At 42.8% G+C, this 135,137-nt stretch overlaps 4 protein-coding genes across 10 annotated transcripts in view; all 4 read left to right on the top strand.

The window, feature by feature from the left end:
- palm1b (paralemmin 1b) overlaps positions 1-16,193 on the top strand; it is a 19,542-nt gene extending 3,349 nt beyond the window's left edge. The window contains exons 2-6 of the mRNA XM_044047568.1: positions 9,743-9,785; positions 10,443-10,523; positions 14,978-15,093; positions 15,418-15,488; positions 15,746-16,193. Coding sequence (XP_043903503.1) covers positions 9,744-9,785; positions 10,443-10,523; positions 14,978-15,093; positions 15,418-15,488; positions 15,746-16,125 — 690 coding nt within the window. The 5' untranslated portion in view covers position 9,743 and the 3' untranslated portion in view covers positions 16,126-16,193. The remainder of the gene's footprint in view (positions 1-9,742; positions 9,786-10,442; positions 10,524-14,977; positions 15,094-15,417; positions 15,489-15,745) is intronic.
- A 5,582-nt stretch (positions 16,194-21,775) lies between these two features.
- Positions 21,776-35,995, top strand: ptbp1a (polypyrimidine tract binding protein 1a). 3 transcript variants are annotated; one of them, XM_044047463.1, is made up of 16 exons: positions 21,776-21,840; positions 22,619-22,672; positions 22,836-22,866; positions 26,922-26,982; positions 27,140-27,312; positions 27,715-27,861; positions 28,067-28,237; positions 28,574-28,684; positions 28,961-29,141; positions 29,251-29,325; positions 29,429-29,607; positions 30,986-31,019; positions 32,024-32,116; positions 32,342-32,558; positions 32,834-32,911; positions 33,047-35,995. In XM_044047463.1, exons 1-16 carry the CDS (start codon positions 21,833-21,835, stop codon positions 33,177-33,179), a joined length of 1,746 nt encoding a protein of 581 aa, XP_043903398.1. In that variant the 5' UTR covers positions 21,776-21,832; the 3' UTR covers positions 33,180-35,995. The 3 variants fall into 3 exon arrangements, with proteins under 3 accessions (XP_043903398.1, XP_043903400.1, XP_043903399.1); XM_044047465.1 differs by having other exon boundaries at positions 29,450-29,607; XM_044047464.1 differs by having other exon boundaries at positions 22,839-22,866.
- A 4,017-nt stretch (positions 35,996-40,012) lies between these two features.
- LOC122783188 (ephrin-A2-like) lies at positions 40,013-120,377 on the top strand. 2 transcript variants are annotated; one of them, XM_044047847.1, is made up of 4 exons: positions 40,013-41,173; positions 112,621-112,913; positions 116,751-116,816; positions 118,184-120,377. In XM_044047847.1, exons 1-4 carry the CDS (start codon positions 41,031-41,033, stop codon positions 118,309-118,311), a joined length of 630 nt encoding a protein of 209 aa, XP_043903782.1. In that variant the 5' UTR covers positions 40,013-41,030; the 3' UTR covers positions 118,312-120,377. The 2 variants fall into 2 exon arrangements, with proteins under 2 accessions (XP_043903782.1, XP_043903783.1); XM_044047848.1 differs by having other exon boundaries at positions 40,014-41,173; positions 118,187-120,377.
- Positions 120,378-124,216: 3,839 nt separating this feature from the next.
- On the top strand, positions 124,217-135,118 carry LOC122783460 (synaptosomal-associated protein 23-like). Of its 4 annotated transcripts, none has more exons than XM_044048272.1 (8): positions 124,217-124,351; positions 128,128-128,242; positions 131,314-131,355; positions 131,490-131,538; positions 132,201-132,318; positions 133,274-133,306; positions 133,822-133,995; positions 134,141-135,118. In XM_044048272.1, exons 2-8 carry the CDS (start codon positions 128,186-128,188, stop codon positions 134,295-134,297), a joined length of 630 nt encoding a protein of 209 aa, XP_043904207.1. In that variant the 5' UTR covers positions 124,217-124,351; positions 128,128-128,185; the 3' UTR covers positions 134,298-135,118. The 4 variants fall into 4 exon arrangements, with proteins under 4 accessions (XP_043904207.1, XP_043904205.1, XP_043904204.1 ...); XM_044048270.1 differs by lacking the exon at positions 124,217-124,351 and adding an exon at positions 124,376-124,534; XM_044048269.1 differs by lacking the exon at positions 124,217-124,351 and adding an exon at positions 125,917-126,019.
- Positions 135,119-135,137: the final 19 nt, after the last annotated feature.

Genomic DNA, 135,137 nt, shown 5'->3' on the forward strand with positions numbered 1-135,137 from the left:
ATTTTACCATCACCATTCTCTACGGCATGACACAGCAGGAGGCAGATTTTAGAGGAAAAACAATACCCCCGACAACTCATTCCCGGCAGCAAAGACCAATAAAGTTAGTATTCAGCTGCTTGATATATAAAAAATTGATATTTCTCCTTTAGGAGTCAGTTGACACACCAAATAGACAGATATTGGCCAAATTCACATGATCGAATATCACAAAATAAAAAAAAAAATCCTTGAACCCCAAATCTGTCACTAAGCACCGGCAACACGCTGTAAAAGAAAGATATCTGTGACTTCTTTTTGAAAAATGGCAAATGGTAAATGCTTCAAACACAAATGTTTATGTAACAGATAAGGAGGAAGAAGTGTGAGATATTGGACTTGATCATGCTCACGTGTTACGTGGCATCGCCATGTCATTACCAAATGACAGCAGCCCTGATCTCACGGGCCCATATCCTGCTGCCTGAGTGATGGATATTCCTAATTACCCCGACTGACCGCGCTGTCATTAAGAAACCATTCATGCTGTGCCGATGGAATCGGATCAGTTTCCTCGCGGAAAATAAATGGCGTGCGTTGCAGAAGCCCCTCACGTTTACTGGCTTTTTGCGGAAGGACTGTAGAGCAGAGTGAAAGAGGAAGTGGAAGTCGATGCCTGCTCAGCAAGCACAGTGATAAGGAGTAACATCTGGGCTCTGTGGTGTGATATTATTAGATAACTCCACTCTGCCCTTTCGGTCTCTGTGTTTCTTTTCCCCTCTATCTATTAATTTCTGACTCCTCTTTTCCTCCTGCATAGTCTCCTCTTCTTTCTTTCTCCCCGAGTATCTCTCATTACAGCTCCCCGTCCAAGCTGCTATGTCATGACAGATAAAGCAATAGATGATTTGTTTGTGTGTGTGTGTTCTTTTTTCCCCCGTTCTCTTCCCAGCAGAGCTAGTCTTCAGATAAATTGTCATTTTCTTGTCCATACATCGTTTTTAATCCCAGAGGGAAATGTGCTGTGTGTTTGTGAGAGAGCGAGCTAGAGCTAGACAGAGAGAGAGAGAGAGAGAGAGAGACACACACTCCTCCCAAAACTCATGAGCTCACACTCATATGATGATCATCAGTGTTTTTGGAAAAAAAATAAATCAAATAGACTATTGATAAGCAGCCTTTTTTGGTCTGTAGATTATTGTGACCACCACACACACACACACACACACACACTCTGCATGAACTTCCAGTCGCAGGAGAAGAAGGAGATGGAATAGTCGAGATCATGAAAGCTGCAGCTAAACGATTATTTTCATAACCGATTCATCTGTGGATTATTTTCTTGATTAATCGATTAGCCGTTTGGTCCATTAAAATATCAGAGAAGCTTAAAAAAATGTTGATGGCGTGCGTCAAACCTGGACATAATGATGTTCTCAAAGGTCTTGTTTTGTCCACAAACCAAAATGATTCACTTTTAATGATTTCATGGTTCTCCACAGCGAAGAAATGAAGAAAATACTCACATTTATCTTGTTTTAATCGTGGAAAAAAAGCTGCGAACTGATCCATCCGTGATCAAAATAGTTTATTAATAATCGATTCATTGTTTCAGCTCTAGTTAACATACACCTGGGAAATGAAATAGACTTTTTTGCTTTGCGTGAGCCTCGTGAGAGCATTATAGTAAGTGAGGACTGGGATCTTGCTCCTATTTGTCCTAATGGTTCCTGTGTTAATGCCCGATGGCTGCTCCAATAATGCAAGTGCGCAGGCTTCCTATATCCGGAGTTTACTAGAGGCCACAACAGTGCTAAAGAGGCTGTATGGAATATACTATGGAAATGGTCTGTCTGTGTACATAAAAGCTGCTGTCAGCAGGTGATGTTGATGCTAATGCTGTAACGTTGCTTTTCCAGGTTCGCAGGATAACTCTAAAACGAATTCCAATACTTTAATCACTCAACATCCAGATTCCTAATGTGACGCTGGAGCCAGTTTGGGTTTACTTAAGACGATTTGCTGCTGTTGTCCATACTTCACCTCGGATTGGAGGCAGTAACCCTTCGACAAAGGCAGAGAGTCGCTCGGAGTTGCTCGTGTGTGTCAAAGAGGGAGGAGGTTGACCTTTTTCTCTGGAGCGGATTCAAGATTCAAGATTCCGCTCTTTTGTTGTGTGTGTGTTCTTGCCGTTAATCCAAGTGACAACCACAAGTGCAAAGTGCCCTGCATGTAAATTCAATTTCCTCATGGCTACGAGAAGCATACTCCAAAAATGTCCCTGTTCCTGGTTCCTGGTTATGTTTTTTTCCTTTATCTATAAAGCGACGCCTGAGAGTACTTTTGGATTTACTTGATTCAGATGAATAATTTAACACTTTACCGGGCAAATGACTATATTTGCTTCGCTTCCACGGACATCCAAAACCACGTTAGCGTAGATTAGTGCGAGATATCGTGAAATTTGACCAATCGGAAGAGGCCAAACTTCCAGAAGCCAAAAAGTACGGTCATCCACGGTATCATCTCAAGGTTGACCAATCTGTATTCTCCTTTTGGATTCTCTTTGTACCACAGATGGGCAAGGAACCATACTATGATGCCGTCATGGAACTTGATGCCATAAAATCAGTCTTAACTAACTGAAAAACGGATCAATTAGTGCCGAGAATCGTTGCAGCTCCACTTCTTTGTATGGCCATTGCTTACCCTCATTATCTGCTGACCAGAAGCCTCTAATATCTTGCCAATATCCCACGTTGTCTTTGCATTAACCTTTGCTCCTGGGCGCGGAGCTTTAAGGCCTTGATGCCATTCCCCGTGCCGTCTACAAGCTGAACTATGGCAACACGGGGATCAGTGAAATGCCACAAGAGCTGTAGACTCAGCATGCGTCCTCATAAAATTTAAAAAAAAAGGCAGAGATCGGGGCAGTGTAAAGGTTTAGTGTCGCAGAACTAATGAAGGGCGGGTGTGGCCAAGCGAAGAAGTGCAGGCATAAGGCGAATCGACGAGAAGGTATCCAGGGAGAAGAGACACGCGGCGAGGATGTCTCGGGCGCAGAGTCTTCCAGGGGGCAGAACAATCATTTTGGTAAATGTCCAAAACAACCAAACACTCTCGAGCGTATCCAAGCTGGCAACTTCTGACAGTCGGTCGGCATAGTGATGGGGAAATGCTAACCAACTTGTGACAATAATAGATTATTTTGTAGTAAAAAAAAATCTTGTACAAGGTATTATGTAGCTTTGGAGGAGATTTGTTATGTCCTGAAATAATCATCCGAGGTCAGAGGACTATAGACTTTTCATGTCTGTGTGTTAGGGTTACACTCGAAGGCTATTTATACACAGGAGGCGGAGAGTTTGAAAGATGTCGGCACGCACCAGGCGGAGAGCGATGATACCGCGTAGTGTATCAGTCTGTGATCTCACACTTTTGGAGCTCGACGGATGCTGAGAACTCCGCTCATGTCGTCGACAATGTCAGGTTATTTTGGCCTCCGTATTTTTATTTCGTTCTGGATGAACATTTCTTGCCCCGCCCGCCCATGCTGTGCTGCTGTATACACATAAATGCTCCCTGTTTTACATCTTCTGTTAATGAAGGCAAAACAGAGGCAAAATGACTTTTTTTTTGTGCTATAAATTGACACTGGACTAAATATGATGTCAGAACCGACTCGACCTTCTCACCAGTTTCACTTGTGCCATTATTTATTAGCGACCTCTGGGAAAGATGTTTTTTTTTTTACCCTCCTGATCCCTGGAAATACTAACATGTGACCTCAGCGGACGTCCGTCAGTTTTTATTGGGTTTGACACAGTTTCTGTTGTGGCTCTGATTGAAGGATGCAGAGAAGCTGTGCATGTGTGTGTGAGTGTGTGGCCCGGGAGTCGAAAAGAGAGGCAGGGAGGAGCATTGTTGTCCCGGTGCTCCTCTGGCCTGAAGGAAGGAAGCCGTGGAAGTGGGGAGTAGAGAGAAGGAGACACTCCAGTGCCACTCCAACAAAGCCAGTGTGAATGGGATTTGGGCCTAGTCTCCTTCGACAGAGTCTCTCACTTTTGACATGCAGGACACAGGTCATTCATCTCAAGGGTCATTTTCATCGTCATTGCTCTTCATGAAGAGGAGACGTTTTCCGAGACGACGCTGATTAGATTTTCTGAATGTTACCTGGATAATGCCATTCATAGTCCGATTACTCCTGCGTGTACATGTTTTTTAGTCATGCTGCAGTCAGACTTCTGCACCAGAATTTCCTCAGCGGCGGCGTAAAAACCCTCCCATCGCGCCGCTCACCGTTTGGTTTTAACGTGACGTAACGGTCAACGGGAAAGTCAGACCTACATGGCTAAGAAATGGTGTGGTTTTTTTTGTCTTCGACTGTCTCTCTGTTTCATCTTACATCTTTTTTACTTTGCAGCTGCACAATATCAGTGAAAAGGTTCCTCAACACCCGACTGAGCACAATTCCTTTTCAGATTGCAGCTATTAGAAGGTTATTAGATGAGCGGTGTTTGTGGGACCATTCGTGGCAGTTTATTTGTGAGCTTTTTCGGTGAAAACGCAGCTGACTTCAGGCAGCAACATTTGAGATGGAATTCACATTGTCCTCCTCAAATGTCTTTCAGTTTTTTTTTCCCTCCTCTGTCTCTTTAGATTCTGAATGGTTAGCAACAAGCCTCTTAACAGTTTTCAGTACAGCCTACGCTGTCCGGTTCGCAGACATTTTAATCAGGGCTCCTCCTTCACTAATCAGATGCATTTAAAGCACAGTAATTCATTTTCAAAGGATAGCCCCAGTGTCTCGAATTCCAGATTGTCGTGGTGTTAGTTTTAGACAATCCTGGATTAGCGGCGGGCGAGACCTGGTGTAATCTGCCACTACTGCTACGCGACGACACGCGGACAAATGGCCCGATGATCTGTCCTGCAGTCGCACGATGTGACTCATGCACAGAACAACATGACCTTCTCGCTCCCAGACTGTGCAGCGTAAATAGTGAACACACAAGTGGCATTTATGTCACAGCAAGGACAATATTTGGACAAAGTGTGCGTGTGATGCTATAATTATTCTGACAATTCAGTCCGAGGAAAACACATTGTTCACACCTTGGAAAGGAGTTTGAAACATCCTTCAACAAATACTCAGCAGGTTTTTTTATACATATATATATGTACATTTAGATCCATAGGCATTACGGTAATCACTTTGAGGGTATTTCAGTGCAGATAGAAAGTGTGTGTAAAGTGACTGCTGGTTGCCAGAAGACTGCGAACACAATGCTATTAGAAGAGGATGCTGGCGCACTGTGCGAGCCAGTTAATGTGTTCCTGGAAATGCTACAGGGGCGGCGCACTCTGCGGGGGGAATAGGGCCGGTCATTAGCTCGCTTCCCTGACTACTTATGCCATGCACCTGCTTTGACATGCTGTCAAAAACAACCAGTTAATGCGTGTGTCACTCAGCTATCGCCACTCACCCCGTCTGACTGTATTTTTTATCCATCATATTTCTGTGTCTCAGTGTGTCCGTGAGTGACTGCCTGCCGTCTGGACGCCTTCCATTCATGGCCACAAATGTAATTACAGTATAATGAACTATGCAGCAAAGATGCTTGTCTATGCGTCTGCTTTCCTTTCTCCCCGCGTGTCCATAATTTATGAGCGGCACCAGGACACACGACTAATGAGCCTTTAGCACAACTTTCACTTGTAGACAGAGGTTGCTCACTTGTGGCCGCGTGATATATCGCGATGAAGCAAATGTTCCATTGTAATTGTGGGCAATAAATGTATAATCGCACGTCGTATTTACTAAAGAAAACCAAACTCATTTGGTTAATGGTGTGTGGCAAATGTGTAGCTGGAATTATAAACAAACACTGTGAAGGTCTAGTGTATTAATTAGCCCGAACAGATGTGCATCTTGTTATCGGAGGGGGTTGGGAGGAGTTGATCATTGGGATTTTTCAGATATGACAATGAAATGAAATGACCTTTGTTGTCGTTATACAATTTTTGATTTGCAATATTATTCATTAATAGTAAGTCAAACCTCAGTTGAGTATTTACAAATGTCTAACCATGAGATTCTATTAAAATATGAAGCAAGGATGAGAACGTAAAGTTGGGGGGCGGGATTAACTGTTCATGAGTGGTGTTTTCTGCAGCATTTCAAAGTCAAAGTCTCTGTTAATATAGACGAATCTCCATCCATATAGTTTAAAATATAAAGGTGTTTATCATGCAAAATTAATATATTACACACAAAAAAAGTCATTATAACTTGATTGTCATGGCCAAGAAAGCTGGTGGTGTCTTATGTCAATGTTGTCTTGTGGTTCCTGTTTTATTTTGAAATTTCTCTCTCCTCTCGTTCCAGGTGACTTGCCCCTTCCCCTTGTGTTTTCCCACCAGTCTGATTGTCTGCCCCGCCCTGATTGTTTCCACCTGTTCCCCATTACCGTGTGTATATTATGGTCTGCGCTTGCCTTTGTCTGTTGCCAGTTTGTCTCGTCTTGTGAACCAGCGAAACGCCTGTGTCTTGTCAGGAATGCTCAGTATTTTCTCCATGCCGCTGTCTCGTTGGGTTTTTGTACTTTTGTTTGCTACTGAGTGGTTTTGTTTGTTAGCTTTAGCTGTTTTTGGTCAGTTTTACCCTCAAAAGAGTGGTGTTAGCTTTAGCCAATTTTTGTAGTTTTCCCCTCTTCTGAGTTTCTTTTTGTTGCACTTTTTTTCATGTTTGTTTATTTTTTTCAGTTGGGTCCTTGTCCCGGTGTGACATTGATATTAAGTGTTTGAGACCTCTGATTTGAAACCATTAACAGCTAAGCGTAAAGCCTGAGTTAAGTGTGCCGTACAACATAGTGCAGACTTTCACACAATTTGCTCATTTTCATTCTTTGACTTGAAAATGATTTAATTGTTCAGCCCCCACTGGAATTATGTTCTCAGCTACCGTATATCATTTTATTTGCTTCTTACTAAAGCTCAACACGGCTATTTGTGAATGAATAATGTGTTTTGATGAAGCGTGAATTTTGCTGTATACCTCGCATCATCATTGAGCCATTTTTCACTGCTCATGTAATTTGACTTCAATGGTGCAGTGTGTAAAATGTACGACTCGTTTAGTCCGTAAAAACGTTGGAAATTATTATTTTCTCCGTCTTGTCCAAAATTATTCAGTTTAATGATTTCTTTTTGTTGTTTTTTTTAGTTTCATGATTTTCACTTTTAAGAAGCTGAAAAATCCCAAAGCTTTTTTTTAATTATTGAAAAAAACACTCATGATTCATCAATAATCAAAATGGTTGTTTTATTCAGTAATCAAATAATAATCGAATGAGCGTCGCAGCTCCACTAAACATCTTTAGTTTTGGAAGCGAATGACGAGGGGAGGAATATTCACTCCTTCACCTGCTAAAATGATAAATGCTGCTAAATTCTGCATCTTTTTAAAAGAATGACATGCAGCTCTCTCCATCTGGGCCTCTGCTCTCCTGTCAGCTGTGGCTGAGATCTCTCTCTCTTGCGCTCATGCTCACAGTGACCTTTCCCGGGTCAGCATGGTGAGTCATTTAATAAGAAGCGAATCCTGCCAGTACTTCCAGTCTCTAATGAACTGAGCCAGAGGAGCTCCCAGATGCTCGGTTAACTATGACTGCTCTGTTTCCACTATGACCTGAGGGATGGGAAGGGGAGAGGATTTAGTCAGAGAGTAGGCCTAAAAACTCAGTCACAACAAAAACAGGAATAATTCTAGTTGCTTTATTAGTAAGATGTGATTTGTTTTAGTTGTTTTTTTTTTGCTGGCTCAGTGAGAAAACGAGAACCAATCTGCCTCTGTGTACAATACATGTGCTTATGCAAGAACTCGGTGGTTAGATCAGATGATTTTGGTTTCACATTTTCTCTAAAGGGCTTCCATGTGACGGTGACGTGAGAGCATTGTGGTGTGTGCGTGCTGAAAAAAAGTGTGCACATGAACCCTGCATGTCACAGAATGTCCTAATAGAATCCTGAGGTCTTACAGCTCGAGAGATTGGATGGTAAAATAACAAACATTAAAGAAAATGTTGTGGGTTTTTCCTTTTTTTTAGCGCTTTTTGCCCCTGCGTGACTTCTTTTGTGGGAACAGAAAGTGTAGCAACCGCACCAGCCCTACAGCAAGCATGAGATAGCGGACATGTGGGCTTTTCTCCCAATTTATTTTTGATCGAGATCAGTGAGAAATGATGCAAGCGCAATGCTAACCAGGGGACAGTTGGGTTTCTGGCCACTCATCAGAGGGAATGACACAAGCGCAACACATTTCATTGGCACTGGAGAAGTGTAGGTGGAGTGATGATGTAGACTTGTTGTGTCAGAGTTTGGTTTGGAGCGGCGCAGAGAAATGAGGAGACCATATGTGTTGTGTGATACAGTTTCACTTTGGGCTGGAAAAGGCTCCGCGCGGCATGTTTTTAGAGACTCACAAAAGCGCTGTAGATCAGAATCAGATGTCCTCTTCTTTTCTTGGCCTTGAGTGTGTGTCGGTTTTTCACAAAGACGTAACCATGAAGTGTCTTTATTTTCGGGGGTCAGATTGCTCCGCGCAAACGTAATACATTTGTTTAAGATGTACATTTGTGATATTATATTAGAATTTCACCTCTAGTAATGCTCTGTTTTTCCTGTATCCAGTTAGCACCTGATCATTTGGTCTGTCAAAGGAAATGGTGGGAAAAGTGGATGTGACGCTTTATTCACTACGTCTACAAAGATTTCAATCCAAGGAAAGCAGATGATATCTGTAAATCATAAAATGGAGTTATAATAATTACATATATAACAATATACACATATGTATAATATACGATTATATTGTGAAACAAAATGCTACCAAAATAAAACGTCTTTGTTCGCACTACTCGTGAAATAGTGATGCTGGTATGGCAAATCTTCAGTTAAGTATCAGTATTTGGTGCCGGTACACTGATAATTGTATCTTAAAAGTCGACTTTTACATAATTTGAAACTTATTGTAGTTTCAAATTTTGTCCGACCTCTAAGCACAATTCCTTATATCCCTAAATATTTGATCAGATTTGTCTTAAAAGCATGTTAGTGCGCACACTGGCATAGTAATCAGAGAGATAATTGCCCTTTGTCACATGACAAGTCTCACGAGTGATGGGAAAAGGTCACTTACTGACACGCTGCAGGATGATGCAGGGTCTGTGTACAACTTAGAACACATGCGTCTAATAAAAGAGACTCCTTATGCACCATGTACGTGAAAAATAAATATGTTCATTATGACGTTTGATATCATCAGAACTCACAATGGACTTTCTACTTGGACCAGATCATGTCTGTCCTGGCTGACCTGTCCTGGATCTCTGATTTTTTTTTTTTTGTCGGGAGCATAATATAAGTGAAAGCTTTGTCCCCGACGAGCTAAAGTTGCCCGTCCTTCCCTTCTGGCCTCAGCTCTGCTTCCGTCCATCCTCCATCCTGGAGCCCCAGTCTGGAACCTATTAGAGCAGGAATCTCCAGCAGCGCCCCTGCTAGTGCATTAGCATGCCTTCAGTGACAGGAAAGAGACGCTGATTTAGTGCAAACAAACAGACATTTAACCCTCAGTCACTGGGAAGTCATGGCTGGTGAATGAAGGCTTCATTTAAGGCGAGTTGTCCGTCACTGTGTGTAACGTCTCTGGTGTTGCTGGTCATGGAACTCTCTCTGTTTTCTCTCTCTCGCTCTCCTTCAGGATGGCTGAGGTGTCACAAGAGGAAAGACTCCAGGCCATTGCTGTAAGTTATTTCTATATACTCTGCTCTACTCCATGTACACTATGTACACACACACGCATACATTTGCTGAGTGCACATCAGGACGAGCTACTCGCTGGACAGACAAATCGTCGGCGCTTGTCAGGACCTGACTGCCAAGTCGTAATGATCCAACCTTTTAGATCCCATCTTCCCCATTAGTGGACGTCTAAAGCTAATGCAGCGGCCGCAGCTCGATGTAAGCTTGTCCTTGTGACGGTGGATGTCTTTCCCTTTCCGCCTGCATCAAGGACATTTCTGGGCTTGTGGCTATAAATATAACTCTTCACGGACCTGCATGTGCACATTTTCCTAAATTAATGTTTAATTGAATATTCACGGACAATCCGTAACCGATAAGAACCGCTCTTTCTTTCTGTCATTGCATTCTCGCTTGCATCACTTAGACTTGCAGTCACTGCATTCATACATTAATAAGCACGGCCATTAAATGTTATGGGATGGGTTATGATCCAAATGCTTTGATGCTTATATGGCCAACGAGAGATTCCATTTTCATTTATGTGATTAACGCCCGTGCCCACTTTTATAAATAGCAACAGCACTGGGAAAAGAATCGTCTTGGTATTGCTGTGTCATCATGTACAGTATATATGTGTGTTTATGTGACGGTAACAGGAGAAAAGGAAGAAGCAGACAGAGATTGAAAACAAGAGGAGGCAGCTGGATGATGACCGAAGGCAGCTCCAGCATCTCAAGGTACAAACGGACAGACGCGCTTCCTCGCGCACTCGTATTCTCTACCGTCAAATGTGAGAGTGCTTTAGTTTGGATTTTTGTTGGTGGTTGATTTTGCTGCAGTGAAAGCAGGAAGTGAAGTTGTGAGGCTCTTCCATACGGTGCAAATTCACTGTACTCCGACGATCAATAAGAGGCGGTTAAAACCCTATATGACTATACCATTTAAAAGTCTTACCTCACTGTCAGCTGATGGGTTTTTCAGCATTCGTTTTCAGGCTCGTTTTGTGTAATTCACTTTCGGAATTTGGCAAACCCCCAACGCCGTATCAAAAAAGCATTAGTGCTCATTGGGGAAGAAGAACTGCCAACTTATCCAGACCAATCAATGACGTTACGCTGTAACTCACTCAGTCCTGGATATTTACAGATGTATCGCCGGACCCGTTTGAGCCAAAAATAGGTGTTCTCGCGGGTTTGACACCGGAGAAATTGCTTTGTCTTGGGCTGCAATTGCCACGGAGCCCGACATGCACTCCGAGCTTCACTTCCTGCCTTCCAGTGCACCAGCACCTCCTGTTGCTTTTATGCATTTACGTTCTCACTTGTTGGCCGTGAACACATGTTTCCAGTTGATCTGTTATTTCCACCTCAGGTATAGGCAGAAGTTGACATCAGTCAAAAGCAGTTCCAGGAAAGAAATCCAATGAATGAAAAACAAATTGGCACGTTTCTCGTATCTCAGAGCTTCACTTTAATTCACAAAATCTCACTGCATTGAATCACTAAGGAACAACAACAACAACAGTGTGACAGAATTCCAGATTAACTTGTGTTTTGTTTTGACTGGATTCTTCACGGAGGCACTTGTTGCACACACACACACAGTGTGAATGGTAAAATAAGTTGCTTTTTTTGGCTCATTTCATTCTCAATACTGCTTATCTGCTGCTTGAAAAGTCAGTCTATCCCACTGCTGTAGGGGAAAAACACATTCCTAGGCCTCCTTTTCCTTGTGGCTCAGCAAATCATAAAGCAACAGCAGCGTCGGTTTCACTTCATCTTAGATGCAATTTCACCGCTGGAGTAACCCGTGTTGTCTTTGTGTGAGATCTTTTATTAATCATGGCCCCTAAAGATTCTCTGTGAACTAGCAAAATCGTTGCCAAACTCAGCATTGTTTTCAGCCTACTGGAGCCGTTACCCTGATAAGATTAGTGGAGTTCTAAATAGAGTTCCCGCATGGTGCAGCCTGAAGTATTAGAAGCCTCTCTATAACCTTTATCTGAACTGGAAACGGGCTGTTGCTCAGTCACATGTTTTTCGGGAATCGAGCTCCCCCGCGCTAACATAGACGTTCTTTTTAAAAACGTCAGCCCAACACGGTGAGGTACTCCCTAACTGCTGCTGTGATGGAATGTTCAGCGCAGACAGCAGATAACACCGGCAGCCCCCTCCACATGCTGTTTATCCGCATACATACACTTACAAAACACACACTCATTATATCAGCTCCAAGGTGTATAGGCTATTTCAGCCCCTGACAGTTCGGCAGGTCACAGATAAAAGCAACGGTTGGGCACGCGCTCCGTGTGCCGACAAGTGTGCATTTGTGGTTAAAGGGTTTGGGAGCTGTGCCGCTGCCCTTGCGTGCTCCCGCTTTTCACTTTTTGTCTTTTTATATAGCGAACCTTTGTCGATGTGCGCCTGTACGCGAGTGTGACCGCTTTTGTGTGTGTCGCTTCATAAAAGAACACAAAAGCCTCAGGACAATGCAGAGGGCTTTGGCAGAGGAAACAGATTTTTGTCCCACTCCCACCAACAGGAAACGGCTCTTACACCCACCGCACCCCGCGTTTTCGTCTCGCACGCACGCACACACACACGCACATACTGAGACATATACACATGGGGAAGTGTAATCGTGCTACACAGGAGTATTATGAGGTCCTTTGTGCAAACCACAGCAAGAATTCCTTCTTCAGAGGCAGCATTCATGTGGTAAAGCCCACAAATGTCGCCTTTGACACTCCTCATGTGTTTTTTCAATGGTGTACCTGCCTCACCGCTAATACACCATCATACGTACACGTGACACGATGTCGAGATGAGGTAATAATAACACAATGCTGTTAACACGGAAAGCATTAGCAAGGGGGTCTGTTTTTAATTAGCAAACCATGGCAGATATGATTATGCAAGCAGTCCCTGCAATTAAAACCTCGGCATGGCAGCATGTCGTCGAAATCTAACAACTCACAGCTTATTATGTGACGATTAAAGGAAGCTTTGTATTACTAGAATAGGGGTAGTGTTTTTGAAAAAGGGGAGAAATAGCTCCATTCGTGTAAACAGTGTCCGCCATCTTTGCAAACAGTTACGCTAACAGGACCAAGTAGTTCCTGTTAGCGTAACTATTAGCAAGGAACAGGAACAGTGTCACTTGGTCCTGTTAGCGTAACTGTTAGCGACATTTTACATTCTGGGAATGAGGTCCCGCCCCCTACGAGTGGGTCTGAAAAGTGCGGAATTGTCACTGGTGGGCACGTACCAAAAAAAAAAATATTTCTTGACTCAGGGGAAACTGAGGTTGGGAAGCACAATTTTTTAAAAACACCTATTCTAGTAATACAAAGCTACAAAGTACTCCTTTAATGCTCCAGAATGAAAATACGGCAGCTGCCATTGACATGTTTTCACAGTGTTGTCAAAGGAATAGTTGGTTTCTTAATAGTTAGATAAGAATAATGATTTGGGGGTTTGTAGTGTGAAATTCCAACTCTAAATCTCATATTTATCTCTTGAAGTCACTCGTACGAACCCCCAAAGTGTAAAAACAACATGTTAACACCCCTCGGACAGCTGTACGAGCTCATTCTTAAAACTTCTCTGGGGCCGTTGCTGGTGATGTTTACCCTACAGAAATAGAAAAAAGCAAATAAGCATAAAACGTTGACTAATGCAGTACAGGAAAAAAAAACCCAACAATGTTCCTGTCCTCACAGCTGTTCTGTCAATTCTGTGCATGTGTGTGTGCGTGAGAGAGTTCCGCCCTTTGTCTGCTACGTTAGCAGCTTTTACTCCCAAGAACAATGGAGAGAGAGAAAGAGCGACACAGCTTCAGCGCTCCAGCTTTACGACCGTCTGAGCTGACGTGTGTGTGTGTGTGTGCATTAGTGATGTTGGGCATCAGGACAGTAAGGTGTGGCAAGAGAGCGAGCAAGACTGAAAGAAAGTAAGTGAGTGAGTGAGAGAGCGGTGGCGAGGGGAGGGGAGTGGGGTTAGATTCAGTCCCCTGGAGACCACGCAGGGCTGGGGTATGGAGAGTGTTGAATTACACTGTGTGTAAGTATGTGCTTTAAAGCTCTGTGCAGCTGGGTGTCTCGAGCCCAGAATTCCTTCATGATGAAAGTGAAAGAGTTAAAACAGAACAACTGGCAACTTTCACAGATAGAAACACGATAAACATAGAGAGATTGGGGAGGGGGCACGCCATGACATTCACAACCCAACTGGAGTTTGTGAACTTCGTAGTGGACAGAGATGCAACGCAGCGAGAGAGGAAGGGGTGGGGTTCGAGTCCGAGAGGGGAAAAAAAAAAAAGGTTGTGTTTTTTTTTCAATAGAAATTCTTGTTGCATCACCAGAGAGGAATTCACGTCAAGCACAGGTCCACATTTGCAGGGAAAGTCGTGAAAACAAGAGCTTTTTTTTTATATTTCCCATGCACTTTTATTCCATACGGGTTGTCTTTCACAGCTGCACTGTTATATTTACCTAAAGCACGCCAGTTATTTGCTTTGATATTAGCTTTATCTACAGGAGGGAATGTGGACGGGGAGTCATAATACAGATACAGGGCTGTTAGGGAATTGATAAATGAAATAAACATTGAAAAAAAGAGAGAAGGAAGTAATAATCCACCATATGTTCATTTTATTCCCTTTGTTTCTGCAGTAATCATTTAAAAAAAGATAACCTTTAAAATCCATTCATCCGTTAGTTTTCAAGCTCCAGGAAGTGTTTGACGCGGTTTACGGTTGGAACTAGTTTGTGTTTATCTTTCAGATTCTCGTGTTGATTTCAAATCCCCTGCTAAATTAAGTACAATATATCTTATTTTGGCTTCTTTTCTTTTTTTTTTCTTTTCTGTTTAGTGCCAGATGCCTTCATACTCTGGCTGGCTGCCATAGTCCACTTGGCAACACAGCGTTGGCAATAGTCGGTGTGTGAATGTGTGTGTTTGTGCAACAGAAACGCTGAGAGGCAGCAGCCTGTGAATGTGAATGTGCTTGATTTTTGCTGTAGATTATCTGTCGTTCTTTGTCACTAAGCTCTTCTGAAGGAGCATTCGGCGAGATCGCACACACACACGTTTATACTAAACCAACTGAAATCTCAGGATCAGCTGCAGTCAAATGAAAAGTGAAAAAAAACAACGACGTCAACATTTATATTGCTGTGTCCACTTTTCAGTCAAAGTCGCTGAGAGAGCGCTGGTTGTTAGATGGAGCTCCAGCGGAGGAGGAGACTCAGAAGCGCCTGCACGAGGACGAGGTGAAGACCAAACTTCTGGAGCAGGTCATCCTCAGGTCAGCATCTTTAAATCTTCTCCAGTGCACAACAGGTGAAGCGTGTAAAACATGGATGTGATTGGTAACTCTGTTGACCTGCAGCCATGTTCAGGAAACAGGGATGTTTTTGATGTCATGTGACGTGTCATCCTTAGAAATGTTAAAGAATATCTGAACAGTGTTTGTACATTTGAATGGTGAGTTTCAATAGAAATAGAAAGGGCAGAAATTGTTGTAACGGCTTTTTGATAAACACAGGTATTAAAACAAAAACAAAACAAGTGTATTATTTGTGCACTTACAAATTGAAAATGTGTGTGTATGGGTGTGTTTCTGAGCCAGGCTGGAGCGAGAGATCGAAGAACTGGAGACAGACGAGCCAGCAAGTAAGGGCGTGGCCAAAGAAAATGGAGGTAAGTTTTCATTATCCATGGCAACATATGATCACATTAGAAACCATGGCAACACAGCCTGTCCAAAAAGAAAAAGTGAGCCAAATAATGGCCTCTTCACTGGCTTTATTAAATTGTCTCTCTCTGCCGGAGGCCATTAAAACAATATTGTCTTTCTTTCTTTCTTTCTTTCTCTCTCTCTCCTACTTAACCCTGACCACCCTCTTTCCCCCTGCACTCTCCCACCCCTCTCAACGGTGCTCTGGTGCTCCCTGTAGGTGAAAATGGAGTAGTGCAGACCTCTGGTCAGACCCCCAAGAGAGAGGTGACCGGCATTGAGGCCAAACTGCTGGGTCCCAGTCCTGACCAGGCTAGCGCAGACAACCCTGTCACTCTGGTGTTCATGGGCTACAAGACCGTGGACGAGGAGCAGGAGACCGGCACGGCGCTGGGAATGGAAGGCGTGGACGGCAACGTGAAGGCTGAGTTTGTTGTGATCGAGGACGGGGAGGGGAAAGCAGGGGGCGAGGCCGCCACAGAAGAGCAGGCCCCGCCCAACGGGAGCATGGCCGAGAAGGAGAAGGCCAACGGAGGTGGTGAGGAGGGGGAGAAGGAAAAGGAGAAGAAACAGACCTGCAAGTGCTGCACGGTCATGTGAGCTGCCTGTGTGTGTGTGTGTGTGTGTGTCTGTGGATGAGTGCACACCTGCGTCTGTGCAGCTGTGTGTGTGCCATTTTATGTGACTGTGTTTGGAGATGTGTGTAGCTTCGCCTGTGTGTGTGTGTGTGTGTGTGCGCGCGTGTGTGTGTCAGGACTGGAAAAAACAAACAAACAAACAAAACAAAAAACAGAAGTACACAGCCAACATACCAACAATGAGAGCAGCGTGAGGCAACGTGCGCTCCAGCGACAACAAGAACCACAAAGACTCATAAGTACACTTTACTCTGTATACTTTCTCTGATATGTATTTGACTTTTGATTTCTATTGATATTTTTCTATTTTTCTGTCTTGACATTTATATTGTATTCAGTATGTATATCTTTATTATGGAACTGTGTACTGTAAGTTCATTGTTATTGTGGGGGGGGTAAAAAGATACTGTATTAGCTCTCTGGATTGTACTGCTACGCCACTGGGAGAAATCTGGAAACCAATTGGAGTCAAAACAGCAAAAAAGACACAGACACCTAAATATATATTTCTCTGTGTAGGCCTGCCAACTATTTATCAGTCAATTTCATATTACAATATTGTCTAAGATATTATTTTAAATAGTATTTTAATATATTGATATGAAATTATGTTTTATACAATGTATTTATTGTTTTTTTTCCCCTCTCTCTCTATATATATATATATATCATCATCAACCATTAACTGCATGTAAATGCTTGTAAGCACTACCAGATTCGCGTAACAATCATTGCATACGTGTCTGTGATTTCTTGGACTCGTAATGTGCTCATATCTTTAGTCACACAAGTCGCGCTGTCACTGAGAGTCAATCTAAGTTGGCAGCGTTAGGGACATGCGTTAAGTTTTCTTAGGGATCGTCTCATAGTTGCTGTGTGTGTGTGTGTGTGTGTGTGTGAGACACGTGTACACGACGAAGATAATAAGGAAAATAAGATGGATGCGTACATTTTGATCACAATGTTATGTTAAGTATTTTTTTGCTCTCTCTCTCTTCCTCAGTGTAAATCTTCCAAGGTAGCACTGCATGAAGCCTTGCAACATTGATGAGCGTCTTGTCACTTGTTAGGTCTTTATTATTATGCTGTCAAGTTCACATGAATGTAAAAACCAGGGGTTAAATTGGGATTAGTCACTACCGTAACAACGAGAGTCTTTTTTGTCTCTTTATGAACCAAATAAAAATCTGATGATTCTGTAATTTCACTGTGTGTCGATCGGCTGCTGGTCTGTGTCCTCCTCACTCCCAGTTTAACCCCTGACTCCTCCTCTGTATACAAGTTAGTACTTGGAATAGATTTTCACATAATAAGATATTTGGGATTTAGCCTTTCATTTGCGGTGACCTTAAAACTTGTGTGGCTAAGAACAGAATATGAAGAATAGATTAACCCCAGGTGTCCGAGGGTATTTTAGTCATTATTGCAATAGAAATAATATATTACGTGAGAAAGTAAATAGTCTCTAACTATTTAATCTGCAGATTGCTAGCATTAAATATCAAAGCATATATACGCCATTGCCATACGAAGCCCTGGAAGCCTGTTTGTTGTCTTTGTGTCTTCATTCATTTGTCAGACTTCTGCTCGTCCATGTTCATCTGCACAACATCGCCGTTTTCTCATGGTCTCTCTCTTTCTTTTTCTCGGTTCAGTTCCCACAGATCCATCTTCTAAACTCGGAGACACGCAGTTAAAAAAAAAACAAAAAACTCTGAAGTTGGTGCTAAACTCTCCATCCCATCCGCCAACTATTGTCCTGCTTGTTCCCCTCCTTCCTTCACAAATGAAGTGAGGCGGGAATAGTGGGAATCTACTGCCTCCTGTATAGACTTGTTGAATAAAAGAGTTTCTTGCAGCCTTCAGTGCCAGACGCATTTTCCTCAAGTCCTGCCTCCATTTACCATCAAAGAAGTGACCTGCCATTAACATTCCAACGGGAGGTCAACAAACGGACGAAACATAGCCTACGCGTTCCATGTGTACAGTTTCACTGCAATTGTACATCTTGCGGCATTGTTTCTTTTATTGACTCTCATGTCTTTTTTTTCCTTTCATATGGCCTTTTTAGTGCATTATATTGTGTGTTGTGTTTTTTTTTTTTAAGAAAAAAGTGTATTGTTGGTGCCTTTGTCAGGTTCAGTTGGTTAGACTTGTCTGTCTGTCTGTCTGTCTGTCGCCGTTTTAGACTCGGGTTTTCTTTGTTCTTGCTCTGCTCCTGGTCATGATGACCCAGTGTAAACACTGCCCTCTACTCCGGACTGTCACTACAGTATGGTAGAATATTACACTTTATCTACATCTATACATAAGTGCGTTTCAGACGGTAGGAAAAAAACTTTGTATCCTGTACCCATTTTTTTTTTTTTTTTTAAACTGTTTGAGGTTTTTAATCATCATGATGATATACAGACAAGAAACAACCAACATATATGTAAGGCATTACACATTATGTAATGCCTTACATATAAGTTAACCTATGCAGATTAAGTGTCAGTCAGTGTACATACAGTGTATACACATGTACATGTGTGTGTATAGCTACAAATAACCTGTACGTTTGTTTAAGTCAAATTCAGCAAACTAAGGCTTTGCTTGATAGTGGGTCTCTGGGACAGCAGCAGGAAAAAAAAGCAAACTTGTGTTAGACCAATGCCTGTTCATCTATTCTGTGGTCGTCTAAATGTTAAATCTTGAATAAAACTACTCTTTGTTTATAGCGAGTCAAACCAGTGTGTATATGTAATTAACCATATGTGTTAGAAAAGACCCCGGCTAATGATGTGTGTGCTTTTTGGCAGCTTAGCTGATGGAGCCACAGATGGGCAGAAGATAAACATCTTTGAGAGGAGCCTGTGCATTATTATAATGATTGCCATGATACTACTGCTAATAATTAGTCTTATTATGTCCAGCTGAAGTATATTAGGCAGATATGGAATTGTAGCTTCAAAATGGGGATAAGATTAACCTGTTTTTGGAACTTGCAGTTCCCATAACATAACACTAGAGAGCAGACATCGACCATTTTGTAAATTAGTCTTTCTGTAGTCCAACATACCGTCTGTGAGTGTACTTGTATTTGTTACCTCCTAAGGACCTTGTGTGGCATAAACATTGAACTAGTCAGGAGGACCAGTTGTCCTCACGGGTCCAAAACCAGGTCCTAATAAGGGCTAATAGAGTTTAGGGCTAATATTTGAATTGTGGTTAGGTTAAGGTCAGGTTTATGTGTTCACTGGTTATGGTTAGGATTAAGGATAACACTTTGTTAAGGGCGTAGAATAGCTGCACAAACGTGTGTGTGTGTGTGTGTGTGTGAGGGGAAGAGAGAGAGGGGTGAATTCGGGGGACAAAGGAGAGGCAATGAAAAGAGGCATTCATCAACAAAAACAGTAACAACAACAGCAGCAGCTTTAATTAAATATCTTTATGCTGTCTCTGATAAATAGCAATTTGTAAATTGTCTTGAGTCCATTATGTATTTGGAATATTATCATTGTGAGCGCGTCCTCTGTGATGAGACAGATTTTTACCATGTAAAAGATGCAGAGGCGCAGTTCCACCTCACAAAACAGAGACAATACTGTGTGCCGCTGTTTTTAGGTCATAGTCCCCACAATGTTTTTCTAAACTCTCCCACAAGCACAAATGAAAAATATTAATATCTTCGATTGGACCAGTGGAACATTAAAAAAAATATATATATCAAAGGGACTGAAACGGAAATGGAGGGATTATTTTACATAATTTTACATGAGTGGGAAGAGAAGAAAATTCCATTTGTGAGATAAGAAGATCTAACGTATACGTATGTTGAAAGACTGCCACATAAATCATCCCAACTAGCCCCATGAGGTCTGAGCAAAATTGAGTTGCTGCTATGGTAACAAGTACCAGTCATTTCCTTTCCTGTGCGATTACACACACAAATAAAATGGACAGTGTAACAAGGTAATAAAAAAAACCCAAAAACTAAATCTTTGATGTGGTCGAATGTGACCATATTCGCCTAATCTCATTTGTTTCCGATATTTGTGGAAAACAAAGAACTCAACATATCATCCTTGGTAGCCCAATTAGTGTTTCATCACCAGGTACAAACAGTATACATCACATTTATCACGTTATCTAGGTTTGCGTTACCTCCCGGACACACAACATTCTGGGTCCATCAAGTGAATGAGTTAAAATAAATAAATAAAATCCAATCACGTGTTTGAATGGCTCTGTTTTTTTAGTGTGAACATGACAACTCATGGGTGCTAAATATAACTTAATGTTTATGATATGTTATGGGAACTACACTAACTCTCCTAGTAATACTAACAAGCTTGTGTATTGGTTTTGGTATTAACCTGAGTCTAACTTAAAGGGACGGGGTTGTGAAAACTAGCTATAATTGCTATATCATGTTGTTTACCTCCAACATCCACATGCAGCCTAATCTGACAAGTGTATGGAATTTTTCACCACAATAATGTTGACTTTTTTTTATCATCATAACATTGTTTCTGTGCGGGGGCTGACAAACTATTGTATCGGGGCAGTTAGCAGTTTCTATGGAGTTGTCTCCGCCTAAAACCTGTTCTGTTGTCCATGCATCTCACTGATCTAATCAGTCAGTGCATTTGAATAGGTCTTCACAATAGACTGCGAGTAGAATCAGATCTGGTAAATAAACCCAACACATTTACAATAGGAGGGCAGTTGATCTAATATATAAGAATAACAGTTACTTTAGATCCTTAGTCTTATTTACAGTGGTGAAATGAATTCCTCCTAAAAAAATGACGTTTGATTTCCGTTTATTTCACATTAAAAAGGTTGTAAATGCACAGTATGATGCACTGTTTTACATTAAAGTAATTCACTTTACCTCCATGCTAGTTGTCACACAATGCCTACCTATATATTAATGCATTAATATACAGTGAATAATCGAACAATACAGCAGTGGCATTTCTCAGATAGAAGATTAGAACAGCAACAAGCGATATTTTAATATTTTTGCTGTACTTAAATAACTCACAGCTGGGTGTAAATGTAACTTGATAATAATAATGCTAATAATAATGCTAATAATAATAGCCGTGAAGTGTTTTGGTGGTGTAGTGCAAAGTGCAATTTTCATCATAGGAAACACAGTCAAACATAACAGGTGTATTTCTTCTTACCTACTAAACTGAAACTGAGTGTGTATTTATTATTAACTCTATAATTGTTGGTGGAAAAACATAAGAGCACAGTAGTTATAGGTTAACCTAATGAACTGACAACTGAGTAAACTGGTCTTGTGTTGTTTGGTGTCATAAGATTGCTGTGTCAAATAAAAGAAACGTAACGCATAGTTTTATCATTGGTCTCTTGAAAGAAAGGCCTTGTTGTGCTTTGATGTTGTAGAGCAAACCCAAGCTTATTTTTCCATCATACAAAACCACCGTTGATGTGATACCACTGGAAATTTGCCGCGGATCTCTTTTTTCACAAAATGATGGCCGTCTTGTCCAATGGCGGCTCCAGCAGGGGCGAGTCTCCGCCTGCTTTTGGCTCTTGGAAGTGCCTGGACTAATCAGCGCTCGCCTCCGTGTGTTCAGCCATTTTGTAAGAAAATCAAGCGACTCTGCCGCCCTACCTTCGCTTCAGACCTGCAGTTTTTTTCTTGTGCAATGGACGGGTAAGTGGAACAGAACCGCACTTAAGACTCGATTTTTCAAAGCTAAACCGACCGCCGCCTAACTTATTTAAACTAACGGGCGTCTCATCAAATCAGTCTGACTCCGACGACCGCGTCGTTTTTAACAGTTGGACCGGGAAACTTTACTTCAAACTGTTTTTCGTCAAAACATGCAACAGTTAGCAGTAGCTCCTGCTAACTAGCAGTTGGTAGCCGTAGCTAGCTAACAAATGTTAATTACATGAGCCATTTTATATGTCGCGTGTATATAAACCACACCAGCCGCCATCAACTTCATATATTGAGCGCGTGTTGAGGGCAAAACCTGGCTTTCTTTTAGTAAACTCACTCACGCTGTTGTTCTTTACTGCATACTTTACCCAGTTTTGTCTGAGTGTATCACCGTAAGTTGGTTACACGGGAACTTGAGCGTTAGCTAAAGCAACGTGTCTCATTTCCGCATTCATTTGTCCGCGGAGTGCCAGGGCCATGTTGAAGATATCTGGCCTGAACATTAAATGTTGACTGATACCCGAGACTTTATGTTTTTGGAGCTTTATCTAAACGGGGTTGCGAACACAATAGGGTTTTGTCTCGTTTAAGCGTATTCTACTCTTCTCGTCACCTGAATTTGACAGTTACTTCCGAAAGCCGAGCGAATGCTGACATGAGTTCGCGAGACAAGTCGTTTCAACGTGTACGTCTGGATGCTGTTTTCGTTACGACGTTGAACCGTTGAAACTGAACTTTTTCTTCATGTCTTGCCAATCCTCTGCAGCCGCCTAGACGCTGACTTGTACCCTCTGGGATCCGGCTACGTCCCTGAAATTGAGTAAGTATTTTTTTTTTGTGCATGACCAACTTTACCTCGAATAATCAAGTTTCAAGGAGGTCTGTCACGTTTTGCTAACCAGCAATACGTGTTTAATTTGGAGTGGATCGTGTGACAAGTTCTGGTTTATATAAATTAATTTCCGCTTTTTTTTTTATTGCAGCAGTGTCCATGACATATCAGTAGGCACAAAGGTAAGCCACATTTGAGTCTTTTGTGCATTCACTTTTCCTCCTGTTGCTGGCAGATGAATTATGCAAGCTAAAAATATATCCTATAGTTTAAAGGGTTGTTGATTATTATACCCACGAACATATTAACCATGCTTCAGAAAGTAATTTGTGACTGAAATGGTCTGTATGGTATTTATGCTGTTTCAATATATAGACATGTGTGTCATATTTGTAATTCACTCTATGAAGTGATCAGATTACTCGATGGCACTACAAATCACTTGATGTGAGCCACTACAAGCCCACATTTTTGGAATTGTTGAAGAAGATTAACAAGTCCCAGCGCGATCGAAAAAGTACGCTGTTGATACTGGAGATGTAAGATGCGCAGTTTGTCGGTTTGCAAGAGCTTCCTCTATAATTACAGAAGTGCCGTGGAAAGCCATTACTCATGTATAATGAGTTTGCAGTTGCAGGCTGGATCTCCCTTTTTTAAACATTTATGGAATGCACCCAAAGGGTCAGCATATGTTGTTGGGTAGAAATTCTCAGGATTGTGAACACAGACTTTTTGATCATTCAATTCAAATTGTTAATCTAAGGTGGTGCTTTGTTTTTCTACTGTGATTGTTTGGGGAAATTAAACTTCCTGTTCACGCTCTGTTTTAAAGAGTTTGGGTCTTAGAGGAATGTTAAGCTAGTGATTGAAATCTGCCTAAATCCACTTTTTCCCATTTCAAGAGCCCTCTACTTGCTCATGTAAAACAAACGAAGAGCAAATAGTTGCTTAATGTTCATTTCTGTTAATGTGTGTAATTTTGTTGAAGAAGGAACTGTTGGTTAGTAATTGTACCCAATAAAAATGCCTGTTAAAGTAGTAATCCTTGGTGACTGGGCTTAGGGCTGCTATGTGTGGGTGAGGTAATTGATCTCCACTGAAAGCTGTAACCATCCTCCTGCTCAAAGGTCTCCACGCTGTTTAAACAAGCCCTCTAATATAGTCACCCATAACAGGGACACCCCCCACCTACATTCATTTCAGTTTGACCCATTACTTGTTAACAAAATTAACAAAGCCCCATCTTATCAGGTGCTGATAGATGGTCAGGATGCCACTCCCGGTGTGCCTCTTTGTCAAACTTTTCCTGTTTTTCTGGATTTGATGTGATGTGGTAATGATGATGCAGAGTTATGGAGCACTGCCATCCTGGAATCTGTAATTATTCCGTCTGGGCAGAGTGTCTGGCGTTCTGCGGTCACATTCCAATCTTCCCCTCCAGCCCCCTGGTGAGGTGCAGCTCCCTGCCCCCTCCACAGGCGAGGGCTGGTCACACAGAGTAAACATGTCTATACCTGTGCTCCTCTCCTTTGTGCTTTTACTGAAAGATTACTCCACCAATCAACACCCAGCAGAGGCCAACATAAGGTTGCTTGCAGACATAAGTACAAAAGAATAGCCGGAGGGTTTTTCTTTCTTTGATGTAATAAAACCCAGGTGTGCCATAATCTATCTTTTTTTTTATTTCAAAGCAGATCTAGGGGCTTTATGTTGAAGCATTAAAACACTCACTGTGTAGGAACAGACACTGTCCATATTCAGAAATAGTCTAGAACAGAGTAATCAGGTCTTCCTCAACTTTATGATGTCAATACTCGGAACTATGTGACTTAAAACTTCAAATGGAGCTTCTTACCAATATCAAAATTTAAAATAAAATGTGGGTAGTGTGTAAAATATGTGCGATATTTAATGTAATCTTGAGGATAGGCCTTTGTCAGCAAAAGGAAGCTGCGCCATACTTTCATTGTGCGTGCCAACGATTTGTGTCATCGTCCCAGAAAGGTTACTATTAAACTGTCCGCATTCTGAGCTAACAAAGGATCTGAGCAGTTTGGCACAGTGGTTTTGCACAGTGTTGGTTTAGACTCCAGTTCTCTCTTCAATTAGCTGTGCAAGTAAACTTTTGCTTTGTGCCATTTTGCACTCTGCAACATACTTTCTCCCAAAGCTACAGGCTTATTTGACAGTCAATTGCAGTCCAGTCTTAAGTCATGCATGTGATTTGATGCTCCTACTCTGTCTCAGCTCTGTAGATATTATTAGAATGAGGAAGAAGGGGGAGAGAGCGAGTCCAACTAGAGCAGTAACTGTTATTTTCTAAGAGGAAGTTTGTGAAACCCTTGGAAGTAGGCCTGATCTTGCTGCTCTTCCTGTTTGGAGCTGGTCTGCTGACTGATAATGTGACACTGCAACAAAGGCCATCGAGTCTCTTCCTTCCTATGTTTCTTGTGCCTTGCGTTGCTCCCATGCCATTTTTATTGTAATACAAATATTGTTGTTACTAGCAGTTTTCTTTTCTACTAAACGTTAATCCTAAAATTGTCAGACTTCCTGTCTGTGTTGTCTTAGTAAGCTTAGGCATTCCATTTGTCAATACTTGAAATTGGCAAAAAAAACTAGGTCCCTAATCCTGAAGCATAAGATTGTCCTTTGTTTCTTTTAAATTCATGGGTTATGATTGCAGACCATGTTTGCGTAGGTGTCTGTGAGGATGGCTGAGTCAGCCCGACCATCTGGAAGTCAAAGGGTAGTTTGTACTACTGCTGTAGTGTTGCTTTCACGCAACTCTCAGTACCCCAAACCACCATTTTCTCCCATAACCTCATTCCTGCCTTTTATGAGTATACTTTCCTGTCTGACTGGGAACCCCTCTACGGCCTTGTCGTTACAAAGGCCAAGATTTAGTTTGTCAAGAAGAATACTTCCAAACCTGTTAGACTGGTAGTTGTCAAAACACTGCAGGGCCCTTCAACTCCCAGAGAGTCCTCGGGCCTCCATATGTGTGTGCAGCTGTATAACAATGCCCCTAGTCTCAGCCTGAACAGGACCATCATTGTAGAGTGCTGTAGAGCTTAGGCTGCTGAGCCACTTCTTGTGACTGCAATACTTCATCTTGCACAACCACAAACACACACACATCCACAAGAACAAGGCTGAAACAGCATTTTATATCTACTTGAGGAAGGGAGAGAGCATCTGGATGAGGCTCTTTCAGCAGACGCTAAACTAGTGTGCGCTATTAGTAGCTCCGTCTTGTTTTCCTATTCAGAGGAGTTCATTCTTCCTCCTCATACTGAATTGTAAGAGAATGGCTTGTACTGACTGACAGCTGCTTTTATGCTCAGCATTTACTGCTGACCTGTTTTCTCGAAGATGACTAGTGTGTTTTTAGATTTATAAACTGTAGGTAGTATGTTTACACCCCTTTCCCACCAGTCAAAAAATCAGTTCAAATGCTTTTTTTACAGGTAAAATATGTTTAATCAGCATTCATTCCTGGGTTAAATGACTCCGCAGTGCTCTGTCCTTTATCAGTTTGGCTCCAGTTGGCATCAGTGGAAATTAATGACCTGGGTGATGATATTTTAACCTTTAATTTTTGCAAGAGATGTGCCATTTCCGCTGCAAGGTTATGTGCCTTCCTGAACCCTAGCCTGCCTTTCATGTTTGGAGTGGTCCTTCCTTTTAAGAACTCAATATAATTTTTCTGCTATCAAATCATTTAACAATTGATTTAAAGGGAGGCTGAAGTAAAAGATGCAAAATAGTAACTATCACATTATTGCTGTCGGTTATAATGCGGTTATACTGCAGTTGTTTTATTTGTTTTTCCCTTCCCCCTGCTCATCTTCTTTTGGCGTATTGATGAGTGATGGGAGGTCTAGGAATGGTGGTAATTGCCCTTTTTAGAGGCTTCACCTGGGCTTAATTACTTGTGTATACCTACTGATGTTAGTGCTTTAGGGGCTTTAGAGAAGAGAATGTAAGACCAGAAGATGTCAGTTTGTGGGAAGTAATATATTCTTGCAGACAAGGTGGTTCACTGAATTCCTCATGGTGAGAAAGGTGGAGTTTTTCTCATGCATGTTTGCTCCAAGCTCTTTTGGTTATCAGATTACTTCCTCCTTTATCACACAGTGGCCTGGTAATATGAGAGCCGTGCTCTCCACCTGCTAAGCTGTGCTGTCACTGGTGAATGCACTGAAATAAACCATTGTTTTCTGTTCTTCTGCAGAGGGGATCTGACGAACTCTTTTCTTCCTGCATATCTAACGGGCCCTATATCATGAACTCAGGTAGGGGGGGTTGCCAGGGAGGGGCGAATCCTTTTTATTGAAAGTGCTTGTCGTGTCTGTGTTGTTGGCGTTGTCATGACAATCAATCCATTATTCAAGAGGAACCAGAGCCTTCTGTTCCTATCCTGATTGTATCTGCCTCTGTTTTCCCTTGCAGCCAATGGCAACGATAGCAAAAAATTCAAAGGTGACGTCCGCAGTCCTGGTGTACCATCACGTGTGGTCCACGTACGCAAGCTTCCCAACGACATAAATGAGGCAGAAGTTATTGGCTTGGGATTGCCCTTTGGGAAGGTCACTAATCTGCTAATGCTGAAGGGGAAAAATCAGGTAAGGCAAAAAAATGCAGGTCTCATTTGACTCCTGGGTGTTTTTTAAGACCTCGGACAAGGGATTAGTTTTCTGTCCTTTTGTTCTGACCCAAAAAAACTATAACAATGACTCTTTTGGTGTCCTTGTGGTTCATAGTCTATGGGGACAACTTCCTCAGATTCCCTGGAGGAAAATAGCCAGCTCACTTGAAATACTTCATTATCTTCTGTGTTCATGTATGAGGTGTTTTGTGTCAACTAACTAAGATTTCAAAATACATTTCTGTAGATTACAATTGTTGGCAACAGATGTGGGAAGTTAAGAATTCTTAATCAGCATTGACTAATGTGGTATGTTATTGTCTATGTTGGGAGAAATCGATTGGATGTTTCTGATTGACTGGTTCCCCCCTCCCTGCAGGCGTTCTTAGAACTGAACAGCGAGGAGTGTGCACAGACGATGGTGAACTACTATTCCTCTGTCACTCCCGTCATCAGAAGCCACCCCATTTACATGCAGTACTCGACTCACAAGGAGCTCAAGACGGACAACTCCCCCAACCAAGTAGTAAGGGCTCTTAATTTAATTTTGATATGTTCCCCACCCCCCGCTTAATCTAATGTCATTGCATTCAAAATGTGTGTTGGTTGAATGTGAATTTTTAATTTGCCAACTCTGTCCATATGGTGAAGATGGCGTACACAAAATGTTTCACCAACTGCAAAATTCTTTCCATCCATGTGAAGAGTTTTCTTTTGCTTTTCCATCTCAGCGTGCACAGGCAGCTCTGCAAGCAGTCAACGCACTGCATGGAGGTGGAATGGGAGCCATGGCCATTTCCACAGAAGCAGCTACCATGGCAGGAGCAGGGGCTCAAAGCCCTGTACTGAGAACCATTGTGGAAAACCTTTTCTACCCTGTCACCCTGGATGTGCTTCACCAGGTACAGGCCAATTCTGTCAAATTTACTGTGTAAATGTAGAAAAATATTATAGAATGGATTGCAGTTCAAGAACTGTTATTTTATATATATTCAATTGTATATTAAGTGCTTGCTGGTTCCTTTTTTAAAGTTGCAGCCCTTTTTACCCTGTTTGCTAAAATTGCAACACTGTCTTCTAGTCATTGGAATAATAATGACAGTGAGGATCACGGCAGCTTAGCCTCAGTCAGGAAGATGTAGAGAAGAATAATTCTATATGCAGTTTTTAAAAAGCTAACCACAGTAGGCACTTTCCAGTTCTAGTAAATGATCATTTGTGACCTCTCTCCGCTCCAGATTTTCTCTAAGTTTGGTACCGTGCTGAAGATCATCACTTTCACCAAGAACAATCAGTTCCAGGCTCTGATCCAGTATGCTGATGGCATGACTGCACAGCATGCTAAACTGGTAAGACTGGAACAACTTGTGTTCGTTGTCATTATCCAACTTTAAGGTTTAGTTAAGTACTCACATCTGTAAAGTTGTTTGTATCTTAACCATCATGTTTGCGTTTTGTGTTTAGTTTTATTCCTTCACTGCACTGCCCTTATCTTCACGTTTACTCTGTTTTTTCATTTCACGTTGTCAACATGAGGTTGTTAACCTTAGCGCTTTGTCACAATCCGTACAATCGACCACACGTGTGTATGTACGCGCAGCCTAATTTGTCTTCATCTGTCACAGTCTCTGGACGGACAGAACATCTACAATGCCTGCTGTACCCTGAGAATAAGCTTCTCCAAGCTCACCAGCCTCAATGTCAAGTACAACAATGATAAGAGCCGAGACTACACCCGACCAGACCTCCCAACTGCTGATTCACAGCCTTCTATTGATCACCAGGCGATGACCGCTGCTGCATTTGGTAAGATTGGGGGGCAAGTTGTTGTTTTTCCTCTTCACATCCAAAAATGTGTTTCTACATTTGATGCAGAACCGTGTGCTTGTATTCATATCCTTCCCCTTTGTTTCAGCTGCGCCTGGCATAATCTCCGCCTCTCCGTTTGGAGGAGCCCATGCCTTCCCCCCAACCTTTGCCTTTCAACAGGGTCAGTGTACAATCCCTGTTACTCTTTTCACATTGTGGCAAATATACTGATTTTCTGAAATGTTCCTGCTATTTACCCTGTCTACAATGCAATACATTCACAGGAGTTAATTTCCCCCACGTAGGTCTGTCGATGCCTGGTATCCCCGGTGCCCTGGCGTCCCTTGGTGTTGGCCACGGCGGCATGGCGGCTGCAGCGGCGGCTGCCAGCCGACTCGGCCTCTCAGGGCTCACAGCCACTGGTGGACACAATGTGTTGTTGGTCAGCAATCTGAACCCTGAGGTCAGTAAACCAAACGGCCTAAGCCGCTCTATGTCCTGCCTGTGTTGGTGCAGTCCAAAGCAAAATAATGGTGTCTCGTGTTCACACTGATTTATGGACCTAAATCCATTTGTTCAAGAGAAACCAGCATTTGTCCCTCCTCAGTCTCCCACCACCACGATGTGATTAGTTGGAATGCCCCGACCACTCATAGAAAATCAAAAGAGCAGCCATGTAGTCGAAACCTCTTCTCTTTCAGGACCTTTCTGTGTTTGACCAAACCTGCTGCATTTCTGACCTGCCACTTTGCTCACTGTGAATTTAAAGTTTATTCAAAACCACTAACTTCTTTTATTTATTTATTTTTTTAAACTTACCATTTCATATCTTCATTTTTTTGTCCATTAGTTGAAATCATTCTTGAGTTGTTGGAGAGACAATATTACTTTTCTCAGTACACATGTCCATTATGTAGGTAATTTTATTTTTTTATTTTAGACATATAGTGTATAGAATTTATGTCGCTCTCTGTCGCACTCATTACCTTTACTGTAGTTATGTACTCATACATGTAAATTAAACATGAGTTTTTATTCTCACTGATTTTCAGATTATTGTTAGCATGATGATTTTAATATAATTTAAACACCAATATCCTGTAGTCCAAAAGTACATATTGTCTCTGCCTTTTTTTCTGTATTTCATTGTTAATCTTTTTTTTCTCTTCTTTTTCTTCTAGTGTTCCCATAGTGACAATGCATTTTAATTTAGCCAATTCTACTGTCTGAAGCACTACATTTCTTTGTGTATACTGACCTTGTTTTTTACTTCCTTTTTTCTCTCTTCTTTCTCTGTCTCCCTCTCCCTCTTTTTTGTTTTTGAAACACCCCTCACGTCAACTTTTGCCAACTGACTGCACGCCCCATGACCAATTGTACCCTCTGTCCTCCTCTCCCCTCTGCCACTCCTGTGACTACTACGACCACTCCTCCCACCCAACCCAACCCTCTTTCTCCCCTGTTCATTGTCCCCAATTTGGACACTATCCACAAATTGAAAACACACCATTGGCACCTTTACGGTTCCCCCTGACTTTGCCACCATCTGTCCTTCCACCATCTCCCTTTTCTCCACCTCATCTTGTCTCTATCTGTTCTCCTCCTCCTCTCACGCTGTCTGAATCCTCTCCTCTTGTACTCTCTTCATTCTCTTCGTCCCTCATGCCTCTCCTTCCTCCATGGTACTGTGGCCTTCCTGTGGACCTCGCTGCCTGTGGCCTGCGGACATGTCCCGACTCCACTCCACTGTCCTCCACTCCGCTCCGTCTCTTTTCCCCTGTCCCCTGTTCCCTCTCCCCCTTTGGCCCCCTGCCCCGCTGCTCCCCCTGCTGTCTCTAAAGAGCGTTACGCCACACTGCCTCTTTATTCTTTTCGGTACGTTATCATCCTTTCATCTCCTTTTTTTATTACTACTGTTACCTGGCAAGGTGGGCATGTCTTGTCTCATTATGTTGGCTTTGTTTTTTTGTTTTGTTTTATTTAACCACTGATGGCTCGTCATCAGGCTATGGGGCTTTGAAGGGTGGGGGTGTCTGTGTTTTTTGGGGTTTGTATGATCTGTTTTGGTTGTTGTGGGTTTGTGTAAGGGAAGTAAGGTGATAACACCATACAAAGCTGCAGCATTTCATTTAATAAACTGCCTTTGTTTAATTTTCATTGGCAAAAAGCTATTAGTTTTTCATATTCAAAGAACAAACCCCCATAATGGTAATATTAATTAAAGAAATATGTAGGGATCGTTGTAATCCTGATGCATCTGCCTTTGTCTCAAACTTAACCAATTCCATTCAAATTCATCAAATTAAATGTTTACATTGAAGTTTTGGTGGTTGCCTTGAGTCACCCAGCAAAAGTAAATGGCAAGATGAAATGCTGCTGCTCTTTTAGTGAGTGTGAGTTGACATATCTATTGGATATTGTCACCATATTTATACTTTTGCAGTTTGTATCCATAACTCCAATTTAGGTATGTGCATGTTTAGTTTATTCCTCGCACGTCTCTCTATCAGGCCTTCAAGCTAATCAAGTAGTCAGCTTCTATAGGTCAAAACCGATCAGAACCTCTCCTTGATTCTTTTCCACCTTAAGATCGTTTACTTCTGAGAACCATTTTAGCTTCACTGTCGGCATCCATGTGAGAGGGCTTATGTACGGTTAGTTGTAGAAGTCCCAAATGGAATTGAACGTAAAATGACTAGATGGCCTGCCAGTTAGTTTGTTGTACTAGAAAGAGTCGTATGTAGTCGCAGAATGAATAGGAACGTGTCTGACTTGATGTTTAAAATTTTTGTTTGTTTGTTGCTGTGCGTGACTGTGTGGCTCCTGTCTCGGTCGCCGTTGCTCTTGTTTTGTGACACCGGTGTCCTCTGCTCCCCTAGGTGTTTATGGCGATGTGATAAGAGTGAAGATCCTGTTCAACAAAAAGGAGAATGCTCTGATCCAAATGTCTGATGGCACACAGGCTCAGCTAGGTAGCTACCCTCCATTTATAAAACATTTTTTTTTTTTGTCTGAATGTACAAAGGAAATAAGGATATTCAAACTATCAGTCAAGCTCAGTCAGCCCTTTTAAGTACTAAATTACTCATTCAAGTGATTTGAAATGGCAAATAAAAGGAACAGCTTAATGAATGGCATATAGAAACAAGCTGTTGTGCACATTTTATATTATTATTCGTGCTTTATTTTTTTTGTAGCAATGAGCCACCTGAACGGTCAGCGGCTGCACGGCAGAGCCATGCGCGTCACGCTGTCGAAGCACACCACGGTGCAGCTACCTAGAGAAGGCCACGAGGAACAGGGCCTCACAAAGGACTACAGCAACTCGCCACTGCACCGCTTTAAGAAGCCCGGCTCCAAGAATTACTCCAACATCTTCCCACCCTCTGCAACACTCCACCTCTCTAACATACCGTGAGTGCTGCCTCAAGAGTCTCATTTTCACTCCCACTCTCTGCCTCTCTGCTTACATTTTTTTTTTTTTTTTTTTTGGAAATCTCCCTTTGTAGTCCTGACTCGTTCTTTTCTATATTTAGTGCTTTGGATTAAGTTGTGGTGATAGTATTGTCTAAACATGTTTACTCTAGAGGTGGTATTTAAGATGGAATCATGCGTCTTGTGCTTTGTTTATTCACACCAGTGTGTAGATACTAAGCACTGTTGTTTTTTGTTGTTGCCCTTTCATTTAGGCCTTCTGTGGTGGAGGATGACCTCAGGAGACTGTTTGGCAGCTCAGGAGCCACAGTCAAGGCCTTCAAATTCTTTCAGTAAGTCCCAGTCCAAGTCATATTTGGATCTAAATAACAACTCAAAGGTGTAGAGAAAACTATAGAATATACTGGAGGAACCAACACATAAGTAGGCAGCCTCTTAAAACGGCTTTGTTTATGTATTTGTTACAGAAAAGACCGCAAGATGGCCTTGATCCAGATGGGCTCAGTCGAGGAGTCAATTGAGTCCCTCATTGAGTTCCACAACCACGACCTGGGAGAGAACCACCACCTTCGAGTGTCCTTCTCCAAGTCCACCATCTGAGTGCCTTTCCCCTCCCTCCAAATCTATTACCGCCTGAATGCAACCTTTATCAAGTTCCCATTCAGTGGAAATAGAACCATAACATGTTTGTGGCTGTGTTTCTGTGCAGAGTGTTGCTCCCTCCTCCATTAGTCATTCCCCGTCATTAATGGGTTTGGGTATCGTGTAATTCCAAATATTTTCACAAGTTCTACACAAAACTTTTTGTATTTCGAATATTTTAGACGATGCAAAGAATAGTCGTTGCTGTTTTTACTTATTTTTTTTGTGTTTTCAGCGACACACGCTTGCTCTAGCTGATCCTGTGGCATTACAGTGTGACTTACAGGATGTAGATGAATTCAAGTGGCTTTTTTTTTTTTCTTTTCTTACTTCCACTTCTGGCACATTATCATTTTTCAAAATCCCCAAGGCTACAGTAAACAGCAGCATTTTTCAGACTGAAAATGGCAAGTGGTAACAAAGATTGTTAGGAATTGTGCATAGTTGCCGTTTTTTTTTTTTACTTTGCAGGTAATTTAAAATGAGCCCCACACAGCTCTCTCTCTTTTTTTTTTATAGGGCACAATTACAGCAGCCTGGATATATCACACATACATGTATACCTGTTGATGTAAACAAAAAATAGTCCAAATTTAGAAATAATCAAAGCACATTTTTCATCCTATCCTTTTGTATAAATCAGGTAACCCTCTGTCCCCAAACTGATAAATGATTTGTTCCATCATCGATATTTAAGAGCACTGGGACACGGACAACATTCTCCACAGAAACATATCAAAACTTAATCTGCGTCGAGGTTAAGTCGAGAAAGCTGATGAACTGACACTTTAGACCAAAAGAAGACAGACAAGACCCCCCTCCTCCACCGCAGACCGTGGATGAATCTGATCCACAACCAACATGCGTCATTCCTCATATGATAGCCGTGTGGATATCTCTTTTCTCTGTGTGTGTGTGTGTGCCTTCTAGAAATACTGCTTCAAACCTGTTTGGCCAGTCTGTGATGGTTTGAAATGATGATTTTTGTTTTGGCTCACGGACCCATCCAATGGCTTTTCTCCCAGTGTCTTTTTTTTTTTAAATCCTGTAACGACCCACCTTTTCTTTGGGGGAACCATACCACTATTTGAAGTTGTTCAATACAATAAGAGCATCCATGCTCTTGTGCCTTACACCCCCCCACCACCACCACCATCACCTACCAGATTGCCTTTAATCACAGCTCTGGCTTCATTTGGAAATGATGTGTTTCTCTTTTGTTATTTCCCTGTTCCATGCCTCGTTACCAGCATTGTAAAGATGAGGGGAAAGTGGCCCATTCAGTCTTCAGTTTCTTCTTATCTATGGATTAATATGCATATAGCCTCATTATAAATATATATATATATATATGTAGAAACTATGAATGTAAGTCAGTTAGATGCCTAATAACCCTTGCTAGGAGATGTAGCTCTATTAGGTGTATCATTACAGGAGCAGAGCTGTTTCAGCCTCCTTGTCCCACAGTCCCCGCCCACCTCCACGTCGACAAAAACGGTGGTCGGGGCCTCATTTAACCATATTATGTTCATCTGTATGTGGACGCATATATTCATTTATCTTTTTCTTTTTAAATGTTAGCATTTACATGTGTATAACTTCTAAGCTTAACTGGTAATCTATTTGTAGTTGGTTGGGTTTGATCATTATCACAGTGCCTTGAGTGCTTTTGAGTTTGTTTTTTTTTTGTAAATCTGAGGCTGAGACACTTTGCCGCCTGGTCAGTTGACGTCTGTTGTTTACCTCTTCATCCAGCTGTTTTCGTCTTACAACAATGCCTTTATCCCATTACGTTCAGGTAATCATACCCACGAGAGGGCAGCTGGGAGGCATTTGTCAACTGATGGTAACATTTGTCTTAAACTGTGTCGAGGAAAAAAAAAAAAAAAAATCCCAGTATATTTTTCTCTTAAATTCAGGATAACAGGATTTTCATGGTGGAGTAAATCCCATCCATCCCCTGTCTGTGTCCGCAATCAGGTTCTTTAGTGCACTTTTCCTCAACGATAGGTCCAAGTTGTTCACCATCACGCTGAAGTCTTAAAACACGTCACATTCCTGCGTGCCTCCGAGCACCGTTTTTTTTGTTTTTCACAGCCCGGACCACTGTAGTCTTGGACCAGATGCAGATTTTGCTCTGTCTCTATTTTTGTAAGATTGTTATGCATGATTTAACAAGTCTTTCGTGTAGCTTACAGACGGTTATTGCTGTTAAGGACCAAAGTATCTTCTGTCCCTGCTGTTTTGTAGTGTTGTGATTTCTTCAAAGGTTTTTTTTTGTCACATTCCTGCTTTTCTATGAAAAACACAAGGCTTTGATTTCCTTATTTTCTGTTTTCTCAAAGCGCCTTGGACAAGTGTCACCTGAGTTTTTGGGTAACATCACATACTGTATTTTCTAACCCCCCCGTTTGATTGACTTTACAGAGACCCGTATATGGGTAGAGATCACTTTAGAATGGATACTTAATTGATCCACAGTCCTAGCTGTGATGTTGACAGTGTAGTTCATACACCTTTTCAGTCTTTTTGTTCAAAAGCTTTTATTTTTCTTTTTTTTTTATGTGAGGGCGGGCTGGGGTTATTGTATGAAGCGGGTTTGATGGTTGTATATATTCGTGTTTTTGTACCACAAAATCATTTGGATTATATCCACTCTACGTTCAAAACATGTATATTTTGATAAAACAATACAGACCTTATTGAGCTCTTCCGGAGCTGTAAAAACAACAAAACTTTTTGTAACACAAAGTCATTAAATCTATCTGAACACACAGGAGTGTCTCTGTATGTGCCCGCCCCCCCTCCCCCCCCACACTTCGCAACTCTGTTCTCGTCTCTTGCATCTTCTGCTGCCTTCAATAAATCTTTAGTTTGTTCCCTCTTTCATCTGGCCTCATTTGGTTCCTGTCTCTTCCTCTCTGTCCTTTGGACCTGCCGCTCTGTACCGGTTAACATTTCGTGTAACATTTTCCACATTTCCCGTCCTGTTTTTTTTTTTTAATTAGTCTTTACTTTATTTCCGACTTTGTACTCATCCCATCTGCCCATCTGGGCTCAATCCTGTTCCGATCCCCTTTGAAACGGCTGAATTGATAATGGCAAAGCGGAGAGTTAATTCGATATGCAACACTGGATACCTGCCATTCTTGATTTTGAATAATCCTGTGCTCTGCTTTGCCCCTTTTTCAATTTAGCAGCTCTATTTTTCACTTAAAAGAACAGGTTGCCATGGAGACCATGTTGCTGTGTCTCATGAAATGAATAATTAGGATAGAACAAGTCTGGTATGTGTCAGTTCAACAAGGATCTGAGAAAAAAAGATGAAAAAAAATCCCATTGACTGAATTGTTATACACCTCCATAGCCGCTAGGGGGAGGTATTGCTCTCTGGTGCAAAGCAAAGGCTCTTCAGTGGAGGTGACTTTACCTGCCACTCACTTTGTCAGTAGTTAGTGGCTTAATCTCAAGTGCCTCTCTAGGTTTTCTGTCTTTATACCCTACTTTTTCTTTGAAGACTTAAAAAAAACCCAAAAAACCCCAGCATAATGGATTAACCTCTGACCTTCCTCACTTTTCGAGGGAGATTTTGTGTCTGGGGATGTTATGCATTGCTGGGAGAGCTGGATTTAATCCCAGTAGCATGTGCGGCGTCGCCTTAAACGCAGCGAAACTCCCAAGTTTGTATGGATTCCACAGGAAAGGTTCCCTTGTTCCTCTCCTGTTATTTGCATACGCAGACCGCCTGAAGGTCACATTTAAAGACCCGACAGTCTGACAGAGACGGACAACCTTCACATGGCATAAGAATCTGCTGCGCGTTTAACCGCGTCAAGATCTGAAGGCGGGTCTTGTATTTTGATGTTGCCGCAGTCCAAGTGCAACTCCATGGCAGCTTTTTTGTTGCTGCTTTGATACCCCAGACCCTTGTTTACTTGCAGATTTTTGTGTGTGTGTGTGTGTTTATCTCTGCATCAAGAGTAATTTAAAGCTGAGAGCAGTCCAAACAAAATCCCCCTCGGAATACATTGACATGCGGGGAGATTGTATAGCTCAAAGCGAAAGAATTGAAACATAGATCTGTGGTGTTTGTTTGTTTTTTTTGAGTCATACAAAATTTCTTGGAGCCGTGGTCCTTAATCTTAATTTATTCTAGCCAGATATGCGAGCTGAATCTGGCAATTTGGAGAGGAAAAGGGGGGTATTTTCCCAAAATTGCATTTAATCAAAAGTTATCTGATCATTCTGTATATACTTTAAGCTCTATTACACAATCTGACCCCCGTCTCCAACATGTCTCCTCATTTGTACTCTAAACTGCTTCAGCATGTCATTTTGTGTAACTGCCGGCCACCCCGATCTGTCTCCGTCTTTGTTTGCCCGATCCAGACCCTTGGGTCGTTCCCTGGCCTCGCGTGTTGCTCGAGCACGGCGCTAAATGCAACCATGTGAGGTGGAGATCCCGCCACATCTGGCAACGTTCATCTGTATTAGTGCTGTGGTCTCTAATCAAGCAAATACGGGGCAAACCCCCATGGCCACACGCGTTAGTTCAGTCCCGGGCGGTGGCTTAATGGTAAATGAGGTCAGGGCGAGCAATTACCTCAGGAGACTGTCCTGTGAATGATTTGTGACGTGATCAATGCCCACAAGAGTCCGTTAGACACAGTAGAACGTGTGCTGACCCGACATCGTCCATCTTGGGCAGCAATAAATCATGTATCCGTACCGACTGGCACTCATTTGGATTAAAGTTCACTTTCGTGTCCCTTTTCGTATCCGAATCCTCCCAGTAATGTTTAGTCTGTACGACTTACACGAGATTTTCGGCTGACTCCTGAGAGTGGCACAGCAGAGGAGGAAAAGCCTCAAGCCGCGAGGTGAAGGATGTATTAAATCTGTAGTGGCTCCCCTTTAAAAAAAAAAATGCCATCAGGAGACTGTCCGCCAGTTTACATATGCACGCCTCAGACAGATGTTGAATAATTCATCCACAGAGGCGGACAACAAGCAGCTGTATTTGGGTTACGGGGGTGCTTGGGTTCTCTCCCTACCTGAATTCGGCAGTCAAAATTATAGGCATTACTGTGCAAGCGGAGCAGGGCAGAAGGGAAACTAGGACACTTTGCATAATGGGTCCAACCTAGAAGCACAATAAGATGTGGGGAGAAAATGGAGCGAGAGAAAGGTTCATTTTAGAATTACAACACAGGCCTTTCAGAATTTAGGAATGCGGTGGCAAGTCATTCTGTTTGGCAAAAAGGAGTTTGTACACTGCAGAGAAATCCTCCTCCTCCTCCTCCCCCCCGAGTCCATAAACTGTGTTTCTCTCCACCGACATGCTGATGCCGCTTTGTCGTTTCAAATGAGGCAGTGGTGGCAAATCAGTTCCCTTGATCAATTCCGCTTTCCGCTCAAACGTATCGATACGACAGATCCTCGCCGTTCTCTCCGTCGACTCGGAGGGTTAATGTGTAAAAGATGGATGTTTCTGCAGAGAAGTCTGTACACACACACGCACACACACACGCTCTCCACAGATGAGGCAGCACGGGTGACGGCGCTCCGTCATTCACAGCTATCAGGGGGGTTTATGGCTCACAGGTTTTAGACTTGGTGCTGCCTCCTCGTGCCCTTTGGGCCTTAATGGACGCTGATGGAAAATGACTCCACTGTTCCAGCGATCCATCAGCTGCCCTCCCTCCTTCTCCTCTCTCTCTCTCTCTCTCTCTCTCTCCCCCTCTCTTCCCCCTCTGAGCCTCATCCATCAGGCCTCAGCTTTCAAACACATCATGAACTTCTACACAAGTCCAGATGCGAGACAGCTAAACAGATGGCTTCGCTGGTAATGGAGTGGCGTGCAAAGACGTTTTAGGGGCCACGGGCGCAAGTGAGCAAAATATAATTAAAATAACATTATTTGTGCCCACTTTCATATTTATTTCGGTAACCGTACACTCAGGCGGGGGGAGGGGGGGGCGCTTGTGTATGGATGGGAATATTTTCCATGTGGTGGCTGGATGTAATATAGTCTTACCCGTTCATTTCTTGAAAGTGTGACTAAGGTCAAACGCTGCAGTTTGGTGGAAGTAGTGTATAGTGAATAGTGAGAATTTACGTTCACTTTTAAATCCACGGTACAGTCGGGACAATGCAGTACAACGTCGGCCACCAGGGGTCTCCCCGATCACGATCTCTCAATGACCGTATTTAAGAAGCAGCACAGGATCATGGGAATTGTTGTGCTACTGTCTCGTTTAGTTTGTACCGCAAAAACCCGACTTACTTTCACCTCGGATCTTTTTAACTCGGAAACTTGGAGCAACCTCGCATTCTCCCCCGAGTAACCCAGACATGTGGTTCCAAGACGGCTGTAACTTTGACTGAATAGTTCCGACTTCTCAACTGGAATGCGGTCAACTTGGAGGTGATGTCACTCCAATATTTAAATACAGATTTCTGTGGAAAAAAGTGTTTTGACCGATGTAAATGCACAACGCTACAAAACGCTAATATTATTGATAATAAAACATTAGCCTCGTGGTTTTTAGATATTTTAATTTGTTTACCTGGTCAGAGGTAAAAAGAGAAAGAAAACACGGAATGGATCATCTGGATTCATGTCGGGTCAGTAAACTTTCAGTTAATGTTTCATGGAGTTTCCTGAGTGCGTCCTGACCATATGTATGGTCAGTGCGCAGTGACTCTCGCGGCACGGCACGGCTTCAGACCTCAGACCCCGCCCGCGCGGAAAGAACGACTCGGGAAGAGAGAGAGGGAGAGGGAGAGAGAGAGAGAGAGGGATGTGGGGGTGGGGGCTACTCAGGCTCCATCGAATCAGGGCGCTGGAGAGTCTTGTTGCCGCCGTGAGTGCAGGTAGCGCCGGAGCGTGTTGTTGGGAGTGAAGCTGTGATCAGCAGCTGAGTGTTCCTCTGTGACCGTGACGCACAGCGAAAACAAAGTGCGGGCAGCAACTGGAGACACGTTGGATAAAAATAAATAAAAAATAAAAAAAATAAAAAAATAAATAAATAAAGGAAGAAGAAAAGAAAAAAACCCAGAAAGAGCCGGAGCCAGCGGAAGAATCAGCAAGTTGAGATGCAGCTGCGGGAGCGTGCGGCTGCGTGAGGAGGAGGATTCGGACTCTCCGCTGAGCTGCGACAAGTTTGTGACTGAACGCGTCGTCTTTGTTGGATGTATTTGCGTCAAATGCAGTCGTTTTTAAAAGGTTAAAGTGGACGGACACGGTTTTTGCGGTGGTTTTTTTTCCCCCTCCGTTGCTTATCAGAGGAGAGCGGACGCAGCGTGCGCAAAGAAAAAAAATCAGGGCAAACAAATGTGACCGCCAATCGTTGTCTCCCGTGTTTTGACGAGTAACGGTGCCGCCGACAGAACAACAACCCACGGATGAATTCTGGAAGCTCATCCAGGTAGCGCACCTCTCCCTCCCTCCCTCCGTCTCTCTCTCTCCCCCCTCGGCTGTGCGTAATGGGAGAAAAGTTTCGGACCTTGCAGAAGAGACGCATCTCTTTGTAAATAGCATGCGAGTGCCGCTCTTTCGTCTGCAGCTGACCCCGAGTTTGTAAAGTGGATTCCGGCCGTCCAGCATGACTTGAAACACCGCGCATCGCGCCAAGACCCGATTTGTCCAAAATACGCACAGGCATCGATGATCTAGAGAGGGTTTCTGCAGCAGCAGCAGCAGCAGCAGCATCAGTATCAGCATCAGCAGCGGAGGTGCAGTGAAAACCTGGTCCCATTTCCACACACACACACACACACAGAGAGAGGAAGCGAGATTTCCACTGGATGTCTATGATGTTGTGCCAGCTCGGACAGAAGTGTGTGATGGAGGTGATGGTGCTCACGGTCCTGTCCTGGGTGTCCGTGTGGGCCGAGGAGAAGATCATCTTTGACAGACACGCTGTCTACTGGAACAGCTCCAACCCCAAGTGAGTTTCAGAACGTGTGTTCTTGTATTTATCACCTCGTCAGGACCCCAAAACCTGGTCCTAACGAGGCAACCCCTTATTTCTGGGTAAAGTGTGAGTTTAAGGTTAAGGTTCAAGCTTGACATTAACTGGTCATGGTCAGGCTTTGTTTATAGGTTGACCAAATGAGTGGAAGTGAATGAGAGTCCTTAAAATGACAGTTCTGTGTGTGTGTGTGTGTGTTTCTGTTTTTATTATGTGGCGGGGACACATTTTGGCTCCAAACCCTTATTGTCAGAGCTGACTCAATCCATTTCAGTGTCCTTGGCAAGGTTGCCATTTGTTTCCCCCCCCCCGCGCTGGAAAACACAATCGTTTAAAGACACAAACGTACAGATTATTGTGATTGTTGGTAAACTCAAAGGACTTCTCACACTTCAACGTACAAAGCATTTGTTCACCGGGAAAAAGTGTAATCAAAATGTGCAATAATACAACACATTAAACGGCACTTTAGTACTGAAGAAAGTAATTACACACATCTTTATTTTGGGCCCCCCCAGCAGGCAATAAAATATTAAAATAGATGTAATCTGCCTCTTGCTGATACCGGTGCAGAAAATACTCCTCTTCTTTTGTATTTATGGCTAAATGTGTTTCCAATATGACCAATGTTGACACTCGGCTTATTGTGAGGCCCTCTGAGGAGGTCTTTGATGGTTTGGACTTGGTTTCAGCGCGGGTTTAGGGTCAGGCACGTAACACACCACGTCCACGAGTGTCCTCTATGTGTGTGTGTGTGTTTTGGAGACATTGTCCGTCTGTCTGCCTGCCATGTGTTGCTCGCTCTTGAAATATCTTTATGCTGTTTTGGGGCGAATGTTGTAATGGTAATAGTCCTGTTTACAAAGAAAAGTAAGACACACACACAGGTGCACACACATGAAGGAGTGTGTTCATGAGTATGCACACTGCATGTGGCACAGGGAGTCTTTTGTTTTTAGACAATAAGGGCATCTTGCCTCTTCTCATCAATGTCTAGAGATTTTCTCTCGCCCTCTGTCTATCTCAAACTCCTTCTCTTAAACACCCACACACACACACACACACATACACACACGGGTTTGTGCAGCCGTTCTTATTAGGACACTGCGTTGACGTCCAGCCTGTACAAATACGTAGCCCTAACCCTAACCCAAACCAGTGAATGTCTCACCCGAACTTTAACCATAACCACAATTCCCCCATTAGCGCTACACGTAACCGCTTCCTCATTAAGACCAGGTTTTGGTCTCCGCGAGGACCAAACGAGGTTAGCGTTTATACCAGAAAAGATGCTAACGTACAAGTACACACACACACACACAGTTGTAACCTTTTTTTTTCGCCACGTTTTTAGCAACTTGTGCCAGAAATGATTTTTTTCAGATTTTAAAGTCATTTTACATTTTACTATCTATACATATTTATATATATATATATAAATATACATACTCACACCACACAACCGAATCCATGCATGTGCATGTGCATGTACATGCACAACACACACACACACACAGTTGTCTTTGGCCAGCCTCTCATTGACATGGGGCAGAGCACACTGGCTCTGTCTGTCTAATGGTTTGTGACAACCTGGTCGGCCTTTTTCTTTCTCTCTCTCTGTTTCCCTTGTCCCCTCTCTCTCTCTCTCACACACACACACACACACACACACACACACACACTTTCTAACTCCTTCCTCCTCCCCCGTTTTCTGTTCCTCCCCTTGTTTTTGTCCTCCCTCGTTTTCCCAGGTAGAAAAATAAACAGTGCTTCCTCCCACTGATTCACGGCTGAATTAGTCAAAACCGGCCGCTCTGTGTCTCACAAACACACACACACACACACACACACACACAGAGAGGTTTGTGCAGCTATTCTTTTTAGGACCCTGCATTGACTAACTGTTCATCTCAACAGCCCAAACAAAGTGCTCTTTACTTATGGCTCTAAACTCAAAGCAGTTTCTTCAAAATAAGATTATTCCTCACTAGGACCAGGCTTTAGCCTCGACGAGGACTCCTGGTCCTGTCAAGGTCAGCGCTTATGGCGGAAAAAGGTCATAAGGAGCGGACAAATAGAAGCGCATGCACTGTCTCTGACTGCATCACTTTCCACAGAAGCCTTCTCAAATATTTAACAGGCAAGGGGGAACATTTTCTCCCTTTCTTTCCACCTCTCTCACACTCTCTTCTTCCGTCTTTCATTTTGTCTCTCTGTCCTCCTCCTCCTCCAAACGGACACATATAAACACAAATACCCGCAAAGCCGCGATGCTGGGGGCGCTGTTCTACCGTCGAGGGTCGTCCGGGGAAGTGCGAGCTGAAGGGAGGACGCATCAAAAATGCATTGCTACTAAAGCAAGGAATCTAAGCTACTGGAGCCCCGGTGAGCTCGGTGAGCTCGGTGAGCTCGGTTCCTGCTGATCGACACTGCCACTGCTGAGGCTCACGCTGCACACACACAGCGACTGTACCTGTGGGAATTTTCCTCTGACAATATTATACATTCTCCAGCTTTAATCTGGAGGCTAAGTCGCCGGCGAAACTTCGCAGGAGATGAAAAGACGAGAGGAGATGAGGAGATTTACAACGGGGAAAAACCCGTCCCCCGGTCTCTGTTAAATATGCATGATTCTGGTTTACACAAAAAAAAAAAAGAATTCTGACAATCTGTTCAACAAATTCCAAGAATCGTACCAGGAAGAGGAAATGACGGATAGGAATAGATTAATAGTACATGTAGGAGTTTATTTCCCGTAGTGATTATCCGGACTGAAATAATTGCGATTCACGATATTATTGCGATGATTGAAAAAAAAGAAACTCTTTTAAATGTTTTTTTTCAATTTTTTAACTAAAACAGGACAAAAATAATCAATTTAATAAAATCATAGGAAGATGCAGTTTTTTAAGAAATAAATAAACCACCAGGACTGTATGTTGGTGAGTTATAAAGGAACGAACAGTATCTCCGTTAGCGATTACCACGATACTCAAAATTCACCACGATTCACTCATTGAAAGAGTTTTTGTATCGTGCATCACTCGAGTGAATGTACCTTTCTACCACCGCCAAAAACGGACTGTAATTTCGTAAACAAACGTTAAAACATTTATTTTAATAAACAATAAAATAAAGGGAGAGGTCGAAAAACGTATTGCATTCCTTACTTTTGACTGGTTCATTGGGTCAAATGTCAAATATATCTGCTTTGTGTTCTCTAAGGTGAAAAGTCATCAAAACACCACAATTGACCATATGTTGCTTCTATAACAGATTTCCTCATCTCGCCACGATCGTCTGATTTCGGAACTCGCGATAAGCAAATGCAAAATGATGCGTCACAGCCAAACAGCTGCTTTTGTCTTAGGCAGGGAAATGACACCCTAAACCCGGGGAAAGGGAACATCTGCACGTCTTAATTGATCGCACGGCGCCCAGCTTGTGTTGAGCCGTCAGGACGCGTTGCCTCTTCTTGTGTTCGTCCAAAACTTATCCGTATCCTGACAAGGGCGTTCTCGTGAAAGAGGGAAACGTGTGGCAACTTTACTCAAACGGTGCCAAGAACAATGTTCGCTATGTTAGTTTGGACCAGTTTCACATCAGCTGTAAACTTTAAAGCACACTATATACAGATTAAGAACGGATTAAATGACCTGTACTAGAATTAGGACACGGATTATTTGTATTCAAAACACTTACATGCACTTCTTGTCTTGCAGGGTCATTTCTAATAGGCATTTTTGCCCAAATGAAATGTCAGATAATTAAAATAAATAAATAATTCAAATAAATGTTGAAGCTTTGTTGATATTGAAGGAAATTATATATAGTTAAATGTCTAAACTATGAATCAATATTTTTAACTTTTCTGCTGTAGACGTCTAAGACTTAACCATATATTTTATTTAACAGAAGATAACGTCAATAAAAAAAATAAATAAATGACACGTCTTCATTCCCTACAATTAAATCTTAGAGAAGTAAATATAACAGAATCATAAACATGCCTTCACAGGGTTATTTGTCCTTGTACCTTCAATTGAATTAGAGGCTAAATTTACTGCCGCTGTCAATAACATATTTAGTGTTTTGTTAAATGACTTTATGTCTGTCACCGAATTAAAGTGACATCTGGGCGCCGACAGTAAATCTATAACGATGTTTTCCAGCGTCCTGCAAGGAGGGAGGAGGACTGTGACGTGAATTTAGTTCTTTATTAACTGCCGTCATTTTAAGTGCAGCTACAATACTATTATTGTGTGATATTCACCCACTTTGAACGTGACGCGAGCTCGTAAAAGGCGGGCGTTTTTGAATGAACTGACCTTTTTACACATTGGCATTTCACCGTGGCTTTGGGGACACTGCTGCTCCATATTGTCCCGTTTGCTTGTTCCACTTCTCTCTGGGGTTTAATCACCGTCCACGTGTGACGTGTGTTTTAATTGTTTTTGTTCACCTGTTAATTAATCGCGCCGTCCGTGTACGAGCGCCTACATCTCGGGCGAGACTAACCCGGATAAGTCAAGATAAATAAAAAGGAGTTATACAAACGTCTCTCCGCTTGCGATGGGGAGGCAAACTACAAATTGGCCCGACCCTTTTATTATCAAGCGCCGCGGTCTCTCAACAAGCCTATCTCTTTCAAGGTCTTGCAGGATAATAGAAAAATGTATTAGATAATCCAATTCAAACAGCTCCGGCCGCTTTTGGTCACGGCGGGGAGCGCCATTCACACGCCGCTCCGAGTGTTGTCCGCTCCCCCCGGTGTGATGAGATACGTGGCCGCGCACAGTAACGAAGTACGGTAACACACATTAGCACAACAATGCCGCAACAGTGGAGCAGGATCTGGATTTCTCCCAGACCCACATAAAGGGATTTATGCCTCATGCAGGAAGGAGTAGGGGAGGATCACACACACACACACACACACACACACACACTTACACACCACTCGCAGCTAAAATTAGGTCACAAACTCACATACACACAATTACATACAACCAGAATGGCTGTTCATTGAATACAAGGTTAGGAAGCCTCCATTTATTTATTTTTCTCCCTTTTAGGCCTGTGTGTACACACACACACACACACGCACACACACATGCACACACACATGCACACACATACATTTGAGTCCCCTCTGGCTCTTATAAGCTTTCAGGTGAGGGGCTTTGTTCACCCCAAGCAGCTAATGTGCTCAGAGCAATGAGCTCTCCTCCTCACATTCACCCTCGGACACTCAGACACACACACACTGGTTCAGTGGTCCAGAAGGAGCACCTTATCTAATCCCATGGTTTATCCTTCAAAAGACTTTCTTTCCCCCCTTTTTCTTCTTTGTTCCTCCTCCTCTCCTCTCCTCTCCTCTCCTCTGCCGCTTCATCTCTGTGTCTTTGAGGAACTCCGTGTCAGTGAGAAGCACTGATGGTTGACGACACTCTCGTTCTGCGGGACGGAGTCTGTCTCCGTGGAGACGCACGCAGCATTTGATGAAGAGGTGTCTTATACAGTTTGCCCACACACTCGTATAAATAAAGTATACACACGTTTTATATGTGCACACACACACACACACATATTTACATCTAATTAACATGGCGTGAGTTACTGACAGACTCAAACTTGCCCGTGGGTTAAATCCTCGACCACTGCCACCACCACCCACTCCCACCGCCTCTCTTTCACTCCATCTTCTCCTCTCCCTTTTCTTCCCCCCTTATCCAGCGCTCATCTACCACTCTCTCTTATCTCCTCTCCCCTCCTCCCCCCTCCTCTGCTCGTCCTGTGCCGGGATGTGCTTAGCATGTTTTCCTTGTAACGGGACCTTGCTCCGTCCACACAGCCTCCGGGCGAACTCCTCCTCCTCCTGTGCTACATCAATTTGCATGTTCTACCCGTGGCCTGCAGGTTTGCGCCTTGTCATGTCGAGAGATCTGCGATGTCCGGAGCCTCGCACACGGACCTAAATATGATACTTGGGAGTAATTAAAGTCGAGGCTCTTGCCTTGCAAATGAATTCTCCAAGCTCAGCAGGAGAGACAGTTACATAACACGAGCGAGTGTGGCTGATCTCTTAGTCATCAGCACATTAAACACAGTGATTGGCAGGAGGAGGTCGTCCGAATATTCCGGCGCATGAGCTCGGAACAGTTTGTTTGCTGATATGAAATGCACTGCCAGCGACTTAAGTTACAGCATGAAAGTCAAAAAAGCTCCCGACAGAACACGAGTCTTGACCAAGGAGATGATATTTTGCCTTTGCTGAATATAGATGAATCCGAGGCTTCGCAGCCGAGTGACTGTATGAAACATACAACATGCGGCACGGCGATGCGGGATCTTCTACATTTATTCATTGGCTTGAACAAACTAGGCCTGTGTGATGAAACAGTGCAGCTGCACTCTGACCTCTCTGGAAGTCTCACAAAAAAACATTGGCACATTTTTCATGTTCTAAAACAGAATATTTGAGTCTTAGTCATCAAATAAACACAAATATTAGGTAAGAACACATCACAGTGCATTTTCTCCACACCTTTTTCAAATTAGTCGTGGAGAAATGTGATCATTTTATTGATGCAATCATTCATCCTGCCCCTGTTATTGAACGTCTGTTTTGTTGTTGTCAAAATGGAGCAAATGTGCTCTCACTGTCAGTTGTTTTTTGGTGTTTTACAGCAGTTGGTTGTAGTAGTGTAGTGTTGCATCACTGCCTCTTTCTGGATTCTTCCCTCTGTCCTCGTCATGGACCATATACCAAAAAAAAAAGATGATTAAGTTGGTGAAGTCATTCCGAAAGAAAGAATTTATTCCACAAAAGTCATTTGTTTTATTGCAAAAAGTCATTTTGAATTGAAGTCTATGGAACGATTCGCCTAATTTTCACTAGATTTACAATGTGGCATTGATGCTCTCAAATGTTACCTTTGTGAGGACAGATGTGGTAGGACACTTATGAGTGGACACTACTGTGATTGACAGCTGGTATCGTCCAATAGGTCCTGTTAGCGTAACTGTTAGCAAAGATGGCGGACACTGTTTACATTAGAAATATCTTCCTTCTTTTCTTTGTTTCTTTGCTAACAGTTACGCTAACAGGACCAAGTGTCACTGGTGGGCACGTAACAAAGAAAAGAAGGAAGATATTTCTGGACTGAGCATAATTTTTTCAAAAATACCAACCTCTATGCTAGTAATAAAAAGCAAATGGGTGAAGTATTCCTTTAATGGAAACGTGAAAAAATGCGTAGCTACTGACCGAACTGGCGAGAGACAGAAAGATAGACTACACCGAAAACAACCTCCTTGGATTAACGTTAAAATTAAAGCACTGGAATTTTATCTAACACTACATCAAATAAGTGATAAACATCCTGAAACTAAATGTGTAGAAAGTCTCATCGTGATCCCTCAGTAATATCTCTGGACTTAGCAGCGACACAGCAGCCACATTGACTTTTAAACACAGATTACATTAACGATGGCTGTTTTACATTTAGTTGTTCCAAAGACACACTCATTGTGCATGCTGAATCCCTGGCCCAGTGTTGGTGATGTGATTAATTACGCCTGTGCTTTTTCTGCTTTGACAAGCTAAAATGTTTAAAAAAAAAAAAAGAGAGGCTGTTTTGAGGACATCAAAATGGCTTCTGGGTAAGAATTATGAGCCTTTTAGAACGATGTGTTTTCCTATAAACCAAAAATATAATCTGCTGAATATTTTATCACAAAGAGAAATGGGTCGCAGTCCCAGAACTTTCAACAAAAGCCGCGAAGTAAATCTCGCTGTTTCCTGTCGGCCGCACTTAAATAAACAAAACTAATTGTTTCCCCGTGAAGTTTCAATAAACATGAAGTTCCTGAACGGCGGACAAATTGCATGGCAAGGGCATTTTTTTTGGGGTGGGAATCTAAAATGACGGGAGAATTTAGCTCGTGCATAATGTATCGATTTGGACTCTATTTTTATAACGTATCGTCACCTGATCTTCACCTCTTCATGACAAGCAGATGACCGTATAAAGGCCGCTGTGCTAATTTGCACTGACAGTCATGTGTCATGTATCAAGTCGAAATGGAAATCAATGTCCGGGGTGGAGAAATCTGACCGGTCGTACCATTTAATGTCTCCACGGCCATGATATCCCCACTCTCATTTTAGGATTAAGGATTTTCTTCATCCTGTCGTTAAGGTAGAAGATTAGAATCATAATCCATGTCATTAAATTTTTACCCCCCCAAAACCCCCCCCAGAGCGAGTGCAACCAGCCCTTATGCTATGCATCTCTCACTCCTGTCAGATATTCAGTCCTGCCCTCCAGTGTCTCTGCCCGCTGCAGAACATCATCATCATCATTTGATCTGCCCATAGGAGTGTAATGATCTGTTTAGTATGTCAGCAGCATGGCTCTGAATCTGTAATGCGATACGAAATGTTTACTCACCCCCACGCACACATTTGATCGTACATGCGGGGCGCAGGTACGAGGCGGAGGAATGAGCGAAGATGCTGTTTGCTGTACCTTCCTCTAATGAGCTTTGTCGGCGATAACGACCGTGGCAGGGATGATGATGATGATGATGATGATGATGCAAGTGCTCCGAAACAACCCGGGGAGATCCCTGGAGTTGTTCTCTTAATGAAGAGAGAGAGAGGGAGAGAGAGAGAGAGAGAAAAGGCGGGAGATAAAGTCAGTGAGCCCGGGGTGTTAGGAAAAGATGGAGAGGCCAACAGAGAGGACAAGGGAATGAAAGCATGAATAAGAGAGGACAAAGTAGGGAGATACCAGGCCAGAATATGAAAGATGCCAGACTCCACTCTGCACATAGTGAACAATGGCATTGTCATTCCTGCTCCATCCTTGTTTCTGCTTCCGTCTCATATTTTTTTTCCTCAGGTTTTGGGGCTGGTTGAGCTGATTGTGTTTGCCGAGCAAGAAGAATAGGACTCTGTTTCAGTGCAGTGTGCCGGAGACTCTGATGGGACCTCAGCCGCTCAGTCTTCATTTAGAGCAGCTGGAGGGTGATAATAACACGTAACACTACTGTCTGGCCAGGCCTCAGAGTCTGACTGAGAGAGAGAGAGAGGGGGGAAGAAGACAAAACTGTGAAAAGGAAATGGAGAGATCTGCTTGAAGGATTAATCTGGAGAAGGACAAAAAGTTGAGCACAAAGACGAGGCCATTTCAGAATTTGTTTTCTTCCATTTTTTTTCCCCCTTGAAGTGAAACAATGAGAGTTTGTGGCAGAAGACGGAGTCAAAGTAAAGCAACGGAGATGCAGAGGAAAGAGAAATTAGGTGGAAAAATGAGAGTGAAAGTGGTGGTGTTGAGGATAGAGCGCGCATTACTTCCGCAGCTATGAGTCAGGCAGACATTCGGCGGAGTAGCTGGAGAGAAAGTAGCTGTAAGACCATGGTTGGGTAGCCCCAGCAGGTGAGCGTCGAGAGGCTGGTATTACATGGCAAACACTGGCCCTTAGCATGAAGCTTCGCTCAGACTTCAGGATGCCCTTTGGTGCGCACAGAGCTTTTAGAGGGAGAAAATTGGCTTTTAGCATAGAGAAGAAAGATGACGTGCTCGGGAGATGGAGCAATTCATCACTGCGGTGGAGACCAATCTCAATTAAGAGCCGACCCTGGCAACTTCTGCTTCTTTTTGATTTTGTTCATTTTGCGAGGAGTTTTGGTCACCCGAGTTCATCCGTAAGAATTTCGCACTGCGAAGCCCACACAGAAGCGTCGCGGGACTCTTGACTTGTGTTTTGTACGAGTGTGTGTGTGTGTGAGTGTGTGTGTGTGTACTGGAGCGATAATAAAAAAACAACTTCTTATCATCTTAGTCCAAAAAAGAGGAAGAAAGAATCCCCAGTAGATTCTCAAACAGTAGGAGTAAGTCAAACAACAGGAGGCGGGAGTGACTCATTTGCATTGTAATTCATCAGTGAAGGCAATGGAGAAATCGTCTGAGCCAGTAATAGATGCCCAGCTACCTTGATCTGATCCAGAACGGGTGCATCGTAAACAAACCCCTCCCATTTTATACTATGCTAATGGGACATAATAAGGCAGAAGCAACAGATGTTGCAGCGCTCTCATGAATTTGTCGCTGCTTAATTCTGCTTTGGTGCCGCTAACAAACCCGGTCCTCTGATTCTTCTACGACTCTCTGAGGTCTCCGGGCGCGCGCCACCTTCTGCGCTCTCCTGTGTGAATTTTGTCTGAGCTGCAGTTTTCTTCATTACCTGCAGATTAATCCTCACCTCAGGTCTAATCCCGGGCTGAAGGAAGACCCCCCTGGGGTGGGGTTTATATTAAAAAAAAAAAACTAGCCACTAATCTGATGTGCATCCAGATAGAGGGTGAGAACAGGTGACAGTCGTGATGATATTGAGCCTCGTGGAGTAATGAAGAGGGGGAGACTAATGGCACCGTGATGATAAAGACGGGGCTGGAAATGAGAGCAGGTGTTAGATAGATGATGATGGTGATGATCTTATATGCTTATTGCACAATGCAAGAGTGGAAATTAGTCTTCCGACAGTAAACAGTGCATTAAAACCCCCCCAGGACAGATTCCAGATCAATTCAATGCACCAAAGTTCTCATTGTTCATCGAGACTTTGGAACAAAGTTTTTTTTTTCTGGCTTAAAAAGCATCAGTTTAGGGGATGATGTGTAAATTAACACTGGGATTGTGCGAAATGAATCTAAACGACTGTTTGATTTTAGAAGAATCTCATTTCCAAACCAGCGCGTCTTCAAGGAAACGTGAATTTCCGAGACTTCGGAAATCAGCGCTGACCACGACTGCGATGATTGTAGTGTTTATAAAGGTAATGACGATAATAAGGGTAATAAACACAGTTGGGGACGAAATGATAGTGATTAAAATTTTGATGAGGAAAGTGAAGGTGATGATGATGATGATGATGATAGGGATGGTGTTCACCACAGTTAATGTTTTCATGAAATGTTGATTATATTTATGCTAATGATGATGATGATGATGATGATGGTGGTGGTGATTGCAGGAGTGCGAGGACCAGAGAGTTTTCCTTCCAGCACAAGGGAACGTGTCTCGTCTCTCAGACGGTTCATGCATCAGTGAGTGCGTGATCAAAAGAAATCAAATCAGATGATGATGATGATGATGATGATGAAGTTGACGGTGGCATTGTGAGTGATTTTTGTGTCGATGGGTTTGTCGATGACGATGCCAAACAAGGTTTTTTGAGAATGAGTTAATATTATTACCTTCTCCACGGGTGTGATGTTTTTGTTTTGTTTTGAATTTCTCGATTCGTCTCATTTCTGAATGACAGACAGCGATTTTATGCATCGCAAATGAAACGGTCCTGTTTTCCAAACGCGGTCCTCGCCGCTGCCCTCTTCCTCAACATACGAAGCGCATCTACGTCACGTGATTCAGTGGAGGTGAAGCCCGTCTGAAAGTGCGTGCTGAGAAGAAATAAAATCAAAATGGACGACGTTGCGCATTTTCCCCGGTTATGACGTCACGCGCTGACCTAGCGGGAATACTCACTATATGTCACTTAAGCCACTACAACAATAATAATAACAATAAGCCCATTGTGGAGGGCCATGTTCAGGGCTTAAAGAAATCACACTGTTTGGCACTTTACTTGAATGTTTGGTTCATTTCGAGTTGTGAAAATTTTTTGCCAGAGAATCGTAATCTCGTTATCGTTTCTTCTATATATATATGTATGTATGTATGTATGTATATATGTATGTATATGTATGTATGTATGTATATATGTATATATATGTATGTATGTATGTATGCATGCATGCATATATGTATGCATGTATGTATGTATATGTATGTATATATATACATGTATATGTGTATGTATGTATGAATATATACATACATATATACACATATACATATGTATATATATACATATATACATATATGTATATGTGTATGTATGTATATATGTATATACATATATATGTACTGTATACATATGTACTGCATACATATGTACTGTATACATACATATGTGTGTATATTTATACATATATATGTGTATATATGTTTATATATATACATACATACATATATACATATATGTATGTATGTATGAATATATATATACATACATACATATACATACATACATATATGTATGTGTGTATATAAGTACATGTATATGTGTATATATGTATGTATGAATATATATATACATATATATACACACACATATACATCTATATACATATACATAGCTGCTTTACACAGTTACACATACAGTTTTGTCATTCACTCACACTTTCATACATCTCTCATACTCTTTCGGAGCCAGGAATGAACCCCAAAGGCCTCGCTCTGCCACTGTCGCCCCCTAAATGTGCTCTCCAAGTGCTTTCTCTAATTCATTACTGTTGTAATGGAGGTGATAAAGTGTTAGAATAAAGAGGTTAGGGGGTGAATATGATGAACATGGCAACGATGATAAAGACGCCACCGACGAAAGCGTTTTTTTTTTCTGATGGTGTGATGATGATGATGATTCATGTTTTTGATAACGAGAATGATCCGTGTTATTGATTGTAGTGTTATGGTGAGGATGGTGATGATGAGACGTGGTGATAGTGTGAGGAAATAGAGGTGAATGTGATGATGATGAGTGATTTTTTATTTTAGTTTTGACGGTGAGGAAATATTGTTGATCATACTGTTGTGTGTGTGTGTGTGTGTGTGTGTGTGTGTGTTATGTAAAGAGAAGATGACGTATAAAGACAGCCGCAGACCAGTTGTGTGTTATGAAGACAAGTGGTTGGTTAATATTTTCTTAACCAGGTCCCAGCCACATGGTTAAGCCTTTAATAGGGCGCTCAGTGATGAAGTACTGCCTTTCGGTACTGCTTCGTCTGTGGAAGTTACCAAATATAGTCCTTTGCCCGGTAAAGAGTTAAGATGATGATATATGAAGGAAAAAAAAAGGATGACAGAGAAAGTCAAGTCAACTTTTCTAGAGCATATTTAAAAACAACTTAGAACACAGAGCATTTTGGCTGCTTTTTTCCATTACTATAAGAAGAAGTGCAACGTAGAGTGTCTTATATCCTTTTATTCAGCACAACCTAGGCAAAAAAAAGAAAACAATCACCCACTGTATAAATGCACCTGAGCAAAAAGGTGTGAAATGTTTTAAATATGTCACAGTTTTATGAAAAAATGCATTTTTTAAAGCCCGGATATGAGTTGTGTATTATTCCCACGGCTTCGTGCCGCATGAGCACCACATGCTTGGTAGAGTTAAAGGCAACATAAAAGGTATACAACCTAGAATCAATAAAAGCATAAAAGTAAAATAGTAATACAATAAAATGGTGAAAATCTAGATAGAAGGGTCCGTGTTGACTGTGGTCGGCTGAGGTGGGTCTTTTAAAAGTGATTTACAGAGATAAGAAGCCTTTAACAATAACTTTTTTAAATCAACCCTAAAATGAATAGGATGTGGTCTCTTTTCTTTTTGAAAGTGATTGTGGGATAATGAAGACGAAGAGGCGGCTGTGTTTCGGTGTTTTTGATCATGAGGATGATTAATGTCGACGAGTATACTCGTCTGATGAATATGATGATGGCAACACTGAGACCGCGTGATTACAAAAGGCAGCCCGGAGATTACGAAATGATGAGTACCTGCTTTGTGCTCGGCTCTTCTGTCTCTCCACACGTTCACCAATCTTACCCAGCTGCCACATAACTCTCCTGTCTGCCTGTCTGCCTGTCTGCCTCACTCTCCCCTTTGTTGGCACCTCTGTGGAAAATGAAGAGGCAGAGTGGAGATGCAGAGCAATTATTAGGTTTTTTTTCCGGCAGCGACGGAAAATGGGGGAGACTCTCCGCCGATGAGATCGCTTCATCCTTTTGAGGCGTCACCTGTAACTCAGCGACACAGACACGCAGAGGTGTTATGTCACAAATGAAGACGGGTTTGTTCATTTCTTTCCTTTGTGGTCCACACCTTTTTGTACATGTGCACCTGTTTGGGGCTTCACTCCACAGACAACAGCGATATCTCCTAATCTAGTTCCTTCATTCACTGTGTGTGTGTGTGTGTGTGTGCGTGTGTGTGCGTGAACAGATGTGTGTATGCTTGCCGTTGGAGATTTGTGTTGATGTTATTATTCTGCTTCTGCTTTGTGATTTAGCAGCGCTAATATGTGTCGTCCGAAAACAGCCTCCGTCAAGTAAAACTATCAGACCTGACTGAGGGAGCGGCTGGAGGCTAGAAGCATTTATCGCCATAAAAGTTTTGAGCTGTAGAGTCGACTTCTGGAACTTTGACACTTCCTGTCGCAATGCAGCTGTCGCCTCCATCTTGACATAAAATGAATCAGAGGTCTAATTTGCGGTTATTTTGACAGGGATTGCGACTGCGATATGATTCGCGTTATCGGGGGGAATGGTCATTATTCTCATTTTCATTCAAAAAAACGTGTTTAAAGTGATTACTGTGTGATATTTGTGCAGATCGGTGAGAAACAAATTACAATAATAATAATTATTATTATTAAATGAATAAATAAATAATAGGTAAATTGGACACTCTAAATTGACCATAGGAGTGAGTGTGAGCGTGAATGGTTGTTTGTCTCTAGTTGTGTGTGTGGCCCTGCGATGGACTGGCGAACTGTCCAGGGTGTACCCCGCCTATCGCCCGATGTAGCAGAGATTGGCACGGCACCCCCCGCGACCCTCTGGTTGAGGATAAAGCGGTAGATGATGACTGACTGACTGAATAAATAAATAAACAAAAAATGTAATAGTCATGCCCTGCAGATTTAAGGTGTAACTCAAGTGAGTGTAAGTAATTTCAGCGTAAAAAAAAAAGCAAACAAAAATGAACCTTACACCGGTGTGAAGAGCTCAATCAAAGGCTGGTGAATTTTCCTCACCTCATGTTTACTTCTGAGGCGACTGCTATACTTTCCCCCTTCTTCTTCTTCTTCTTCTTCTTCTTCATCCTCTCATCCCTGACTACTAAAGGGGCTGCAGAAGGGCTCTGTTCTTCGCCGAGCCTTTGTGCCGACATCCTTCATAGCTGCTGCACTGGAAGAAAGCGCTTCCTTATAGGAGGTATCAGTCTCTGAACAAACAGAGAGCTCCTGCACAAAGTGCCAGTGTCTGCAGTTTTTATTCCTCTCTGTGGACGCGTGGACACAAGTGGCTGCTGCGTGGCACCAATCATCCAAAGCCTGAGGTGAAGCCAGTCACAGGAGGGAAGGAAGAAACAGAAACTCATTTATTTATAGTTCACACTGGTGAATTATATGTGCCTAACAAGCAATGTGGCTCTCAGGAACCTTTTTGGGTATTTTTGGATTTTTTTTTTTTTTTCCCCAGACTGAGGCCACATTATAAAAAGGAACGATGCTCGATATGAACTTTGAAAAACTGTCAGTCATGTGTCTCCGATAATTAGACTGGTGTCACAAGCCATCACTGTGTGATTTGTTGAGACGATAAAAGAGTGGATTTAAATGAACCACACAGCGTGGTCATAAAAAATCATGTTGCGATTATTATTCACGTTATTCATTCACTCGGTGCGACTCATTGGGGTTTTTTTTTGCAATCAATTCATGATGATTTGGCACTTCTGGGAGCGTCTGTCAAGAAACAATTGTATTTGGCCAGTGAATTCCTGCAGCTCTGCAGGATTTAATCACATTTGGGGACACATTTTATATCTAGTGTGAAAATGTGGTGTGTTTACTTTTCCCTCCCGCCATCGATTGTCCCGGAGGAAGTTTTCTTTTTCACTTCTGTTTCAGCACTGTTAGGTGAATATGAAAAGTAGCCCATACGCAGAGATGTAGAGTAACGCAGTAGAACTACTGCCAAAATGCTGTATCTGTACTTTACTGGAGTATTTGTTTTTTCTCCTACTTCCACTTGTACACTTGTGATACTTTTACTCCAATATGTTTTTCCATGTTTTGTGAAATAATGGCCTTCAAAAATTCAAATTTGAAGGAAACATATCACGTTTAGTTATAATACACAAATGCTAGTAAGCGCTAGCTAAGTAGCTAGCCACCCACGGTTCCTGACATGCTGCACTTAGCTGCTAGCTAACGTTAGCTAGCTGGCTATCGTAAAGCCTATGTCACGCTGATATGATATTCAAACTTTTGACTGCTGTCTTTAATTACTACATAACACAATACTTTTACTTTCAGTACTTGAGTAGTACATTTTAAAATAAACCACTTGCCACACTGAAGTGGAAGTCCAAAAAATGTTGAATACTTTAGTACTTCCTCTTAAGTGTGGCGCTTACAGAACATTTCAACTTCTACTGTAGTCACTTTTTGATACTTGTGTACTTGTACTTTTACTCAAGTACTTTATACATCTCTGCCCAAATGTGAGGTCTAACGGTCAACTAACGGTTTAATCCTTAATGTGAAAGAGGGACGGGAACGGATCCAGAATCACCAGAAAACATTATGGAAAAGGTTAAATAAGGATGAAAAGAGTGAGAGATGGAGAGAGAGATAGAGAAAATTGGGAGGTGGGGGGTGTATTGCTGTCTCCAGGCTCCAGGTGCAGAGAGGAGTATAGGCTGTGGCATCTGCCAGTGGTGCTGCATACTCTCTTTTTTGATCAAACACACTTCAAATGCCCTCGCTGACTTTCTCTGAGCTGGAAGACGAGCGGGCGCGTGTTTTACACTCTTTGGGCGAAACCCTGGCCTTGTCAGGACCAGCAGTCCTCCGTGAACTGGGTTGGGTTTGTCTAAAATGGGTCAGCACCAAGTAGAAACACAGACGCGGACACGTGGCTTACATCATTTGCTCCCAAACAGGTGAATAATGTAGAGTAAGTGTGTGTGGGTCACTGTGCAACTGTGTGTGCAGGTGTGTGGTCGGTCCTGTGTGAGCTTAGGTACATCCCTGCTAACACTGATTTCCTCTCTATTAAGTGGCTAACCATTAATCACTCCCCACGTCTACCTCGTTCCATGTCTTCTTTGGTGCCCCCACTGTGGATCTGCCCGCGTCTTAAAGAGCCGTGACTCCGCAAAGCTCATTAAAGCCATTAGCGGGAGAGGAGCCACAGAGCTCGTGTCGCTAAATGCTCCCTGCAGAAACTCCCCAACCTTTGACTCCCCCCACTTCTATCTGTTCCTTCCACCTCACCTCCTCATGCATGTTGCATTATGTGCATGTATGGCAGCCCCGCTGCGACTTTAATTTCCCCCGTATTAAAATCGCTCTCACACAGTCCTTCTCGCACATGAAAGTTTGATTTCGGAACGTTATTGAAGAGTCGATCGATGAATTATTGATCTTTGGAGAGCAGATTAGACACGAGCCACAGCTTGTGTTTGTGTGTGTGAGAGCGAGTGGGGGGGGCGGGGCTATATATATATATATATATATATATATATATATATATATATATATATATATGTACAGTACTGTTCAGTTGAGCATGTGTGAATGTGGGTAATTGACTATGCACGTGTGTGTGTGTGTGTGTGTGAGAGAGAAGTGATAGTGGCTCTGTGTGTTTGCAAATCAAGCATGTGTGTGTGTGTGTGTGTGAGAGAGATTCCCACTGGTTAAAAGGAAACGGGTTAAACCCGGGGTTTAAACGGGTTTTTGATCAGTGGGAATGTGTTTAAATCAGCGTTCACCGCTGTGTCACATGACTTTTGATCAGCATCGGTGGGAACTCAAGAACAGCGTTTGTTGTTCATCCTTTTTCGGGCAGTGATGCAAATACCTGCGGTCACACGTACACGAACCTTGCTTCGCACCGCGCGGGACAGCATGCCGTATTTTTTATTTCATCAAAAGAGGGACGGGGTAAACACGGTTTGATTGTTTGTTTGTTTTCTTCTTCCTCCGACACGGGGTGAAAAACGCCACAGGGCAGAAGAACCACTGGCAACAGGAGGGGTGTTAATCTCCTTTTGTTAACGGGTTCACAAATTGGGTGTTCTCACTAATTTCAGTGTGTTAGAGCATAGGGAGATGGAGAGAGAGAGAGTGTGTGTGTGTGTGTGTGGTGGCAGTAAGTGATAACTCAGCCTGGAGCGGATGGTAACTCAGTAATGATTCTGTTTTTAGAGGATCATTTAAAATGCTCTCTGATGTTACAGTAGTCATATTAACATCAACATCAGCTCACCAACAGCAAAAAAAACTATTAACCCTTTACTTTCCCACTTCCTGTGTGTGGCGATGCCAGTGTTGGATGCTGGTTGTGGGTTGAAGGCTCTGATTGGTCACAGTGAAAACAATGGAGCGTAATCACAAGTGTCCGTGCGGCGTAATGCTCCATCAGTTCAGTCACTTGTGGGTGTGAGTGGATGATTTAATGCTGGAAAGAATGAACCCCGGTGAATTTAGAGTAAAATGCTCTGCTGGAAGTTTGTGCATCCAGTATTTTGGCTGCATACACTCAATTATACTAATGCACACTCTCTGCCTGAGAGGGAACACATGTCTCAGCAGAGCCAGGCTGCATCAAGACTACAGAAAGGGCGACGCTACACTGATTCATTTGGCAGAAATGTTGGCACTTTTAGTTTCCAAATAGAGATCTTAGTTCATTTCTAATTTATTTATGCGTTACACTGTTAGTGCGGGTTCTCCAGTTAACGGCACATTAATCAGTTCAGTTAATATATCAAAAGAACTCAACAAGTATCCTGTAAGATTTAAAACACTTAGTTGGACAGTAATTATTTAGAGAAGAGGTTCATATTGAGATGACGGCTGGTGATGGTGGGTCCTTGAGCTTAACCTTGAGTGTGTATTTGTGCACATAGACACACAGCAAGAGCAAGCTGCTTTGCTTATTCAGACATGGTAGAGTTTTAATTCAATATTGCGTCTATGTTATTCTTTAGAGATGTATTATTTCTACTTATTTTTACAACTTTATTTACCATCCTCTCCTAATATGAGCTTATTTTAACCATAAAAGGGCCAGAAAACCCTCTGTGAGTAAGTGCTTTTGCCCATTTTTCCAGAACAACTTTCAAGATCTGGCAGTTATTTACAATTTACTGCACATTAAAGTAGTGTATTAACAGTTTAAACTGAAGAAAACCAAAAAGTTATTTAGAAAAAAGGTATAAAACATTTGTTTTTGTCTCTGTGTCCAAAAACAGGCCAAAAAATGGAAACTAAGTACAGTCGTTGTTTTCCAACTCTCTCCTCTCTGGTGACAAAGACGCTGATTCATCGGCTTCCTGCAACAGCGCGAGTGAGATCGCCGCAATAACCATATATTGGTTTGGACGTGCAACTTCTCAGCTTTCGGAAACTGTTGGACTTTTTCCAATAGCACAAATAGTTGCGTAATTGCAGTCATGCAAAAATGTGCTTGTGCTGGTTAATTCGTGTGGCCTGTGGCTGGTGTGAGACGCTCTCATATGAAACGTGGTCCCGTTTTACACCTGGCAGTAAAATGTTCACTGGATATTCACGTATATGAGGGAGGTAGCACATTATTTCCATAGAAATGTGTCTGGAAACCTTTATGAAATGACATCATAAAAAGGCACAGAACATAATAAATGTTCCATATTATTTTTTTTTTTGTAGCAGTTGGACTTTGTACCATTTACAGTGGAGTTTTTTTTTTTTTGGCCACAAAACTGGGTCTGTTTCATTTAATAGGAAAAAAAAGGGACTGGTGACGCTCCTGTAAGTGTAAGTGGGTTTTGTGGTGACAGGATAATAAATCAACTGTTCACCTCATCACTGTAAAGAGTCAGCAAATAGGCCACGCGTGTGTCACTTACTGGTCTTTTATTTAGAAGCTCTCTGTGTCGCCTGGCCCTAAACACACTCTTACCAAAGCATCTGGGGAGCTACTTAGCAAGCAACTTGGAGTCAGTAATGAGGAAGTCGGCTCTTTTCTCAGCAGAGCAGTCTCCTTCTTCTCAAACCCACAGCCTCCCATTTGTTGATGACTTTGTTGTGGTGTCTCTCAGCACTGATACCAACTGCCACCGTCTGCATCCAAATTATTTACCCTCGGGAATCTCACATTAGGGGCAGAATATGAACTCGTATGCAACTGCTTACGAGGAAGGTTCTGGAATAATCCGATTCGGATAGCTCTAGGCAACCACTGCAAATCAAATCCTTCCTTCCTTGCTTGTTAGGAGCACGCCCCGGAGCCACCCTCATGGGTGAGTTTTAAGCTGCCATCAGAAGTTAGTGTAGTGTGTTCTTTGGGTTTTTTGACACCAGGCAAATGTGGGGGAGGAGTGTTTTTGTACACTTGCTTGAGTGTCGATTGGCTCCATTACAAACGTTAGATCTTTTGTTCAAGGATCACTGTATTTAACATTCTTTGTAACAGTTTGTATTAACACTCCAGTATGGAACTTTGGAGTATCACCTCCTGTAACACTGACAGAAAACACTTTCCCTCCCCCGCCCCTCTTTCTTCACACACAGACAGAAATCTAATATCAAAATAATAATAGCAAGACATTAGATTTTTGTGTCCGCAGTACTTTGGTAAGTTATGTGTCGTATATATATATATATATATATATATATATATATATATATATATATATATATATACATATATATATACATATATATATTGGAGCTGCGTAATTCAGGAACAGCAGCAACTGTTGTTGGCTGTTGTTAAATCAGTTGTTTCTTTTTTAGTCCAACTGTATGCAACTGTCTTGGTTAACTTGTACTATGTAGCTGTTGTGCGTCCGCCTTGCCTCCATCAGTCATGACATAAAATGTGTCACTGTGTGTGCAGCGCGGAAACGCCACAGGTTTGTCATATAAAAACAAGATTGTCATATTTAAACACGTTAGTCCAACTAAAACCGAGCTAGTCTTAGTCGGACTAAGATACCTGGATAACGCGATTTATAGTCCGATTACTCTGGACTGAAGTCGAACTTGGCGTTCTGTGCATGAACCCAAATTTCTTGCCCGGTCTTTGACCCGGAAGTAGAAGAAGACGACGTATAAACTGCAGTACTGCAGTACAATACGTACTAGCTTATAGAGAGATACAGCAGTCAGACATACACAGTTTTCTCCTCTGCATGTATTCTCAGACTTGGCGAGTTGTCTTCGTCAGACTTAACTTGATTTAAACTGTGCATGTAAACGCACTGACAGTCACCTGGAGCTGATAACTGAGAACTCTGAGACCTCACTGAACATACAGAAGTTACACACTACAGCTTTAATAGATAACCACTTGAGATTAACCATATTATTTTTAGGGGGCGTCCAACACAATACATACATTAAGTGACACAATCACAAAACGTATATACGTTAACATACATATAAGTTTCCTCATTTTCCCACACCTATACTAATATGTGAACCATAGAAGTTGATATGATGACGATGTTTATACTTTTTTTCTGTTATTCCGTCTTTGCTTTTATCACATGAGTGTGCAGTGCAGCAGTAACTCAATTCTCAACATGACGTTTTGTGTGGGATGTGTTTTCCAGACCAAAATGTACTCATTTACATGTCTATAGACGTGCAAATCAACGTATTAGTGTTTTTAACCGCTTTTGGCTGAAATTTGGCGGGTAACAATTCACTGGTTATGAATGTGTGTAAGGTTTTTTTTATCCTTGTCTGACGTGAGGTTGTCTGTGGGTTAGAACTGTGGTCTGCTGCTTGGCAGGTGTGAAACACCACCTCGTCCACGTCCCCTCCTTCTCGGTGTGAGAGTTTTTTGCCTCAAAATACCACATCAAAAATTCTGCTATGCAAATCGAGCCTAATCTTGGAGAAGAAAAACAGCACTTTAGCCGCTTTGAAATGTAATTTTTGTAGGACAAAGTCTGAATGAAAAGCAAAAGCACTTCAAAATCCACCACTTTCATCCTCAGTAATAACACTGTCATGTCTGTGTGTAATGTGCAAGTGAAGGAATTATTCAAATGGCGGGCCGCGTGTGCATGAATCTACTCTCTCTGTGGTCGTGCACATGGCTGCATGAGAATGTGTCCAGCATACACGAGACGCCCATGACGGCTGTGTTATAGATGCTGGTTTATAAATCAGTCAAAATTAAGCGCAGGATTGGAAACTAACCCCACTGTGCATGTGTGCATGTGACTGCATAAGCACCCTCAATAAAATATGACTTAGATGACTGTGGCTTTGTTGACCCGAAAAACCCAAACAGCGCGCTTCATGGCGCGGCCTTCGACAAAAAACAGTGGCATCAAAGCCCAACGTCTTCTTAAGAGTCTATCAACTTCTGTTTTGGTCATCCTTCCTGCTGTTTCACTGATTTATTCATCCATTCCTCTCTCTCTTTCTTCTTTTATTTATTTTTTTTACTAAATTCCTGTTCAAAAACCTGTTTAAATAGTTTTCCTCTCGTCTTATCCTGGACGTGACAACAGAAAAAGAAAAGAGATGCATGATTAATGTTTAACAAGAGCGCTGTGATGAACATTGGTGTTAAAAACATAGATTCTTACAAGGAAAATGATGTTAAATACTGAAACTCCTCGCCAGCAGTGAAATTTTACATGGATTATTATTATTTTTGTTCCAGGAAACACGGCAGAGCTCAAAATCAATTGCATTTAATATTTCTAAGTACATTTTTACTCAACATCCATGGTGCATTTTATGCAATCATTAAAGTGGCGAGTGCACATAGCTGATTAAAAGCAGCTAAAAGCCCCTCTCATCTCGTCTCTCCAAACAATAATAATGAAGCAAACATGAATCGGGCGAAAACATAAGATCAGAAGACGGACTGAATTGGAAAAACAAAGATCTCAATTTTCAAAAAAAACAACAACAACAACAACAGCCGATATCACAGTAAATGTCAGCTCTCAATCAGAAAATGGGTCTGTTTACATTGTCTTCAGAGACGTGAGGAATCGGGCAGGAGGTTCGACCTCCCTCGCGTTTTCACAGCAGATGATTTAATTACTGTGTGTTCACCTCCACTACACTAGGTGGCAATAAGCCCCTTTTACAACTATGCAAAGATTTGGCATTTTCAGGTCGACCTGTATAATAATCAAGACAAAATACCTAATTATTAACAATGTCAAGAGCCATTCTGTGTCCTCTAATCACTATCACCAATTCATTACACACTAATCTACAGACAGTACCAAACATCTTTGCTTCACACACAGTAGACATTTTAAATATGTATTTCAATGAAAATTCAAGCAATTAGCCCTCTAATCACACCACAATCGCACTTTCAGTCAAAATTATTGCAATTAGATATTAATTTCAAAGTCTTTCAGCAACTAAATGTTTAATTCTTACACCATGCACCGGTCTTTATTGTCGTCCTCCTCTATGCACAGTATTGGCTTTCTCCCGTATATTATTCCGACTTTGTTTTAGTACAGTGTCGCTTGCACTGATTTATCTGTATTTTAAAAGTCCACTTAGTCGGGACTGACACAGTAATTATGTCGTGCAAACGGACTGGCACTTCTCCAACGAATGGTTCAATTTGACATGAGGTCGCTAAAAATAAAACATGTATTCTGCCTGATCCGTGTGTGTGTGTGTGTGTATACATGCATGCTTATGTGAGTGTGTGTGCTCATGCATGTATGCACTCTCTCTCTCTCTGCTGCACCCCCCATCTGCAGAGGAAAGGACTCTTGAACTGTGAACCAATGAGCTGCAACAGCGCAATATGTTGCTAGGAGCTATTCCACACTCGGCTGTGGATCTGTGCATAACACACACACACACACACACACACACACACACACACACACACACACATGTGCACACAACACAAGCGGGAGTGTCTGTCTTAAGGCCGTCATGTCAAAGTGATGGACAGTTTATGGGTGTAACCTCTGCCTCTTCCTCCTTGCTCTCCTCTCCATCACAAGGTAACATATCATGTAGCGGGACCATGCTATCGCCGTCTTTCACTGCTGCCATTTCTCTCTCTCTCTCTCTCCCTCCCTCCATCTCTTTTCTTCCCCCATCTCTCCTTTTTCCTCTCTAATGCATAAAGACAGGGTGGATGTATAATTCATACCCTCTCTGCCAGCCATGCTTCTTTTGCTGTGTGTGTGTGTCGTCACCGCTACTTGTCTCCAAAGAAGCAGCACTGAAAGAACAGGTCATCTGAGTACACGTGTGTGTGTGTGTTCATGCATGCGCACACATGTTTACATTGACATGAATCATGTATAGGCGTGGGAATGCTTACTTGCTGACTTTCCTCTATGTTTCTATATTACGTGACCCAGGGTGAATATGGAAGCGCGGGCGAAAGATGTTTTGACGTGATGTTTTCTCTTTGGTGTGTTTATTGGCTCTGGGATTTGTGTTTATCTGCGGGTGGCGTGCACTCCCGCGCCGCTTATGAAACTGTAAAAGCAGGCCAGCGTTCGCTCTCTGAAGGCAGACATGCTTCTCTGAGCTCGAGTTTCTCTGAAATAGAATTTGGGAGGGCGAGACCCACCTCTCTTCTCCACTCAACCGTACACTTACTCATTCCCTCTGGGGAGGACAGAAGGAGAGAGAACAAGGTACATGAGAGAGCGGGGAGAGCATAAAGTAAGGAGGGAAAGTGGAGAAAACGGGGGGAAATGGCCGGAGTAAGAAGGAAGCGAGGAAGCACGTGACGAGAGTGAGGAGAGAATGTAGATGTCGTGGCTGTGCATACTGCGGGACGTTTGACTTTAATCAAAGTATTTCCACTAAACGCAACATCAACTTCCCCTTCAATAAGTAATTGCTTTGCAGATTAAAGGCTAAGTCTGTCAAAAAAAATGATGTCAAAAAGTACACAAAATAAATTAATTAACCTTAACCAACAAGTGTTACAAACAGCAATTAGCGACACACGAGATGACAAGAAAGCCCATAACAAAAAAAACAGAGGGTTTAATACTAAATGTTTATGCAACACAAAATAAAAAGTCCCCAACGGAACAATTTAGCAGACAAAAACTTATGTAGAAAGAGGATAAACACAGGATCTCATGGACCTGCGGGAATTGACTGAGAGAAAAGGATTGAAATGTTTGACATTGATTCTTATACCGTGTTGGTTTCAAAGTTTTCATGTGGCAAGAAAAGAGATTTTACTCATAATTCCTGATTCCGAACCTAATTATTTTCTGAAAACCGATCTGAAAAGTTGGTTCTCAGCTGGAAGCAAAAAAATAGTTGTTCCTCGCTAACCATGAGATTTTACCCGGTGTTACGTTTAGTAATGTCCTCCCACTTTGGTGAACACAGACTGGTGGCACCAAGGTTCTGAGACTCCAAAATGGAGCCAGAACCAGAACCATGTCTGTCTGTAAGCATCATCAGAGAAGTTAGTGTCCTGAGCCTCTTAAATATGACCCGAGAAATACTAAATTATCGAATAAATTATACTATAAATTACCAAATCGCAAAGACTGCAGTTTAATTATTCTATTTTTGATTGTTCTATGTTTTATGTCACCTTTTATGTTCTTTTCGCCTTGGAATCATTTTAATTTTGACATTGAGTATTCTTAATATTGCAGTATCTGTCATAAAAACTCGCAAATAGATCTATTTCCCTTAATTGGTTAGCCATAACAGCAATTTTAAGCTTACTGGGCTACAGCTAGAGTATTTAAATGCAACCTTGTGCACTATATACACTGTGCAAACCTCTCACACCCAAGTGAATTGTGTCAATAAAGTAACATTTGGAATGCAGGGCTTTTACTTGAATAATCTGTGGGAGTATTTTTGAAGAACTCAGTGCAGCTATAGGTGCAGAGAGCAGAATAAATGGAAAGGACGTGTACAGCAATGAAAGGAGGCGAGATGGAGATGGAGAATAGCAGAGCTATAAGTCACCAAAAGCATGTAGAGGGAACAAGATAAGAGCAAAGAGAGTACGAGGCAGAAAATGCAAGAATACATGTACTGGTGGACAGGATAAAAAAAAAAAGGGAAGTGCTATAGGCACAAGCCAAGAGGAGAACACGCAGAGACAAAAGAGAGAAACCGAGAGAGAGAGAGAGAGGCTGAGGGAGAATCAACTCTTTTCCGTCTAATGGGTGAGTGAGCATCGGGAACAGTCAGCTGAGTCCATGTCAGGAGGCAAAGAACCTAAACGAGAGCAGAGCTTTACATGCACAGTTTAGCTCGCTGCAGAGCGCCCACTCACTAATGGACAACAAGCAGAGTGGTGAGGAAGGATGGATGGATGGATGGAGGTAGAAAAGGAGACGTTTCAATTGCTCCTTTACTGTGTGTCTTAGTGAGGACTGGGTCACGATCTGATAAAGAAAGATGCTTTGATTAAAAAAAAATAGTCTCCAAATGCATTTAGTTACTTACTCTGTGCTGCTAGCTCTCTGCTTAATAGATGCCAGGCAGCGAGGAGAGGAGAGGAGAGGAGAAGTTACATCAAAGTGCTGTTGGTGGTAGAAATGCAGTAGATGTAAGCGTTGGCTTGATGTTTGGAATTTCAAAGCTTCAAACCCTCTTCTTTTTTTTTCACTTCCTATCCAGGGGTTCTCGGTGTTTTTACCACTCTTTCCCCTCTTAGCTATGGAGAGCGCGGCTGATGCTCTTCAATAAAGCAAACGACACGTCCTGTGCATGTGCACGAGGAGAGGCAGAAGTGAAGTGGTGGTGGCGGGAGGAAAGTGTCTCCGAGCTCATTTAATTTTTTTCCAGCGGCTGGTAGCGGGTTAGTGCTGATTTCAGATGTGGAGGGATATGAATTTTAAGCGCGTCGTGTAGGCCTTGTCAGTCAAAGGTGAAATCAATTTCGCCCAAGTGTCAGTTGATTATTTTGTAGCCTCAAGTCTAATTTTCTTTACTGTAGTGCAACTGCCTTCCTTTTTATAGAATATATGAAGTTAAATATTTTAGAACAAGTGGAAAATACGTTTCACTGCTGCATCTCAGCCAACGCCGAGCACCGATCTCAAAAAGTATTTGCCAGTAATGAATCGGAATGTTCTGGAGTCATTTCCAGTAGTTGAGCGTTAGTTTAGCTTATGCAGATGACACACACACACACGTTTGGCACTGTCCCCGGATGACAACAGTAGAGAGACAAACCAAAAACCATCTAAATAACCAGGGCGTGCTGATATGCTCCAATCTGACCTTCAGTAATATCAAATCAATGATTCTATCAGCTTAAAAATATATCCTTAGTCAAAGTAGAAGCTCATTCATGCTTTCATCTCCAGTAGGCTCAACTATTGTAAAAGTCTTCCCCCAAAAAAGAGTATTTAAACAGCTGCAACTCAAGTTTTTACCCAGAAAACCAAGGCTTTACACTGGCGTCCAGTCAGTTATACAATAGACTTTAAAGTTCTGTCTACAAATCACTAAATGTTTTAGGTGCAGAATACATTATTGACATATTAAACTGTACACCTCATAGGGTCTCTGAGATCTACTGACTCAGGTCGGATAGTCGAGCCCAGAGTTCAGACCAAATATGGTGAAGCAGCAACTGGAACCAGCACCAAATTTTTATTATTTATTTTTAAATCCAGGTTAAAAAAAAAGCTTGTGTTTTCCATTTTAAAATGTAAAAAAACAATAATTCTAGAGTAAATAATTTATTTGTGTTTTAACTGAGTTTTTGTACAAATTGTTTCCAAGTTGTGTGTTATTTTGTGCCTTGCCTTGACTTGTATTAGCTGGGTGAAAATAAAATACTTTAAAGATATAGTATTCAATAAGTACATAGATTTGTGTTCTCACCAGTCAGGGATTTTTAGTCAATATCAGAGACATTTGTGGTACAAGTAAGTTTGACGACTCCACTATAGTTCACACTCATATAGTCTTGCTGCGTTCACGTTGTCACCCATAACAGACAAGACACTTTTCCACCTCTCTCAGGTACAAGCGGCACAACAAAAGACGGGGGCTCAATGCAAAACCTCCATTATCCTCCGTTCATCCTCCTCCTCCTCCTCTGTGCACTGTGTTTTCTTACGCTGGAATACTTTCTGAGGGTTTTTTTTGGCGGGTGTTTGTTAAAGTGTAAAGTGCGGGAAGGGACCAAGAAATATGAAAGAGAGTGAAAGATATCCTGCAAAGCAACTTTAAGAAAAAAAAAGAAAAGAAGAAGAAGTAGTCAGAGAATAAATGACTGAAAGTGAGCGATCGCCTTGGGTCGTCAGTCACATATGAAGGGCAAACATCTGTCTGCGCTCATCTGGAGGAAGGAGCACAGGACAGAGAGAGAATCAATCACAAAACATTAGCATTTTAACGACAACCGAATCAAATCGACTTGTCAGTCACTGATTATTCCAGCCGTCCTGGGGGAACTGTAGCTTTAAAGCTGCAGTGTGTTGTTTTAGGTGTTGTTGGTGTTTTTTTTTTGTTCTGCATATATATCATTAACTGTATGCTGCGTCGTTCATCTATCGGACCCGACTGAGGGAGCGCTTTTATATTTTTATTTTACTCCAAACTGTTTTACTCAGGTTTAAAGGAATACTTCACTGACTTGCATTTAGCTTTGTATTACTAGAACAGGGGTAGTGCTTTTGAAAAAGCACTACTTTGTTGTTTCCCCTGAGTCGTGAAATATCTTCATTTTTTTTTTTGTTACGTGCCCACCAGTGACACTTGGTCCGAGGCTTGAAACTGCAACGCTAATTCAGCACTTTTTAGACCCACTCATAGGGGGATTAGGCAGACGGCGACTGGGACAATCTGGAGTCGAACTTCCCAGAATGTAAACACAGTGTCCGCCATCTTTGCTAACTGTTACGCTAACAGGACCAAGTGTCACTGGTGGGCACGTAACAAAGAAAAGAATGAAGATATTTCTAATGTAAACAGTGTCCGCCATCTTTGCTAACTGTTATGCTAACAGGACCAAGTGTCACTGGTGGGCACGTAACAAAGAAAAGAAGGAAGATATTTCTAATGTAAACAGTGTCCGCCATCTTTGCTAACAGTTACGCTAACAGGACCAAGTGTCACTGGTGGGCACGTAACAAAGAAAAGAATGAAGATATTTCTCGACTCAGGGGAAACTGAGGTTGGGAAGCACAATTTTTCAACACTACTAACCCTATTCTAGTAATACAGAGCTAAATGCAAATCGGTGAAGTATTCCTTTAAGGTTTAATACGAGCTAATGGGCTTAATCCGCATTGTATACATGCCTTTGACAATAATTTGTTTTTATTCAAAAGTTTTGCTCTACAACTTTTAGTCTTGAAACCAAAAACCACCACATTTCGCCAAACAATTCATCTCGGAAGCAGCGAACACGGCGCATGCAGCGAAAACATGTCACCGACACCGAACCTCGTAATCATTCTGTGTATCTAGCAGGTTGCAGATGAGAGAACAGAAATATCCAAAGCCATGCATCAAAGATGGAAAAAAAGCTGCACCCACCCCAGTGCCAGTTTAGAGTTTCCTTGTCAATGTAACTGAATAGGTCTCTATTTAATGGACAGCAAACAGAACGGAGAGCGAAGAAGATACATCGGAATGAGGCTGGATTTTGAAAAATGACACCTGGCGCTGCGGCGCAACGTTTCTCTCTCCCTCTTTCTCCCTCTCTCTCTCGCCGAAAGTGAGCTGACGGTGTGAGAGTAACGCAGAGGAGGATACACACAGCAGATGCTTAAAAAGTGTCTCCAAGTCAATTTAGTGTTCCCATGCCACTGTAACTAAATAGCTCTCTATTTTTATTGACAAAAAAGTCGAGGGGAGAAGAGCCATGGAGCGATGCGAGAGCAATGACTCGAATGAAAAAAACCGAATCGCTGGAGACACAGGAATCCTCTCAACCTCATTTGTGAGCGCTGGTATTTACTGCCGCTATCAGATGTGGATTAGAGCGAGATCACAGAGCCAAGTCGTTTTTATCTCATTCCCTTGCCGAGTTTTATTAAATCATAGCCGTGCTGGAGAAAGCTTCTATCTTCCCTTCTTGACATTTTCCGATGACTAATTATGTTGTTTAAAACAGCATGTCATGTTTAATATACAGTTCCTGTCTCAATTTGGAACAAGAGCACGTTTCTTTTCTTTTTTCATATGTGAATAAGCCCATATATTTCAGTGTAATGCCAGCATGTGGGCAGCTGACGAGACAAAAAAGTCACGACAGTGTGGGGAACGTGATGTTTCCCATGTTTAATTAGTGATCTGAGGAGAACTGTGTGGGAGGTCAGCACTTGTCTTCTGCAGTTTGATTTATGGCGCGTTTCCACTAGGGCTGCTCGAGTCGCCTCGCCTTGGCACGGCGCGGTTATTTGGAGTTTCCATTAGCGAGATGAGGCGATACCATGCCACACAAGAATCAAGCCGAACAATGCCGAACTGTAGATCCGTTAAAAAGACTTAACAATCCTAAAAAACGTGGGTGAATCTCCGACAGTTACCAGGGAAATGTCTAAAATCTCAATATTTAACAGTGGAGTCTGGTGTATTTAGCGACAGCGCAGTGACCGTACTGCACGATGTTTTATTTTTTTTTTAATGAACTGATTCTAATGATTCAGTTACACTGAAAACAACTGCTTTACAAGTCACTGCAGTTTCATGCAGCCACGCAGTGATGACTCCTCCCACATCGAGTAGGTAATATTTTTGTAGTGGAAAAGTGACCTAAACCGTGCCGTGCCGAGGCGAGGCGAGCTGGGACCGTAAGTGGAAAAGATTTCTCTTCACACATAAACACAGATAAATAAAAAATATATTAGTAATATCAGACGTGTAGTTAATTTGCCTGACAACCCAAGACAACCGAGGATCTTAAGGATGATGGATGAGTCATCGCCAACAAACAAGTGAATAATTACAAAGGAAGCTTCTAACTAATGCTCCCTAATTAGAGACAGACTGAATTCCCTTCTACGCCTTACACAAAAAGCTTATACGAATCAATTATTCATTTAGTATTGAAAAAAACAAAAAAACAACAACTTGTATTCTTGCCCGTGGTGTGTCGCATTAATATTAGACCCATATTTCTATTAAATATTATGTCCCACATGGACATAATATTGATACACACTGAACTTCTATTGACCGCACACGCGATCATGTCGGGACTCCACGTGTCATACCTGAACTCAATCACCTAACACGAGGCCCCTCGAGATCCCGCGACACCACGTGACCCCTCCAACGAAAGAAGTCTCGTTATTTGCGAGACTTGATAATGTATGTAGGTGCATCAGCGTGATGTTTCTCCTTCCAGCGCGGGATCAATAATGCAGCAGCAAACTCCACAGCCGCGATTCTATTAGAAACCACTGGAGAAAATCGGGCCGCGCTACGAGGTTAGCGAGTTCAAAGCGGCCCGATCCCGTCGGTCTCTCTCACACACACACGCACACATGCGCACACGGGGAGAAGGGCAGGGAAAGAAGTCAATGACAACACACCGAGGAGAAGACAACATGTTGGTGAGGCTGAGGAGGAGGGGAGGATGAAGGAAGGAAGGAAGGAAGGAAGGAAGGAGGGAAGGGGAGGATGTGAGGTGGAAGACAACAGAGGAAGAAGAAGAAGAAGCTCCACTGGGAGCCACAGCTCCATCGTTCCTTCAGACCTTCAAGTCAGAGCCGTCTACCACATCAGAGAAAACACTGCTTCTCACACACACACACACACACACACACATACAACCCCCACCTCTGTTTCTCAACAACCAGAACAGCTGTCAGATACCTCAGGAGCGGGACTGTGTGTGTGTGTGTGTGTGTACTGTAACTACGTGTCGTCCATATACAGTATACACGTACATGCATGTTTGTACATGAGCATGGGCTTATTCTATTTCGTATTATTATTATTGTTCATCTTGAAATCTCACTGCATTTTTTTTTTTTTATGTTAATCCGCGACTGACAAAAAAAATATTTTTATTTATTAAAAAGCAATAAAAGAGCCGAGCTCTGCGTCAAAGTTGGGTTTTCTACAAAAGTATCTCTCGCGGCTGCTGCTGCATAATGAGCAACTGATTGGCGTCTTCCTGTCTGTCATTATGGTCTGCACTCTGACGCATAATATTCTCATCACTTTCAACAAAAATAGGAACTCCGAGACCGAAAATCTGGTGAATATACAGTGTGTTTTTAATTTATTAGATTTGAGTGTAAATGTACTGCATTTACCATGAGTGTGTGTGTGTGTGTGTGTGTAGTACATAAGTATAGAGGCTGGTTAACACGGCATTAGTTGTCTTGCTGTGCTTTCTGTCATTTTGAGTCTTGTTAGAGGCTGTTTTAGCTCCGCTCAGCTAAATTGATACACAGCAGTTAGAAGCTTCACACACACACACACACACACACACACACACACACACACACACACGAGTCTGTGTGCAGCTATGCCAGCTATTCTTATTAGGACTTCGGCACTGCACTGTTAGTTTGCACTTTTTTGGCCCGTTTTTTGCACAAAAACTCCCACAAATGTCACTTTAAATGTGTTTTATACTGTTCAAATGTCTAATTGAACACGCCGCAAAATGTGGTGTTCATGTAATTAAACATTTTAAAATTATTTACACTATTATTACACTATTTTCACATGCAGGAAATTGCAAATTAGTAAAAAAGGCTTAGGTGTTAAATGGTTAAAAGAGGTAAAAAGATTTTTAGCCCACTAGTTATATTTATAATCGATTCATCTGTTGAGTATTTCCTTCACCCCCAGGATGTCCATATAAGGAGTTGTGTATTATTCCCATGGTAATTTGCCGTAAGGGTAAATAAAGTATAAGCAAGACAAATGATATGAAATGAAATATCAGATGTACAAATATTACAATAAAATATGCTGAGAAGTTACATTTATAATCGACTAATCTCAATTCATCGAGTAAAAATGTCAAAAAATGTAGAAGAATATTGACCCGTGTTCTCGAACGTCGACGCTGAAACGAAGTGCCTCGAACCGATAAACCAATGATCAAAATAGCTGACGATTCATTCGCTAATCGATTAATAAGCGATGATTCGAGTGATCGCGTCAGTCCTAGTGTACACACGCACACACGCACACACATTGGAGCTGCAAGAGAAACTCGCCGCTCAACTGCAACATCCAATCGGCAGCTGTTGTGGAACTGTTGCTCCTGTAAACAGACAGTGCTGCTTGACTTCACGTGTTGCTAATTAATCAATCAACTTAAAACGTATGTTTTCTCGCTTCACACTTCAAAGCTCGCGAGTGTTGTGTTGAAAGCGATTGCTCGGTTGTTAATCCACCTTAAAACACAGCTGCAGCGCAACATGTGATCTCCCCAGTAATTAGGAGAGTAAGAGAGACAGGTCAGTGTTCTGTGAGGGTGGACCCACTGTCCCACCATCATTCCACAGTGGCATTGTACGTGTGTGTGTGTGTGTGTGTGTGTGGGAGGAGGAAGTCGAATGTGTGTGCAGCAGTCCAGCAGATTTGTGTGTGCGACGGGCGTTTGACTTCTAAAGACCTAAAAAGCCATGAATCAATACTGCTAATGAGAGTCTTAGAGCTGCGAGACGAGGGATAGAAAACCTCTCACCCTGTTCTTTCATTTTATCTGTCGCTCCTCCTTTTCCCACCTTCTTAGCGTCTTTTCCCTCCTCCTCCTCCTCCTTTTGTCCCACATCTCTCTCTCTCTTCCTTCTCCTGCCGCCTCCCACTCGCGGTTTGCACCACTTTGCCGTCGTTCCCTCTCGTCAGAGCCACGAGTCGGTGTCAGGCGGTGGAGAAACCGTACCATCATCCCTTCCTCCGGTGCACTTTACGCGGCTCTTCCACTCCACCGAGGCAGATGGCCGCACATCTTCGAGTCTGGTCCTGCCAGCGATTATTATTTTTCTCTCCACTGACGCCAAGTGCTCGCTCTCTCGCTGGGTTTTTTTTCTTCTTCTATTCTTCTTTATGATATTGTCAGGTTTCTGCCTTAATTCCGTCTACACGTTTCAGTTCCTCTCCTATGAAGCATAATAATCTTATATCTTCAAACCCATTTGCAGCCCAATTCTCAAATAAAACAGATCCTAGTGCACTCGAGTCACATGAGACTTTTTAACTAAGTCAGAGACTTTTTTTTCCCCAATTTTCACCAAATTGTGCGGCGCTGCAGCAGCGATCTGCAGCGCGCTGGGATAATCCCCTCGTTTGCTCATCAAAGCAAACACTGGGAGGTTTGCACGACTCCGTTTTCTCGCCGTTTGCGAGTCTTTTGTGGAAATGTTGTGACACCGCCGTTGACGAACTGTGTTATTTACGATCAGTTACAAATAGCTTCACTACGGGGGGGAATTTTTTTTATTGCACTTTCAAAGGGTTGTGGGATTTGGGATCTAACGAGGTGCTGCGCTAGCGTACAGCCTCATTATTATAGTCCAAATACCTCGTTGTACATGAATGTGTGAAATAACAGCATTCAAAGCTGTGGGTCTATAAAACGTGCATAGTTTATTCCGTTGTGACCGGGAGATGATGGCTACCTGGACGCCAGGGGGCGCTGCGCTGAATGATCCACCGCAAAAAAAATGAAAATATGTACCCGTGTAATTGACTTGAATTCAGTGTATTTATCTAATCACTTATTTACTCATTAAGGCTGAAGATCCTTGAGATAATTGACGACGACGATGGCGGAATGACAGTGAGACGCGCGTGAGTTTTCGCCGGCGAGACGAGAATGAACGTAAATGTTAGCAGGTTTCAAGACAAGGGTCGGGTGGGTTGCCAACATCGCCGCCGACCCCTGGTTCCCGATTTACGTGGGCCACTCCCCCTTTTTTTTTAACTAAAACTGGACTAAAACCTTTTTACTAAGATTTGACTCAAACTTATAAGCATTTTAGTCCAAAAGACTAAGACTAAATCTAAAATGGCATTTTCCCCTAATAGTGGTTATATTTTCTTGTTTTTTAGAGGCATTTTTTGCAGTGTTAAATTGTCTACGGCGATAAAAATGTGTGAAACTCAACATTGACTGACATCCAGAATCAGGGCCGCGTTGCAAAGAGTACACAGAAGTATCTGTTATATAATACCTAACATCATAGTATTCTATATTCTATCAAATAACGGAAGGACTATGTATTTAAATAATAAGCATTTACGTTTCACACTTGATTTTCAGTCCGTAACTGAATGGGAAACGCTGGCTAAAGCGACTGCTAGTTATGTTACCGCCCACCAACCAGAGGAGAGAGCGAGTCGCAGATTAACGCGGCGAGGAGGGAGAAACGCGACAGTGGAGAAATTATACTTGAGACAGAAGTGAGGTCTGCGTGATGAATGGCTGACTGGGCACGGCAGCGTTTACAGTTATTAATAAAACACAGACTCCGTATCGATCCGTGACACTGGCGGAGGTTCAGAGGCAGCAGATATGCTCTCTCTCTCTCTGATATAGATTTACATACGGTCCCTGCTCTCTCCTATGGATTTAGTGGCAAAGCTCGGAGTGTTTCTAAGGTTTTGACGGATTGGTTCTGTCCAACCCGCTCAACGGAGGCGGGAGAAAGAGAGAGAGATGTATTTGCTGTGTGGTAAATGAGCAGGGGGCAGAATGGGAGATGCCCTCTGTTTGCAATCGGAGCGCTAAGCGGACCGGACAGGTGTCAGCGGCACAGTGAAGTCTCCCGCCCATGTAGGGAAGCTACCAAGGGGTAGAGCTGTCAGCGTTGGGTGAAATCTCCTAATCACGGGCCAGTCCTCGCCATTCATCATCTTCCTGCAGACGTCTCAGAGAGAACTTCTTAATTTATTGTGATTATGACAGCGTTTGCATATAAAGTGACGGTGACGACGGGAGCCGCGGAGGGCGGGAGGGCCTGAGGGAGGGAGGGAGGGAGGGAGGGGGGTTTCTATTTCTATTCGAGTGAGAAATGAATCTATTTTTTATTATTCTGTGTTTGTTGTTTCTTTTGCCAATTGTTTTCTATAAATACAGCACATTGTTGTACACCAGTCATATCTTTAAGTTCTCATTCTCGCATTAGAGCTGTCATTCCCAGAGACTGACAGCTGGGAGGCGGAAGATTGGCTCCCCATTTAAAAAGTTTGGGGGAAAAAAATATATTTTTTTTTATAGTTTGATTTATTTTATTTATTTTTTACTCAAATCACTCAGCCATACTTGATCCCGAGGCTTTTGTTCCCCGCAATACTTTCATATATGCGCACACGCATGAAGGCACGTGCAGGGGTCCAGGGATCACCCAGAATGCTTTGCCCCGCATTGTTGAGCTCTTCCTTTCAGTGCATTAGTGGGGGTGAGAGGCTCGTCTCTGCCAAAAGATGGGTCAGAGCCCTTTCACTGCCAGCATCCTTCTTTCACCCAGGCCTCTGTCTCCCAGGGCAACTCGCTTTCTTGTCCTTGTGTGTGTGTGTGTGTGCGTGTGTGTAAGAGAGAGAGGAGAGAGGAAGAGCGCAAGTGAAAGAGGAACATGAAAGGGAAAAGCAGGCTCAATGACTCGCTGCCAAACCTTCTCCAGTTTCCTCTCCACGACTAATCTGATTGGCTGCTCCAATGCTCCGACAGTGAAAGGACAGCAGGATTGGATGATCCTGGCAGGGATTGAGCAGACAGTGTTGGGTTGGATGTGGACGGGAGCGGGATGAGGCAGGAATTTAGGCAAAAATCCCCCTATAGAAGTCTTTCGGGGCATCATTGATGCATCTGTGTAGCCACTATGTTTAGAGAGTTGTACTCCAAGTGCCTACTTGTGTTTTGCATGAGCAGCCACTCAAAGTGAAGGGCAGAGGAAGCTTTAGATTTGGGGGGGCAACAATGGACACAGAGAAAAAGCATCTCCGCTCACCCGAGTTAGGATTACAGAGAAAGTGGGGGAAGCTATCGGAAAAGAAGGGAGAGATGGAGGGCGACAGGGATACGGAGAAAGAGGAGAGTAACGGGGGGGGGAATTTGAGACGTAGAAAGAGGCACGGAGTCCTGATCAAATCCGGATGAGCTAAATCAAAGTGTGCGGGGGGGATGTTGGGAATCTGAATCCAGTTCATCAGCAGGTGTGTTTACGAGCACGTGATCGGTCGAAAACCTCCGGGGAGTTCACGTGTCGTTCCACTTCCACGCAGAGCTACAGTGAAGCGGGGGGGGGAGGCGGTCGTTTACACAGTTGACATGAGAACCTATCAGTAAATATGCTAATTAAGCTTTAACACAAAATAAATGGTTTCCGGGTCACGGATCAGGAGGTGTGATGTACTTTACTCTAAGTGCTCGTTCTAAACCGACCTCGCAGAGCGGTGGTGATGTTGAAATGTCCGCATAAAAAAGAAAAGTTGAAAGCATGTGATGGTTTGAAATAGCATCGCATGCTAAACATCGCATTAAGCTGTTCCCTCATTAAACCAGCGAAGCAGAGCAAAAATCGTGGCTTTTCGTGGGTGCGGAGAAACAAAGTGGAGGAGAAGGAGTGGAGTGTGGATTCCGGCTTCGGTCGAGGGGAACAGGCCAGTTTTTGCACACAGAGCCCGAGGGGAAGTAATATCGGCCCCATCTATTGGATTATTGGAAGATCTGAGTGGGAGCAGCAGCCTCAGAGTCTGTCATCGTCGTTTTTTTTTAAATGTTTACAGTGTGACTTGCGACCGCCATTTTGAATAGAAGGCAAATTGGTCCTATTCCACCAGAATCCCACAGTGTTTACCCACCGTGATGGCGTCCACGCACAGTGACACATTTATGACATACGTTACGACAACTGTTGGATCACAACAGAGTTTCAACCTGAATATCTAAGTAAAACAAAAGAAGACAACAAAATAAATTAATAAAAATGACACACATAGGGAGTGAGACGAGGTTGTTGCCACTATCCAAAGTGAATAACATCAAAATCCGAGCAGCAATTGCAGTAGAGTAAACAGTCATTAACTCTGACACACACACACACACACACACACACAGAACAAGCAACAGGATGTTTTACACGGCAAATAGTCCAAACATGGACACACTGAGTCAGAGTGAATGGGAGCAGAGAGCAGCAGAAAGGTGAATAAGGAGAGAGGGAGCGGGTAAAGAAGGTGAGAAGCAATTGAATAAATAAATAGGAGACACCCTTGCCAAATTTGTGGGAGAAAGGGGGCAAGGATTAGGATGTGTAAAGATGTGGAAGAGCAGAAAGAGAGAGATGGAGAGAGTGGTGGGGGAAGGAAATGAGAGAAACAAAGACCTCACAGTGTTTGGAGAGCTGCTGGGCGTCCTCACAGGAAAACACAGCCTCTTTCCTTTGTAGTTGCAAAGGAAGCTCCAGGTCTTCATGGATGTGTGCATTAGCTGCTCCTTGAATTAGTGGGTCCCAAAGGTTGCTCTCCTCCTCTCTCTCTCTCTCTCTCTCTCTCTCTCTCCACATGCACCCTCTGTCTATCACTCTTCTACATCTTCACAGCCGACCATCAGTTTATCTCTCTGTGGCTTCTTCACCTTTTCCCTGTATCTCTCCATCTCCCCGTCTTTCAGTCTCTCCTCTCTCCACAGCCTCCCACTCAAACTTTATCTCTAACAAACACGCACACAAAGCGGTGAAACATAGCAAAAACATTTGCACACACACACATATGCACACACACTCACACGTATAGAAACTCAACAGATTGTTGTGTTTTTTTCTAACAGGCTTTTCCAAACCTGGTTTCCTTCGTGGGTCCCCAGATGCATAACTCTTCATCATAACAGCTTTCAACTCCTTCGTCTTCTTCCCCCTCTTCTTGTTTTCCTTTCTCTTCTTCCATATTCTTTGTCGGCTGGAAGCTAAAAAATCCACAAACGGAAACTGACAAATTACTCTGTCAGTTCTCTGTTCTGTCAATTTTTATTTTTATTTTTTTTTGCTTCTTCAGTTCTTCAGCGACCCTTTTCTCCTTGTCTGTCTCTGCCAAGTTTTTTGTTTTTCCTAACTTCCACTTTCTCCTTTTTAATTTGTGTAGAGGTGAAACTCTAATGCTCTAATATGCAAAGCGAGCTTATTAAAATCTCTCGTGTGGGGAAAAATCTCTTTTCGGGGAAAAGCTTCTGAGAAACTTTGATACTTTTGACGGCGGATGCTGTAAGACGGAGCGCTTTGGTGTTTTCTCCTGCTTTACTAGACTTGATTAACATACGTGGATTTTAAAGATGTGTTATTCTTGGCTTTACTGTAACCACGTACAGTCACTAGAAAGTCTCAAATCTACAATCACGCCGTCCCTGTGTTGCCTCTGCCGCTCAATTCAAGTGTGATGAACAGGTGATGTTTTTTAAGGCCTGAATTGAAGCCTCATTATTCAGAACTTCCCACAGACTTTTTAATCGTTCTTATACGAGTTCACGTTTCTTCATTTCTGATGTTTGTGAGTTTTCAACTCTTCTTGTCTGGAGCGGTATTTTTTGTCCGCACACTTCAAATCAACCTGGTGAATGGTCATATTGTTTTTTTTTTTCTTATTTATTCGAGCAGCAAGCTCCTCGGAGAAGCTTGTCAGTGAGTGAGCACCTTTATTTGTGTTTGCGTCGCCTGTGGCCTGATGGCAGACAGATTTGCCGGTGTGTCCATACATAACAATGAAAGAGAGGGGGGGAGGGGGGGGACTTTGCCTTTCAAATGTTGTTGTCCACAACAACTGTTGAATAGTTTAATAGATGCACGTATACTGACACAGGAAAGCAGGAAATAATTGAGCCGTTGGAACCATTCAAAACCGTTTTGATTCATTGATCAATTGGGATGTATACCGAGGACCTAATTGGGTCGGTACCAGGGTACCGTTAAGATTCTGGACAAACACTTGTTTGACGTGTGGGTCTGTCTGTACTCACAGTCTGTTGGGTTGAACATGAAGGGGCTTTTGCCATCTCCCTAGTTTTTGTTTTCGGTTGAATCTTTTAACATCTTTATTTTTATTACAAAATGACATGTTGTAGTATCGGTACCGATAAGGAGTATCAGTATCGGTATCGGTAAGATCCTAACGATATACACGCCTAATGGTAAATCAAATGATTAAAGATTTATCTCAAGCTTTATATCATGACTGAGCTGAAAAAGCAACCACACTGTGACGCCGAAGCGAACGCAACTTGATTGAGGTCACTAAAGCTGCGTCGTCTCACTTTTAAACACAGAACAACAACATTCCGTCTGTCGCCAAATGAGTTCACGCGGCGTTGATTGAGCCAATCATCAGCTCCACACGACTCTCTCGCTCTCTCTGTGTTTGTTAGTGTTGGACTAAGTTTTGTTTTCTGTGGCTCAGTGGTGTGTGAGTGAAGCCCCGCACATAGACGTCGCTGCGTGAATGTACGAGTGAATGGGCGTGACTGGCTGAATGACAGAACTGTAGTGGAATAGAAGTTCTGAGTGGCCGGCAAGAGCAGGAAAAGTGCATCGCCGAGTGGAAACATTACACCATGGCAAGTAAAGTGAGACGCGGGCGAGACGGCAGCAAATATTGACCTAAAGTCGTCCTCTCGGAAAGATCTGCAGGCACTCACCTGAGCAGCGGGGGAAGTCTGATGTCACAGCCCAACATCCTGGCTGAAAAAGCTTAGAGGCGACCATGAAGAATTTCATCCCAATCCTCATAATCCTGACTCATCCAAACAGCCACTCTGTGTGTGTGTGTGTGTGTGTGTGTCACCAAAGCCCCTTTTCCACCTCGACTCAGCTCAACTCGCCTCAGCACGGTACAGTTTAATTGTGTTTCCATTACAAAAGGTACCTCCTCAAAGTGGGCGGAGTCATCACAGCACGGCTGCATGAAACTTTGTTTTACACGCGACACAAACTCGCAGACGAGTGACTAGTGTCTTGTGAAGCAGTTGTTTTCAGTGTAAAAGAATCATTAGAATCAGTTAATTAAAAAATATTTGTCCGATACTTCCTTTCATTACCGGAATACACCAGACTCCTGGGTTAAATATTGAGATTTTAGACATTTCACTGGCTATTGTTGGAGATTAACGCCCGTTTTTAAGGGTTGTTAAGTCTTTTTAACTCATCTGCAGTTCGGCATCGTTCGGCTTGATTCTTGTGTCGGACGTCTTGCTCATGCCTCTTCACGTGACGGCACGGCGACCAATCAGTGGCCGGCAGTCTGACGCTATCGCTATGCTCAGCTCGACAGAGCAGGTTACTAAAAATGATACCAGGCGCTATCGCTAATGGGAATGCAAAATCACCATACCGCGCCGAGGCGAGGCGAGTCGAGTAGCGCTAGTGGGAACGCAGCGTCTCTGACACTCACTGCAGAAGCTGTGTTTCCAAGTGTTTTGGCGACAGGAGCTACACACTCACAAGTTTCGGATCGCTGATCAGACAATGTCAGGTCCAAAAAGAGTTCAAGTCCTAACATTAGTCATCTGAGCTCAGTTCTCTTACTGCCAGTGTGGGTCGCCTGTACTCGTGTAAATTCCCCATCTCCATGTATCTCTGCACAGCCTGGCGACAGGTAACAGGAATAGAGGAAACCTGAGACGCTCATTCAGGGAGAAAATGTCCCCACCAGCCAGTGCTGTGTGTATTTTTCTCAGGACAGCTGGCATATTGAACGGGACCCCCTCCGCAAACCACCGACCCCCCCATCAACCCTCGCACACCTCCTCCTGCTCCCTTCTTTTGCTCCTTTGGCTGCATCCTTCACCTCCATTCAACAGAGTTGGCGCGGTGACACGGAGCGAGAGGCTGTTTGGCCGGTGCAGGAATTTAGAGAAAGAAAAGCATATCAGTTGCACCTTATACAGAGAGCGTCGAGGGGCGGGCGGGCGAAAAATACACTTAGTGTTCGCGAGGAGTTACAGTTTGAAAGGGTGGCTCAAAAGCCGGTGAGCTGGAACTGTATCCGATAAGGACACACTTGTTCTGATAAAGAGCTCCCTGTTGAGGTATCAGTCTATGCGGGTTTCGGGTTTACTGGGTTTTTGTTTGTGTGCATGTTGGATGTTAGGTTGTATGTCAAGATCCTTAACTTGTGAGCTCATGTTTTCTCTGTCTGTGTGTGTGTGTGTGTGTGTGTGTGTGTACACACCTCTTAAGCACATGTACTGATATAAACCCGACCTCATCAGGACCATTAGTCCCCATAGGAGCAAAATTCTGCTCCTAATGAGGCAGAACCTCATTTCTGAGTCTCCAGTTAAGGTTAGTCAGATGTGAATTGTGGTTGGGTTAATGTTAGGAGGCGACATTTACTGGGGTGCCGCTACGATTAGAGATTAAAATAAACATGGTCTTCCGGTTTGAAAAGTGAAGCCCGGGAATTAGGACACATTGCAAAAAGGTCTACGGAAAAATGGGCTAACTTCTCGCCTCCGTAAACTATTTCCTGATTTCCTCGCCAACAGAACACGATGTCAGTTTGATGAATCCAGTCAACGAAGCCCGGCACGTACAGTATGAATGTACACCACTGTGACTGACAGCTAGTATCGTGCAACATTTATACATAGTTATGTCTCTAAGTAGCCACACAGTCGCCTTCTTGTGAAGTATCGAGCGTCTCGGTGCATGTCCATCAAATGTGTGTGTGTGTGTGTGTGTGTGGCCTCCTCCACATCTGTTTGTCTCATTGTATCAGTCCCAGCAGTGAGGGCATGTCTTCAGCAAGTCCCAGTCTGCCCATATGTCTGCCGTGATCCGTGAATAACTCTGCCTGCCAGTCTCAGACAGGGCCAGCCCCTCTGATGCACACCACACTACTTTATGACACACACACACACACACAGGGATGCTAATGCTTACCCACTCTTATTTATGCACACAGGTATTCGCAGTCATCCTCTGATGCGCACACTCCCACACACAAGTGTAGACACAGATGTGTGCAGGCACAGATTCTGCTCAGGTAGATAATTGAGGCAGGAGCACAAGTGTGTACGCTCACACAAAAGTGCACACCCACCACACACACACACACACACACACACACACACACACATCAAATGGCATGCAGATGGGTAATTGATGAACGCAGGCAATACACACACGCACACACACACATGCATGACAGCCCCCTTAAGAATCTAATTTCCTCCAGGTTAGAGGACACTGAGGTTTTTGACATTGAACACAGCAGAGGGAAGTGGTTTATAAGCTTTAATAAAGTCGGATAATAAGGGGTGAGGTAAATAAGGGTGAGGTTAATAAGCTCTGGGCGGGGATTTGTGTCGGAGCGGCCCAGGTTTGGACGGATCAAAGTCCGACATCGAGGCGACTCCTCTTGGAAAACGAAGCACAGCAAATTGGCGGCGGACGTGGATGTCGCTCTCATCCTGACTATGATTGCATCAATAAGCACTTGAAAGCAGCATAGGGAAATTTCTCCGGCTATATTTAGACGCCTGCAGGCGCCTATTCTGTCAATAAATGCTCAGAGATAGAGGACAACAATAACAACAACAACAACAACAAAAAAGAGGGGGGGTAGAATCAGTGTTAAGGTCAGTGTCACCTTCGTAATTGGCGTCGTTATAAGGACGAACACAGCCCTCTAAGTATCACAATTGACACACAAAGAGGTAGAGGAGGAAACCTGGCAGAGGGAATTGGTGCAGCGATGAAGTTCTTGTGCGTGGGACGGTGTTGTTGGTGTTGTTTTTTTTCTGTTTTAGATTCTGAATGTCACATTCTCCCCGGTGCTTGTTGTCGGGAGGAAGTTTTAACGGTGTCACTGTGCTGTGTCTCTGCAGGAGCATCCTGCTCCCTGCATGCTTAAGGTTCGGAGTCAGAGAAATCCTCCTCATCATCATCAAAACAGTGCTGTAAATTAAAGCGGCCTATAGCTGCACACTCAGAAGTGCTGAATCCCGCGTGGAAGGAGGGCGGTGCGACCTTAATATTTCAGCCCAGACCGACTGATTGCCGTTGATTGAGATTAGATTGCAATAGAAGTCTTGTGATTTCCTCCTGCACTTTGTCGGCTGTGCAGATTGAGCTGCTCTTCATTATCATGGAGAGGCTGTAGACATGGGTGGGGAATCCTGAGGGAGGCTAGAGGGAGGAGACGGAGGGAAGGGGTAGAAAAGAGAGAGGGGTAAATCAAAGCAAAGTTTGGTAACTTTTCCTGAAGGTCGTCCAAGAGCTCGGCTGGGACGGACCCCGGGAGAGGGGCAATCAAAAGACAGCTTTGTCAACCAATCAAACGGCGAGCGGCGTATCATCTTCAATCGAGCAAAAAACGCCCGCGGAATAAAGGAAAGGAATTGCGATCTGCTCTCTCAGAAAGCGGCTACAGAGAGATCCTAACCTTTATTTGGATAAATTATCAGCATCTTTGACTTCCGCGGGCATTTTGTGACAACAGACGCACACACACACACACACACACACACTTACAAATTCTGACCCCGTCTTTGTTTTTCCCCCTCACAAGGACTCACAAGGAAGGAAATGTAACGCTTCCTCTAACGCACACATGTAGGCACACACGCACAACATCGGTGTGAAGGGGCTGTTTACATAAGGCCTTGCCCTGGGAAAGTACTGTCATGCTGCCAGTAGTGAGCGAGAGAGAGAGGGAATGAAAGAGGTAGAGAATGTGGGATGGGAAGGGAGATGGCGGGGTTGATGGAAGATGGAGCTTTTGCCAGTCTGATGTGCTCACAGCCTCGGGGACCAGCGGTCAGTCAGAATGAGGGATGAGGATGGATGGAAGGAGGGATGCAGTGAAGGAATGGGAGATGAAAGGAGGAGTGCAGTCAAAGGAAATCTGAGCAAGAGAAGGATGGATTTGGATGGATGGAGATGCACGAGGGTGGCGGTGGGGGGAGAGAGGAGATAGATTTAAGCGGAGTGAAGCAGGCTAAACCAAGCAGGGCAGAAGAATGGACCAACGAGCAGAGAACAAGCGAGGTGGAGGGGTGGGGTTGGGGGTGGGGGGACTGTCAGGAGAGGGAGGAGAGACAAAAAAAAAAGAATGAAGCTAAAAGAGGAGGGGAGGAGGAGAAAATATGAGATGGAGAGGGAAGAAGATAGACTAATCCTCTCTGTTAGAAGCTGCTCCCCTAATTTGTATGAACCAACAAATCAGAAAGCGTCATGTTCACACACACACACACACACACACACACACAGACACAGTTCAGAAGTTAATGTCCACATTTCAGGGCAGAAATAAAGTTTATTTATTCAACCGGTCAAAAGTGGGGTGACTGGTTTGGGAGCAAGGGGTGAGGGGGTGTAAGCAAGGTCAAAATCACTTAAGTGCCTCCTTTTCTTCTTATGTAACTCTCTCTCTCTCTCTCTCTCTCTCTCTCTGTATCCGAGCTGCATACTAACACACACACACACACAGCACACTCACGCACACACACATGGAAGCATACTTAAGCAGGCAGGGTGTATCGATTTGCATGGTGTGCAGATTCCCCACATTACCATGAATTAAAAGGAGGAAAACACACACACACACACACACGCACACACACACACTTGCTCCGTCACGCACGCACACACACACTCGTGGTGAAAGCTGCTTTTGCTCTCCAAGCTTTTTTCTTTTATCAGTGCAATTGGGGGTACAGTCATTATGCATATTCATTTTACGCATATTGAGAATTAGTTCCCAGGCATTAAGTGGTTTTGACAGTATTTTCTAAACATGCAATTTAAGGAGTTTTTTTTTTTTTAGATTGAATTCAAAACGAAGGTGTGTGTGTGTGTGTGTGTGTGTGTGTGTGTGTGTGTGTGTGTGTGCGTCTTATAATGATCACTCCCTCAGCTTCCCAGCGGTTATCCCCCCCTGAGGGCCTTCACACACACACACACACACACACACACACACGTCACACCCTCTCTGTTTCAACATTATCAGTCAGCGACGTGCATCTGTGTCTTCCTGCAGGACTGTGTGAGGCTCTCACAGTGTGATTTCTATGTTCTCTCCTCTGATGCACTCTGTTCCCAAACCCACACCATTAGCGACCCGCTGGACCCTCCGAAGCATTCCCGCCGCAAACCCTCCGAAAAGGAGCTTTTACTGGCACGCAGCAAAGGGATACGGCACGCTCTGCTCCATTAAAAGCATTTAGACTTATTTTTGTGAGTCTGTGACACATTTTATTTTTTCTTCCACACACACAGCTGCATCGTTCCTCACTTTCTTGCTCTGACATTCAAATCACGGTTTGCCCTGCAGAGTATGGGGTCAGGAAAATACCCCACACTGTATTTTATTGGGTTTTTAAATGCAAGTTCTGGTCCTGACGTCGTATCGAATCGGTTTCATTCGTACATCACCTCGCGGCACTTGAATGGGGGTTTCTGTGGACACTTCCTCCCACAGTCCAAAAACATGCAGATTTGGACACGTCTCTGCACGTTGGCCCTGCAGTGGACTGGACTTCCTCTCACCAGTATGTCAGCCGGGGTCGGCTCCAGCCCTCCCCGTGACCCTCAGGTGGAGGATACAGCGGTAGAGAATGAATGAATGAATGAATGGATCGATGAGACACAATCACATTGCAGCCTTTGACATGGAGCAAAATGTGTCGTTTTGATTTGAAAACAATTAATTGCTCAGCTCTAGTGGAGAGAGAAAAAGGAAAACCAACAGCTCTCTTTTAACATGAATAAATCTCTCTCTCAGACTCAGAGATGTGCAATTTAAATCAACTTATATAATCAAAACTTGATATGGCAACAGTTTTTCTTAAGGCTTGCATTGTGACACTGAATTTTCCGGTATAAGAAAAGCTGCATGGCAACAATAAAACAGCACATTTGACAAAGATAATCTGGGGCTTTACTTGTGGAGGATGATCCAGCTCGTGCACGTGTCGAATCTATGCGCGCCGTCGTTGTTGTTGTTTTCATAGTAAACATGAATGAAGGACAACAGACGGCTTTTCCTGGAGGAAATAAAGCGAGCGTTGCAGACACACAGAGGTATAAAATTAGAAAAACCTATTTCTGGTTTGAATGGCGACGGAATACCGGGACCTTGTTGTGCCACCAGATCCATTTTTCATGATCTGAACTTCCCCTCAAACTGAAGTAAGTGCCTTTATCTCACCGCTTCAGGACTGAGTTTGTACTTCGTCGCCACCTGTAGCCTCTTCACAATAAATGCATCCCAGTGGGGTTTTTCTCTCGAGGAGCGACGCTCACATGAAAGCAGCTGTAGGGACGTGATCACAACACGACGCTGCTATCCGTCAGATGAAAGTACGGCAAGTGTAAGAGAAAAGGGAAACGGGAGCACCAGCACAAAAAAAGCAGCCGTATCGCGTCGTTTGATGAGGGGGATGCAATTATGCCGAGTGATTGTTTCACTCACATTTGCTGTCACATCGTCTGCGGTGATGCAACCAGCGCTGACGTTTGCAATCACACTTAGTCAAACACAGAGTGCTGAGTTTGAGAGAGGAAGGAGGGTGGGGGGGGTGTAATTCATCCATTATGATCTTTAATAAGATGACAGTTTTATTATCGTTTATCCTCTGAGGGTCATGCTGGGGGTGGAGCCCGTCCCAGCTGACCTTGTGGCGGAGAGGCACAGCAGTGTGCGCACCCCGGGCGGAGCAACACATGACCACGTACTCGGGTGATAGTTGCCAATAACTGAACTTTGTTACTAAAGTTGTTTTAAAGACACCGTGTGTCAAACTTCAACAGTCCTTCACTTTGCTGCTCCCCGTCAGGTGTGTTGGAGACGTGGTGCCGTGTTTCCACGACGTGGTCCCAGCTCGCCTTTCCGCGGTTCGGTTGTGTTTCCATTACGACACTGTACCTCCTCAAAGTGGGCGGAGTCACGGCAGCACGGCTGCATGAAACTGCCGTGACACACAAACGAAGCGGTTGTTTTCGGTGTAACCGAATCATTAGAATCAGTTGGGAGGAATCAGAGGAGGCTTTCAGCAGTGCTGTCGCTAAATACACCAGACTCCTTTTGTTAAATGATGCAATTTTAGACATTTCCTTGCTAAATGTTGGAGATTAGCATTTTTTGTTTGATTTCGCTTTGATTCTTGCGTCGGACGTCGTGTGCCGACACTCTCTGACCAATCAGCGGACGGCAGTCTGACGCCGCCGTCGCCTCAGCGCGCTTGGAACCTCGCCAGAGCATGGCCACGCTGGTGGAAAAAGGGGCTTTAGCATCAGAGCTCCGGGGATGTTAAGTTTGTCTAATGAGGGCTATTGTGAAAACACGGTGGTCCAAAATGGAAGGAATCTCACAGGCACAGACAACAGCAAGAGCGGGGAAAACCTCACGCTGAGAGAAAAGCATATTAGTGTGCGCGTGTACCTGGTATTCCTTATGTTGTGGGGACCTCCATCTGCTCACACTGTCAAAAAATGAAGGTGAAGACATGTTTTAAAGTCAGGCTGAGGGTTATGTTATTGTAACCAATGCAATGTCCTCTGAAGTCATGGAAACCAGTGTGTGTGTGTTTGCATTATAGATGACTGTGACTGTGTTGTTGCGTGACGCGTGTTCGTCTCCGTCTTTGGTGTCAAAGCGCATTGAATTTCTTCCCTAATGTGTTGCGCTGTATAAATAAAAGCGCCGCTGCTCATGAAAGGGTCAGAAAATGTTAAAAATGTTGATCGAAAGTGTCGACAAGGTCGTATGTGTCTGTTTTGTCCGCATAGCGGAGCTGCTCAGGTCACAGAGGAGCAAACGCGCCAGAAAATATTCACATTTCACTTCATCATCGGCATAATGTGTTTAAAATCATTTACCGATGACTTCAAATCTTATTTTATTTATTATATTAATGTCATATTTGTGACATTTGTGATGATTTGATCCACATGGTCTCTTGTTAGACTGAGGACAGGCAGTGGTTTCCATGATGCAGCTGCACTTTAAAGCTTGCATTAGATGCTGCTTAGTATTCTGCCCTACTTTGTGACTCGGCTTTGTACTTTCTTTCATATCTTGCATTAAGACCTTGAAGGTGAAGAATCTGTTTCTGTGTCTCTTTGATAAATGTTATATTTGTTGTTCAAAGAATGTTCCGTTAAAGCGTCGCCGAAACGTTCTTGCCTCCGAACGACACCATGGGCGTGGAGGACTTAATGATGGCTGAAATAATGGCCATCGATAAACCTCAGACAGACTAATTCACTGCTGATTTAGTTAAGACTGTCGACGTATTGAATCTGGCTCCGACGTAGCAATCTGTATTTGAAGATTTATGCATGTAAGGTGCGTGCGACTTGTTAGAAACGCTGCAGCTGAGCTTGTGATTGGACTCTGCAGAGGGTTTTCTTTCTTTTATTCCCCTCGTTCCATCTGCTCTTTTTTTCTCTGCACTCGTGGGACAAAACTGGCCAAGATAAATGGGACATTTACTGTGCGATCTTTACTTTGTTAAAAAGCATCTTTCTTTCTTCCTTTCTTTCTTTCTTCTCTCCCTCCATCTACTTATAGCTCTGAGCTAAGATCAGTGTAACATTGCAGGCTTTTTGGCCACGGATTTATAGTCTAACTTAGTATTATGGTCTCTCTCTCTCACACACACACACACACACACACACACAGACTTTATTATCAGGAGCAAATCTAGCGTGTGTTTGCGCGTACGTGTACGTGTGTGTATTTGTGACCAAAAATTGTATAAACCATATGGAGCGAGGACACTTTGTCTGGTCCTCATAACTTTAAAGATTTAACACCTGGCTGTAGGGTTAGGATTAGGTTTGGATTAGGGTTAGGGGCTCGGGAATGCATGTGTGTGTGTGTGTCACCTACTGTTCTCTGAACTTTTTTCCGAACTGTAAATTACTGCTAAATCTTTCTCCAGCATCTTTGCTTATTATTATTATTTTACTTATTTTATTCTTTTCTTTTTTTTTAAACAAAACAACAACAACATCATGAGGGCGTTCGCGAGTTGACACCGTCCCTAAATCTTACAGGGATACATTTAAGGAGGCTTGGAAGAACTAGTAAGATTCCAGTCAGCCAAACTCTATTTATAAACCTCAGGGTGCTGATTGGACAGCGCACGGTTGCTCCTGTCTCCATTGGCTAGGAACACATGAAAGAGTCAGAGCGCTCACACACACACACACACACGCACACACACGCGCTCGTGCACATGCGACGCAGACAACTGCACTCACAAGCACTCACAGATACCACCACCACCAGCTTAGGCATTTCTCCTAATTAACATCCAACCCCCGGGCTGTAATGTACAGTACAGACTAACAATATATTCATCCTCTCTCTCTCTCTCTCTCACTCTCTCAGACACACACACACACACTCACACCTCTGCTAATCCGCTATGTGTTTGCTGAGAGGCATTCCCCCTTTCCTCCTTCCACTCTCTCTCTCTCCCCCCCCCATTAACACACATTCTCCTCCCAAACTGCCTAGAAAGAAAAAGACTTATATGAATGTTCACACTTTTATCAGGTCTTCACAACTTTAAAGTGCATTTCCATGGGTTAAGACTTGCTTTTGAGGGTAAGGGTTTAGCGTCAAGGTCAAGGTCAGGCATGTAGTTGAGGTGGTTAAGGATGGTTAGGCTTAGCCTAAGGGGCTTGGGAAGTGTGTGTGTGTGTGTGTTGTAGGTGGGGGGTGTTTAGGCTTCAGGGTTTAGAGGGAACGAGGAGAAGGAAAATCCGCAGCACGTTTGTGTCCGTGCGAGACAGGCAGCCGCGGTGGAGGAGCGGCGGCAGCACTAGCGCTGCTTAATTAATCAACATCAAAAGACAGCATTAAAAATGAATGGAACCCGAAGCAACAGTTTGGCTAAAGTGAATTATTCAGACGTGGAGCTTACCCCGACTGCCCGAAATTCTATTAAGAACTAAAATCTTGTTGTTTTTTTTCTCTTGTGCCCCCATTTAGTCTGGTGTTTGTAGCGGGGTTGTCGGGGGCTGCAAAGTTTGCTTGCCGAGGATCAATGCCGGCATTGCCGAGGGAATTTCAGGCAAACAACTCTCAAGTCCACTTTTCAGGCTCCTCTGTCTGAGCGGAATGCCATTAGTCTCACTGCTGACCACAGTTACGGGCCCTTAGTTCCAAATTAAGCCTCTATTCCTTTTTCAATTAATTGTATTCGAGGAAGTGGTTTTCAATTAAATGAAAAAGTCGCTGAACTCTGAGATGAGGAGATATTTAACCTAAGTGGAAATCCATTCTCTTTTCAATTATTCAACTGTAATTTGAATATCTGCCCTGATCACGTCGAATTAAATCCGAGATTGTACACATTTTAATAATTTATTTGTACTGTCTATTATGAGTCGTGATTGTTGGGGCTGGAGGAGATCGCCATTAGGCATCCATCAGCTCCTCTATTAGTTTGTAACTCCGCTTAATTAATGCACCGCTCTACATCCATTATTTAACAGCGGCGTGAGCGGTGGCAGCCAGAAACTGAGCGTTTTGATTTGCTTGTTGCCTAATCCTTGCACACCAGTGCAACAGCAGTGGTATTTTTCAGTGTAGCATGAAATAAAAGCACCGTGAAGTAATGGCCGGGCAGTTAATCAATTTAATGATTTAATTCGAATTAATAGTCGAGGACGATTTGTTTTTTTTACTGAAAATCGATTTCTCTGTAACTTCCTTGGGCCTCTGTGGCTGACGTCGGTGGACGAGGCTCGGTCTCCTCGGTAACGTGGAGCCGGTTCTGTTTTTGGTGTAAAAACCCCGCAGTACAGCCACAGTCTGATTCTCACACCCGCCTGAAGGCAAAGATGGAGGAGAGGAGAACCATGGAGAGGACGGGGAGGGAAAATGAGGCGAGAGCTGGGAGCTAAAGCAGCAGGACTCAAGTCTGAGTGCCAGTCTCATCAAAACCAGATTGCTGCATGGTTCATATTTTGGGGCTCGCTGACTGTAGCTGGAGCAGCGTTCATACACTTTGCTTTCAGACTCTGAAATTCGTCTGATGTGCAGAACTTTTACATGTTAAACATTTAATAACCCGCGTCTCAGTGTCAAGCGGCTGCAAGAGACTCTTGCGTTGTTTATTTAACACTTACATACAGTATATATATACTTTTTTATTTCCTGACTTTTGAGACTAAGCTCAAACTAATCCACTAATACTCGAAAGGATACACAACCTTACGGGACAGACGCACACAAAGCCGGTGAGCTACACTCTGGTGCGGTCGCACACCAAATGCAATTGTGTGCGTTGGCTCCAGGGACTCGCTTCGTTACAAAAAAAATGTTTTTAAAAAAGGAAGGAGAGACATCTGGAACAACAGTCTGGTTTGTATCTGTGAGGTCTATGCGTGTGTGTGTGTGTGCATTCCCACACATGTGCATGAGTGTGGCCTTGTGTGTGTGTGTGTGTGTGCTTTATTTTACACTGTCGACAATATGAGTTCAACTTCTCCCCAGAGTGAAAAAGTGGAAAACCATGCTTTGTGTGTGTGTGTGTGTGTGTGTGTGTGTGTGTGTGTGTGAGCGAGAGAGAAACCATATGCATTTACACTTAGGCAGTGGTAAGTGTATTTGTGTGGTGAAAGGAAAGGCTGCAGGCTTTATGTGTGCGAGTGTGTTTCTTTCTTTCTCTCCCTTAGCGAATGCCTATTTCTAGATCAGTTGGAGGGTCAAGGTTTGGCCACCAGTGGAGAAAAAGCTGTGTTCCCATTTAAAAGGAAGGAAGGAGAAAAAAAAAGCTCTCTCTCTCTCTCTCTCTCCCTCCCTCTCTCTCTCTCGCTTTCTTCCTCACAATGGAAAGAAGACCAAACACACATCATCCTCTTAAAGCCTTTAACCCTCGCTCTGCCTCGTAGCCGCCCCGCATCAACGACAGATCCCGGATAAGACAAAGGGAGAGACGACGCGTCGGCTCCCAAAAGTGAAGCTTAAACCGTAGGCTGTGCTTGAATGGAGGTCTACGGGAAAAATGAGCCTCTACTTCTTAGTTGATTTAGAAACTTCCCCTTTTTGAATCTTCTCCATGAATGTTGTAAATGATGGAAAATAGTCTGACACTGGTGCAGGTGTTTCCTGTGGACTTAAAAACGTATCATGGTGAATTTCTTTTGTTGTGCATCCAGTAGACCACGGATCAGCAAGTCAATGTGGCCGAGGGCCAATTTCTTTGGAAGCAATTGAAAGTTTGGGCCAAATCAACTTATCTTCATCAGGCAAAAGTCGACTTAAAACGTCTTCTGTCAGGAACAGAAACCCACGTTTGCTGCCTGAAGCTAACAATAACGTGGATGTTGTCTTTAACCAGCAGCTTGTCACGGAGACAAATGTGTGTGAGATTCATACTGTTAATATTTGTTGTGCATCATTTCAATTTTAAGAATTACTGCTTCTTCTTATTTGAGCCTAGCATATGTTAATAGTTATTTTACAGGCATTTACTCCCCAAACCTGGCTGTCTCCATGACAACAGCAGGTTTTTTTGTGAAGATAAGCTAATCATTTAAGATCAGGGTTTGTTAAATCATCTGCCGGGCATGATACTGACGCTAGCGGGCCAGCTTTGGCCCACGGGCCACCAATTGCAGACCACTGCAGTAGAATCTGTACATCCATTTATTTTTTTTATACAATTTATAGCTAACACATCTATATCGCCCCCTTATGGCTGGCTGTAATATAGGTCATCATTCCACCGCTTCCATATTTCCCATGTGCCAGTTGTTATACTGCTACTATTCAAATGATTGCTTTAATCGAGTTTCTTCTTCTTCTTGTGTTTCATTTACAGTGTACTACATTTGTTTTCAAGTGTAACGCAAACGCAAAAGAAATTATAAACAATTTATAGCCGGGGAGCCCGATTTAAACCCACCTTGCTCACTTGCGCCGGGAGGCTTCCTTTTAACTCTTAGAGCATCATGATCACAGTGACTCAGACTCTGACTCACAGGCTAACACCGGCCTCAAATCCATTATGCAGTAGAAAAACATGACTGTAGCATCCAAGACATCACTCGTAGGCTTCTGTGGGGAATTCTGAAAGCCTGCATCTGTATTTATGAAGCTATACTTGTTCCTATTTGCAGGGACGGGGTACGTGTAACCTTGTTAGAGCGGGGATCTGAAGGTGAACCGCCAATCAAATCCAATCCTTTGTCATCTTCTCTCTTTCTTTCTTTTTTTTTAAAAAAACAAACAAACAATAGAAATGTTATTTTCTGCAAAAATTGACCAAAGTAATGTTCAGAACCACGTCAATAGAAGAGCGAACATAAAACAATTCAGTGCATAATGGTACAATGGAGAAAACAATAGGAATATTGCATTGTACCTCTCGATACTGTACTGTAAGTACAACAGAAAATGGAGCGGGGACTAAAGTTCTGCTGCTGGTGGAGGTGCAAGACTCAAAACCTGCTTTTGGTTTATCAGGGGTGTAAGTACAAGTGACTTAATCCCCCAAAATTTGACTTGTAGATTTGAAATGTAGCCGTTCGCCGCGATCTCGTCATCTGTTTGGCAGCAGATAAAACATGTTGGCAACCACCGCGGGGCGCCTGGCTGTTGTGTGATACCGCTCAGCTGTGTACATCAGCACACACTTCATTAATATGGACTGTATGGATGTTGTTTTATAGGAATATGCACCTCATTTATGCGGAGAAAGAGCAGCGAGCAGAGGTAAACGTGCAGTTTCACCTCCGTATTCACCAGACTATGCAACAGAGACAACAGAGTTGGGGGGGCGGAGTCTTACGCTCGCCATCGCGCTTCATGATTTTGCCCCAAGGACCCTTAAATTGCGGCTGTTGAACTTCTAAACAAGCAGAACTTGGATGACAGATACTGTTAACATTCCAGCTCTGTGAAGAAATTGCCCCCATTCTTCTCACTGACTTCACCTGACAGTGCTGGTTTGTACCGGTTTGATTGGATTTATCATTTCACTTCTTTGGTTTATTATTCTGTCCCTGTGTCTTACTTCCTTTCAACGTTTGGGGTAAACGGGCGATCACAGTTTATCGTTCAGTCCCAGCGGCACTTTCACAGCGATGCTTTTTAGGTGCAGCAGGTGGCCATTTTTCAGAAAAACGGATTTAGTGCCAGCAGTTGATGGCAGACAGTGTTACAACGAGAGGAAGTAGAAACCAAAGAGGATACACAAGAGACAAGAGAGTAAAAAGCGCAATTAGTCCTTTTTCAAGTGGACACAAACACACTCCCAAAGCTAGTGTTGCTCCGTGTGTGTGTGTGTGTGTGTAAATAAGTCAATGAAAACAAGTTCACGACACAGTGTCATGTCTACATTTTATTTCTGTCGTTGTTTTTCCCGTTTAATATCCGCCTGAATTGTGACAGCGGGCAAAACTCTTCTCTTTTTGATGTATCACTCTGGCAACTGACAGGCAACAAATGAATTTCTATATAAAAAAAAAAAGAAGCCAATATGAAACCTAGTGGAAATCCAATATGTTCATGTGCATTCATCCCCAAAACAAGTTTGTTTTTTATGGAATTAGATTTGTGTCAAACACTTTTCAGGAATCAAACAACAAAAAAAAATCGATTTAATCATTCTAATATTGTATTTTATTGTTTTTTTTGTTTGAGGGCGGGTAAGCATCTAACATATATAATCTGACAGACATTAGATATATACAATTATTCTGTCGGATGTCGACGGGCAAAACTTGGGGATCGAGACTTCCCAGAAAATGGTGCCAAAACTCAGTAGCCAATCGGCAGGCAGCTTCCTAAGGAAGGCCCGCCCACAAACCAAAGAAACCACGGCGCAAAGTGTATTTTCAAACAATAAAATACAACAATTTTGAATGATTAAATCGATTGATTTTTTTTTGCTTTGTGAAAAGTGTCGTTTGAAAAGTATTGACGCACCATCTTATTCCATAGTTTTTAACTTAAATCGTCACAATATTGTTTCCACCTCAAACGTCACAATATTGTTTCCACCTCAAACGTCACAATATAGTTAAATATGAACTAATTAACTGTGCCAAAGTTCCTCCTGTATTTGCAAAATGACAGCGTTCCTCATTGACGAGCTGTGAGTTGCAGAAAGTCGAGTTTCCCCCAACTGTGAATTCTAATAGCGTATTCCGCCGCAGCCTCCATCGCGGCGCTGTCATCTGTGGGCAGAGGAAAATTGAGACAAAAAGACTGAGAGCCCATTTGATAATGCAAATTTAAAACTCGGTTAGTGATTTGCATTGACTCTGCGGCTAAGGGATGCACGGAGACGGCGGTATGAGAAACATTACTGCGGGACATCTTTGCACAATTTAACCCCACAGCCCCCTGTGGTTTGAGTCCACTCTCTGAAAATCCGCCCTCTATGTTTCTGAGATGTAAGGAAGACTTCTTCCATCACAACCAGAGTAGCTCCAGGCCGGCTTGGAATCGTACCGGTGAATGTTTATGGATTTCCCAGCATGTGTGTGTGTGTGTGCATGTGGGCTATCTGTGACTATTTATGAAAAAAAAAATGGAGCACGACTGAGAAAGAGCAACTCAGTGGGAGAAGCAGTGAGTCTCTGTGGAGTTGTTTTGGTCATGGTGCTTGAGCACTCTGATTAATGCTCATAGAGAGACACCAGATGGAGAGAGAGAGAGAGAGAGAGGGGGAAAAAAAGTGAAAGAGAATGGAAGGCTAGAGCGGGACATTTTGGAGAGAAGGGCGCTGATCAGAGGGACAGATGAAAGGGTGGACGGAGGCGAGAGGTGGAGAGAAAACGGGGGATTAGAGTTAACACGGGGAGATTATTTGAAAAAAGGTAGAGAAAGAGAAAGAAAAAGTCTCAGAGTGTCTCCCGAGTTATGGCAGTCGTTTGAGATTTTCAGTGATCCCTTTTATGTTGTTGGAAGCCAGTGGCCAGATGGATTATGGCTGTCCATTCATCCGTCCGTATGAATGTCCGGATGGGATCTGTAAAAAATCTGTACGACGGCCCGCTACAAAAAAAAATATTTAAAAATTCACACACAGACGATGACAAACTGGGAAAAACAGGAAGGCATGACATTTTATATCCAAAAGTTCAAGATCATGATGTCAGGCAGAATTTTCCCAAAGTGTTTTTTTATGCTTACGACTTGTCCATCTGTCCCGTCCGCCCGTCCATTTTGTCCGTCCATCTGTATGTCCAATCTGCCCCATTCTCATGGACATGGTGTTATTCTTTGCTTGAAATCAAGTATAAACTGATTTGGATGTTGGTGTCCTAACATAGGATTCCAAGGAAGAGTTCATATTACATTCTTTAAAAAAAGCACTAAAAGCCTAAACTGGTATGTACGGAGGAGTATTAGGGCCACATGTAAAAAGAAAAAAGAAATGTTGAAAATTCACTGAAGATTCTGAAAAAAAAGTCAGAATTCTGACTTTAATCTCAGAATTCATGTTGTTTTATTTGGCCGAATCCTCTCAGAATCCTTAAAGTCAGAATTACGAGGAAAAAAGTCAGAATTCTGAGACTAAATTGAGAATTCTGAGACAAAAGTGAGAATTCCAACTTTCCAACTTTTCCAAATGAGTCTGAGATGAAAGTCAGAAATCTGTGAAAAAAGTCAGAAATCTGTGAAAAAAGTCAGAATTCAGAGATAAAAGTCAGAATTATGAAGAAAGAAATCTGAATTCTGACTTTAGTTTCAGAATTCTGAAAAAAAAAGTCTGAGATTGAAGTCAGAATTCTGAGGAAAAAAATCAGAATTTTGACTTAAATCTCAGAATTCTGAGGGAAAAAGGTAAGAATTCTGACTTCAATCTCAGAATTCATGCTATTTTATTTTGTTCTTTTACATGTGGCCCTAACACTCTTCCGTAGATATGTCACTAATCAACTGGTGAATGAATACTCACATGACAAAAGCATATCTATTACTATGATAAAGTGATGACAGTCAATATCAATATGAGCATTTAACCCATGTGTGTAAGAAAATAATGCATTGTCAACAATGAGGAAATTTGCCTCATCCAATGTGGCAAAGGAAAAGTCTAACCTGTACGGCACGACTTCTAGTTTGAAAGAGTTTGCCGGCACTGTGAAGTGTCTTTGCAAACTTTTTGATCTGGATTTTCACAGAAGAGCATCGACAAAAGTGCTCATCCTCTCACCAAGATGATGCCTAAAGAATAATGTTCCGGGTTAAGAGAGTAGTTCGAGATGAAGGGGAGATTTTGAAAGAGCACGGGAGAGAAGCGGGGGGGTGGGGGAGGGGGAATTTGGGCAGATCAGTGGCAGTGGAAAGGAGATGAGACAAAAAAAAAGAGGAAGGAAGGGTTTGGGCTGGTTTCGGCACAGTGGGATTACTCCAAGATGTGGTGTGTGGGAGACAGGAATACAGAAAGACAAGAGAGAGAGAGACAACGGCGCTTCTTCTTTCTTTTTTTTTGATTTGCACCAGAAAATCAAGAAGAAAGAAACTTTCTGATGTCTCATATTTCAGTTCAGGAGAGAGACGCTTCCTCAAATCAATACAAATAATGGAAATCATGGTTGTTTAACCTCAAAGTGTAGTGTAATAATCCTGCATGTCTTTACTCAAAACAAGCGCTTTAATGTTAAGATGTCCTATATTAGTTACTGTTGGTAAAGATCAAGAATATTACCATGAAACACTGATTGTGTAAGACATCCACCTACACTTAGGCATCAGTATGCTAAGTAGTTGTTGGATCATCGAACAGCACGTGAACCCTCGTCCTGCCACATGTTTCAGAGGCCGCGGCCAACAATTTATTTACTCATTTAAATCAGGAGTCAATGATTGAGCTGCCCGTAGCTCGTCAGACGTTCACACATCGCGTCGTTTTTGAATTCCCGAACAACGGCTGCTGTTTCGTTGTTGTTCTTGTTGTTGGGGTTTTTTTTTTTTTGTTTGTTTCCTGTCGTTTGTCGCACCTTTTATATTGGTAGTGAAGTTGAATCGAAAGTGAGTGACGGGAGCGGGAGAACAGGCGAGGCTGAGTGATGGAGATGAGAACATAGACGGACGTGGACATCAGAAACGAGTGCGACTGAGACGGAGAGGACGGAAGACGCTTGGAGTCAGACGACATTGACCTTCCGACACAGAAACGTGTACAACGTGGTGTGTGTGTGTGTGTCTCTCCATTGTTTTGTCCTCTCACATAGGAGCGAGATTGTTTACATACTAATATCTACACGCGCGTCGCAGCCATGGATGTGTGTGTGTGTGTGTGTGTGTGTGCACGGCCGTAAATACAGTGTGTGACTTAATTGGACTCCATTCAAGTGTTTAATAAGTCGTTAGTAATGCTGCAAAGCAATCCATGCACCTGCTTCCCCCCCCCTCGTGCTCTTCCTCTCACCCACAGAGACTCGAGCGCTCTGACCCGTCAATCTGGATCAGGCCGTTTATACTAGACTCTAAAAGGCTGAGGGTGACGCCGGCGCGAGACAGTTAATGAATCAGTGAGACTGTAAGTTTATTTGCGGGATGAATCTTCAGTCAGACGGCTGGACACTTTTTCAAACCACTTATCCAGGTTGTCAGTCAGTCAGTCAGTGGGCCAATAAGCCAGCTCGTCCTCCCTTTTTCTTGTCAGCTGATCTGTCACTTCCATAATCCCGTTGTCACCGTGTCAAACTTTTATCTGTTCATCCGTCACTCACGCTGTCAATCAGACGTACAGTTCAAATATAATGAAATACAATCGCATAAATAGAGGAATGAAACGGATTAAAATACAGGACATGAAGTATTGGCATAATTCTTTTTATAAAGTCGCTGCTGAAATAGGAAAAGGACCGTCCATTGTGTCCCAAATGAATTTTAAACGGGATTTGTTTCAGTGCAGGAGAAAAAAAATTAAATTGCTGTGTGGTATGATAAATATTACACACCAAACCGTGGTGGGATTGATTTTGCAACTCGGCACCTCTCAGGATTAAGATTCTGGCAAAACACCAAGGGGGATGTTTTTTGTCGAAACGTAAGAATGAAATGAAAGAAAAGTTCAAGTTCCTCGACAAAGAAGTGGAGGTAGCGTTGACTCGCGGCCAAAAGTGACTCCCTATCTGTGGAAAAAAATGGAAGGAAAAAAAAACAACCTGTCACGGCAGTGAAATATAAAATCTAAAAGAGCGCATGAGCGCTGGGTTGAACGAACAATAAATCACCCGGCTCCTCTCCCCCTCTTTAAACACTGACTCTGTGGATATGTGACATTTCTGCAGGGCGCTGACACAAATCCCTTTCTTGTTGTCGCCCCCACCTGCTGTGTTGAAAGATGACTATTGCTATGCTTTGGATACCGGCCCATCCGCTCCCTCTCAATCCGCTTCGGGCTGTCGATACCAGCGCAGTCCAGCGGAGCCAAATCTGGTGCTGCATCACGGTGAAGGCCCGCCCCTCGTAAAAACAAGCATATCATGGGATGCACACTGTCAGACGCACCAGTCTGTCTGACTAACTCGTCCTCCATGTCCATCCATCACTGTCTACTTTTTATTCTAGCGTAGCTGCCACATCACCAAGGTGTCTATCTGGCTTGCAGGGGGGGGGGTCTAGAATCTAGAGCAGGGGTGTCAAAAGTACGGCCCTGGGGCCAGAACCAGCCTCCCATGGGATGATCACATTATGAGTACAATCTAAACGTAATGTCAAAGACAATCTTTTCCACTTCCAGATACCTGTGACTAAATGTGTGCACCTTTATAGATCCAGTGTGACGTGTACATGATTAATTTAGGCATGATATTGAAAGTGATGTGAAAGTTGCACTTCTGTTTCTCAAGAAGTTTCATGTTTTGTAAAAAATATCCTTCATTAAATGTAAAACAAAGGAGTTGTTGTTGGTCATAGGTTATAATGCTGTTATTTTACTGGTCCTAAAACGACTTTGACACCCGTGATCTAGAGATTCACCGTTCTGTTAACCACGGATGTTGTTGCGTCGGGGGCTGCACGTGTCTGCTGTGTGTGACGGGGAGCGTGTTTGCGTACATGTGCGCTTATGACGTTTGTATTCATTTGATAGGGTCTGACACACTTAATCCACATGGGGTGTGGTGGGCGGGGGAGGGGCGGCGCTTTGAAGAAAGTGCCGAGTGTCACCGCGGTGATCTGTGGTGTACATTTATGCAGAGTGACAGACGTGGAGCTCGTCGAAACAACAAGAAGGCGGGGGCTTTTATGGGGGGGGTGGGGGGGGTTCGTTTTCCCCGCGCATGTGTGTGATGTGGTTTGTCTCTGCATTTCCATGTGTTTACATGCAACCTAGGAGCTCATTTGCATAATTAAACATGTTTTAATGCGGGTAAACATTGTACACTGTGTCTTCTACGTATATATATATATATGACTTGTGGTGTGTTAATGAACACAATGCAGCATGTGAGGATATTGTATATGTGTCAACGCCTGTAGGTAACGTATTTACTTTGCCCTACATACAGAAAAGCATTGGCAGCGGCGCAGAGGGAATCTCACTGGCAGAGAGACGACAGCAAGAGAAAGAGAGAAAAACTCACGCTGAGAGAAAAGCGTCTTAGTGTGTGTGTGTGTGTGGGAGTTGTCAATTTAAACATTCAGAAAGAGTGAGGAGAAAGCAGGGAGGAGGAGGGATGAAAAATACATGCATGGGACAGGGGGGAGTGAAGGAGGCAGGAGAGACGAGTAAAGAAACAACGGAGTAGGAATGAGGAGTTTTAACAAGTGGGGGGAAAAAAAGGAGACAAAGTCAAAAGCTGCCGCTGTGCTACAGGAGGGGAGGTGAGGGGGGGGAGTAAATGAAGTTGAGGTAAGTGGAAACAAAAGACAGGAGCAGATGAAGATGGAGAGATAGAAACAGAGAGTAATGTGGAGTCAATTGGAGGAACCGAGAGTGACTGAGGCGGCGGCGCGGCAAAGTAACCGAGGCTACAGACAGACACGCACACACACACACACATGCGTCGTGAGACAGCCAGCAGTTACTCTCTCTGCCAAAAAATAAGCCAAATGAGGTGAAATTGTGCATATTTCATGTGAGGAGTGAGCGTCGAGTTTTACATTTTAAAGACTCAGCATTTATTTGGCAAGTAGCAGTCGGTGCGCGGTTGGGCGACGGCGAGGCGTTGCGCGGTTGTGGATGTTCATTACTGTCAATGAGGGAATGGTAATAGACTCGGAGCTGGAGGAGGAATTTCGCCCACTGAATTTTCACTTTGGCTCTGAAATGGGAAGGAACGGGAAGATGACACGCGTGTCATTGTGTTTATGAATGAAAGTCAGTCTACAGATGAGACTTCAGCCACTGACGGATTCATCTGAAGATGATACAACTTCACCTGGAGAAGTATTGGTTAAAATCCCAGTGATAGGGACAGTGTTTGCCCTAAACACCCCGTCCAGAAATGTTGCACCAATGCCACTGTAACCTCTGCTTTGCATTGTAACCATCCCAAAATCCTTGTTGAGCGACATCCTGCGCCGGAATTTTGGATGCACCAAGACTGACAGAAGGAGTTCAAGTGGTGCTAGTGAAAAGGAGGAAGGTATGCATGGCACATTGAGAGTGAGGGAAAGAGAGAGAGAGAGAGAGAGAGAAAATGGAGGGGGGAGGGGGGCGTAGTATCCTTTGATGTTTGTTTACTGATGCGGCCGCTGTTTAGGATACAGTCAGGTACAGTAAACATCCGAAGCTTCTCCATCCCGAGGCTTTGATCACAGGCAGAGAGTCGAAGATGATACTGATGAGTCCAGGGTGCCAGAATATTAAGGAGTGACCACAACACACACGTGCACGTGTGCATGCATGCACACATTAAAAGCTTTAAAGCTGAAGTACATCACTTTATATATATGTATATATATATACATATGTATATATATAACAAATGTCTGTAACATCCAAACTATCGTCAAATTAGTAACTCTCCCCGTGTTTCTCTGTGTTTGGATCGCGTGTCACGCGGCGTATATTCCTATGCTGCACACAGGAAGTGATTTATTTTATGTCAAGACAGATGCAGACGACAGCCACGTTGTGATAGCAAAGTGGGACGACTGCAAGTGTCACAGTTATTTTGTGGCTTCCATTAGCGGTGCTACCTGGTACCTGGTACTACCTGCTCTGGCGAGGTTCCAAGCAAGCTGAGGCGATACTATACTATACTATACTATTTTTTTTCTAATGGAAACACAACCTAAACCGGGCAGTGCCGAGGCGAGGCGAGCTGGGACCATAGTCTGATAACACAAAGAAAGCCTTTCAGAAAAACCAGGTCAGGTAAAATAATGTGTTTTGTTCTCAAAGACCAAACAGAGGCAGAACAACAAAAATCACTGGAAGGCGCACACTGCAGCCTCTAAGTCCTCTCCTCTCTCTCGTAATCCTTCATTTCAATTTATGAACTCCTCACTTTCTATTGTTTCGCCCTGACGTGCACACACAGTGCCATAAAACCCTTTTACACAGAGTCCTTGCCACTGATTGAGGTCCAGGCCTCAGAATGTTGCCTTTTACATCCAGATGAGCGGCTTCAGCTTCATCTGGCTAACGTCACCAGACAATTCAATCACACCGAAAAGAGTGAGGAGAATCTGTGAGACATCAGGGGATTAGGAATGAAGCAAACCGTCGTATTGTGTTGCACAGGTTTACACACGCACACAATATCAAGAAGGAATGGCCGCAAGCGGTGGAACAAAACACTGGAAAGAGCATTTGCTGAAAAACATGCACCTCAGCAATGCACTTTTTATTTATGTTTTATCACGTGATGCTTTTGAAATCACAAAGTTTTAAGGAGTTAAGTTAAGTTTTCCTTCTTGTGGTGGAAACGAAAGATAATCATGTTTTGCGAGCCACAAACATTATTTATTGTCCTTGTAATAGTCCTGTTGTACACAGAGTGAGTATAGTGAGTTTAACAATTTACCCCGTCTGGGATCAATGAAAGTACAATAAAGTACATTTATCTAGATCTGTCTGTGTCTTTGTCTAGGATTAGTGGAGTCTGACGTTTGCGTGTTGAACAGTGTATTACTGCATTGTAACATCTGACAAATGTGTGATGGGATATTTTGTCATACATTGTTAACATTGGTATATAAACCAGAGATATCCATCCATCCATCCATCCATCATAAAGGAACTGGAGTCAGTCCCAGTTGACACTGGATAAGACGCCATGTTCACTCCGTTTGCCGGCCAAAGCCACATCCAACTGGACTTTAAATACCGTCGTTATTCGGCTCTAGCTCCCAAACTAACTGCTAACGTGCTAGCCAGCCGGGGCTAGTCCTTCGCAATGAGACTTCTCCCTATTATCTTTCCATTTTGCTCTGTTGACTCCCCGGTGGTGTTTCGTTCATCACTGTAAATCATTTTGTGTAATAAAAAAGTTATTGAACAGGGACAATAAAGGCTCTCTGAACGAATGACGGCTCGCTAACAGTCAGCGTATAAACAGAGCGCCGCTCTAATGGAATGAGCTGAAGTTGCTAACCCTAGCCCAGCCTTAAATGGTAAAAAGAAAACAGTGAATGTGAAGTTATTTCGCTGTTTGCTGGAAGAGAAAATTAACAAAGCAATCACAGAACAGCCGGAATTGGCAATTGGTGGACATAAATACACATTTACACCATATTTTCATGGATTGTTTGCAGCTCCCAGCTCCCCCTTGGGGGGAATGGGTTTGGTCTTTTTTGCTTAGCACAAACAAATTGACAGACAGAAGTGCAATTATTATAATAACTCCTTGAAATAAAGTGACTGTAAACGATTTCAAAATCATTTCACTATGGGAGCATTGTTAGACGCTTGGCAAAGCAGGCCATGGCCCTGGGCCCCGATTTGAGAGATTACCCCTGAGAACGGCAGCTTACAGTAACGACAAAACCCCCTTATTTATTAGGATAGGTCATGAACAGAAAACTGCAATGACACCATGGTTGGAAACCCTCTTAATGAGGCCAAATGCCACTGCCTTGCTGCCATTCGATTCATTATGGCCCCCTGAGTCCCTTTTGCCTGGGGCCCTTAAAGTCTCCTAAGGCTCCCCCGGTGCCGCGTTTAGTGCCTGAGTTGTGTGTGTAAAAGTATTCGGCAGAAAAACACGTTCCACCCTTGAAAACTCAACAAATCACAGTAGTTGTAGTCAGAGCATATAAACACTAGTGTCTGCAATTAGTTGGAGTTAGTGAACAAAAAATGGGCGGTGTTTTAAACAGTTACAGTAGTGATTCTGATTTCTTAAAGGGTCAAGTTTATACCTACACCTGTAGCTAATAATGCTAATGCTTTAAAGTTTACTGTGGTGTGCTTTCAGAGGTCTTCTGTGTACTTTGGTTGTACTTTTCTGCATATCTTACCCAGAGAATTGCGGCTGATTGGATATTTTCTCTTTCATTTGACCATTTTCTGTAAATCCTAGAGACGCCACTAGATTTGTAGTTTCAGAAATACTTAAATCCGGCCGTCTCGTGCCCACAACCATGCCATGAAGTAACTTAAATGGCCTTTTCTTCATTCTGTTGCTCGGCTTGACCTTCCACTTGTGCATGTCTTCGTGTCTCAATGCATTGAGTTGCTGCCATGTGATTGGCTGATTAAATATTGACATAATCCCGCAGGTGTAGCTAAAGAAAAAGTGTATGAGATTTATGAAGGTAAATGAGCGTTTGACTGGCAGCTCTCTCTGCACTGATGGAATTCAAGCAGTGGCGGCGGCGGCGAGAGACTTTTTCAGAAACTGCTAAACCCAGAACTTCACTGTGGAGAGTTTTCATTGGAAAGAATTCATGCATAAGAAATGGTCCCTATGACAACAGCTGACAATGTGTGACACTAATGAAATTCCAGTCACCTTGACTGTATTAAGGTGGAGGCAGACGTCGCAAATGTGGTTTTTCAAATGATGAAGAGTAAAAAAATGGTGGCATTCCAACGTGTTTCATCTTAATTTAAGAACAAGGAAATTATTCATGCGCTGTCACAAAGGCCTTTGACGTGACCAAGAAAGTGACACTCAAGGGGTCGCCTGACTCACTGAGTATGGGTATGAGCCTGCCATTCTCCTCGCCCTCCTACTCTGGCCCGTTACATTTCCAAAATCCACCTTAGCGACAGAAAACAACAACAACAACAACAACAACAGCAGCAGCAGCAAGCTCCAAGCGAGCGAGCGAGCAGCCCACACACTGCAAATGTCAAGTTTTGGTGCATGTGGAATCACAGTCAACATACATATACTATTTTGGTTTTATTTTGTTGTTTTTTCATGATGATTGTGATTGTTTTTGGCATGTCTGCCTATGTGGGACACATAGTTTATGTTCATTTGGCTTATGTCGTGCTATTCACTCATTAGGGCCTGGCTTTTGTGTTGACACGTTTCCGATAAGTCTACTTTTCTCGTTACGTTGCCCCGCCCCTAACTGGGTACACCAGTGTCACTCTAAATATATGTTCCTTGTCAGGTTCATCCATTTCCAGTTTTACTTTTGCCTGCGTTTTTGAACTGCTACACCATGTACCTTGCACAGCTTAAAAAAAAAAAAGAGACTTGCTTCACCCTTAAAACTCTGTGACTCCTGCATTCTGGGTAACGAAACAGTTTTAAAGAAAGTTGAACACGCCAGAACTTTATTTCTCCTCTAGCAGAGTCATAATGGGTGCAGCTAGACCACTCTCGCCAGTGATTTCACAGTGCTCTGACACAACCCGGAGCACACCTTGACATTCTCACTGCACCAGTTGCTTAAGTTACTTTTTAATGACACCGCCATTATAATGCTAGCCTGACTGAAGCATTATGTCTAATGACAGCAGAGTTGCCAGGACATGGTGGGGGGGGTTGGATGGCAAGGGAATGAAGTGCACGTTGCCATGACATCACCCGCTGGATGGTGAGCCGCTATTTTGAAGCTAGGATTTTAGTATTTTGGCCAGTGTCACCTCCATTTTTCTTTTTTTTTCTTTTTTTTTCTCGAAAGACAGCGGTAGCTGTACTGGAGCTAACGGAGAGATTTTGCACAAGCATCTCTTGGACAGTATACTTGCCATCAATCACGCTGTGTCCAGACCCTAGAATGTGGCATGCTTTATAACTAAATGGGAGCATAGTTTACCAAAAAAAAAAGACAGTTGAAGCTGTTAAAACCATAAACTGCACTGGAAAAAAATGACCCAATAAATCAAGCGAGAGTTACCAACTGACTTCTTTTGCAGGCCTCAACCATAAGAATCTGAACTCGCTCGTTTTTTGAAGCCTTGAGATTTTGACTTTTTTGTAAACAGACTTCACTTTGTCTAAATGTGAATATAAACTAGCGATTGAGACCATTATCTCCTCAGGAAAATGTTTTCCTGGCTACTGAAGTGTAGCCTCATTTTCCCATAGACTTCCATTCAAACAGAGCTCTTTTTTTTTTACCAACCAGTAGAGTCATCCCTGTTGGCTAGTCAATATATATATACATATATATATATATATATATATGTATATGTATATATATATATATACCAAAAGACAACATCTGTCTTTTGTGTACGGCCTGTGTTTGCCATCAGTGTAGTTGCACCTTCAAGAACATTCAAGAGATTATAGGATTGTGCCACTTTGGTGCCTAAACAAAAGAGAACACATATTGTACACTGGTGTCATCAAATATGATAATTAACAGTGTGTGTCTTCATCACGTTTCACACTTCATTCAAATGTATAATCTCTGCTGCAAATACAGTTTGGCTGTAATTGCTCCGAGGCAGAGCTGCATGTGTGCATGTGTGTTGAAGGAGAAGAGTCACACCGACGCGGTACCTACGGCAGTGACACCCACACACCTGGCACAGATGAGCTCTTTCAGGAAGATGCACGTTGTAAAGGGAGAGTGCATTCCCGTGTCTTTTTTGGCCAGTGCAGTGTGTGTGTTTAATTCCAAATGACACGCCAAAGGACTCGCACACTTATCTGCACAAAAACTTCACACGATGACATGTTCTCTTGACAGTTTGGAGCACGGTGGCATAGACTCTCACACACACACACCTGCCTGCACACACAGTTTCCTGTCCTGGGTGCATTAGATATGCAGACAGTGTCACCAAAGCAGGACAGGGAGCTGAGTAGCCGAATACGACCCACCTAATGTATTCTGACACATGACGCCCCCTTTCTTGGATGGAGCATGTTCAGGATTTAGCCACTTTGGAATTGAACCAAACCAAACCCAACCCTTACAAACATGTACGTCCGAGCGCACACAGACGCACATACAGTGGAGTGTAATATCGAGATGGTGGTTGTCCGTGAATGTATCAGTGCACGATCAATAGGCGAAGCACATTTGTCTCAGATGGAAACCCACAGTCGTACAAATTGAAATGAGAGACAGAATACTCCTCTCTTCCTCTTTTGCCCTTTCCTTTCCTCAGTGTTTTTGCTTATGCCTGACTTTTCTGTAACTCCCACTTTGCAATCTTATTACGCACCCTTCCTCTGTCTGTCTTTCGCTTTCTTTTTCCCCCGACCGTTTCTCTCTTTGTCTCACTCCCTCTGTTCTTTCTTTTTATTCTCATTCCGTGCGTCTCCCCCTCCGTTTCTCCCTCTGCGCTTTCCTCCCTTTTTTAGTTGTTAATCAGAGTTGATTGGGAGCCGTGAGAGCCCGAGAGGAGCTCCCCAGTGGATCAATGCATCTAAATGATCTGCTCAAGGATCCCTTTAGAACCTGCAAAACTCTCTCTGATAGAGCACTGAAGCATGAAGGCACTCATTACACATAACTCACTTCCTGATTTGCCCTCTGGGAGACAGATAGGACTGTGGTTATTGGGATAATTTGTCCCACAGCTAAATATCCCACTAACCAGAAGTGCTTAGACCCAAATGTCTTCATTTGAAGCAATCACTTATTGCCAAGGTGAGGAGGAAAATGATGAATTTGTTTAAAAAAGAAAAAGCTAAAGTGTGTGTGTGTGTGTGTGTGTGTGTGCATCGGACATCGCTCAACAACCGTCTCCGTTTACGCTCATTTGATTCAAGACGTTTCTCTTCCCTGCGTCTCGAATTTACTTTAGCTTTTTTAAAAAAAAACAGGATTTGATTGCGAGCAGCGGCTGAATTTCCCGTTTCGTTTGATGCGGTTACGTTTGAAATGAAATTGATCGTAGCCACGGTGATGAATGACATTGATAACAAAAACCGGGAGGAAGTGGTTGCACAAAGGGATTTGACATAAAGAAAAGTAGCACTTGTGAATTTTAAACAGCCTTTGTAATGCTGGATGATTTACTTAAGTATACTTCAAAGTAAAAGCATAAATGTGTAATGGGTGGGCAGCAAGAACAACAAGTCGGGCCATTCGGGGCATTTTTTGTCCACGGAGAGCTGGTAAATAAAATATCTGGAGTTAGAAATATTTTAATAACCCTATGAATATGTTATGTTGTTGCACAGAAAATGACTAAAAATGAAAATGGAAAAGATGCATGAAACAAAATGATGTATTGCAGGACTTGTGGGTCGACATGTGCCGCACGTCGAGGGTCGTTGGATGTGAAATATTGATTTTTTTTTTTTTTCCACTGTCACTTTGAAGACTTGTTGCTAAAAGATGTTATAAATTTAAAATGGTCTCCTATTAGGTCAGCAAACATGAGATTCTTGAATATGTTAGGCTAAAACTGGGTTGTTTTTATTTTATTGTCTGTGTGAATCGAGTTCTCGATTGAAAATGTTGATTTCTTTGTTGTACAGAGCAAAGAAACCAGCAAATAGTGACATTTAAGAAGTTGAAAAACCAGAAAACTTCTTAATTATTGAAAAAAACACTCAAACCGATGAATCACTTGTCAAAATAGTTGATGATTCATTCAGTAATTGATTAATAATCATAGTCTGTGTATCCTGAGCCGTATAAGGTTTAGTCCCCCACAGCAAAAACACACATTTTATAAAAATGAGTGCTGTGAGTTTATCTTAAATGCACTACGCTGCTATAAATACATACTTTCTTTGTGTTCTCGTCCTTGGCTGGAAATAGTGCCTAACACTTTGTGTTGTCGTCCTGTGTGACTATCGTCGCGCTGTTTTCGAAAATAATATAGCCTCTTTTAAAAACGCCAGTATGTATTCATGACCCACTTTCAGACGTTTTTATGTCAGAAGAAACACGCTGGCCTGCGGCTGGGTGTCACAGACGGAAGTTGAACAGATTAGCTTCATATACACTCGTCTTTTATCTTTTAATGGCATTTGTTGGCAATAACAAAAATATGGGATATCACAAAGCCTTATCATTGAAGAGGAACTGTCTCACTTCGGCAACTTTAAGATTGTAAACAGAAAATTCCATTCCCAAAAAATGCAACACTGGCGCCAAATCACGAGGCTTAATAGAGCCTGTATTATGTACAGAGAGAGATGCAGCTACAGTGAAGGCTTTTGAAAAGAGACGCATTTCCATATGTTACCTGCATATCATCCTTGACTCGCTGCCAAGAGGAGGAACGCAGCAATTTTCCCTTCTATAGTCCAGGAGAATGTCTGTGTATATACTGTTATTTCTTCTTCACCGGCCTCTGACCCACTTCTATTCATCATGCCAACCTTGATGATCTCTATGTGTACAGAACTAAGTGGACATTAACCACAGCTGCCTCTCTACACTGCCGCAGGGGATGGGGACGATAATGTGGGTCCTCTCTCATGTGACCCACTTATCATGGGTGTCATGTGAGTATAGGCTCTTTGAGGCATCCTGACGGGGGGAAGGCAAGACTTTAATCCGAGCATATGTTAATCATTTGCTGTGTTGTTGTTGTTGTTTTTTACCACATACTGCATTTACACGGGTCACACGGTGGTGTAGTGGTTAGCACTCTCGCCTTGCAGGGGGAAGACCCGGGTTCGAGCCCCGGTTGGAACAAGGGCCTTTTTGCATGGAGTTTGCATGTTCTCCCTGTGTGTGCGTGGGTTCTCCGGCTTCCTCCCACAGTCCAAAAACATGCAATGTGGGGATTAGGTGAATTGGACACTCTAAATTGACCATAGGAGTGAGTGTGAGAGTGAATGGTTGTTTGTCTCTAGTTGTGTGTGTGGCCCTGCGATGGACTGGCGAACTGTCCAGGGTGTACCCTGCCTATCGCCCGATGTAGCTGAGATGGGCACAGCACCCCCCGCGACCCTCTGGTGGAGGATAAAGCGGTAGATAATGACTGACTGACTGCATTTACACAGGTGGTTTCAACTTTAAAGAAACAATATCCAAGACGTTGACCCTGGTTTTTACATATCTAATTTTGTATGTACAGTATGTTTGCATTCGTGCATATTCACTCTGAAATGAAAATCATTCCGGGTTTCCGTAGCCTTAAATAAAAGCCTTTTCTACTCCGCTTTACGGTGGCATTTCACTTGAGGAAAACGGAAACGGCAGATAGCGTGAAAGAGTGTTTTACATCCTTTCTGATATGTGAAAGTTCCCTGATACACTGGACCTTTAATAAAACCACTGGCACACAACTTTCCAACCTCTGTCCACCTTTATTCCTCAGCTTATTAAAGATGTTTTAAACCATCTTTTAATCCACTTTTTGTCGTTTTTGCAGGTTCTGGCACGGAGAGTACAGGGTGGCAGTGAACATCAATGACTATCTGGACATCTACTGTCCTTACTACGAGGGTCCTCCGTCCCACGGGCGCATGGAGCGCTACATCCTCTTCATGGTCAACTACGAGGGCTACACGACCTGCCAGCACAGGATGCGCGGCTTCAAGCGCTGGGAGTGCAACCGCCCCACTGGTCCCGACGGACCGCTGCGCTTCTCGGAGAAGTTCCAGCTCTTCACTCCCTTCTCCCTGGGCTTCGAGTTCCGGCCTGGGCACGAGTACTACTACATCTGTAGGTTACCAGACGCATCAAATTACTCTTAAACATCGTTTTCAGCTGCCCAGTGCACCAGATGGTTGTACAAATGTACATGTAACATTATAGTCACAGATAGATGTACGTATTCTTTTAAGAAGACATTGTGCGGGGCATTTTTAAGCCTTTACTAGACAGGACAGAAGTGACTACTGCACTATTTATTCTAAAACTGTAAATACTAGTTGTATTTTATGTGCAGGGGTTCAAGTTTTTACATTAGTTCTTCTGTGTTACCTCTAATCTAAATCGTGTAAAGACAACAGCTCTCCCATAATGAGATGAGGCTTCTCCCCTCCCAGTTTTAAGCGTTCCGTGCAGGTGCGACGTATATTTCCACGACTGTGATTTGTCCTCGGACGTTGATTCCGACCGTAGAGGTTTATCCTCTTCATACACACACCTTATAGGCAGTAATATAACTTTATGATGTCATGCGCGACTTAAAGGAGGAGAGTTGTTGTGGTCTTTGCTCAGTAAGCAAAAATACTCTCTCTGTGTGTAAGGTCTAAAGTTCATGTAAAAGACTAAATGTTTTTTTTTTATTTTACGAGATTACACACTCGGGGTAGTATATTCAATTTCTGCCAAATAAATCCTTCTAAATATGACACACTGGACCTTTAAGTCATTTAAAGCTAATGAAATAAACAGCGTGGAAAATGGCTTAAAAAATGAAAAAGTCTGTTGTTGTCTTCGCCGTCACAAAGACACAGCAGGCGAGAGCCGAGGAGCTAAAGAGCCAAAGATAACAGCCACCCGATGTCCTTCTACACTCTTCCCAGTTGATGCACACTCACACTCTTTTGTTTTCCATTTCATGTAACCATGGACGGGGCCCCTCCAGAGTTGCATAGTTGCTGACTATAGTACTGTGTCTCTGGGACCCCTGAGGGTCGTGTGTGTATTCAACAGGACTGGTGTTTGTGTGTGTGTGTGAGCTGTAGGGGGAGGGGACACTTGCGGGGTCAGTTGTCAGCCAATTGTGAGTCCATGAAAGGCCGTGTCCATCATCTTGACTGACAACCACACACACTTTTTATTTTATTTTTTTTTATTATTTGTCTTCCGCTGTCTCTCACATGCACAGATGAACACATTCTCTCACACACACACACACACATGTAAACAGGTCAGTGTCGATGTGAAATGACTGCATGTGACACTTCAATCCAGCCCTGTCCTCCGCGAAGAGTGTGTCCGTTTTGTGTGTCCAAAAGTGCAACACACCAGTCGGCGATGGTGTTCCTTGGTCGGACCTGTGTGAGTGCACCCCCGCCACGTTGGCTTGTGTATTTGTCACGAGGTTGACACGTTGACAGCTCTGCTCCACCTCTTGCTTCTCCCAGCTGCCGTCTGATGAGGTTGAGTGATTTTCAATGGGCCTTTTTTAGGGGACGTCGGATTGTGGATGTGCTTGGGAAACGGAGGCGCTGGGAGAGCTGATAAGACCGAGAACAGAAAAAAGAAAGAAAGACAAAAGTCAGGATTGTTGGAGGGCACAGGGAAAAGACAAGGGGAGAGTGGTGGTGGTGGTGGTGGTGGTGGGGGTTATATATCTAACGACCTTGCTCCCAGTGTTGCCCTCTTTCAGAGCGACAGTAGGGAAAGCCAAAACAAAGACATACAGCACGACTTAAAAGCTTGATGCCAGGCCAGCAGCGCTTCACTGGAGACCAGAATACATTCTCTGTGTGCACAGTAAGCAGGGTAGGTGGATGATGTGGAGAAAATCGAGGCAAGGGAAGAGGGCTATGGGGAAGGCACAAAAGGGTAAATGAGGTGAAGGGCAGAGGGAATGATGGAGGGAGGAGTTGTGGGCAGAAAGAGAGGGAGGAGAGGGCAAAGGAAGGGTCAGATTTATTTCCTGTGTGCTGTGGTTTCCTGATGATGGTCCTCTTTAGGGTCACACTGGGCCTCGGCTATACGGACTTCCTCAAGGGAAAAGGCCAAAAGGTCTCCACTCACACTTCTGCTACCATCAGTGTGTGTCTGTGTGTGTGTGTGTGTGGGTGTACATGTCTGTATGTATGAGTAGTCATAGAGCTGGTGACCATCTCCCCAAAGGTCTCCAGCTCTATTTCACATCAGAGTGAGATGGGGCTAAAAACACAGATTCAGTTTCATTGAATCTTCTTTTTTTAACACTTTTTCTACATTTCGCGGGGCAGATCCTTCACAGCAAGAAGGATCTGCATCTGTCAGAAAGTCGCGCGGATTTCGTCCACCGTAACAAAGACATTCGAGTGATTCGGTTGATCTGAGAGTCAGTTATTTCCCAAAGGTATAAATGGGTTTATCCCATGCATCGCCTGAAGCATTTAGTATGTTTTAAAATAGTAACTTATATAGAGCAATTTCTGAGAACTTAAAAGGGCATAATATATATATGTATATGCATATACATATGTATATTCATATATATATATATATATATATATATACAAAGGCATCCAGTTGCTTGGAGCAGTATATGACATCAAGCACGTAACAGGACACAGCGATGACTAAAATAATGTCCAATTCCAACAAATTCCATCTGTGCTTTAAACCCTTTATTGACCATTTCTGACATATTGGTTTAACGTTGATTATGATTTTGTGTTCTACATGTGTCTTACTTTTTTTTTTTTAAATTACCCTGATGAAAAAGAAGAAATGTCTGCATTTACAGTAAAATAATCAATGATTATGTCAATCATTTCCACAATAGTGGAAAAGTTGAGAATCGTCACATCTGCAAGGATAATAGCTGATATGCGGTAGAGCTGCAACTAATTATTTTGATAACAGAAAACCTTACAAATGTTGATCGGTGTTTGTCAAACCTGGTTCTCAAATGTTTTGTTTTGTCCACAAACCAAAATGATTCACTTTTAATGATTTCTTTGTTATCCAGAGCAAAGAAATGAAGAGAATATTCACATTTAAGAAGCTGAAACAATCAGAAACCTTGTTTTAATCATGAAAAAAGCCGCAAACCAATTATCTATCAAAATAGTTCTCGATCAATTTAGTAAACGATTAATAATTGATTAATTGTCTTGACCACACATTCAATGTGAATATTTAGGCCCTACATTTGTATGTGAGTTCAGAAATATACAATTCCATCATTTAAAAGACGCAGCCGTTTACTTAATCCACTTGGGGCACCAGTAGTTTTCAGCCCCCATCATTCAAACATAAGTAAATTCGCCCGGGGCCTATTTTCAGCGGTACATTAATACACATTAGGGGATCTTGTGACAATACACAGCCGCGTGATAGACTTGAAATAAAGTACAACGCCATGTCATCATGTCATCCATCATAATAATGGAACATGTTGCATGCTGCCTTTAGCATGAAGCCATATTATATATATATGTATATATATATATATATATATATATATATATATATCTGACTTTGACTTTAAACAATATTTGTGTGTGGGATGATTCCTCTGACAGCAAGAATATATAGTGGGGTATCCCCAGTTCCCTATGTAAATCTACTTTTATGAGCTGCGTATAAATAAATAAATGCATGCTTGATTTGTTTACTTGAAAGCAATATGATATGAATAAGAGAGGGGAGAAAGTGGGGCCCACACAAAGCCCACATCCGGCCATGGTCACGGCGATGTCTCTGTGATCATTACACCGACCAATCGCCTGATAATCAGCCTCATCATTCTCAGTGACAGAACGGTGTGAGACTTTTTTTATTAAATGACGTCACAAGTGCAATCAGCAGCACAGATCGCTTTTTATCTCTCCACTAATCTCGTTCCATCTCTCTCTCTCTCTCTCTCTCTGCTTTTTATAGCATCTCCTCACCCAAACCATGTGGGGCGGGCATGTCTAAAGCTGAAGGTGTATGTCAGACCTCCAGGTAAGTCATGCTCCAGCTACACAACTCGCCAAGCACGCAAACACACACGCTTGCGCACACACCGCGGTTCCAGATTGGCTATCAAAGTAAAATTAAGGGGGAATAAGAGGCCTGATAGAATGCCCCGGCAACACTCTCTGCTCTGATTCACAGGCCGGGCCAGGCGACACTCTAACACCTTTGCACACACAACATGCACAACACTGTGACACGTTCACATGCAGCGGGCACACACACACACACACACACACACACGCAGAGCACAGGCGCAAAGTGGCATGCGCACACGTCACATCAAATCACATCACATCGCATCACACTGGGTGTGAGGGAGACCTTCTGTCCTTGTATAAAAAAAAAGAAAAAAGAGAACAGAGCAGGCTTGAAGTGCTCCCTGGAAACGTTACTAAGCCTCGGTGTCTCTGTATTAGCTCGATTTACTCATAGGAAACAAGAGAGCAATCTAATTATAAATCAATCGCATACAGGAGTGGTCTAATCTAATAATAGACACTTCATATTTTTTAATAAAATTCTCCTCATGCATCATCCATGTGGGTTTTTTCCCCCCCCCCTCCAAACAGCGTGCAGCCTTGTAAGATATATTGTTTTGAAAGTAGCTCCTTCACAGACATGGGGCGTTACACTAAACCTTGCGTTATCTCCAAAAATCTACCTGTGTGTCTATCTCGCGAGCTTTCAGACCTGCGTCGGATTAAAGAAGCAAACCTGGGTCATAACACGTCTTCCTGGATAATGACGCGGCTTTGAAGATCCTCGCTGGAAGGATGAGAGTTGGCCTTTGCGGGCTTTCCAGGCTCAGATCATTCCTTCATTCGCTAAGGGGAGGAAGTTCTCGTCTCCTCCATAATTACTGAAACAACACACATTCTTTCATTTTGTCACTTTGCTGCAGCGTCTCTCTCGCTCTGTGATGCTGCTTTTTGTGCTGTTTAAGTAATCTGTCTGACATTGCAACTTCCATGTGAAATATTGTCACAAGAGTGAGCTGTGAGGGGTTGCACGTGTGTGTGTGTGTGTGTGTGTGTGTCAGCTGCTCCAGATTCTGAGTCTCTGTGATTAAACTGTAATTAGGTTGGTTAAACCCCCTGCAGAGCACACTTTCTGTCGTCTTCTCCTCTCCCTCTTCCCTCATCCTTCTCTGCCATCTTCTCTCTGCCTTTTCTTGGCTTTTGAATGTGGAGACTTAGTGTGTGTGTGTGTGTGTGTGTGTGTGTGTGTGTGTGAGTGAGTGGTTTGTCACTCATTTTACACACCAAAAAAAAAATCCGCGTCACTCCACACTTGTGTGTCTCTCTCAGTTCAGATGTTTTGTCGTTTGTCCTTTTGTTTTCTCTCTATTTCAGATGGATCGGGATATGATTCTCCCGAGCCGTTCCTGACCGACGGAGGTCCAAGACGGAGGCCAGGGCCCATGACCCCGTTAGCTGCAGCCGCGGCTTCACTTCTCCTTGGATTCTTCTCCTGGCTGTGACTCTTCTCACACTCTTTATGGAGCTCCCTTCTTGGGTTGCTGAGCTGGCCTGGCTGTCCCTCTAACTCCACCACCCCTCAGGGAAGCCCACTGTCTCCGTCCTTTCTCTTCCCACCTCCACCTTTATACAACCACCCCCACTGCCAGCCCCCTCCATGGTCTAGACATGGACACCATTTCCCAGGCCTGGCTACGAGGGCTTGGTCTTGATCTGCCTGGGAATCTGCCCTTCTTCTCTGATCCCCCAAAGTCTGCGAGGGACAGCGTCCTCCCAGCTGAAAGACACAAGGGAAATGTCTCTGCACTCATATCAGGCGGTCCTTCTGATTTGACTCTTGACTTTTAGCTACCCATGGGGTAGATATTGCTATAACTAAACTTGTCAAGCGTGCGTTTTTTCCATCATCCAATCATGGCGGGATGCATCAAGTGATCGGCGTGGATGCACAAAAATTGGATTTTGCACACACATTACTGTCCCATCCTCAAAACCAAGTACTGGAAGTGGCCGAGCTTGCGTTGTAACTGGAATTCTATACTCTCTGGATGAATTCCAGCCACAATGAGAAAAAGAACAAATGAATAGAGATGGAGAGGAGGCGAGTGGCCCGCCCTGTGCACACAAAGAAAATAGAAAAACAGCGCAGACACAGGCTTAAATATGAGAAATGTAATATTATACGTGTTGATATTTTCACAGCAAAACGTGATGTAAAACTCATAGAGTTTGATTTTTGTATGAGGAGCTCAGATATCTTATTAAAATGACAAGTATAACCACAGCCGGTCTCAGTAGGAGGGTTGTGTGCTTGGTGTTCTGGGAGGGTTTGGCGGGATGTACATTTTCAGGCGGGATGTGTTTTTGTCTTCGTGTTTCTAAACAAAGCATTTATCACAGCCTGGTCAGCACAGGCTTTTCAGCACTGTCAAACGTCGAGTGGGGTTGGGTGACTTTTGGAACCATGTCTTTCTCATGTATGAATGTACCACTGGTCACCCGGCGCTTTGTCTCTGTGTGTTATTTTTTGACTGTGGTCACTTAAAGTACCTTTCTCTCAGACTGGCAGGATAAATGGGGTTGGGCAATTTTGGCAGGGGGGGTAAAGGGAGGGTGAGGAAAAGGATGAATGGACTACAGATGAGAAAAGGAGGCGACACTCAAGTTGCATGACCACTGTGAAACCTTCCCGATCAATCTTGTTTGTAATGATGATATATTTTTTCATGGGGAAAATCCGAAACACCTTGCTACCACTCTCTTGCTCTCCCGGAGACTTTTTTTCAGACATCAAAACGGAACATTCCACCTCTCTCACCCCCCCGCCCCCAAACGTTTTCCCCCTGTCTGGCTCTTGGTCAGTGATGGATTAGCTCGAGCCAGGAGATAAACGGACCCACGAGGGGGGGGGGAAACGGACCGGGAAAGCGGCCCTTTGAGCCCGGGCCAGATCACAATGGACATAAACAGTGACTGAGGACGGTCCAAGGGGTTCTGGGGGTTAAACCAATAAGGGGAGCACATGGACTATGGCAAAATGAGATGAGGTGTGTGTGTGGTAGCATCACAAAAACACACATGTGGACACACGGCATACATACAGTACATAAACACACATTAAATGTACATGTACAAGGTCTCCCTCGATACTACAGTATAACGGGAACGACATAAAGAAAGAGGGAGGCGAAGGGAAAGTGTGTGTGTGTGTGTGTATCATGGGACTGAGACTTCTTTAACGTCGGGAGGTGAAACATAACGAGCAAAGCACTGTGAACACACTACATAACGACCCATGTACAGACACACACACACGTGCGCAGACTTACAGCATGTACAAATACAAAATGCAGATCTAGACATTTACAGAGATGTGGCATGCACGTTATACACTCATGTACAAAGACACACACACACACACACACACACATCAAACTCGAACAGGGGTAAGCACTTCCTTCCCTGTTTTATCTTATTTTTGTAGCATTTAAAATCACTGTTAATTACTCCTGTGTGGGAAGCAGTGATGGGTTATAGCCTGTGGACGATTAAAAAAACAACAAAACAAGCGTGTTTTCTCTTCTTCTATTCCACTGATGCTGTCCTTTTATCGATCTTCTTCTTCTTTGGTTTGTGATCCATGGTCGGTAGCGGGTAGGATGCCTCCAGGTCTCAGCGTCATGTATGAGTTTGTCTCCTTTTCTGTTTGTGATGGGGTTTGTTTTTTCTCTGTGGTTGTGGTTGTTGTTGTTGTTGTTGGGGTTTTTTTTTTTTTGGTGGAAGCTGAACCCAGTCATTGATGTCAGTCAGTCAAAAGTAAACACAGGCGTAAGAGCAAGGAGAGAGACACACAAATAAAGATTGTCTTTTTGTCTACTCAGAAAAGTGGGATTTCTTTGGTGTGTTCATGTGTGAGACGGCACTTGGGGTTTTTATTTATTTGGCCCGTGGTGCGTCTTCCTCCGACGTCCAAGTCTTTGGGCGCTGTGTGCACCGCGCTCTGTCAGTCAAAGCATGAAATTATTCAGATGAAATCATCCACTCCCATCTTCAGCTGTTTCTCCCTCAGTGATGTGACAGCTAATCGGAACTGCTGACAACATGGAGACTGAATAGCTTGATCGCCTTTCCTCTCTTGTTTCCATCAGTAATGGAAAGTACATTTGCTCCAGGTTCAGCTTTGAGGTACCTCACTCACTTTATTCACCATATTTACTGTATTCCACAGATTGGAACCTGTTGCAACCTCTTATGGAAGAGCACTGTCCATATTTTCACTTTGTATTTATTTAAAACAGCGTTAGTGCCCAACGTTTCCCCCCCCCCAACAGTAGTGGTTTTGAACGTGTATACATTTCATTTAGCTGATTACCGTTTAGCAGTTTCTGTCCAAATATGTGAGACATTTGCACGGACACTTGACCCTTGAGCCGCGTCGAAAGGGCCTGGGCGTTTGGAGATGTCGATCCGAGGTTCATTCTGGGTAAGCGGCCACATGGAAGACCACCCACTCCACGCAGAGGGCCCCTCATGAAATATGGAGAGAATGAGTCACGATGAGAGTGATGGTTGTCACCATCAAGTGTGATCTCCCCTCTCAACGTCTCGCATGCTTGAATATGTTATGAGTTCAAAGAGATGAGATTATGCAGTAATCCTAAAAAAAAACGTTTTAAATCCACTTCTCAGGTCTATCTTTTGATCCTGAACGGTTAGGTCTGACCTTTAGTTTGGAAAACGACCTGTCAACAACTTCTAACAAGATGTTTTTTTAGTACCATATTTTTACTTCTAATATTAGAAAAGGTTTTTTTTCCCACCCTGAGCATCTGAATACTCCTTCCAACAGTGTGAGGTTACTTTGAAACTGGAGTTTTATCATATGCCCTTGAGGAAAGACACAGAATCATTACATGAGATGGCTATATTCTAAATGTCTTTAAAGAAAAAAAAAAAAAGAAAAGAAGAAAGAATATAAAATGTTTCCTGTGTTCTCAAAGCTCAATAGGTTTCCTCCAGATCTGGACATGAAGACCACAGATATATTTCCCTACTGGGTATTGTAAGGGCCACAGCTATCTTGAAACATTTATTGGCCCTGTTTCGAAAAACGATACGTGAAACCACTGACTCGTCTCTTTTGTCAGCATGATGCAAAAAGAATATAAGAAATGTTGTTTTGGGAGGGAAACTAAGGCACATGAATAATAGATGAGGCCCGGCTTGCCATGTTTGGCCCTCCTGTGGAAAACGACCTAATGGCTATCGATGTCTCCGGTTTCCATCAAATTGCTTCATATGAGAGCTCAATCTAAATGGAGAAAGAGTATATTCCAGTGAAAATGAGACGAGGGAATGAAATTATCTCCGAATACTGAGACGCGAGCTTGCTCAGCCAATTCTTTGTCCTGACAAGTATCAGGTACCAGCGGAATTAACCCAACGTAAAATTAAGCTGGATCGAGCAAGGCCCCCGAAAGCCTCCCCCTATCCTCATTCCTTGTGTGAGGAGAGACGGATGGAGTGGAGCCATAAGTGAACAGATGTGCTTCTTGAAATCATGGGAAACAAGTGATCTGGTCTGTGTCAGTGACACACATGCTTGTGCAACACACAGTTATGTCCCCATGTATTCTCCTCCATAACCAATTAAGCTCTTGTTTATTTAAGCAGTTTTCCTTGGCCGGTGTGCATGTGGGACAATAACTGCCGAGAACAAATTTGGCCTATATGATATTGGTTTTGGCAAAAAACGAAAAGAAAAGCCAGGAAATACAGATGGCGACCCCTCTCCATTCTTTTCCTCTTTTTTTCCCTGCCTCTTCATCTGTTGATTTCTCGCTCTTGCAGGCACATAAATAGGCTACAGGCTAATCTAGACTTCGTACTTTTTTCCCTCCTTATACTCTAACTAACTGGCATGATTTAGGAATTATGGAATTGGGGCAGCGCTCCCATCTCTATTAATGAGAAACGGCATGATGAAAGAGCTTGATCCTGAACGTGCCATCTGTAGTCACTATTACACATTCACTTACTCTCTCTCGTTCTCTCAGTACTTTCTATTCTTTCTCTTCCCCTTTCTTCCCTCATTTCTTCCTCTTTTACTCTCTCTCTCGCACACACACACACATCCTCTATGAAACACATACATTGCATAAGTTGTAAATACAGAGAAAATAATAATAATAATAATTAAAAAAAAGAGAAAAGTAATTATTAGCTCTTCAAGCTCTGTTGGATGTGGCGTGAAATGGTGAAATGGCATGGCAGGAACGTTAACGATGGACTGCACACCTACACTATGCATACACACACACACACGGACACAGGTCCAGATGGACCATGTGTTATTGCTGAATAATGCATGCTATGTAGACTCTATAAAAGATACATGGGCAGAAAGAGCTGGGCACCATTCAAGCACCTTAGGCAGTGCACTGAGGGCAGCGCCGCAGAATCTCTTCGGCAAATTTCAAACTGTTGTGAAATGCTCAGCTCCTGGGTGTTTAGCTGTAGGTGACCCAACATGGGGAAAATATTCATCTGCAGTTAGCGAGGAAGGGGCTGGAAAAAACCCAAACCACTTGCTTTTTTAGACACTGTCAGTTGATACTGTGTGTCGGCTGGCACTCTGCCCAGTGCCTTTGGAATCACCTTGAACATGCTTTTGTGGTTTAAACCATAAAACTTAGGGAATTACACAGCAGATCCAATGCTAGAGGCTTAGATTACTGAGCATCTTTAGAAACACTATGAAAAATATCCAGCAGTCTGTCTTCATGTAAAACACAGAGGAGAGAGGGAGGGGAGGTCTGGGTGAAGGGTAAATGCTGCACTCATGTGGGGAAAATGAGCAACGCCCCAATGCTTTTTTCCTTTGAAGTCTTCTTCTTTGGTGGATCATGGCACTGGCATCAATAGTGCTGCACTACTGCCTTTTGAATCCCCTTCCTTTTCCTCTTCTTTTTCTCCAGGGTCTTTCTTTTTGGAGTCATATGACAGGACATGCGCACCACCGTGTGCTGAGTTCGTGTGCCCATCGGTGGCTCATCACGCTGCTGTCAAATTCAGTTTGAAATACAACTGCTCAAACAAAAATCAGAAAATAATCACACTAATCACCACCAATAAAAAGATGACATTATTTGCTTGTAAAGCAGCCGAATTAACATTAACATTTCCACAGATGGTTGTTTTTCAAATGTTTATAAAAATGAATTATTATGATAACTATTGCAATACTTCAGTACTTCTCTTTTTAAAGTATGACTTTTATTTGCAACAGAATATTTTACGATATTAGTAATAATAATTTAACGGACTTCAAGCACCCGTGCACTTCCTTCCGCCCAGTTGTTGTTTTTTTTCAACTCGGCTTTGGAGTTGCGATATTTCCGACGATACATGAACGCGCCGAGTGAAGCACTTCGGACGGTGGAAGCTGTGAAGGAATCCAGAAGTTCCTGGTGCCAAGTTTACATACCCGACAAGAAGGAGGAGTTGCGAGGTCATCTCTTTTAACAACAAGGAGGGTTAACAGTAAGTAGTTACTCCCTTTATAAGTATCTCTCTCCCAATCCTGCGTAGATGTTTGACTTGATATTAAGTAGCTGACAGGAAACGCGGAACTAGCTAACTAGCAAGCTAGCAACATATCAGCTAGGTTAAGCGAGTTGTCCCCCCGGATCCTGGCTGATACTTCCCAGCAACTTTTCTGACAATGTAAGAGAACTCGAATTTTCTTCAGATTACATTTGGGCACTGTTTTTGAAATTCAAAAAGTTTTATACGTGTGTTTGGGGACTTTAGTCACAGCTGTGGCGTCTTGGGTGTGGAGGGACTGCTGCTGTTGCTTTCATTGTTTAGGGTTCATGTGTCTCATTCAGCCATAACGTCACCTGCTTCTCAAGTGACTCATGTTAAATAGTTGCCCAGTAGTCCTAAACTTCATTCAGCTGCTTGTAATATAATCGAGGTCAAGTACGTGTGTTTGAGAGTGGGAGAGAGAGTATAAACCTTTGTGTATTTACATACAACGAAGGAAATGTCCGACGACATGTCTTGTAATATAGCCGTTCAGTTATGACTGGCAACATGCTTTTGTCCCGAATTCGGAGGTGTTATTTGTCAGCACCCAGTGATCCAGGCTCATTTCTGGATCTCTGGATCAACAACTAATTTCTTAGCAAAAAGGAATAAACTATTTTGATAATAAATATGTGTATTTTTAATCAGTAATTAAACCCTCTGTTATTTGAGCTTGTATCACAGGAAACTAATTAGTTTTGATTTATTGATTGAACACAAAACATTTAGAGATTGTCATTTTGAGATTTCTGAAACACTGATTGAACATTTTTCACCAATTTGTGACAAGTTATGATCCAAGCAATCGATTGATCAAATTAAAAAAACAATCAACAGGTTAATCAATATTAAACATAAACTAGTGTCTGCCCTACCTGACTCCAAGTTATTCAGAATTAATTTAAAAGCATCAAAGCCGAAAGAGTAGGAAAGTAGAATTACTTCTTTCCCAGTTCAGTACAGACTTTTGGAAATGAATCTTTGGCACAAAGTCCATCATTTCTTCTTTTTTTTGAAAAATGTATGTCCCTAGAAGAGGAGGTTGTAGTACCTAATGGGGAGAAATAGAAGCAGAAGAAGGAGGCAGTAATGTAATATTATGGGTGCTAACTGCCGTAAAAGACCATAAATAAATGGGTAAGAGGTGAAAAACCAAGATGGCCTTGTTGATAATAAAACATATGCCAGTATATTGTGCTTTTAGAAATAAACACTAACAGTTTATGTTGTTCTTTCTGTACCCTACAGCAAGATGTCATGTGCTTTTTTACACACAGGTCAGCATTATCAGTCAGCCACCTCCAGTCATTCTTATCTAAAACACATCACTTTCAACCACAATAAATGTTTTTTATCATTTAGGAGCTGAAATATATGAACATTTTGGACCACACTATACCTCTTAAGTTTAAATGTTAAAAAAGATAAAGAAGGGGAATGTGAACACTGTCTGAAGGGAATAAGATAAGACGTCAGCGTGTGTGTGTGTGTCAGAGAAAGAGACACTCTCAGATCTGGAGGAACAGGTTTGGGTAGAAGAACGAGAAATGTGCTTCCCTGTAGGAGTTGTTGTGTTGGCCACTTGCTGTTGGTGCTGTGAGGAAACTACAATATGAATAGGTAGGTCTTGTTGAACAATCTTGTAGCTGTGAATTCATGTGCTGTGGCGTCACAGTCTTGTCTTGCCACCGTGACTTGCAAGTGGTGTGGGAACAGGGCTGACTGTAAGGTTATTTTATTGGGGAATGGAAAATACAGCGGTCACTAGTGTGACCCGTCAGTGTAACCTTGTAATCACTCTCACTAGTGAGATACATTGATACCAAGCTTCTGAAAGATCTGCCATACTGTAGCTTATACTTTAGTGTGACATATTAATCTACTCTTGTGTGAAATATATGTACGCGAGTCCTGTTCCTGCAATAAACTCACATCAGCATCTTGCCAAGTTCAATAATCGGTTAGAAAAAGCAGTCAAGCCTGTGAACCAAGTGCCCTCCTGTTCAAAGAAGGGGAAAAAATGCAGAGACTACAACATTAAAATGTCTAATCTGTCTGCCAAGTAGATTATCCATTTTCCCTGTGTTGTTTTTTACTCAGGATGTTTAATTCCTGTAGGTTTGAAAGGGAACTCGAAGATCAGGGGTTATTTTGCAAAACAGGAAAGTGACACTCGATCTTTAAAGGAAAGGAAGAGGACAGGAGAGGTGAGGAACTAAAGGAAAGCAGCATTTCATGAATGTTGGACTTTAAAAATGGCACACTTGTACATGTTCACCTGGCTCTGTCCTTGACAGAATTTGATTTTTCAGGCTGCCATTACAACAATCATGTCATTGCATCTTGTGATGGTAGACAGCTCAAGGTCACAAATCATTGGATTTGCAGCTATTAAACCAAAGTGCTATGTACCTACGCTCGTTTTGGGATCAGAATTATCCATTTAATAAGTAAAGTATGTGTCAAATTGGTTAATTTAGAAACATACTCAGCAAAGCCACAACTGTTACTCAAGTTCTTTCCCCCACAGTTCTTCTGCTTGTCAGTTTACTTGACTCGGGCCATTAAAATGTGTTTTATGTCTCCACTGCCCACTCTGAGACCTGACTGCTGTCTAAAAGCGCTGTCCAGATTATATTACATGCTTCTTCATTTGTGCAGATCTAGAATGACTAACAAAAAATGAAGCTAGTAGAAGAAGAAGGATGTGGGAGAGCCATCAACGACACTGTGTTAGTGTGCGTTTGCTTTTTGTTTGGTCTTAAGAGATGGCTTATTTATTAGATAATTGGGGCTTGTTTTATAGTACCGTACCTGTGTATTCAGTCCTGTTTATATCTTCATGTCAGTCCCATCCTCTTCTCTTTGCCGTGCTCTGTCTGAACTGCGTTATTCATCCTTTGTGACATTTAAAATTAATTATAAAGCTTTCAGCAGCCAAACCCAATTCACTTCCTCCTGGTAGTTCACAGTTAAAGCTTCTCTGTGACACCTCTTCCCCCCTTGATCACTCTGTTCTTACGTACATATTGTGCAAGATTATGAGATCTAAATGTTGATCTGAATACAGAGTGTGCATTTAGGTGTTAAGGTGTGGATTCGGCTCAGTTCATAAATGCAGTTATCACAGTAAATCAGTAGCATTGAGCAGCCCGTGGTATTAATCTATAATTGTTTTGGAGTGAGGCAGTAACTTCTTAAGCAGTTTTCAACATGCTTTCAGGGTTTTAAGTAGGTGTAGTCTTATCCTGTTTGGTGGTTCTTCTTCCATTAGGGTATTGCACTCCATTACTGTAGCTGTAAGTAATCTAATTAGATGATATTAGTTTTATTTTTTATTATTATTATTGTATGTGATCATACCATGAATTAAAATTGAAGGAGGTCATTGTTTTATTACATTAATCGTTGTTAATGTTGTTATTGGGTTGTTGTTAACATACTGTAGGTTAGTGTAAAATCTATTTTGCACAGTTCCCTTTTACACACAGACACAGAAACCGATCCTATCCATTCCTTCCTTATTTTAATTCCTTTAATCACCTGTTAAGCATTAAGACTCAGAAAAAGGAGCCTCATTTGTTTAAGTTTTGCATGTCTTCACCTTCACAAGACTACTGAACTCCATATTTATTCTAAATCCATATTTCATTTCATTTGAGTCACATAGCTTTATGATGATGATGATGATGCTACTGAGTGACCTGTGACCTCTGATCCTCTTTCAGGCCGCAAAATATCGAGCTCGGTGCCACGGGAGGAGTCCCCAAAGCAGACGGCAGCAACATGGAAGACATGACAGTGGAACAGATAACCATGAGGGCCAACCAAGTGACTGACGAGGTACACAGTCACAGAGACAACACATACACACATTCATGCGGTTTCTCACCTGGTTCTGTAATTTCTCATTTCTCTCTTTGTAAGTTTATTCCCTGTGTGTCTTTCACTACCTGAAATGTTTAAATTTAAAAAGTGAGAAGTAAACTTTCAGGTAACGAGTATCTGATGCAAACAATTTGATCTTAAAGTCAAGTTTTACTTAACATTTCACCGCACTTAACAAATGACCCACAATCGGATGAATTAGTTTCAGATGCAAAGCAGCGTTGTACAGATAATTATGCAACTAATGCAGCTGAGAACTGAGAATATAAATGATTAAAAGAACATAATGATGACATTGTGTTGCCTGCACTGATAAACTGGCCTGTCTTATTTTAAAGTTTAGAACGTCAGCCTTTGCGTTTTTAATACACTCACGCTTAGCATCTTATTTGAATCTTTCCAGGCAAAACCTCAGCTCGTCAGGCTGCCAGGTGTAGCTCCATATTTTGAAGGAAAAACAGGAGATTTATATTAATCTTCTTATAAACATTCATCAGGCAAGAATGTAAGTGCGTTTCCTAAAATGGCAGACTCTTCATTTTAATACCCTTTTAATATCCAAAGCACATGTGCTCACAATCGGTCTATACTTTCAGTACAACTGAGTAATTGATCCGTCAGTGAAACACAAATAAGATTTGTCATTGCTGTGATCAAATAAGTATTTTAAATAGATTCGACTCAGTCGTTTAAAAACACAGACACATACGATACTTGATAGTTTAGTCAGGCATGACGGAGAAGTGAGTAAATGTGTGCTTAATTTAGTCCATACCCTGCCTGACCCTCTGATTTTGACAGTTTGCGTGTTGTCGACTATATCAAGCATTTTATTATCCATGAGGTAATTGTTTAATTCATGCTCCGGGGCATCATATGATCAGCCACCTGTTTTAAAATCTGAGTCCGATTCACCTACCGCTGCTGGGCTTGTTGTTGCTGCTGCTGCACACTCCACCCTCCTGTAATTTGTCTTTGGGGGTTTTATTATTCTTTTTTTCCCCCCCCTTCCCTCAACTGTTTTTCTTTCTCCTAATGTGTGCTTTCTCACTTAACCTGTGACCGTTTCTTGCTTCCTTCTGCTGCTGCCGCCTGTTTGACTAAGGAGATCATAAATGGAACAAGACAAGGGAGGGTCCTCCTGCTAATGCTGCTTAATACTCGTGGCTTTGGGTAAAACACAATATCTCCCCTAAGAAAAAAAAAAGAAACCCCATGGTGCATGCTTTGCAATGTGTCAGGACAACATTGGTCTTTGGTATGATAAGAAAAGAATCTTGTTGTGCAGTAATTGGCCTCAGCATTGTGTGAAAGATATTTAAAGGGATAGTTCAGGGTTGTTTTTTTTGAAGTGGGGGTGTATGAAATTTGTTGATGCCACAGTGTAAGCCCCAAACCCCCCTCACAGCAACCATTATGCTGATGGATTATACTGTGTGCATCACACTGGCTATAGGCCAGTCCCTCTCACACACTTTGTTTGTGTGACAACTCATAATCATCCTGGTACATTGCAGCTTCCAATTATGTCATCCTGTACTTAAAATCCAAACAAATGATATCATGCCATTGACTTCTTCTTCTTCTTCTTCTTCTTTTTTTTTTAATGTCACAGAACCTCAACCTGGAAAATTTGGCAAAGTCAGTGATTTTTTTTTTTCTTTGCTTAATGAGCAAAGGTCAAGGATTGTTTGAGAAATACTGTCGTGTTTGTCCACTCGCGTGACGTTCCGGCTGAGCTCAACACAGTCCTCGTGCCAATTTTATGTTTGTTTGTAACCTGCTGATAATATGTATTCAGGGCAAATACATAAAACAGGGCAGGTGAGGAATCTGGCCGCACACTTTCTCTCTCGGTAACAATAAATTAATGATGGAAACATTGGAGTCATGCCCCGAGTTGCCTCTGTGCTCTGCTCCTTTGGATGCCCAGCACAGCTATTGATATCTAATAATAGAGACACGGAGTCATAGCTCACCAGCTCACCTGAACTGACTGCATTCCACTATGCCGTCAACACTTTTGTTTTTTGTGCACGTGTGTGCGTGTCTCTACGTGCGGTTTTTGTCTCTGTGCTGATTGTTAACATTTGTGCCGGCCTTGCCCTTGTCATCTGATCAGAGCCAGTTTAGACACAGCAACTCTGCGTCTGCGTCCCGAGTCCATGCAGCCTTCTAGTTCAAAGGTTCACGAGTACAGTATGTACTGTTCACAGAATAATGTATACTTAATTAACCTATGTTCGTATGGTCTTTAAAACACTGTGGTGTGTTTTTATAACCAATATCTAAAATTATCTTCAGATGCAGCCCCTAGTCACAGTGTAAAACGGGTTTTACAGATTGGTTACAGTCTCCTCTCATCGTCTATCTTAATGAATATGGCGTTTTAATCTTCTTATCACATATCGCATCTTCCCATTTTCTTTGTCTTTGTTATCTTGCTCCCTTCCTCGCTGTCTCCTTTTCATTCCCTTCCCCTCAGTCTCTTGAGGGCCATTGTAAACCCCGATCAATTGCTTTGTTAGAATTAAGAAGACTAAGAAATTCCAAACTAATCCAAACAGAAGCCAGATAAATAAGAACTCCGGGGCGGATATAAAATCTGGTCCATCTTCCCTGACCTAAACACGACGAGCTTTGCCAACTCCTGGGAAAAATATGCGGCCACAAACAGCCGACAACACGACATATGATACAGAGAAGCTAAATCCATCTCATGTGGTGTCACATTATTTTTAAATCTGCAGTATCCTGTTGGAATAGAAGATACCATACCATGCCGTCACCAAAAACAAATACTGTATGCATGTCCATTTTTATTTGATTTGATTTGAAAGATCTCTTTCAGGTACATTTAGAGGAACGTAGAGAACGAGGAATCTGAAGTGTGACAGTATTTCAAATCAGTTTTGGTCTTAGTCCCTCATGCCCTGCACAATCCCCTTCAGCTAACACACACACACACAACTTACAGTATGTTTTCCACACTCTCAGAAATACTACTGTTTTTGTTTCTCCCACAGTCACTGGAAAGCACACGGAGGATGCTGCAGATGGCAGAGGAGGTGAGAGCTTTAACAGCCAAAAAGAGAATGTCAAAATGATAATTATAATGCATCTAGTCCTGATCGTTATTATTCTAAAACTGGCGGCTGTTTGTTGGATTGGTTCTGATTTGGAGTGAATTGTGTGTTTGCAGAGCAGACAGACCGGCACCAACACCATGGTGATGTTGGACCAGCAAGGAGGTAACTACACAACCTGTTGCAGATGCTTCTCATTGCAAGTGATTGATGATTTCTGTGCCACTGAAATCAGCCAGATGTTATTGTGGCAAAATAAAAGATCTCATGCAAATGGGATCATTTCTGTAACCTTACTATTTAGTTTTTGGGGTGGTAAGCTCTGAATAATGTCTGCAGTTTTCTCCAAAAATGGAATAAATAAATGAGAACAAACCTATTTTTCTAACACTCCTAACACTCACGCCTCCTCACACTCACATTTGTGTTAAAGTGCTAATGATGGTTTTTACCCACCTGCATTTGCACTAAGGATCACAGTTACAGTAAGTTGTTTATTTCTGGTTAGATATTTTGCCTTTCCCTTAATGTGTGAGTTCTGTCCAATTCCTATGTTCCTTGTTCAAAATGTGCATGTGTAATTATTTGTATATCAACCTGCACAGTGTTCTATTTTTGCCGCTACAATGGCCCAGTTGTTATCCCAATTTAGGAATCCCAACAGGGGTTCTTTAACAATTAATTGCATTTATTCTAAAAAAAAAAAAGAAAAAAAGGTATAAATAATAAAAAAAAAACAACGTCCGTTATTAGTGTAAAAATGTGCATGAATACAAAACAAAAGTGAGCCTGACATTGTGTGTGCCGCGTCTGTCTTTGTGTTTCAGAGCAGCTGAAGCGTGTGGAAGAAGGCATGGACCAGATCAACCAGGACATGAGACAGGCTGAGAAAAACCTCACCGATCTCTCCAAGTGCTGCGGCCTCTGTGTCTGCCCCTGTGACAGGTAACACTGTACACTCGCAGCCGCTGACAGCTCCACATCACCGGTGTGGACGCCGCGCATTAGCATTTTTGACATTTTCTCCTTTTGGTGTGTCGTCTGTTTTTGAAAAAAAAAAATTTTTTATGCAACTTTTGAAATAACTTTAAAAAAAAAACAACAACCTTATTCTCAGCGTGTTTGAACTTTGATTTGTGTATTTCTTTTGTTGCAAAGTGGAACGTGTTGTCATGATAAATTTACTACTATGACAACTACAAACGTTGGACAGCGGTGTTACAATAATCAGTTTTTACCTTTAAAAAAAACAAAAAACAAGCTGATTTGTGAAAATAGTAAAGTGAAATGTTAATAATTCCCAAAGCATCATTCATTATTCATTATGTGCAAGAAAAATCCACTGCGCTCTCAGCTGTCAAAAACCTTAAGATGACATTGTTTTGGATTAAATCAGTAGCTGTGGCACAGGGTTTTACTGCAGCCATGAAAATCTTGACTCCAGCGGTGACGTCCACCTTTCCTCGGTGACGTACTGTGGTCAGGTTGTTTGACAGCCGTACCATAAGTCTGTGTACGATAGTTGTTCCATTGTCAGGGAGGGTGCTTTGTTTCTACATGAGGTAACATCAGGGATGTCATTTTGAAATGATAAAACTCGCAGGGACAAGTCCTCAAACCCACGTAACGTCAACGCTGTTATTATCGGCATGAACGCTTCCATTAAGCGACTCTGAACTGTCAGGTGCTCTGGCTTTAACGCAGCATTAACTGGCTGTTAGTAACAGGGTGTGACAAGGAGTGTGTTTTGTGGTCAGAATTTGTGTTTCCCCTGGTTCTGGACACTTGTAAAGATATCTATGTGCATTGTGTGATACAGTGTTTGTTTTTTTTGTGCCCATGTCTGGGTTCTAAACGTGAAAAACATTCAAATCTTTTTCAAAATGCTTTCACATTGGAGAGGAGGATTCTTTGATGAGTACCAAAAAGTAAGGTAGGGGATCTTTTGAATCTGTGACTGTGTCGTAGTGATGAACGTGTAGTCAGTCCTAGGGGCTGTTCACATGCAGCGTTTTTTCTTTTTCGTACATGTGCACAAACGAGAGCGATATGGGCGTCCATTTTGATACGGCCTTTGTTTTGTTTTGTTTTTTTTTGCATTGAGATGAAAGTATCTTAATATTTTTTATTTTTGACAGGATTTTTCCCCCCCTGGAATCTTTTTCTTTGTAAATTTTAAAAAAGTTTGCCAAAAACACCTCAGCGAAGAAGGCTTCCGAGCTATTGGTGTACATGAAAAGATAAGAGTGGCGTTTTGAGTTTTTTTTTCACTCTGATTTAACTGATACGATGCAGATTCTCCTACTGTTCCCATCTGTTGTATTTTTGACGCTGCATATGAACAGCCACTCATTAGTTTCCCCCACCGGTCCAGTTTGAGTCTTTTACTTTTTGAATCCCCTGGTTTGTTTCTAATGTTTTTACTTTATTTATTTTTATTTTTTGCAGGGTGTCCTCCATCGAGCACGACTCGCAATACAAGCGCACCTGGGGTATCAGAGGCGGAGAGGGCGAGGTTGACGCGAACGGCGCAAAAGTAGTCATAAGACAACCCTCAGGCGTCGGCAACGGTCAGGCCGTGCAGACGAACACCTCGGCACCTTCGGGCCCGTACATCAAGAGGTGCAGTCCCCGCTCGTTTGTGCTTCACGTCTTTCTTTTGAGACACAGTTTTAATGAAGACGTCGTCCTTTGTCACATTTGACAAATTGGTTCACATTGAGAAGGCACTCCGTGACTAAACAAAACCTTTACTTTGGCGACACAGAGTAACCCACGATGCACGTGAGGACGAGATGGAAGAAAATCTGGACGCAGTCGGCGGCATTATTGGCAACCTGAAAACTATGGCTATGGATATGGGCTCCGAGATCGATAAGCAAAACAAACAGCTGGACCGCATCACTGACAAGGTAAGAGATTAATATGGTAATATGATTTGTATTCACTGAGGTATTTCTTTATTGATTTAGAGGGAAGTTATAAGAGGTTAACCTTGTTATCTGAGAGAGGACAAAAAGTGTTTTTTTTCTCCCTTCTGCTTTTCATCACTTTGAGCTTGATGGACACAGTGAAGCGACCCTGAGTTGCTATGAAACAACATTCTGCCAAATAGTTTCACGCCGTTTCTTTGCCTGTTAGTTGGAGGCGTTGACCCAGAAGGAAAAAAACGACTGAAGAAGCAAACGTAGAAATAAACAACGCAAGACTGTTTTATTGGTAGCTTCATAAATGCTTTCTGTAGAAAAAGGAAATGACAAGAGGTGTTTTTGATTGATGGACTAGGTTTAGTAGGTAAATGGAATTTAGTCCATTCATGTTAAAGATGTTTTAAGTTTCTATAAATGGAAGCAATTAGAAGGAAATGATGTGTCTAACTGTCCAACAGGTCACTTAAATTTAACCGGTGATTTAATTATGGCACCAGTGTGTGCAGTGCTGACTTTGACATTGTTTGGACAAGAATTGCAAGAGATATTGGTAGAAATGCGACAGGTGTGACGCTGAAAGAGCCACAAACGCAAACACAGTGCAGCACTAAAGAATTTGCTGATACATTGAGGTGTCCAGTCCATTTTCTTGGCGATACACATCACCTTGGTTACCTCCATGTTTACTCAGCAACCTCACTGTATCCCAGTAAAACACTGTCGAACCACTGGCAGGTCTGTGTGTCACAATACTCGTCCCAGTACTTTATTAATGTGTATGAAAGCTTTCAGAGTTGGTAGAGAATTGCTTGATTTTTAAAAAGGGAAGGGAAA

This window comes from Solea senegalensis, linkage group LG16, assembly GCF_019176455.1.
Source record: "Solea senegalensis isolate Sse05_10M linkage group LG16, IFAPA_SoseM_1, whole genome shotgun sequence".
Classification (NCBI taxonomy): domain Eukaryota; kingdom Metazoa; phylum Chordata; class Actinopteri; order Pleuronectiformes; family Soleidae; genus Solea; species Solea senegalensis.

Bases quoted from the DNA above. Each gene is read 5' to 3' on its own strand.
- ptbp1a (XM_044047463.1), top strand. The intron at 22,673-22,835 runs GTAAGTATTTTT...TTTTTATTGCAG, and splicing joins GGCTACGTCCCTGAAATTGA to CAGTGTCCATGACATATCAG. The intron at 29,142-29,250 runs GTAAGATTGGGG...CCTTTGTTTCAG, and splicing joins GATGACCGCTGCTGCATTTG to CTGCGCCTGGCATAATCTCC.
- LOC122783188 (XM_044047847.1), top strand. From the start codon at position 41,031: ATGTCTATGATGTTGTGCCAGCTCGGACAGAAGTGTGTGATGGAGGTG. The intron at 112,914-116,750 runs GTAGGTTACCAG...TGCTTTTTATAG, and splicing joins GCACGAGTACTACTACATCT to CATCTCCTCACCCAAACCAT. The intron at 116,817-118,183 runs GTAAGTCATGCT...TCTCTATTTCAG, and splicing joins GGTGTATGTCAGACCTCCAG to ATGGATCGGGATATGATTCT.
- LOC122783460 (XM_044048269.1), top strand. The intron at 131,356-131,489 runs GTGAGAGCTTTA...GTGTGTTTGCAG, and splicing joins TGCTGCAGATGGCAGAGGAG to AGCAGACAGACCGGCACCAA. The intron at 133,307-133,821 runs GTAGGGGATCTT...TATTTTTTGCAG, and splicing joins GATGAGTACCAAAAAGTAAG to GGTGTCCTCCATCGAGCACG.